The sequence below is a fragment of the Sus scrofa genome, chromosome 3 (assembly GCF_000003025.6).
Source record: "Sus scrofa isolate TJ Tabasco breed Duroc chromosome 3, Sscrofa11.1, whole genome shotgun sequence".
Taxonomy (NCBI): Eukaryota; Metazoa; Chordata; class Mammalia; order Artiodactyla; family Suidae; genus Sus; species Sus scrofa.
In genome coordinates, this window is record NC_010445.4 from 39,848,213 (window position 1) to 39,980,542 (window position 132,330).

The 132,330-nt window shown below is 63.6% G+C and overlaps 7 protein-coding genes across 36 annotated transcripts in view; 3 read left to right on the plus strand and 4 right to left on the minus strand.

Moving 5' to 3' along the window:
- Window positions 1,367–51,243, plus strand: PKD1 (polycystin 1, transient receptor potential channel interacting). 5 transcript variants are annotated; one of them, XM_013987810.2, is made up of 46 exons: window positions 1,367–1,827; window positions 16,940–17,011; window positions 17,128–17,199; window positions 17,292–17,461; window positions 17,679–18,350; window positions 18,458–18,641; window positions 19,664–19,884; window positions 20,179–20,294; window positions 20,713–20,839; window positions 21,099–21,382; window positions 22,028–22,783; window positions 23,651–23,782; window positions 23,967–24,142; window positions 24,361–24,494; window positions 25,067–28,686; window positions 28,883–29,032; window positions 30,021–30,164; window positions 30,263–30,542; window positions 30,613–30,826; window positions 30,909–31,080; window positions 31,296–31,448; window positions 32,207–32,351; window positions 32,694–33,314; window positions 33,631–33,787; window positions 33,972–34,224; window positions 34,327–34,522; window positions 35,765–35,935; window positions 36,032–36,175; window positions 36,250–36,460; window positions 36,552–36,678; window positions 37,919–38,035; window positions 38,118–38,167; window positions 38,387–38,559; window positions 38,633–38,726; window positions 45,237–45,355; window positions 45,432–45,634; window positions 45,708–45,902; window positions 46,328–46,467; window positions 46,829–46,941; window positions 47,150–47,297; window positions 47,414–47,539; window positions 47,741–47,915; window positions 48,727–49,017; window positions 49,091–49,225; window positions 49,304–49,609; window positions 49,705–51,243. In XM_013987810.2, the coding sequence occupies exons 1-46, from the start codon at window positions 1,613–1,615 to the stop codon at window positions 50,182–50,184; spliced, it is 12,954 nt and encodes a 4,317-aa protein (XP_013843264.1). In that variant the 5' UTR covers window positions 1,367–1,612; the 3' UTR covers window positions 50,185–51,243.
- TSC2 (tuberous sclerosis 2) lies at window positions 50,712–87,367 on the minus strand. 14 transcript variants are annotated; one of them, XR_002342449.1, is made up of 42 exons: window positions 87,243–87,347; window positions 86,513–86,679; window positions 84,854–84,940; window positions 83,033–83,143; window positions 82,165–82,309; window positions 81,060–81,177; window positions 80,227–80,275; window positions 79,743–79,868; window positions 79,476–79,549; window positions 78,354–78,480; window positions 76,585–76,728; window positions 75,179–75,316; window positions 74,623–74,726; window positions 74,205–74,286; window positions 72,943–73,098; window positions 71,912–72,028; window positions 69,454–69,576; window positions 68,589–68,695; window positions 68,245–68,395; window positions 66,866–66,988; window positions 66,263–66,397; window positions 64,512–64,701; window positions 63,413–63,506; window positions 63,142–63,244; window positions 62,806–62,900; window positions 61,536–61,664; window positions 59,981–60,145; window positions 59,705–59,857; window positions 59,474–59,586; window positions 58,786–59,001; window positions 57,981–58,184; window positions 57,254–57,322; window positions 56,031–56,161; window positions 55,120–55,619; window positions 54,895–54,970; window positions 54,636–54,722; window positions 53,665–53,851; window positions 53,184–53,323; window positions 52,019–52,123; window positions 51,859–51,950; window positions 51,672–51,770; window positions 50,712–51,577 (listed from the first exon to the last, which is right to left on the minus strand). XR_002342449.1 is itself a non-coding variant. In XM_003354671.4 (42 exons), exons 2-42 carry the CDS (start codon window positions 86,648–86,650, stop codon window positions 51,407–51,409), a joined length of 5,448 nt encoding a protein of 1,815 aa, XP_003354719.1. In that variant the 5' UTR covers window positions 86,651–86,679; window positions 87,243–87,367; the 3' UTR covers window positions 50,712–51,406. The 14 variants fall into 14 exon arrangements, 13 of the variants coding, with proteins under 13 accessions (XP_003354719.1, XP_005655217.1, XP_005655219.1 ...); XM_003354671.4 differs by having other exon boundaries at window positions 52,019–52,097; window positions 87,243–87,367; XM_005655160.3 differs by having other exon boundaries at window positions 52,019–52,097; window positions 59,981–60,142.
- NTHL1 (nth like DNA glycosylase 1) lies at window positions 87,407–93,506 on the plus strand. Of its 7 annotated transcripts, none has more exons than XM_021086781.1 (7): window positions 87,407–87,600; window positions 89,011–89,249; window positions 89,975–90,148; window positions 90,393–90,515; window positions 91,065–91,224; window positions 93,120–93,203; window positions 93,278–93,506. In XM_021086781.1, the coding sequence occupies exons 1-7, from the start codon at window positions 87,462–87,464 to the stop codon at window positions 93,307–93,309; spliced, it is 951 nt and encodes a 316-aa protein (XP_020942440.1). In that variant the 5' UTR covers window positions 87,407–87,461; the 3' UTR covers window positions 93,310–93,506. The 7 variants fall into 7 exon arrangements, with proteins under 7 accessions (XP_020942440.1, XP_013843274.1, XP_013843276.1 ...); XM_013987820.2 differs by having other exon boundaries at window positions 87,416–87,600; window positions 93,098–93,203; XM_013987822.2 differs by having other exon boundaries at window positions 87,418–87,600; window positions 90,420–90,515; window positions 93,098–93,203; window positions 93,278–93,502.
- On the minus strand, window positions 94,154–104,612 carry SLC9A3R2 (SLC9A3 regulator 2). 3 transcript variants are annotated; one of them, XM_021085595.1, is made up of 7 exons: window positions 102,928–103,129; window positions 101,797–101,997; window positions 96,479–96,658; window positions 96,006–96,159; window positions 95,888–95,931; window positions 95,487–95,549; window positions 94,154–95,252 (listed from the first exon to the last, which is right to left on the minus strand). In XM_021085595.1, exons 1-7 carry the CDS (start codon window positions 102,943–102,945, stop codon window positions 95,094–95,096), a joined length of 819 nt encoding a protein of 272 aa, XP_020941254.1. In that variant the 5' UTR covers window positions 102,946–103,129; the 3' UTR covers window positions 94,154–95,093.
- NPW (neuropeptide W) lies at window positions 108,830–109,580 on the minus strand. Its single transcript, NM_213786.1, has 2 exons — window positions 109,052–109,580; window positions 108,830–108,865 (listed from the first exon to the last, which is right to left on the minus strand). Exon 1 carries the CDS (start codon window positions 109,513–109,515, stop codon window positions 109,057–109,059), a length of 459 nt encoding a protein of 152 aa, NP_998951.1. The 5' UTR covers window positions 109,516–109,580; the 3' UTR covers window positions 108,830–108,865; window positions 109,052–109,056.
- Window positions 114,684–124,447, plus strand: ZNF598 (zinc finger protein 598). 2 transcript variants are annotated; one of them, XM_013987817.2, is made up of 12 exons: window positions 114,684–114,956; window positions 118,636–118,748; window positions 119,318–119,447; window positions 119,827–120,038; window positions 120,112–120,329; window positions 120,700–120,817; window positions 121,391–121,590; window positions 121,801–121,885; window positions 121,989–122,734; window positions 122,995–123,145; window positions 123,251–123,401; window positions 123,488–124,447. In XM_013987817.2, the coding sequence occupies exons 1-12, from the start codon at window positions 114,732–114,734 to the stop codon at window positions 123,839–123,841; spliced, it is 2,703 nt and encodes a 900-aa protein (XP_013843271.2). In that variant the 5' UTR covers window positions 114,684–114,731; the 3' UTR covers window positions 123,842–124,447. The 2 variants fall into 2 exon arrangements, with proteins under 2 accessions (XP_013843271.2, XP_013843272.2); XM_013987818.2 differs by having other exon boundaries at window positions 120,700–120,808.
- Window positions 126,855–132,330, minus strand: part of SYNGR3 (synaptogyrin 3) — a 6,471-nt gene continuing 995 nt past the window's right edge. Inside the window, exons 1-4 of one of the 4 annotated variants that reach the window (XM_021086784.1) lie at window positions 131,160–132,330; window positions 128,715–128,952; window positions 128,366–128,508; window positions 126,855–128,288 (exon numbers count right to left, since the gene is read on the minus strand). The exon at window positions 131,160–132,330 is cut by the window's right edge and continues 995 nt beyond it. In XM_021086784.1, the coding sequence (XP_020942443.1) occupies window positions 128,079–128,288; window positions 128,366–128,508; window positions 128,715–128,952; window positions 131,160–131,174 (606 nt within the window). In that variant the 5' untranslated portion in view covers window positions 131,175–132,330 and the 3' untranslated portion in view covers window positions 126,855–128,078. Of the gene's footprint in view, window positions 128,289–128,365; window positions 128,509–128,714; window positions 129,445–130,266; window positions 130,710–130,759; window positions 131,063–131,159 lie in introns of those variants that run through there. The other 3 variants (XM_021086783.1, XM_003124727.4, XM_021086782.1) reach the window with 3 other exon arrangements.

The following is a 132,330-nucleotide window of genomic DNA, read 5'->3' on the forward strand; positions in this document are numbered from 1 at the left end:
GTGGCTCAGTGGTGATGAATCCAACCAGTATCCATGAGGATGCAGGTTTGATCCCTAGCCTTGCTCAGTGAGTTAAGGATCAGGCATTGCCGTGAGCTGTTGTGTAGGCTGGCAGCTGCAGCTCTAATTCAACCCCCAGCCTGGGAACTTCTATATGCTGCACGTGTGGCCCTCAAAAGAAAAAACAAAAGGAAAAAACTTGCATTTTAGTTGATTAATCTGTTTTGCTCATTTGGCATCACTGTTTATTATGGGTCCATCTTCACTCATCTTGAGACCTTGGATCTCATCAGTTTATTATCTGGAATTAAAAGCTTGGGTTTGCCCCTTCCTTACCTGTTGTGTGATCTGTCAAATTTCATTTTTTCCCTTTTTTTTTTTTTTGTCTTTTTAAAGTCACATCTGGGGCCTATGGAGATTCCCACGCTAGGGGTCAAATCAGAGCTGCAGCTGTCGGCCTCCACCACAGCTCACAGCAACGCTAGATCCTTAACCCAATGAGTGAGGCCAGGGGTCGAACCCAGGTCCTCATGGATAATAGTCAGATTTGTTTCTGCTGAGCCACAGTGGGAACTCCCAAACCTTCCCCCCCCCCGCTTAATAAACGGATTTCTATAATATGTGGTTCTTTATGTCTGGCATCTAGGATGTTTTCAGAGTTCGTCCATGTTATTCAGCTTGAATTCTTAGCACCACGTGCGTTAGTTCCCTAATTACATCCTGGGCGCAAAAGCTCCCTGGGCAGAGCCGCAGCACTGAGGAACTTGCGCCATGGAAAGAGGGGGCAAACTGCCCTGGTGGTGGGAGGTCCCAAGCACCCAGGTGCGCAGAACTCAGCTTCTTGCCCAGGGGCTGGCGAATGGCCGGCCGAACGCTGCCCTTCACCTGCCCAGGTGAGGCCCACCTTGTGCTTCACCTCCGTGCCAGGGAGAACCAGCTGTCATACTTCGCCGACGTTCTGGCAATTCCCTGAGAGGGCGCGATGCGCATTTATTGAGTGCCTACTGTGTGCCAGGAGCTCGGCAATCCGAGGTGGTGGAGAGGGACATAGGCGCTGGGAGTGGATGAGCGCTCGTAGAGGGCACTGGAGGTTCCGGCTGGTGTTTTCAGTGTTGTGACTGCTTGGGCTCTGAGGTCTGGGAGGCGCGGACGCCGCGGGCGGAGGGGAAGGGCACCGAGCGAGGGCCCTCGCTGTCGAGCCTGCAGCTGGATGCGAAGGGCGGAGCTCCTGATGCCCCGCCCCGGCCGCGCGGATGGCCCCTTCGCAGAGCGAAGGGCGGACCCTCCTGATGCCCCGCCCCGGCCGCGCCCGGCTCTGCCGCACGGGGGGCGGGGCCTAAGAGCGTCCCGCCCCCCGCGCCGCGCCGGGAGAAGGAGGAGCCGGCCGCCAGCCCGCACTGCAGCGCCAGCGCGCTAGCGGGCCGCGGAGGACTCGGAGCCGGGACGGAGAACCGAGCAGGCGTCGCGCAGGCAGACAGGCCGCAGCTGCTGCCGTATCCCGCCCCGCGCCCAGCCATGCCTTGCGCGGGCTGCGCCTGAGCCGCGGTCGCCGGGGCCAGGCGGGCTCGGGGCCTCGGGACCGGTCCGGGGCCATGCTTGCGCTGTCCTGACGATGCCGCCCGCCGCGCCCGCCCGCCTGGCGCTCGCCCTGGGCCTGGGCCTGTGGCTCGGGGCGCTGGCGGGGGTCCCCGGGCGCGGCTGCGGACCGTGCGCCCCTCCCTGCCTCTGCGGCCCGGCGCCCGGCGCCGCCTGCCGCGTCAACTGCTCTGGCCTCGGACTGCGGACCCTCGGGCCCGCGCTGCGCATCCCCGCGGACGCCACCGCGCTGTGAGTAACCCGCCGCCCTGCGACGCTGGTGAGGCGGTTGCCATGGCGCCCGGCTTGCGCTAGGACTCGCGGCCGCCGGGGCCTGCCGGGGCTCGGGGCGCCTTCACCCTCCCGGGAGAGGCCGCACGGGCAGGCCGCCGGCCTGGCGGGCCTCGCAGGGCGTGGGCGCGTCCCCAGCCTGCAGAAGGGGAAACGGAGTGCGGGCCAGGCCTCTCCCAGGGCGAGGCTCCAGCGCAGTGAGGTCGGCCCGACTAAATAAGGAAAACCTGGGACCGCAGCCGGCTCTCAGCCCGCCTGGCCTCAGCCAGAGGGAAACAGAAACATCCCAGATTCTGTGCGGGCGGAGACTTCTCACTCGGTGGGACTCCGCTAATGCGAACTGACTGAGGGCCTTTGGCATCGTGTGGGCGCAGGGCGGGAAGGTCCCGGCAAGGGACCACGAGCACTTCAACGCTGCTCAGAGCCTAATAGGATGCAGCTTGGCTTGGAGGGATACCCAGCACTTGGGAGCCCTGGAGAAGGACGCTAGGAGATGGAGAAGTCTGTGTGGACGGCAGGGAAGGCTCTCCGGAAGAGGTGGACAAGGGTTCGATGGATGTTTGAGAATTGGTTTGATACTTAAGGAAACTGGGTTTAGGTGACGGGAGGAGGGAACCATGTGTGCAAAGGCCTGGAGGGGTGTAAAATGCTGACACACCATTAGCAGACTTGCATTTTGGAAGAAATAATAACAGGAAGTCTTTATGGAGAGCTTGTCTCCAGCCCTGGCCTGTGCCAAACTCTTTTGAACCATCAGCTTTTTTTTTTTTTTTTTTTTTTTTTTTGGTCTTTTTAGGGCCGCACCCGCGACATATGGAAGTTCCCAGGCTAGGGGTGGAATCAGAACTGTAGCTGCTGGCCTACACCACTGCCACAGCAATGCCAGATCTGAGCCTCATCTGGGACCTACAACCACAGCTCACGGCAACTCGGGATCCTTAACCCACTGAGCGAGACCAGGGATTGAACCCCTGTCCTCGTGGATACGAATGAGATTCGTTAACCACTGAACCACAAGGGGAACTCCTGTGAACCGTCATGCTTAACCCTCTGGAGGTACAGCAAAGATGCCCCTTTTGCAGGGGAAAAAACAGGCCAGAGGTGATGGCGATATGATTTGCACAAGCACAAGTAACAGCCAGTACATGGCAGAGGCAGCATTTGACTGTTAGGAGCTCAGGGTTGGCTTGCAAAGGGTGCAGGTGACTGAGATTTGCAGACATTTGTCCCCAGAGATGGGGACTGGCTCAGGACCTGCTGGTCCACATCCTTGTGGCCTTTTTTTTTTTTTTTTTTTTTTTTGCTTTTTCAGGGCTGCTTGTGTGGCATATGGAAGTTCCCCAGCTGGGGGTCACGTTGGAGCAGTAGCCACCAGCCTATATCACAGCCACAGCAAGGCCAGATCAGAACTGCGTCTGCGACCTACACCACAGCTCACGGCAACGCCGGATCCTTAACCCACTGAGCAAGGTCAGGGGTCGAACCTGCATCCTCCTGGTTTCTATTTGGGTTCATTACTGCTGAGCCACAGCCGGAACTCGCACATCCCTGTGGCCTTGTTTGGGTACTTCCAGACACCTAAGCCAGGACTCCATCGCTCCCTGGCTGCTGGAATTCCTTGGGGTGCGTGTAACATCCCCAGGCTTCTTAAACCTGGGATTTGGTTTTGTGCTGTCCCTTCGGTGACTCTGGTGTGTGGCTGCCTTTTATTGGTGGTGGTGGCGGGGGGGGACCCTTGTGGTCAGTGTTCAGACGAGTTTGGATGTTGAGGGGCTGGAACCGGGTGGGCGCTTCTGGATGGTGTGTCCTTGAGGCTTTGTTGGGGGGTAGAACAGCTTCTCCAGGGGTGGCGGATGGCCATCATGGGGCCACCCTGGGCCTGTGGTCTTGCTCCCCGACAACTGAAGTGTTTGCCGTCCTGGTTGACTCCTGCCTGCAGCTGGTACCGCAGAATTGCTTTGGGCGCACCCCCCACCCTTTGTTTCTCGACGCCGTTACCTCTGGCTGATGGGCTGGGAGCCGCTGTGGGGGGCAGGGAGCAGGCTCCTGCTCCTTCTGGTTGTTCCGGCTTCCCCATCACTGGCGCCATGCAGACCTCCAGGAACCGTCCGGAAAATAAACTGGTGGGTTGGCCAGGACCCTGCAGCAGCTTGCGGACTTGCGGGCTCAGCCGTGGAGCCTGAGCCTGTGTGCCTTGCGTGTGTCCCCTTAGGCTCTGGTCTTGGCTGTTGGGAGTCTGGGGGCTGGTGGCTGGCCGGAGCTGGCGGGGTTGCCCGCCCTGCAGCACGTGGTGAGGGACCCTGTGAGGCAGGTGGATCGGGAGTGGAGGAGACTCCACCGTCTTGACCCGGAGGCTGCTCTGGGAGATTTCTGCAGGGCTGGGTGCAAGGACCCCATGGGAAGCTGGGACCTCGGATGCAGATGTTAAGACTCCCAGGTCCCCCAGGCCACCCTCTGTGCTCTGCCCTGCCATTCTGCCTGTCAACCCTTCAAGCCCCACCCTCAGGGAGAGGGAGATGGGTGGGTCTTGGCTTCTTCAAGGGAGACTCCGGGTCAGGTTGTACACATCCAGGGGCCCCAGAAGCCCTGCCTTAGGGGTGTCTCCAGCAGCTTCCTCTGGGGGGCTCAGGCCTGGCTGCTCTGTCATCAGCATCCTACAGCCATCTGAGACTCCTTGGCCAGCCTGCGGGGCGGCAGGACAGCTGTGTTCAGACCCGGGTGGGAAGTCAGTGGCTGGCTGGTGCGGGGTCCCTGGCTCCCAGGGCCTCAGCGTGCAGGATGGCCCAGGGTTCTGAGGCCCCAGGCTCTCTTGAGTTAGCTGAAGCAGCTGGAGGTGGCAGCCTGGGAAAAATGACATCACTCAGTCATAGGTTGCTGCTCTCCTATTTTTAAAGCGTTATCATGGACAGTTTGAATAAATACAGAAGTTGACAGAATAGCATGGTGAACCTTCTGACCCACTGCCCTGCAGCCTGTCCTGCCCCTCCACTCCCCCTTCCCATTGTTGAAGCAGATGCCAGGCAGCCTCCCCTTTAATCTGTGAGCATTTTGGAATGTAGGGTGACACCATGGTCACACCAAAAACAATATGCAATTCCCTGATCTGATGCATATCCAGTGTGCTCAATTTTTTGGTTGTCTCAGTTTTTTTTTAATAGTTTGAATTAGGATCCAAATAAGGAGTTCCCGTCGTGGCGCAGTGGTTAACGAATCCGACTAGGAACCATGAGGTTGCGGGTTCGATCCCTGGCCTTGTTCAGTGGGTTGACGATCCGGCATTGCCGTGAGCTGTGGTGTAGGTTGCAGACGCGGCTCGGATCCCGCGTTGCTGTGGCTCTGGTGTAGGCCGGTGGCTACAGCTCCAATTGGACCCCTAGCCTGGGAACCTCCACATGCCATGGGAGCGGCCCAAGAAATAGCAAAAAGACAAAAAAAAAAAAAAAAAAAAAAAAAAAAGGATCCAAATAAAGTCCACACCGTGGCACTGCAGTTAGGTGATTTCTTTAAATCTCTGTGGCAGAGTTCCTACAGTGGGTTAAGGATCTGGTGTAGGTCGCAGCTGTGGCTTGGATTCAGTTCCTTGGCCGGGAACTTTTGTATGTTGCAAATGTGGCCATTAAAAAAAAAACACCAAAAACTCCCTGGAAGCATGGGCTTTCTTTCCATCTCTGTTCCATTTTTGTTGTTTGTTTTTGTCTTTTAGGGCTGCACCCGTGCCATGTGGAGGTTCCCAGGCTAGGGGTTGAATCAGAGCTGTAGCCACCAGCCTATGCCACAGCCACAGCAACTCCAGATCCGAGCCGGGTCTGCGACCTACACCACAGCTCACGGCCATGCCGGATCCTTAATCCACTGAGTGAGGCCAGGGATTGAACCCGCAACCTCATGGATGCCAGTCAGATTTGTGTCCGCTGTGCCACGACGGGAACTCCTCCACCTCTGTTTCCTCCTCTGCAATTTGTTAAAGGAACCTGGGCGTGGGGTTGTGTCTCTGTGTGTCTCCTCCCTGGTGTCATCCAGTGTGTCCCTCTGTCCTCACGTTACTCCTGGGCCAGCACAGAGCCCGAATGCCCATCACTGTGGAGGTCTGGGTATGGCAGCGCTGCTGCAGGTGTGCAGGCTTTGGGCCGAGCCCCTCTCAGCCGACGTGCACTGCTGACTTTGCCTGGGGCCCTCAGTGGACCCCATACTGTCTCGGGAATGTTAGGGTCCAGGACTAGGCTCAGAGCAGAGACCTGGTAGGGCCTTGGTTCGCTGATTAAAATACTGGGACTTGAGGGTCTTCTGCTGGCCAGGAGCATTCAGAGCCCTGCCCTTCCTCGCCTGTGCCGCTAGGTGATAGAGCGGGGGACTCTGGGAGACTCAGTCCCCAGTGTTGGCACAGGACATGGATGTGAGGGAAGGTGGGCATCAGGAAGGGGAGCCTTGGGCTGGCGTGGCCTGGCATGTGTGTAACCTGCTGGACTGCAGGTGCCATGTCCATTGCTGCCTTGAGGGCTGGCAGGGCAGCAGAAGCTCCTGTCTGTGGGCCGTCGCCAGAAGGAGGGCCCGGCTCCCGAGCTCCTGGTCCCCAAGGAGGCCATATCACAGCGGAGCCAGTGTTCAACCAAAGACACAGATGATGGGGCGGGGGCACTTCGGAGGGGCTCCTTGGAAGGACCCCCAAGGCATGTGACATTGAAGCCAAGACTCAGTGCTTGCACAGAAGTCATCCAGGGTCTGGGAGAGAGTGTCCCAGATAGAGGGGACAGCCTAGCAGAGCCTCCAAGGCTCCCGGGGATGGAGGGGTGAGGGCAGGGCCTCCGTCAAAAGAGCAGGTGGGGGCGGCACGGATGGATCCAGGAGGGAAGTGTCATGATTGGCATCTTCTAGAGAGAACACTAGCTGCTGTGTGGAGACAGTGGGTCTGAGGGGGCCCTGGGTGTCCTGCGTGCCCAGCTGGTCTCACCCTCGCGTGCCCTGAGCTGCTTCTGCGGGCTGGCACTCGGAGTGCCGATGGTAAATGCACGCATGATTTCAGTTTCCTGTAAGACCCAGAAGGCAGGCTTGTCGGGACGGTGGCACACGCCGCCCTCCGTGCGCAGTCCCTGGGCGGGGCAGGCAGGGGACAGGGAGGCTTCAGCTTCAGCCGGAACACTTGGGGACCTGAAGGGACCCACCCAAGTGCATTCCCAGTGCCAGTGACCCCCCCCCTTCCCCCGGGAGCAGTGAGGACGCCACCATCGGGAGGCAACCCTGCAGAATGACTGCATTCCCAGTGCCAGTGACCCCCGGGAGCAGTGAGGACGTCACTGTCCGGAGGGTGGGGAGGTCTGTGCTCAGCATCCGTCTGATGAGCGCATGTAGCTAGAAGACCTCAGACCCCTTGCGACTCCGGCCTGAAAGGTGGGCACAGGATCTGATCAGGCAGGTCTTCAAAGGAGAGGCGGAGCCCACGCGCCCGCACCGAGGGGCTGCCGGGGTGTCTAGCTCTCGGGGAACCGCAAGTGGGAAGTACCGCGAGGTTCCATTTCCCACCCACTGGGGTGGCTGCCCGCAGGAAGACAGGTCGCAAGGCGGGGACAGGGTGTGGGGACGCTGGGGTCCACGTCCGCCGCCGGTGGGCTCGAACCGGGCGGCCCCAAGACGCACTGAAGGGAGAGTCTCTGCAGGGCGCAGCCAGTCCGCTCCCAGGCGACACCCGAGGGAAAGGAGACCTTCGGCCGCGCGAAAACATGTGTACCCAGGGTTGTGGCAGCGTCGTGCGCCGCCCCCACGAGGTAGGATCGACTCAGGCGTCTTTGGAGAGATGAACGGGAAATGGAATGTGGTCTCTCCGTGGAAGGGTGCTCAGCCGGGCGTGAAAAGGAGTGAGGTACTGCCATGCGCGCCCACGCGGATGCACCCTGAAAGCGTGTTGGGTGAAAGGAGCCAGGCAGCGAGGCCGCCCGTGGCAAGGCTGCACGCACAGGGAGTGTCAGGGAGCCGGCCGGTGGCGGCTGGAGCTGTGGGACGGAGGCCAAGGACTGTGGGCTTTCTGTGTGGGGAGCTCCCTGTGGATCAGCAGGTTAAGCGCTGGCGTTGTCCCTGCTGTGGCGTGGGGTCTGATCCCTGGCCTGGGAATGTCCACGTGCTGCAGGCACGCGTTGAGAAAAGGTTCTGCGGTCAGGGGCAGGGGTTGCACAGCCTTGAGAAGATAGCAGACCCTCTGGACGGTGTGCTTGAGAGGGCGACCTTCACCATATGTCAATCAAAACACGAATCTCTGGAGACCGTGCCCGCCCACCCCGCCTTCTCCTCCCGGTCACCAGGTAGGTGCTTGTCCCTCTGCTCAGCCCTTTATCTCCTGATGCATCTCCAAGATGCATCGGGGTTGGAACCCCACGTGGTTCCATTTTATAGACCAGGAAACTGAGGCTCCCAGAGGATGAGTCACTCCCCAGGGTGACGTGCTGGTAAGTGGTGCCCGAGGGGTGCTTTCACCCGCGTACACTGTGGCACATCTCTCAGGGTGCTCAGGGCCTGGGGTGCGTGCAGCACCACCGAGCAGCTTTAGGAGCAGACCATGCGGGTGGGCACTGGACTCGGCCCTCCGCTCCCCAGCCCTTCCCACCAGCTCCCTCCTCGACATCCCCTGGGCTGTAGATGCTCGGGTCCTGGTTCCATGAGGGAGGCACGGATCACAGGCCTCGGGGACTCAGGTTCTGGGTCAGACCCGGCTCACGTCCCGGCTCCTCCACTTCCTGAGTGACCTTGGCTGAGTCCCTCAGCCTCTCTGAGCTTCTGTTGCCTCACCTGCAGTGTGAGCACCGTGAGAGGGTGCAGCTGATGTGATGGTGGGGCTGCAGGGGGGAGGGTGTACGGTGTACTCGCAGAGCTCGGCTGATGGTGGCCCCAAGAATCATCACTGTTGCCACAGTGGCCTCTTGTCATGTTCTCAGAGCCTATTGTTTCTGGCCGCCAGGAGTCGGGCCCCTAGGACCTGCCCTGCCACATAGCAGACAGGACACAAACACGTGGACAGAGGCACCCCTGAACCGGTGTGCATGTGCTGGTTGCTCAGACCAACGCTGCAGCACGGGGGAGAAGCCCCGATCAGCCTGGAGCAGGCGGGCTTCTACACAGCCCTCAGCACCCAGCCTGCACGTTTCGCTCGAGTTTGAAACCTCGTTTTGATGCTTTCCGGCGTGGACGTGTAACCCAGTGGGGTCGGGAGGTGTAAACCAAGCACTGGGAGCTCTGGGGACACCTTGTTCTGTGGCTCAAGATGCGGGGGCACTGTCGGGAACCCGCGGGCACTCAAGCCCCGCTGCCAGCCTCAGGCACACACCCTCGGTGCATGCCCGCAGGTGTGCCAGTGCGCAAACTCAGTTCCCCTCCCTGGTTCTCCATGCTCGTGCTGTGGGGCCCCCTCCAGGCCCAGGTTCCTGTCGTCGGGGGCTCCTCTCCAGCTGCTCCACGGTCCTGGCACCTGGGACCACTGGCTGGGTGGCGATGCCACCGCCCTCGCCCCCATGCGGGGTCTCTCTGCTGCTCCGGTGGGCTGTGGGGACCCAGGCTCCTGAGGGGGACCCGGCTGAGGTTTGGTTTCAAGTGAGGAAGCGTTTTGGACGAGATGCAGGTTTTCCATTCCGGAACAGTCTGCGGCGTACAGCGCCCGCAGCGGGAACCCAGCTGGGCCCAACCCGCCGCACTGGAATGAAAACAGCCCGCATCTGCTGTTGCGCCTGCCCAGGGTGGCGGCAGCTCTGGGCCCGGCCCCTCTTCGCTGGACTGCAGCCGCTGCCTGCAGCCTCGCTGCCCAACGAGTGCAGCTGGAAAATGCGCTCACGTCCTTCCTTCCCGGAACGCCTTGTTCTTTACGGCTTGGCAGTCGGCTTCGGCGAGGGGCCCGGAGGTGCCCGGCCGCCCGTGCCAGGGAGGGGGCTGCGTCTGGGGGCCCTGGTGGGCAGGGCTCTTTCTCCCTCTGCGGCACCCTGCAGCTCGGGCCTGACAGAACAGGTCCCCGTCTTGGCAGCCCCCGTGCCCTGAAGGCCTGGAGCTCACTTGGGATCCTGTGGGGCCACCCTGGCGAGGGCTCTGTCCTGAGGCCGGGTGGAAGCCAGCTTTTCCTCTGGCTGAGGCTGGGAACAAGGCCAGTGCTCCAGGCAAGGCTAGTAGCACCAGGGTCTCCAGATCCCAGGCCTCTAAACTGTGCTGTGTCTACACTGGCCGTGCCCAGCAGCCCACGGGGGACGGGCTTGCCGGCCACGCTGGACCAGTGCTTCTGTACTGAAGTGCTGGAGGCCATGCGCCAGCCAGGCCAGGATGGGAGCCCCGGCTGCCTTCCTCTTCCATCTTCAGACTGTGGGGGAGCGACCGAGGGGTTGCGGGGGGCGACTTCGTGGGCCTCAGCATTCCCTGGCTGGCGTGATGATGGGCCAGAGGGCAGAGGGACGTCCCTGGGTACAGGCCCCTTACCCTCTTGTCCTGAAGGATGGCCCCAGATCCCCTGCTGCAGGTGGAGGGGTGAGCTGGGGCTCGCCTGGTGGCGGGGGGGCTCCTTCCCAGCCCCTCGTCTCCCCGGTCGCATCAGTGCCCTGGGGGCTGCCTCTGGGTTGGCTGGTCCGGGAAGGCCCCCAGGGGGCTGAGCGTACCTCCCCGCCGTCCCTCCCTGTCACAGTCTGATTCCTGGATGTTCCCACGCCAGATGCCTGTGTCCCATCCTGGTGACAGCTCAGTTGTGGGAGCCCCATCACACGGCCTGGGAGGCACAGGCCCCCCTGTTCCGACCCCGGGACCAGGCGCGGGGGCCCTTCCCCTGCCCTCTCACCGGCTCCCTGGGCCGGGTTTGGAGCCGAGGGGTGGGGGGCTCCAGCCTGGCCCTCGCGCGCCCCTCCCAGTGCCTGCCCCCGCCCCCCCTTCGCGCACCCTCTCCGCATGTTTTTCTTCAGATCAGCTCTCTCTGAAAACTTGAATTCATTAATTTAAACATCATTTCCGGCCCTGGAAGCCAACCTCGCGCACCATAAATAGAAGGAATGAAGGCAGGGTGAGGTTGCTAGACTCAGGCTGACCCCAGAGGAACTGTTGTGGTGGTGTCCCCTGGTGACGCCTGGGGGCCGAGGGCGGGGGGATTGGGGGCGTCTGGGCCCCCGGGCCTGGCGTGTGGCCTCTGTCCCTTCTGCGTGGACCTGGCTCCTGAGGGCACGTGTCGGGGGTCCCCTTGCTGGGCTGCGGGGAACCAGTTTCCCCAGAGAGGAGAGCGGGGGAGCGGGGAGGAGCTGTGTGTCCTGTCCTGCTAGAGGGAGGAGGCGGCTGCTGGCACGGGCACAGCAGTTACGTAACATCTGCAGCAGCCCCTCTGGAGCCCCGCAAGCCCTGTTTCCAGCGTGGCGGCCAGCGCCGGGCGGGGTGCTGGGCCGGGGCCTGGCGCTCCCTCCGCTGTTGAGTACACGCGTCTGGAATGCGCACATGTTTCCTCGGGGGCTCCGCTGGCCCCCGGACGCCTGGCATCGGGACTGGGGAGCAGGCACCCGGGCCACTCCCCCCACCCCTGGCGGAGGAGGAAACTGAGGCTGCTCGGGCTGCAGGGCGGGGTCCCGGCCTGCGCGGGGCCTCGGGGAGGCCACTGCCCTAGAAGCCGCCCCTCGGCCTCCCTCCGCCCTCCCCCCCCCCCCCCCCGCACTCCTGTCCCGCTCACCTTTCCCTACCAGCCCCTTCCCATCCGCCCCCAGCCCTGAGACTCCCTCCCCTGCCCTCTGCAAGACCTGGGGTGGGAGCCGGGGGCGAGCCCTGTGTGCAGAGGCTGGGGGGAGCAGCACAGCCCATCGGATGGGGGGGCGGCAGCACCTCAGCTGGACCCTCCAGCCTGATGGCAGAAGCAGGGACCCCCTCCCTCCACCCCCAGCCCCTGCTTGGAGCAGGAAAGATCAGCCAGGAGGACACTCCCCTGGGAGGCTGGTGCCCCTCCCCATGAGGACGGCTGGTCAGGCAGGCAGGGGTGTCGGGACGGCCCCAGTGTGCGGGACAGTGGGCTCCCCAGGGACTGCTGGGGCGCCGAGCCGGGGGGGTGGGGGGAAGGAAGGCCTGGCTCACTCGCTGCCCCCCACCCCCGGCTCAGGAGACGGGACAGCCCAGGAATGCGGACGCCCCCTTCTCAGTGCAGTACTTCAGGCAGTCGGGGGCCAGCTTCCCAGCCTGGTTCCTCGTGCCCAGGGAGGTGACACGTGTCCTGTGCTGTCGTGGGTATGCCTGTTCCTGGGTGGACTGTGTAGTCCCCAGGTCACCTCTCCCCCTGAGCTGGCCTGATCCCTCCAGACTTGGGAACTTGCAAGTGGCTGGCTTGGGCCTGGGAAGAGCCTGGGAGCATCCAGATGGCCCAGGGGGTGGACCCTGCTTGGCCCAGGACCTCTGGGGTCTAGCCAGACCCCCGCCTCTCTTCCCAGTGGGCACAGGCACTGTGGTGCCGGGCCAGCCTCTGCCTCGGCTCCTGGGTACTTTAGGTGGCTCTCTGGGTCTGCTGGGACGCCGAGTGTGGGGGCAGGGCATCAGACTGAGATGGTGTCACCTGGGGCTGCAGAGCCGTCCCGAGGGGCCGCAGGGCTGGGGGCCCCGGCCGCCTTGGCATGGCCGCAGCAGAGGCCCACGTGGAAAAGCGGCTGTTCCAGGCTGAGGGGCATGGAGAGGACCCCCCCCCCGCCGACCGGCGCCCACCTCAGCGTCCTCTCTGCCCCATCCCTCCCAGTCCACACCATTTCCATGGCGCCCTGGGCAGGCCGGGGCTGGGGCCTGCTTTTCGGGCCGAGTCCCCTGGTCCTTTCCGTATTTTCTCTGCACCGTGAGCCTCGGCCAGGCCTGGCCCGGGTGAGTCCTGGGGGGAACGGGGTCGCCAAGGCCTGTAGCACAGGCTGTATGTGGCCAGCACCCAGCACAGGGTGGGCTGGGCCGGGCAGAGCCAGGAGGACTTAACCCGGCTGAGGCCGCCCTGGAGCCGCAGGGACCACAACGTCCCGTCAGGGTGGGCGCTTGCTGAGTGGCTGGGCTGGAGGCCGACCCGGCCCCCACCTCCTGCCCTGGTTTCTCAGGCACCACAGATGGCTCCTAGCAGCTGCCACTTGTGATGGATTTTCCAGAAAATGGGACGTGGAAAACAGTGTTGGAATTTTCCTCCTTTCCTCCTGTGCTGAGGCCCTGGTGGGGAAGCTGTCCCTGCCACCCCTGGAGGGTGCCCTTGCCTGTGCTCGCCCTGGTCCCACTGTCCCCCAGGCCCATCTCTGCATCATCTGAGTGCCTCCCAGGCGCCTGTTCCACAGCCGGCCTCACGCCCGCACTGAGAAGTCCCGGCTGGGGTCTAACTCAGGTTTCCCAGGGCACAGCTGTCCCCACTCAGGCCATCGTGCTCGGCGTGGGGTGGAGACTCTGGCCCAACTCTCCTCTCCCAAGGGTGGTGTGGGCGCCCTAGCAGCGGCTGTGGGCACACGGGCTTGTGTGCAGGGGTGGAGGGCCTGTGCCTGTGCCGGGAGACACCATGTGTTCCTTTTTTGAAACGGCTGTGACTGTCCCAGGTCATTTTACAAGCATTGCTCACATTAGTGGTGTCCCTGGAGCAGGAGAGGGAGGGGCGGGCCTTCTTCAGGTGCTGTGCTTGGGAGCCCCCCCCACATCCCTGTGCCTGCGGGCCGCTTTGGGGACCCGTCAGGTGTCGGCTCCTTCTGGTGGCTTTATGGGACGGATCACTGAGGATGAAATCGGGGATCTGTCTGTGGCCCCTTTGCCAGCTGGGAAGAATGCTGGACTCCGAGCGCTGTGCAGGGGCGTCCAGCAGCCTCCTGGGCAGCAGACGGAGAGCCCTGAGCCGATGTGCACTGCACAGGCACACCCCGGTAGCCACACCTGACACAGCCTGCTTGGCCCTGACCCCCGTCTGCACAGCGCCCTGGAGGAGGCGGCTGCCCCTCCGCCCGTGCTCGGGCTCACTGGGAGCGCCCTGACCTGATGGTGGAATCTGGCGGCCATGGGTGACCCTGCTGGAGGGTCCCGTCTCTATGTCCCCTGGCCCTCCAGAGGCCTCTCTGCTCCTGGAGTTCCTAGAACGCGTGCTCTGGACGCAGGCTCCTTGTCACAGAGCCCTTGCGGGGGTGGGGGGGGGGAACCTGCACGTGCGCACACGCCCATATCCCCATGGGAAACCCAGGGGCTCGGGAGATTGTTGGGGCACCTCCGGCCTGGGGGCCACTGTCAGGGAACAGTGCCACTTCGCGGACTGGAGGAGGCCTCGCTGCCCAACCGCCTCAGCCAGTGTGGCTCCTGGCCACCCGCGTCCCCACCCCGCTGCCGGCTGCTTCCCTCTGAAGCCCCTGCTCCAGGTGCCCTTGGGCAGCCTGTCCGGCCCCTCCGGCACGGGAGCCTCCATACCCCGTTTTTGCCACTTGAAGAGCAGTGAGTGTATGGAGATCGAGGCCTCCTGCTCTCGGGAGGGGCTTGCTGTGCACCCCCAGTGCTTTCCTGGGCTGAGTTTGAGGAATTGCGGAGGGAGGGACTGAATTTTGCCCCTGTGTTCCTCCCGCTCCTGTGGCTGTGGGGGTGTGAGCCACGGCCGACCAGATCGGCCCCGTGCCTGGCTGTGCCGCGGTGTGGTTGCGCGGTGCCCAGAGGGTCACATGGCGGTACCGTGGGGCACTCTGCCTGCCGTTCGGAGCTTGTTGCAGGGATGGAGCCTTTGCCAAGCTGAGTGTTCCCTGCTGTGTCATTGGACCACCTGTCGGGGCAGCGGTGGGGCTGCAGGTCCTCCGGGCTGGAGCCTCTGCTGCCACCTGGGCCCCGCAGGACTCCAGCTGCAGTCCTGGCCCCTGGGACCCCATCCCGTCTTGCAGGTCCCAGTTCTGCAAGGACCTTGCCCCGTCACCCAGCCTTGTGACTATGCCTCTGAGAAAGCCCCCGATTCCGTGGAGGACTCCGGTCCGGCCCAGCTGCTGCCTGTACTGTCCTGACTGAGCCCTGGTGATGGGGGCAGCCCCCGCCTGAACCAGCCTCGGCCCAGCCCGTCACGTCATCCACTCCCTGCCGAGTCTCCCGACCACTGCCCTCTGTGTGGAGCTGACCAGGCCCCCAGGGCTTAGCTGACTGTCCGTAGTCCCCTCCCCTCACCCCCTTGTTGGGGGCTCCAGGGGGAGGGGAGCCCCTCTCCAGAAGCCCCCCCAGGAGGCCAGCTGGCTGTGTTGGGAGCCAGGATTTCATGAGTGGCCCTGGGGAGAGCCAGTCCCCCACCCTGGGCAAACAGCTAGTGTTTGGGTATATGTGGCCGTGAGGCCCCATGTGGCCCGCAGGTCTCCAGGGAGGGGTGAGTGGCCGTCAGGGACTGGGTGGGGTCCTCTCCCGAGCCTGGTTTCAGGGCTGGTCCTGGGCACTGTGTGCAGACAGGGTATGGCACTCCGCTCCTGGGTGTGTCCTGGGGTCTGGGCTGGCACTCAGGGCCCGGCTCCTAGAAGGGCCTTACTTCATACCAGCGAGTTCTTATTAAGCTCTTGCTGTATGAGGAGCAGCTGGAGAGACCAGGACCCATTCCAGAAGGGGACTGATGGAGCTGGGCTTCAGGAAGCTCCCCAGGCTGCTGGGGGAGCTTGATAGGAGGGCTTGGGAGGGCGGGGTGGATGCCTGGGGATGGGGTCCGGACCAGGCTGTGGCCTGGGCAGGGTGGGGGAGTCTGAGTGTTTTGGGAGCTGAACTGGCAGGACTTGGAGACAGATAGGCCTGGCGGAGGCATTGGTGGCCCTTTGGCCTCTGTAAGACTTTGTGGGTTTCAGTGGGAAGGGCCTGGACGGTGGCAAGAGTTCTGGGGACGTCAGAGGACAAGTGGGGACACCTGGAAGGGCAGAGGCTCCAAGGATGGGAAGCCCAGATCTTGTTAGTTGAGAGCCAAGGGTGGGGTGTGCACAGACCTGAGGGTGTCCAGGGAGACCTAGGGGCGTGGCAGCTGAAGTGTCCTCTGAGTCAGGTGGTCCAGGTGTCCCTCTCTGGGGGCGGGGATGGTGACTAGAGTGTCCACGGAGGCAGGTGGTCCAGGGGTCTGTGTCCCAGGAGGAGGATGGGTGGGTGAGTGGCCTCCACCTCCAGGCTGGGAGGGGAGGTGGAATTGTTGGCTAGATAGTGTTGGTGATAGAGTTCCCTGGTGGCACAGTGGGCTGAGGATCCTGCCTCGTTGCTGCTGTGGCTCCGGTTTGACCCCTGGCCTGGGAAGTTCCGCATGCATCCTCAGAAAGACTCTCGAGGGGCCGGGGTTCTGTGGTCGTCGGAGCGTTGGTGTTTCTGTCACCACCATGTGGCTGGCACTAAGGCAACGCCTGTGGCATGGGCAAGCTCCCAGGCCAGGGATAAAGCCCAGCAGTGACAACGCCAGATCCACAGCCCGCTGTGGCTTGCTTTCCTTAGGTTTGTCGACAGCGTATTTGGGAAGGGTGTTAATAGGCCTTGAATCCATCATCTGCTTGCCTAGTGCTTTTCCCAGCTGATGGTTTTCTGATTTTCTGATGTTTTTTGTGGACGTGGCGTGTTTTTACACACTTGGATCTGGGGGTTTTGGTGTTTTATTTCTGCTCACGTTTTCAGCCTCGGAAAACCTGTGGCTCTGGGCCCGTGTGCCTGCACTGTGCTGGGTCGCCTGACTTTGAACACCTGGGCTTGCCCATCTCCGGCTCTAACCCCAGAGGCTTAACCCGGGCCGTCACGGTTGCTCTGCTGTGGGGTCATCCGCCAGAGCCCCGCCCCGTTTGTCTGGTCTCTGTGCCCCCACTGTGTCTCAGGACATTCTCCTGTGCCCCCTGCCGGCAGCAGCTGGGCCCCTGGCCCTAGGGCCCCCCGGGCTGCCTTGTGTGTTCTGAACCCATGGGGCGGGCTGAGGCCTGCCCAGCGGGGCGCGCTTCCACCTTGCCGGGCCAGGGGCGTGGTGGGCCAGGGGCGCTGGGACTGGCTCTCCTGGCCTCCATCAGATCTCTCACCACTGGCCCTGGATGGAATAGGGAGCTCAGAGTGGGAGGCCGCAGCTGGGGAGCTTCCGCCGCGGGCCCGCGTCCTGCCCTGGGCTCCAGCACTCACGTGCAACGGCTTTGCTCCCCAGAGACGTCTCCCACAACCTGCTCCGGGCGCTGGACGTCGGGCTCCTAGAGAACCTCTCAGCGCTGACAGAGTTGTAAGTGTCCCCTCCAGGCAGCTGTGGCATTCCACGGGGTGAACAGGTGACAGCCGCTTGTCGTCTCTGCGGTTACCAGGCCTCCGTCCAACCGGGTCGAACCCCCTTTCTTCCAGGGACATAAGCAACAACAGGATCTCTGCCTTAGAAGAAGGAATATTTGCTAACTTATTTAATTTAAGTGAAATGTAAGTTTGGCTCTTCTGCTGGTTGGTGGTGGCTGGGCCCGCAGTGCCCAGACCTGCCCACTGTCCGCTGAGCCCGCCCTGCCTCCCTGTAGAAACCTGAGCGGGAACCCTCTGGAGTGTGACTGTGGTCTGGCCTGGCTGCCGCGCTGGGCAGAGGAGCGGCGGGTCCGGCTGCTGCGGCCCGAGGCGGCCACGTGCGCCGGGCCGGGCCCCCTGGCCGGCCAGCCCCTCCTCAGCGTCCCCCTGCTGGACGGCAGCTGCGGTGAGTGCAGGCGAGGCGGGCCGGGGAGCGGGGCAGGGGGGCTCTGGGGACAGATGCACGCGAGGGATAATTACAGGGGCCAAGCAGCAGGCTGAGGGCTCAGGGAGGGCCTCTGGACCCAGGGCCTGGGGATTGCCCTGCAGCCGCTAGGCGCTGGGCGGGGGCAGAGGGGCAGCGGGGCGGGCGCCCTTGGGACCAGCCCGCCCGCGTCTTGCAGGTGAGGAGTACATTGCCTGTGTCCCCGACGACAGCTCGGGTGCCGTGGCGCTGGCGGCCTTCTCGGCTGCCCACGAGGGCCCCCCGGCACCTGAGGCCTGCAGCGCCTTCTGCTTTGCGGCTGGCCAGGACCTCGCAGCCCTCTCAGAGCAGCACGGGTGCCTGTGCGGGGCGGCCCGGCCCCCCGGTGCTTCGTCGGCCTGCCTGCGCTTCTGCTCCGGCACACGGCCGCCCCCTTCCGCCGCCTGCAGGGGGCCCACCCTCCTCCACAACGTCTTCCCTGCCTCCCCGGGGGCGGCCCTGCTGGGGCCCCGAGGACCCCTGGCCTCTGGCCAGCCAGCAGCCTTCCGAGTCATCGCCTCCCTGCCTGGGAGCTCCACACGCTGGGACTTTGGCGACGGCTCCCCCGAGGTGGCTGTGGCTGGCCCGGAGGCCACTCACCGCTTTCTGCTGCCCGGGCGCTATCTTGTGACAGCCGTGCTGGCCCTGGGGGCCGGCTCTGCTCGGCTGCACACGGAGGTGCAGGTGCAGGCGGCTCCTGCAGCTCTGGAGCTCGTGTGTCTGGCCTCGGTGCACAGCGGCGAGACCCTGCAGCTTGGCCTCCGAAACCGCGGCGGCTCTGGCCTTGAGGCCGCCTACAGCATCATGGCCCTGGGCGAGGAGCCTGCACGAGGTGGGGCCGCCCGCCTCGGCCAAGGGGTGGGGGTGGGGGTGGGGGTGCAGCCCAGTCCAGTCAGGCACACGTTGACGCCCCGTCTCCCTGCTCTCTGACTCCCCCAGTGGTCCATCCGCTCTGCCCCTCGGACACTGAGATCTTTCCCGGTAACGGGCGCTGCTATCGCCTGGTGGCAGAGAAGGCGGCCTGGCTGCAGGCGCAGGAGCAGTGCCGGGCCTGGGCAGGGGCCGCGCTGGCCATGGTAGACAGTCCCGCCGTCCAGCACTTCCTGGTCTCCCGCGTCACCAGGTACCTGCCCAAATGCCGCTGATCCCCAGGGAGGCAGGGGGTCCCCAGAATGCTGGGGTGGGGCTGGGCCTGAGCAGATCAGGGTGACTGGAGGGGCCGTGTCCAGCAGGCCAGTCTGACTCTGGGGACGAGCCATGTCACGCCCAGCGGGTGGCCGTCCTATCAGTGCTCCTGACGCACGTGGCTGGGCAGTGGGCCGAGTGTCCTGCCCCCATCTGTCCCATGCTGGGCCCCTCCTGGCCGCCCTTGGAGGCCGGGCAGCTTCCTGCTGCGCACGTGTGCCCCCTGCTGGGCAGCGGTGCTGCCAGGCCTCTGGGAGGCTCTCCTTGCTTAGGCCTGGGGGGGGCGCATGCTCCGGAGTGGTCAGTGTGGGTGGCCTCACTTGTCCTCAGCTCAGCCGCCTGCGCCTGCCATGGCCGGACCTCTCCTCTCCCCGGGTCACCTGTGGGAAGGGGCTGATTGGACTGCCCATCACCTGGTGTGTCCTCCGTGTCCCGAAGGGGCGTTGAGGCCCAGAGCCGTCACGGCCCTTGCCCGAGGTCACTTGGTTACAGGTTGTGCTCAGCTGCAGCACCCAGCTCTGACCACAGCACCGCACACCCCTCCCTCTGCCTGTCCCTCTGCCTGTCTCTGTCCTAGTATCGACAAGCCCTGCCCCCAGGAGGGCCATTCTGTCCTTGCAGAGCTGTGGGGAGTAGCCTTTGGGGGGGGGCAGTATATGGGTGTCTTGGTCCCCAAATGATGCACCTGGAGCCTTCCCTGGGGTTTAGGTGTGCGTGGCCCTTGGCCCTCTGTGAGGTGCATCCCCACAAGGAGCTGGGCCCTGGCCTGGGGACAGGTGACTGGCCCACTGGCATGGGCCTTGTTTGCCAGGTCACGCCTCTCAGCCTCAGTTTCCCCATTTGGACAGAAACCACCTGACAGGCTGCAGTGAGGAGGGTGCCCCCAGAGAGGGCAGGTGGAGGGGCACCTGACTTTTGGGGGGCACCTGAGCACCTGCCCTTCCTGCTGTGCCCCTGCAGGAGCCTGGATGTGTGGATCGGCTTCTCGGCTGTGGAGAGGGCAGAGATAGGCCCGGCCCCGCGGGACGAGGCCTTCAGCCTGGAGAGCTGCCAGAACTGGCTGCCCGGGGAGCCGCACCCCGCCACGGCTGAGCGCTGCGTGCGGCTCGGCCCTGCCGGCCAGTGCAACACAGACCTGTGCTCGGCGCCACACAGCTACGTCTGCGAGCTGAGGCCTGGAGGTGCGCTGGGACCCCTGGGGGCTAGGGAGCACCTGCCGCCCTGGCCCAGGACACCCCCTCCTCCCGAAGCACCCAGGGTCCCCTGGCCACCCCGGGCTCATTGCTTAGCTGTGCAGTGTTCACTAGGTGGTTGCTGGGTGTCCGCTGTCCTGGGCTGAGCCTGCACCGCAAGAGGCAGGAGGAGGGAGCCAGGGGCTGCGGCCAGGTGGCTCCGTCCCAAATCTGGCCCTGTCCTGGCCCCCAGCACTCCTGCCCGGCCTGGGGCCAGCACCTTACTGCACACTTGCACCTCAGGCCCCGTGTGGGATGCAGAGAATTTCTTCGTGGGAGCGCCCAGCGGGGACCTGCAGGCGCCCCTGAGCCCCCTGGCACAGCAGGAGGCCCTCTCGGCCCCCCAGGAGCCTGTTGAGGTAGGTCGGCCCTGAGGCCCTCCAGGACGCGGCCTGGACTCTGTGCCTCAGCCTGGCTGCTGCGGGTCCCTTTAAAAAAGCACGATGCCTTTTCCTTATTAATGTCCTGTGTCCACTAGAGTCAGTTTAGAAAACCCACTGCAGCACAGAGCGAAGCCCCCTGGCCTGGCATCGAAGGCGCCCCCAGTGCCCCTGAGTCTCCACCTCGGTGCTCGGGGGTTTCTTAGAAATGGAGCTGGGCTCCTGTTCAGACAGTTGTGACCCGACTGTCCCTCCTCAGGGACATGAAAGGAGGCCGGGGTGTTGCTTGAAGGCCCATCAGGCAGGTCCCTCCCCTCTGTTCTGGCGGGTGTTTGGGCGTCGGGTGGGGCCGGGCTTGGCCTGGGTCTGTGGAGCTGAGCCGCCCGCGCCCTGCCAGGTGATGGTGTTCCCCGGCCTGAGCCCAAGCCGCGAAGCTTTCCTCACCGCTGCCGAGTTTGGGACCCAGACCCTCGGCCGGCCCGCCCAGCTGCGGCTGCAGGTGTACCGGCCCCTGGGAGGAGCAGGTGGGACCCCGCCCTGGCAGTGGGAGTTGGGGGCTCCGATGGCCTCTCTGCCCTGTTGTGTCTGTGGTGCTTGAAGAGGAGTTTCCAGCTCCCGCTGGGCATCCTGAGGAAGGCATGGGGCGGGGGGCTTTGGGGGCTGGGGACATGCAGGCTCAGTCAGCCGGCCTGGTGTCAGGAGGGTTAGAGGAGTCGGCTAGGGGCTGGGGACACTGCCTGCTGAGACCTCGTGTCATAGCAGGGTGTCCCTGTGTTCTGTTAGCAGATTGGGGCCCCAGTACCCCTCCTTTCCTTGCAGGGGCTCTCCGGAACAGCAGTGAGCCCCAGAGCAGGTCCTCAGAAAACAGAACTGAGCCGGCCCCTGCGTGCACACCAGCAGGACACCCGTGCCCCAGAGCCAACGTCTGCCTGCCGCTGGGCGCCCCCTGCCACCTCCAGGCCTGTGCCAACACATCCACGGCAGGGCTGGGGCTCCCCGGGGTGGCCTCTGCGCTCTGGAAGGAGTTCCTTTTCTCTGTGCCTGCGGGCCCCCCCGCTCAGTACTCGGTGAGTGGCCCGGGCTTGGCTCCCTTCTGCCTTCCCCTCAGCTGCCTGAGGGCCGGTCTCCCCGTCAAACAAAATGTAGATTCTTCCACGCACAACCCCGAGCCTCCTGCCCCCACCCTCCCACCGTCTTCCAGCATGAGAACCCCCAACCCCAGGGCCTTTGTCCTTTGCCTCTTTGCTTGTTTTTTGGCCGCACTCATGGTAGGCGGACATTTCTGGCCAGGGATAGGACGCACGCCACAGCGGTGACCCAAGCTGCTGCAGTGACAGCACCTGATCCTTAACCTACTCTGCCAGCAGGGGACTCCTTGCACTTGTCTTTCAAGGGAGACGCCCCCTCTCTGGGCATGGCTGGCTCCTTCCTGTCCTTGAAGTGTTGGCCACAGTGTCCCTCAGAGGGCGCTCCTGTGTCTGGGGAACCCCGGCCCCTGCCTGCATCGTCTCTGCCCTGTGTGCTCTGTCTCTCCCCTTTCAAGGGTCTCGGGGCTCCCGTGAAGCCTGGTGGCATGTGGTGACTGAAGAGTTGAGACCCCTGTGGGGGTGATTCGGGGTTGCCCCAGGGGGGTCCTGGCACAGTGCTGCCCTACAGGCCCTGGTCACTGGTGGCCCCCTGTGAGGACCAATAGCCCCCTCCCTCTCCTGTAGGTCACCTTCCACGGCCAGGACAGTCCCCTGCTTCCTGGAGACCTTGTCAGCTTGCAGCATGATGCTGGGCCGGGGGCCCTCCTGCGCTGCCCCCCAGCTCCTGGCCACCCTGGCACCCAGGCCCCATACTTCTCCACCAATGCCTCAGCCTGGCTGGCCCGCCTGCCCGCCCAGCTGGAGGCAGCCCCAGCCGGCCTGACCTGTGCCCTGCGGCTGCTTGCTGCCACCGAGCAGTTCACCCCTCTGCTGGGCCTGAGCCCCAACCCAGGGCTGCAGCAGCCGGGGCGCTATGAGGTCAGGGCCATGGTGGGCAACGGTGTGTCCCGGCACAACCTGTCCTGCAGCTTCAACGTGCTGTCCCCGGTGGCCGGCCTTCGGGTCATCTACCCCCCCCCCCACGACGGCCGCCTCTACGTGCCCACCAACGGCTCGGCCCTGGTGCTCCAGGTGGACTCCGGCGCCAACGCCACGGCCATGGCGCGCTGGCCTGGGGGCAACGTCAGCGCCCCCTTCGAGGCCACCTGCCCCATCATGGTGGCTGCCCTGGTGCCTGGCTGCGACTGCGAGGTTAATGCCACCCTGTTCTCGGTGCTGGTGCTGCCCAGGCTCAACGAGGGCGAGCACGAGGTGGACGTCGTGGTGGAGAATGGTGCCGGCCGGGCCAACCTCAGCCTGCAGGTGAAGGCCGAGGAGCCCATCCGCGGCCTCCGTGCCACGCCCAGCCCTGAGGCCCGTGTGCTGCAGGGCGTCCTGGTGGTGAGTGTGGGACCAGGTGCTGTGCAGAGGCGGCCCCTCCCCAGCGAGCAAGCGCCTGGCTGCCAGGACCATGGGCTCGGGGTCCGTCTCTGGGCACGTCCTGTCAGGTGGCTCCTCGGACTGTTGGTTAATTCCTCAACTCCTGGAAAGTCATCTCTAAAGCACAGCTGCTTGGCAAACTCCCTTCTGCCCTCTCATTTCCTGGATCCAGTGTTGGGTTCTTCACCCACTTCTGATGTCACTGATCCTGGGTGTGTTCAGGGCCGCTGCATTGTTCCTACCTGGCTCAAGTGAGCAGTTTTGGAGGCATCACTGCAGGGGCCACTCTGGGAGGGGCTCTTCCCGTCCTGGGGATACCCACCCTGCACAAGGCAGCCACTGGCTCTGCAGCTTGGCACAGGGCCCATTGGGGCAGCTGTGTCCCCTGCCTGGCTTTCCCTGGTCACCCTTGTTCTACCAGGTGACATGGGTAGATGGCGCTGTGCTGACCAGCTAAGGGGCCCTGGGGTAGGGCTGCTCGGACCGAGGTGGGCTGGCTTTTGTCACTGGTACTAGGGCTCCTTCCCAGATGAGGAAACGGAGGTGCAGAGAGGCCGAGGCGTAACCAGACCCAAGCTCGGCCCCATATTGTGTGGCCGCCCCAGCCGTGCCCCAGCCCCCGAACGCACGGTGGCCTGGCCTGTCCCAGGGAGCCGCAGTGGGAGCGGGTCCAGGCGGGCGCATGCGGGTCCAGGCGGGCGCATGGCGGGTCCAGGCGGGCGCATGCGGGTCCAGGTGGGTGCATGCGGGTGGACGGCAGAGTTGGCCCTCAGAAGGCCCTGGGCGGGGACTGGGGCGCGGCCAGCTGACACCGCGCCCTTCCTGCAGAGGTACAGCCCCGCGGTGGAGGCCGGCTCGGACGTGGTCTTCCGCTGGACCATCGACGACAAGCAGTCCCTGACCTTCCACAATGTGGTCTTCAACGTCATCTACCAGAGCGCCGCCATCTTCAAGCTCTCGGTGGGCGGGGCGGGGGCAGGGCGGGGGCTGGGGGTGGTGTTGGGAGGTCACCGCTCCCCTGTGCCTTCTGTTCTGCTTTGCTCTCGAGGACCCCGTGGCGGCTCTGGGTGAGTGCGGGGTGGGGCTGTGTCCACGTTGCCTTCTGGCCCGCTGGTGGCCTGCTCACTGCCTCCTGTCTCCACAGCTGACGGCCTCCAACCACGTGAGCAATGTGACTGTCAACTACAATGTCACGGTGGAGCGGATGCATAAGATGCGGGGCCTGCGGGTGTCAGCAGTGCCACCCGTGCTGCCCCTCAATGCCACGCTGGCTCTGGCAGCCGAGGTGCTGGTGGACTCAGCCGTGGAGGTGGTCTTTCTGTAAGCGTGCTGGGCCCGGTGGGGAGCAGGAGCTGGCCGAGCCTGGGCGGGGCTGGTGCCCCCAGCTTCCTCCCCGCCTGCCAGCGTGTGCCAGGACCTGGGGAAGGGCTGCAGGATTGAAGCCGGGCCGGTGGGATCCTGAAAGGAGGGACAGGGAAAGTGGCAGCTCTTCCCACTCATCCCCCAGCCTGCTCACTGCCTGCCTGTTGCTCTGGCAGGTGGACCTTTGGCGATGGGGAGCAGGTGATTGGCCAGTTCAAGCCTCCATACAACGAGTCCTTCCAGGTCCCAGACCCCACGGTGGCCCAGGTGCTGGTGGAGCACAATGTCACACACACCTACACCGACCCAGGTGAGTGGCAGGCTTGCTGCCTGCCTGCCTCCAGCTTGGGCCAGCCCGGCCCCTTGATCCAGTCCAGGCCGGTGGCCGGGGCCCTCACTAGGGGGAAGAGGCTTCCAGGGCTGAAGGGTGGACTGGGCCTCTGAGACCCACGATTCGAGTCTGCCGGCCGGAAGCTGTGCTCTTCTCTCCCCTCCTGTCTCCTCCCTTGAGCCTTTTTTGGGGGAGAAGGGGAGGTTCCTCTTCATCATTTTTAAAATTCCAGAAGCCTTGCCCACAGAAATGCAGATTAGACAGCGCCCCTGTCACCTCAGCCTGTGTCTGTGCTGCCCTGTTACCCCAAGCTCACGCAGCCCTGGAGACCCCTACTCTCCATCTCCTTCCCACCTCAGCCCATCATCTCGCCCCCTGTGACCGGCTCAGGGCGGGGTCCAGGGGCCTGCCCCCTTCACTCTTGGGCTGGGACCCTGCTTTGCCCTCCTCCCCCAGGTGCCCACGCCCCCAGCACCAGGTCAGACAGGGTTTTGCCGAGCAGGTGGCTGCAGCGGCCCTGATTCCGTCCCCGTTCCGTGACTGTCCACTAGGTGAATACAACCTGACCCTGCTCGTGTCCAACGCCTTCGAGAATCTGACGCAGCAGGTGCCCGTGAGCGTGCGTGCCGCCCTGCCTATTGTGGCCGTGGCCATGGGTAGCCGAGTCTTGGTGGCTGGTTGGCCTGTCACCTTCTTCCCACACCCACTGCCCTTGCCCGGGGGCGTCCTGTACACATGGGACTTTGGGGACGGTTCCCCAGCTGTGACACAGCCCCAGCCGGAGGTCAACCATACATTCGCCTCGAGGGGCGTGTACCCAATCCTCCTGCAGGTCAACAACACTGTCAGCAGCGTGGTGGCAGGGGTCAGCGTCCGGGTCTTCGAGGAGCTCCGTGGCCTGACCGTGAGCCTGAGCCCGGCCGTGGAGCAGGGTGCGCCTGTGGTGGTCCGTGCCATCCTGGATGGGGGTGACAACGTCACGTGGACCTTCGACATGGGGGACGGCACAGTGCTCTCAGGCCCTGAGGCCATGGTGGAGCACGTGTACCTGCGGGCACAGAACTGCACGGTGACCGTGGGCGCGTCCAGCCCCGCTGGCCACCTGGCCCAGAGCCTGCCTGTGCAGGTCTTTGTCCTGGAGGTGCTGTGGATCGACCCCACAGCCTGCATCCCCCCCCAGCCCCACGCCCGGCTCACAGCCCACGTCACCGGCGACCCTGCCCACTACACCTTCGACTGGACCTTCGGGGACGGCTCGTCCAACACGACCGTCCGGGGGGACCCGACCGTGACGCACAACTTCACGCGCAGCGGCACATTCCCCCTGGCGCTGGTCCTGTCAAGCCGCGTGAATAAGGCGCACTACTTCCGCAGCGTCTGTGTGGAGCCCGAGGTGGGCAATGTCACCCTGTGGCCCGAGCGGCAGTTCGTGCGGCTCGGGGACGAGGCCCGGCTGGTGGCCCATGCCTGGCCCCTCTTCCCCTACCACTACGCCTGGGACTTTGGCACTGAGGACATTACCGCCTGCGTCGGGGGCCCCGAGGCCACCTTTACCTACCGGGCCCCGGGTCCCCACCTGGTGACCGTTGCCGTGTCCAACAATATCTCGTCCGCCAATGACTCGGCGCTCGTGGAGGTGCAGGAGCCCGTGGACCTCACAGGCATCGAGGTCAACGGCTCCCACGTGCTGGAGCTGGGGCAGCCCTACCTCTTCTCGGTGGTGGGCCGCGGGCACCCTGCCGCCTACCTGTGGGAGCTGGGGGATGGCGGGCGCCTCGAGGGTCCCGCCGTCACCCACGCCTATGACAGCACAGGCTCCTTTGCAGTCCGGGTGGCCGGCTGGAACGACGTGAGCCGGGGGGAGGCCCGGCTGAACGTCACGGTGCAGCGACGCGTGCGGGGCCTCAGCGTCAACGCCAGCCGCACGGTGGTGCCGCTGAACGGCAGCGTGAGCTTCGGCACCTGGCTGGAGGCGGGCAGCGACGTGCACTACTCCTGGGTCCTCTGCGACCGCTGCACACCCATCCCTGGGGGCCCCACCATCTCCTACACCTTCCGCTCCGTGGGCACCTTCAACATCATCGTGACGGCCGAGAACGAGGTGGGCGCTGCCCAGGACAGCATCTTCGTCTACGTCTTGCAGCACATAGAGGGACTGCAGGTGGTGGGCGGTGGCGGCAGCTGCTGCTTCCCCACCAACCACACGCTGCAGCTGCAGGCCATGGTCAGGGACGGTACCAACATCTCCTACAGCTGGACAGCTCAGCGGGACGGCGGGACGGCCCTGGCCGGCAGCGGCAAAACCTTCTCGCTCACTGTGCTCGAGGCGGGCACCTATCTCGTCCAGCTGCGGGCCACCAACATGCTGGGCAGCACCTCGGCCAACCGCACCGTGGAATTTTTGGAGCCTGTGGGGTGGCTGGCCGCGGCCGCCTCCCCAAACCCAGCCGCTGTCCACACAAGCGTCGCGCTCCGTGCCGAGCTGGCCGGCGGCAGTAGCATCACTTACTCCTGGTCCCCAGAAGAAGGGCTGAGCTGGGAGACCCTGGAGCCCTCCACCACCTATACCTTTTCCACCCCTGGCCTGCACCTGGTCACGGTCACGGCCAAGAACCAGCTGGGCTCGGCCAATGCCACCGTTGAAGTGGCTGTGCAGGTGCCCGTGAGCGGTCTCAGCATCCGGGTCGGTGAACTGGACCGCAGCTTCGTGGCGACTGGCTCCAGCGTCCCTCTCTGGGGGCATCTGGCCTCGGGCACCGAGGTGAGCTGGTGCTGGACCGTGCCGGGTGGCAGCAGGCACGGCCAGCACGTTGCCGTGGTCTTCCCCGATGCCGGCACCTTCTCCATTCAGCTCAACGCCTCCAACGCAGTCAGTTGGGTTGTCGCCACACACAATCTCACAGCGGAGGAGCCCGTCGTGGGCCTGGTGCTGTGGAGCAGCAGGAAGGTGGTGGAGCCTGGGCAGCTGGTCCACTTTCAGATCCTGCTGGCCACCGGCTCGGTGGTCAGCTTACACCTGCAGGTCAGCGGGGCTGGCCCGGAGGCGCTCCCCGGGCCCCACTTCTCCCGCAGCTTCCCCCAGGTTGGGGACTACACGGTGAGCGTCCAGGCCGAGAACCACGTGAGCCGGGCGCAGGCGCAGGTGCGCGTCTCGGTGCTGGAGGCCGTGGGTGGGCTCCAGGTCCCCGACTGCTGCGAGCCGGCCTTCGCCACGGGCGCCGAGAGGAACTTCACGGCCCGGGTACAGCGGGGCTCCCGTGTCGCCTACGCCTGGTACTTCTCCTTGCAGAAGGTCCAGGGGGACTCGCTGGTCATCCTGTCAGGCCGCGACGTCACCTACACGCCCGTGGCCGCGGGGCTGCTGGAGATCCACGTGCGCGCCTTCAACGAGCTGGGCGGCATGAACCGCACGCTCGTGGTTGAGGTTCAGGACGTGATCCAGCACGTGGCGTTGCGCGGTGACCGCTGCTTCACCAACCGCTCGGCCCGTTTCGAGGCGGTCACGAGCCCCAGCCCCCGGCGCGTGGCCTACCGCTGGGACTTCGGGGACGGAGCCCTGGTGGAGGACACAGACGTGCCCTGGGCTGCCCACTCCTACCTGCAGCCCGGGGACTACCGCGTGGAGGTGAATGCCTCCAACCTGGTGAGCTTCTTCGTGGCGCAGGCCACGGTCACCGTCCATGTGCTGGCCTGCAGGGAGCCGGAGGTGGATGTGGCCCTGCCCCCGCAGGTGCTCATGCGGCGCTCCCAGCGCAACTACCTGGAGGCCCACGTCGACCTGCGCAACTGCGTCTCCTACCAGACCGAGTACCGCTGGGAGGTGTACCGCACCGCCAGCTGCCAGCGCCCCAGCCGCCCGGCTCGGCTGACCCTGCCCGGCGTGGATGTGAGCCGGCCCCAGCTGGTGGTGCCCCGGCTGGCGCTGCCCGTGGGCCACTACTGCTTTGTGTTCGTGGTGTCATTTGGCGACACACCGCTGGCCCAGAGCGTCCAGGCCAACGTGACAGTGGCCCCTGAGCGCCTGGTGCCCATCGTCGAGGGCGGCTCCTACCGTGTGTGGTCCGACACGCAGGACCTGGTGCTGGACGGGAGCAAGTCCTACGACCCCAACCTGGAGGACGGCGACCAGACGCCGCTCAACTTCCATTGGGCCTGCGTGGCCTCGACCCAGGTCAGCTGCATGGCGGGGCGGGCGGCCATCCTCCTGGGTTCGCTTCATCGTGGCCGTGAGTGAGCCAGTGGGGGCTGGGGTCTGCCTGGTGGCTCTGATCTCAGCCAGGGGAGGGGGCCCCCCGTCAGCCCCTGGGCTGGGCTCTCCTTGGAGGCAGGGCGCGGGGTCTCACCCCTTACCTGATCACTGGCTGCAGGGTGAGGCTGGCGGCTGTGTGCTCAACTTTGGGCCCCGTGGGAGCAGCGTGGTCACCATCCCTCGGGAGCGCCTGCGGGCTGGCGTGGAGTACACCTTCAACCTGACCGTGTGGAAGGCCGGCCGGCGTGAGGAAGCCACCAGCCAGACGGTGGGTACCGCCCAGGCAGTGCCACAGGTCCTAGGTGGGGGTGCTGCCTGCACATAGCACCGAGCACCCCTTGTTAAGGTTCTCTGTGTTCTGGTGCTTCTGGCGGCTCTGGGTTCTTAGTTACCACCTTTGATAGAAGTCCGCTTTTAGGCGGCGTGCCTTGGGCATTGCATCCTCCCAAGAGGGCTGCAGCTGCACCCGAGCCTCAGGCACAGCCTGGACCCTCACAGGGGTGAGCAGTACACCAGTCTCACAGCACCAAAGGCCCGCGGCCAGGAGACGCGGCTCATCCTTGGAGCAGTGTCCCCTTCTGAACGGGGCAGCGGGGATGCTGTTCTCACGCCTGTGTGGGTGCACACGCACACACGCGCTCCCGAGACTGGCCAGGCGGGTCGGGACTGCATACACTTCCCTCAGTGGCACCACGCCTGCTGCTGGGAAGGGAGAGGTGGACCAGGCCCTCTGGCGCCTCGGGTGGAGTGTCCATCCCGGTACCAGGCCGCTCACAGCTGGGCTGCCCAGGGAGGGGTCCTGCCCAGAGGGGCCATCTGGGGCCAGTGCAGCCCCACCCCACCGACAGCCGAGGGCCCAGCCGGCCTCGTCCTGTGAACACACGTGCCTTGGCGCCTTCACTTGTCTGTCCGCTCACGGCCCCTCTCGGTGCCTGCTGGGTACCAGGCCCAGGTCCGGCCTGGGCTGCTGCAGAAACTAGCCCGTCATGGACTCTGCTCCCTCCTCCAAGCCTGGGAGACACAAACCGCAGGAACATACTGGGTGGAGGCTGGGAGCTCGATCCCTGGGAAGCCTGGGCTTCCGGCTGGCTGGGCCCAGGAGCAGCAGGTGCAGGGGGCCGAGGCCCTGCTCTTCTTTGGGTCCCACTCCCTACCCACCGCCCAGCACACTTGAGGGCCTGGGCCTCAGCAGCAGAGCCCCTACCTGGGCTCCTGACAGGGTGCGTGTGGCTCCTGAAGTCCCGCCCACTCCCCAGGTGCTGATCCGGCGGGGCCGGGTGCCCATCGTATCCTTGGAGTGCGTGTCCTGCAAGGCGCAGGCGGTGTACGCAGTGAGCCGCAGCTCCTACGTGTACCTGGAGGGCCGCTGTGACAGCTGCAGCGGGGGCTCTACAAGAGGGGTGAGCAGGGTGGGCCTTGGCGGGGGTGGGGGTTGGGGGGCGTGCAGTGCAGCGGTAGGGGAACCTGCCCCGAGCACCACGGTCTCTGTGCCCTTCAGCGCTGGGCCGCGCGCACCTTCAGCAACGAGACCCTGGTGCTGGACGAGACGACCACATCCACGGGGAACGCGGGCATGCGGCTGGTGGTGCGGCGCGGCGTGTTGCGGGATGGCGAGGGCTACATCTTCACGCTCACGGTGCTGGGCCGTGCGGGGGAGGAGCAGGGCTGTGCCTCCATCCGCCTGTCCCCCAACCGGCCCCCGCTGGGGGGCTCCTGCCGCCTCTTCCCTCTGGAAGCCGTGCGTGCACTCACGACCAAGGTGCACTTCGAGTGTGGGGGTGAGTATGGCCCTGGGGCCCCGTTGCGGGGGGCACGCGGGGACCCTGCTGACACTGTGGGGGCCCCCAGGCTGGCAGGATGCTGAGGATGCGGGCGCCCCTCTGCTCTACGCCCTGCTGCTGCGGCGCTGTCGCCGGGGCCACTGCGAGGAGTTCTGCGTCTACAAGGGCAGCCTCTCCACCTATGGGGCCGTGCTGCCACCCGGCTTTGCGCCTCACTTCACGGTGGGCCTGGCGGTGGTTGTGCAGGACCAGCTGGGCGCCGCCGTGGTCGCCCTCAACAGGTAAGCCTGGGCCTGTGCGAGCAGTGCCCGGTTGGGGTGGGGAGGGGATCCCCACCTGTTCACCCACCACCTCGGCCCGCAGGTCTCTGGCCATCACCCTGCCGGAGCCTCCCGGAGACCCTCCTGGCCGCCCCCCGGACCTCACGGCCTGGCTGTATGGCCTCACGGAGACCATGCTGCCCGGGCTGCTGCGGCAGGCCGACCCCCAGCACGTCATCGAGTACTCGCTGGCCCTCATCACCGTCCTCAACGAGGTCGGTGCCCTGGGAGCCCCTTGCTCGCCCGGCCCGGTGCCGGGCGGGCCCAGAAGGCGCTCTGCTGTCCTCTTGCGGCCCTCCCCCGCTCCACCACCGCCCCTGCGGGGCATCCTGGCGGTGAGATGGGCCTCGAGGTGCTGCCAGGGCTGTGCACTAGCGCTGCCCTGCGGGCGGAGCCGCCTCTCCTTCTCACGGCTCACCTGTGCCCGCAGCACGAGCAGGCCCTGGCCGTGGCCGTGGAGCCAGAACCCCGGTGGCAGCTGCGGGCCCAGATCCGCAAGAACATCACGGAGACCCTGGTCTCCCTGCGGGTCCACACGGTGGACGACATCCAGCAGGTCGCAGCCGCGCTGGCCCAGTGCACGGTAGGAGGGCCCTGGGCCTCCCCGCCTAGCACCTAAGAGCTCCCTTCCCAGCCACGGCTGCCTGGCCATGCGCCCGGCCCCAGCTGCCCTGTGAACTGCGCCCTAGGGCCGCCCTACGGGGGCCCTGAGCTCAGCCCAGGCATGGCGAAGGCTGGTGAGCGCTCTCTGCATGCCCTCCTGACACACACACACAGATGGACACACAGACACACACGCTTGCGCGTTCTGCGCTGTGCTAACCCTGTTCCCCACCCTTCCAGCCCTCGGAGGCTCCCACCACCCTCGCCTGGGGCTCAGGAACCCTGTCGGGCTCGGCTCGGTCTTCATGGGGACACCGTGCCCAGGGGTTGCTGCCAAGGTTTCCGTAGGAGAGAGGAGTGGAGAGGCTTCTGGAGGGGGTTGCCCTGTCTGCCACGTGGCTCCCGGGGCTCTGGGCGTGGCGGGGGGTGGCCAGTGGGGGCAAGTCACCTCCTTGCCCTTTCCCGTCTGGGCCTGGCGGGAGGGCCCCCAGCAGAGGCATGTGGGCGGAGCCGGGTTCGGGGTGGTCTCTCCTCCTGCAGCGTGAGGGGTGGTTCGGAAAGGCCGAGTCGAGGCCGGGAGGCCACTGTCATGGCCACTGCCCCGGCACCACGGCAAGCGTGGTGGAGCCGAGCCGGGCTGAGGGGCGGAGGCAGGGAGACCTGCCCCTGAGCGGCGCCCTGCCTGGCCCTGGTCAGCGGGCCGGAGTGGGGCTGGATGCGGTGCCGGGCTCTCTGCAGGTGTCCAGCAGGGAGCTCGTGTGCCACTCATGCCTGAAGGAGACGCTGCACAAGCTGGAGGGGATGATGCGAATCCTGCAGGCAGAGACTGCTGCGGGCACCGGGACGCCCACCGCCATTGCGGACAGCATCCTCAACATCACAGGTGTGGACCCTGGGGCTCCTGGTCCCTCTCCCTGTCCCCCTCCCCCTCTCTCCTTCCTCTCTTCCCCCTCCCCCTTCTCCCCCTTCTCTCTCTCTCCCTCTTTTCTTCCTCCCCCTTCTCCCCTCCCCTCTCCCCTCCCCACCTCTCTTCCCCTCCCCCCTGCTTTCTCTCCCTCTCTCCCTCCCCCTCCCTCTCTTTTCTCTCCTCTCCCTCCCCCTCCCGTTTTCCCTTCTCTCCTCTCCCTCGCCTGCTTCCCCCCTTCCCCTCCCCTCTCCCCCTCTCCCCGCCTCTCTCTCCACCTCCCGACCTCCGCCTCTCTTCCCAACCTCTCCCCATCCACAGGTGACCTCATCCACCTGGCCAGCTCAGATGTGCAGGGCCCGCAGCCCTCAGAGCTCGGGGCCGAGCCACCAGCGCTGATGGTGGCGTCCAGGGCCTACCACCTCTCATCGGCCCTCATGGGCATCCTCACGCGCTCCCGTGTGCTCAACGAGGAGCCCCTGACCCTGGCGGGCGAGGAGATCGTGGCACAGGGCAAGCGCTCGGACCCACTGAGCCTGCTGTGCCAGGGCAATGCCTCAGGCCCCGGCTGCCACTTCTCCATCCCTGCAGCCTTCAGTGGGGCCCTGTCCAACCTCAGCGACGTGGTGCAGCTCATCCTCCTGGTTGACTCCAACCCCTTCCCCGTCGGCTACATCAGCAATTACACCGTCTCCACCAAGGTGGCGTCCATGGCCTTCCAGACACAGGCCGGCGCCCAGATCCCCATCGGGCAGCTGGCCTCGGAGCGTGCCATCACTGTAAAGGTGCCCAACAACCCAGAGCAGGCTGCCCAGGTCCGCAGCATCCCTGCTGGCTCTGCCGTCATCCAGCCTCGGGCTTCGGTCAGCGTTGTGGTCACCCCCGAGAGCAGCAACCCCGAGGCCGGGCTGCACCTGCAGCTCATGTACAGCGTGATGAACGGTGGGTGTGGCGCTCATGGCCTTCTGTGGGCCACCGGGGGCCCCCTCCCACCCTCGGCCAGGCCTGTGGGGGCAGTGAACAGGCACTTCTTGCAGGCACCCCCCCCCTTTGTGGGTTTTGTTAAAGTCTGCCTCCTGCTTCATGGGTTCCAGGGGCCCTGCTGGGGGCAGAGGGGCAGGTAGGAGCAGATCCTGCCTCCAGCCCCAGCCCGTGCAGCAGAGTAGTGGAGGGGGGGGCGCTGGGCGGTTCCCAGGGGTGTTCCCAGGGTGTGTGAGCTGCCCGGGCAGGTGTCTGACCCTGCCCCTGCCATCCGCAGACTACTACCTGCCTGAGGAGCCTGAGCCCTACCTGGCTGTGTACCTGCACTCGGCGCCTTGGCCCAATGAGCACAACTGCTCAGCCAGCAGGAGGATCAGCCGCGAGGCCCTGGAGGGCGAGGACCACCGGGCTTACACCTTCTTCATCGCCCCTGGGTGAGTGCGTCCTGCCCTGGGCCTGGGAGCACAGGGTGAAGGGGCTGGTCTCTGAGCGCAGGCGGGCTGTGCCCGGATCTGTGTGTGCCAAGGCCCCCAAGCGCCCTGTGGGAGTGGGAGTGGCAGCGGGAGGGCTGGGGAGCAGGTTGGGCCGGGTCTGCCGTGACACCCCCGCCTTTCCCAGGACCAGAGACCTGGGCGGGAGCTACTACCTGAACCTGACCAGCCACTTCCGCTGGTCAGCCTTGGAGGTGTCCGTGGGTCTGTACACGTCCCTCTGTCAGTACTTCAGTGAGGAGGAGAGGGCGTGGCGGACAGAGGGGCTTGTGCCCCTGGAGGAGACCTCGCCCAGCCAGGCTGTCTGCCTCACCCGCCACCTCACCGCCTTTGGTGCCAGCCTCTTCGTGCCCCCCAGCCACGTTCACTTCATCTTCCCCGTGAGTCGTGCCGCGCCCTGACTGCCCAGGCCGCCCCCGCTCCGCCCGGAGCCCGTGAGGGGTGGGCTGTGCCTCCTGGGCCTGACGGCTCTGTCCCCCCAGGAGCCAGCCTCAGGCGGGAACTACATCGTCCTGCTGACATGCACCGTGTGTCTGGTGACCTACGTGGTCATGGCCGTGATCCTGCGTAAGCTGGACCAGCTGGACGTCAGCCGGGTCCGCGTCATCCCTTTCTGCGGGAAGGGAGGCCGCTTTAAGTATGAGATCCTGGTCAAGACCGGCTGGGGCCGGGGCTCAGGTGAGGGGGGCAGCTTGTCTGGGCCCCCAGGCGGCCTTCATCATGGGGTCTCCGAGTAGACAGATGGTGTCAGGCAGGGGCCGGCTGTCCCAGGCTCTGCGAAGCCCCAGCTCGTTCATCCGCCCAGGGCCCTGGCGACACGCCGTAGTCCTTCTGGATCTGCCCCTTCCTGGCTCAGGCCGGCTCACGGTAGGCGGGGGCAGCCGTGCTGCGCCCGGTGGGCAGGGCGTGCTGGTATGTGCCTCAGGCGGAGCGAGCTTGACCGTGGGTGCAGGCAGCCATTACTAAGTGGTAGCAAGTCGTGACACCTGCCCTTGTCTCCGAGACATCGAGAGCACGTTGCCCATTGGCTGCGAGCGTTGAGGGGGCGTTAGTACCTCCTCACGTAAACTGTCCGCCGTCAGAAGCTGGGAGGCTCACTGGAGGGCGAGCGTGCTTGCCGCCTCCGCGTCCTGCTGTTCCGAGCCTGTGTCTCTGCGCCTCGGCCCCGGGTCCCTTTCCTGCCAACATCTTAGCACTCAGGCCAGTCCCGCTCTCCCGGGGGGATGCCAGGGGGTGGCCTTTCGCATGAAAGGCATGTTAAATCGATGCCAGTGTCAGTTCGGCAACATCCTCCCCGCTTTTGTCACCCCCGCTGCGCCTACTCTGCTGACTTGCCGTCACCTCTCCAGGGCCCCGGGGCAGCCGACCCCACGGGGGCCATCTCTGCAGGTGTCTCTTTGCCTTTGGTTCGAGGCTCGCTTCAGCATTATCACTTTTTTCATTCTGCTGCTGTGCTCTCATCTTTGTCACCCAAGCCCATCTCTTGACGACCCCCTCTTGTGAGGCGTCGTGTAGGTTTATCACCAGAGACAAGGACGCGGTGCCGCACCAGGCTTGAGGCTGATGGTGCGCAGTGACCGTCACCCACAGGCTTTGGCAGAGGTGGCGTCATTGGTCCCCGGTCAGGATTCAGGATGAGCATCTCGTTTGCATGGTGGATCAAAAGGCCAGCAGCCATGTGTGTTTCATGCGGTTGCTTGCAGTTAACGCATCACAGCTGTCTCAACAGATGTTTGAACCGAGTCCTGGGGGGTGGGGGGGTGTCCAATTTGAGGCAACCGAGGCCTGCTTGCTTTGGAGCCACAAGGCCAGGGCTGCCCTTGCCTGCTGAAGGGGAGTCCACAGGCCAGGCTCAGCCCGGGTCACGAGCTTGGTGGGCAGCAAACCCAAGGACCTGCCTCCCCATCCCTGACCCTCCAGGGACCACGGCACACGTGGGCATCATGCTGTACGGGGCAGACAGCCGGAGTGGCCACAGACACCTGGACGGGGACGGTGCCTTCCACCGCAACAGCCTGGACATCTTCCAGATCGCCACTCCGCACAGCCTGGGCAGCGTGTGGAAGATCCGCGTGTGGCATGACAACAAAGGTCTGTGGACATCAACGCTTCCCCAAGTCCCTGGCGCCCCGCCCCCCGCAGGGCTCAGCTCCGCCCCACCAGGCTTGACGCCCCGCCCCTCCGCAGGGCTCAGCCCCGCCTGGTTCCTGCAGCACGTCATCGTCAGGGACCTGCAAAGCGCCCACAGCACCTTCTTCCTGGTCAACGACTGGTTGTCGGTGGAGACGGAGGCCAACGGGGGCCTGGTGGAGAAGGAGGTGCTGGCGGCAAGTAAGGCCCCGCCCAGGCGGGCAGCTGGGGGCCACTTTGCCCTCGGGCCTCCTGAAGCCCTCCGTGCCCCCCAGGTGACGCGGCCCTGCGGCGGTTCCGGCGCCTCCTGGTGGCCGAGCTGCAGCGCGGATTCTTTGACAAGCACGTCTGGCTCTCCATGTGGGACCGGCCGCCTCGGAGCCGCTTCACTCGCGTCCAGCGGGCCACCTGCTGTGCCCTCCTCCTCTGCCTCTTCCTGGGTGCCAATGCCGTGTGGTACGGGGTCGTGGGAGATGCTGCCTACGGGTAGGTGCCAGTGGGGGTCAGCACGCCCTCCCTCTGCCCACCCCTCCGGCCCCTGCCCCAGCCCAGCCTGATCCTTCCTGGCTCACCACAGCATGGGGCCCGTGTCCGGTCTGATCCCGCTGAGCGTCGACACCATTGCCGTGGGCCTGGTGTCCAGCGTGGCTGTCTACCCTGTCTATCTGGCCATCCTGTTCCTCTTCCGGATGTCCCGGAGCAAGGTGGGTGGGGTTCGTGGACCGTGGGCACTGCTGCTTCTCATGCAGGCTATGCTGGCAGCCAGAGGGGTCGGCCACACTGACCAGCCTCTAGGTAGACTGAACCAGGTAGACAGACGCAGAGAGACAGGAGTGAAGGGGGCGGGGGAGCATCACAGACTCAACCAGGGCTGGCCAGGGCACCCAGGAACTGCCAATGCTCTTGTGTTTGTTAGGTAGCTTAGGAGAGACAGGCAGGTTCCTGCAAGACCAACTGCAAGATCTGGCTCAGGAAGACAGAAAATCTGGAGCTCCCCTCGTGGCTCAGTGGCTAATGAACCCAGCTAGTATCCATGAGGATGTGGGTTCAACCCCTGGCCTCGCTCAGTGGGTTAAGGATCTGGTGTTGCCATGAGCTGTGGTGTAGGTCGAGACATGGCCCAGATCTGGCATTGCTATGGTGTGGTATAGGCCGGCAGTTGTAGCTCCGATTGAACTCCTAGCCTGGGAACCTCCATATGCCGTCCTAAAAAGGGTGGTGGCCCTAAAAAGACCAAAAGAAAATCTGAACAGATCTATAGCAAATAAAGAGGTTAAGACAGTAACTTAAAGACTCCCACAAAGAAAAGCCCAGTGGTCCCGCTGCTGATTGTACCACGCCATCAGGGAAGAAGCAATACGAACTTTTGCAAACTAAAAAAACTCCAGGAGGGAGCAGTCCTAACTCATCCCACGAGGCCACAGCTGGACCAAGACATTACAAGAAAAGGGAGCTGCAGGCCGCTGTCCCTTAATGCCTCATAGGCAGGAGTCCCCAACAAATAGCAGTAGATTGTATCCACCATCTCATAGGAAAGGGTCAGTGCCACGACCAAGTGGCACTTCCCCCAGGACCTCAGTACAGTCATCCTTAGCCGGAGGTGACCGTTTAAGTTGATGAAAATTAGATGCAATCAAGAGTGTTCCTGCTGTGGCACCACAGGTGAAGGATCTGGTGTTGCTTCAGCTGTGGCATCGGTCACAGCTGCAGCTCAGATTCAGTCCCTGGCCTGGGACCTTCCATGTGCCCGGGAACCAGATACGATGAAAACCTCAGCTGCTTCATTCCAGCAGCCCCGTCCCCGTGCTCCGGAGTGGCGCATGGTGGCAGTCCCCAGATGTCGGCCACGTGCAGCATTCTCAAACATTCTCTAGGACAGAACCCTGGACCCTGCCTGCCAGGAGGGGGCCCGCCCCTCCCGGTGACCGCCCGCCTCTCCCGCAGGTGGCCGGGGGCCCGGGCCCCACCCCCGCGGGGCAGCCGGTGCTCGACGTGGACAGCCGCCTGGACTCGTCCACGCTGGACAGCTCTGTGCTCGCCTTCCCGGGACTGCGCGCCGAGGTGCGGGCTCCCCCAGGCCTGCCTGGGTTGGGGCTGTGTCCTGGGCAGCCGCGAGTCAGTCTCTCCCTGTGCTTCTCCACAGGCCTTTGCTGGGCAAATCCACCATGACTTATTTCTGGAGGATTCTAAAAGGTGGGGCTCCCTAGAGGCAATGCGAGCCGTTTCCTGTGTCGGTCAGCTGCGCCTTGCGCGGGCCGCGTCACGTGGTCGGGGCCACGTTGCTGGCTGCGGGTCGTGCCCCCGTCCTGGGCGCGCCTTTGCTTAGCCGCCTCTCGTGTCCACGTGGGACGGGGCTTGGTGGGGTGTGTGCAGAGGCGTCCCCGGGCTCCCCTGCTGACCTGTCGCTTGCAGCCTGGTGTGTGAAGGCACGCTCAGTTGGCCAGACCTCCTGAGTGACACGTCCGTCGCGGGCAGCACCCTGCAGCGGCTGGCACGGGGCCAGACAGGCTGCGCGCTGGGGCCGGAGGAGGACAGCCTCTCCCTGGTCAGCCCCTCCTCACCTGCCAAGTACTTCTCGGCTTCAGGTGAGAGGCGGGGAGGGAGGCGTCCCAGCCCTTCCCGCGCAGGCCCTGACGCTGACCCGTCTGCCCCGTCTAGACGAAGACCTGATCCGGCAGATCCTGGCCGAAGGGGCCAGCAGCCTGGCCCCGACCCAGGACACTCGAGGAGAGACGGACCTGCTCTCCGACCTGTGAGTGCCCGGCCTTGCGGGAGGGGTCGGTGGGGAGCCCGGGCCGGGGAGCCCCGCTCCGGAGGCTGCCCCGGTGCTGTCGGGCCCATGGGGGGCTGGCGCGAGGTTGTCTGGTCTCTGAGCCCCTCGTCCATCAAAAGGACCTCGCGAGGCCACCCGGGGCCCAGCCAGTGTGCCCCTCGGGGCAGCAGGAGTGGACGCTTGAGTAACGAAAGGCAGCCGGGCTCTGGCTGTGCCGAGGAGGGAGCAGCAGGCTTTTCAGGATCTGCCCTTTTCCCTTGGCGGTACTTGGAGTTTAAGTTCGGGAGAATGTGCCCATTTCTTGGCTGGTTTCCAGTTTGTAGCAAAGATTCTTACAGGGTTGCCTCGTGTTCTCCTCTCCTCTGTGTCTGTGTTCATACCCACATCTCTGCCCCTTTTAAACTCTCCTCATTTTCAAGCAGCCAGAAATCAGGGACATAGACAAACTGTCCCACTACACAGCGAAAGCGAGAAAGCTTCTCAGGTCATCTTATGAACACAGATTGTGACCTGATGGCATTTTCAGGAAGGCGTTGCCAATCGATTAAAAAGTACACCAGGACATCTCCCATGGCGCCGCGGGGTGAGGCTCTGGCTTTGTCATGGCAGCAGCTTGGGTCGCTGCTGTGGTGCAGGTTTGATTCCTGGCCCGGGAACGTCCACGTGTGAGAAGGGCCAAAAAAAAAAAAAGCAAAAAAGAAAAAGTATGACAAGAGAAAGTGCTGGGATAGTACCTGGAAGGTGGCCACCCCAATACCTCCAGCCAGAGCCCTTCCTGACACCCAGGTCCAGACGGCCGACTGCGGGTGGGCCGCTTCTCCACATGGGCGTTCAGGGCAGCACAGGCCTGACAGCAGCGAGGACCTGATCTCCCAACCCAAGATGTCTCAGGAAAGAGCAAAACTCTTAGGTTCATTCTCTTGTTTTAGCTTTTTAGGGCTGCACCCCCTTGGCATACGGAAGTCCACAGGCTACCTGTTGAATCGGAGCCACAGCTGCTAGCCACAGCCACAGCAATGCGGGATCCGAGCCGTATCTGCGACCTACACCACAGGTCGCGGCAACGCCGGATCCTGAACCCACTGAGTGAGGCCAGGGATTGAACCCGAATTGTCATGGATACCAGTCGGATTTGTTTCCACTGTGACACAACGGGAACTCCTCTTTTTTTTTTTTTAAGTTTGATTGAAATTAGTTGATTTACAGTGTTGTGTTAATTTCTGCTATACAGCAAAGTGATTCTGTTACATACATACGTGTGTATATATTCTTTTTCATTGTGGCTTATCAGAGGATATGGAGTGTAATTCCCTGGGCTCGACAGTAGTACCTTGCTGTTTATCCATCCTGTACCTATACTAGTCTGTATCTATTAACCCCAAACTCCCAACCCTTCCCTTCCCACACCCCTCTCCCCCTTGGCAACCACAATTCTGTTCTGCCTGTGAGTCTCTGTTTTATAGGTTCCATTTGTGCTGTATTGTACATCCCAGATATAAGTGATGTGGTATTTGTCTTTTTCTCTCTGACTCTGGTATGATAATCTCTGGATCCATCCGTGTTGCTGCAAATGGCATTGTTACTTTGTCCTTTTTTATGGCTGAGTAGTATTCCATTGTATCTATGTACCACATCTTTTGTTTTTTTCCTTGTCTTTTGGAGGACCGTGCCCGAGGCATATGGAGGTTCCCAGGCTAGGGGTCCAATCGGAGCTGTAGCCACCAGCCTGTGCCGCAGCCGCAGCAATGCCAGATCCAAGCCACATCTGCAACCTACGCCACAGCTCACGGCACTGCAGGATCCTTAACCCACGTGAAAGGCCAGGGATCGAACCCGCAACCTTATGGTTCCTAGTCGGATTCATTTCCGCAGAGCCACGGCGGGAGCTCCATGTACCACATCTTTTTAGTCCGGTCCTCTGTTGATGGACATTTAGGTTGTTTCCATGTATTGGCTGTTGTGAATAGAGCTGTTTTAAACATAGGTTTGCATTTATCTTTTTTTTCCCTCTTTTTAGGGCCGCACCCATAGCATATGGAAGTTCCCAGGCTGGGGGTCGAATCAGAGCTGTAGCTGCTGGCCGACACCACAGCCATGCAGGATCCAGTATGTGTCTGCAACCTACACCACAGCTCATGGCAACACCAGATCCTTAACCCACTGAGCGAGGCCAGGGATTGAACCTGTGTCCTCATGGATGTTGGGTTCGTTACCCCTGAGCCACGGCTGAACCTCCTGCGTGTGTCTTTTCAAATTAGAGTTTTGTCTGGATGCACGCCCAGGTGTGGGGGTGCTGGATCATATGGTCGTTCTGTTTTTAGTTTTTGAGGAATCTCCTTATTCTCTACAATGGCTGCACCGACTTACACGCCCACCACGGGTGCGGGAGGGGTCCCTGTTCTCCGCACCCCGTCCAGCATTTGCTGTTTGTAGGCTCACATTTGATGGCCATTCTGCCGGGTGTGAGGTGGCGCCTCATTGTCATTTTGGCTGCTGTTTCTCTAACAATGCGGAGTGACGAGCATCTTTCCATGTTCCTACTGACCCTTGTATGTCGTCTTTGGAGAAAAGTCTGTTTGGGTCTCCTGCCCATTTTTTGATGGGGTGTTTTTGTTGATGTTAATGAGCTGTGTGAGCTGTTTGTATCTTTTGGAAATTAAACCCTTGTCAGTTGCATCATTTGCAACTATTTTCTCCTGTTTTGTAGGGTTTTGTTTGGTTGGGTTTTTTTTTGTTTTTTTTTGTGTTTTTTTTTTTTGCTTTTTAGGGCCACACTCATGGCAAATGGAAGTTCCCAGGCTAGGGATTGAATTGGAGCTATAGCTACCGGCCTTCACCCCAGCCAAAGCAACACTGGATCCAAGCCACATCTGCAACCACTATCACAGCTCACAGCCATTCCAGATCCTTAACCCACTGAGCAAGGCCAGGGATTGAACCCACATCCTCATGGATACTAGTTGGATTTGTTACCACTGAGCCATAATGGGAACTCCTCTTTTCATTTTTTCAATGGCTTCCCTTTTTTTGTTTGTTTTTTGTTTTTTGTTTTTTTGAGAGTCTCAACCATGGCATATGGAGCTTCCCAGGCTAAGGATGGAATCAGAGCTACAGCTTCCGGCCTACGCCACAGCTCACGGCAACGTCGGATCCTTAACCCACGGAGCAAGGCCAGGGATGGAACCCATATCCCCATGGATCCTAGGTGGGTTCGTTCACCCCTGAGCCACGATGGGAGCTCCTTAATGGTTTCCTTTGCTGTAAAAGCACGTGCGTTTGAGGAGGTCTCATTTGCTTATTTTTGCTTTTATTTCTCTTGCCCTGGGACATTGACCTAAGAAGACCTTGGTAAAATGCGTCAGAGAATGTTCTGCCTGTGTTCTCTTCTAGGAGTTTCGTGGCGTCTTGTCTTGTGTTGAAGTCTTTCAGCCACTTTGAGTTTATTTGGGGCATGGTGTGAGGGTGTGTTCCAACTTCATTGGTTCAGATGCAGCTGTCCGGTTTTCCCAGCACCACTTGCTGAAGAGACTGTCTTTTTTCCACTGTCTGTTCTCGCCTCCTTTGAGAAAGTTTAATGGATCGTAGGTGTGTGGGTTTATTTCTGGGCCCTCTGTTCTCTTCCATTTATCCATGTCTGTTTTTGTGCCAGTACCACACCGTTTTCATTCCTGTAGCTCTGTTGTGTAGTCTGAAGTCTGGGAGGGTTATACCTCCTGCTTTGTCCTTGTTCCTCGGGATTGCTTTGGCAATTCCGGGTCTTTTATGGTTCCGTATAAATTTTATATTTCTTCTAGTTCTGTGAAAAATGTCATGGGTAATTTGATCAGGACTGCATTAAATCTATAGATTGCTTTGGGTAGTGTGGCCATTTTAATAATACTTCCATCCAAGAGCCTGGGATATTTCTTCATTTCTTTGAATCCTCTTCAGTTTCCTTTTTTAAATTTGTAGTTGCTCATTTGTTTTATTTTTTTATTTATTTTAGATCTGTTTTTTTTTTGTTTGTTTTTTGGTATTTTTAGGGCCGCTCCCACGGCATATGGAGGTTCCCAGGATAGGGGTCGAATGGGAGCTGTAGCCGCCAGCCTACACCACAGCCACAGCAACACCAGATCCGAGCCCCGTCTGTGACCTGCACCTCAGCTCACAGCAACGCCGGATCCTTCACCCACTGAATGAGGCCAGGGATTGAACCCCAACCCTCATAGATCCTGGTCGGGTTTGTTAGTGCTGAGCCATGATGGGAACTCCCTGGATTCCCTTCTTTTTTTTTTTTTTTTTGGATTCATTCTCTTTGGGTGCATTTACTCACGCAAGCTGTCACCAGCTTCTGTCAGCTATTTCCGGGTCTGGAATCTGACCTCCTCTGCAGGTGCCCTTGCCTCTTCCGTCCCAATATCCCCCTCTGCCTGGGCCACTCCAGCCAACTCAGCAGAGCCCTGCTCCCTCTCTGCAGCTCACCCTCCCTCTGTGCCTGGGAGCGGCTGCTCCCTGAAGCAGGCCTGTCCCTGCCCTCCTGACGCCCCGGTTATCTACTGCTGCAGACAATTCCAGGGGCAGGCGCACGGGTGCAGGCCTTTGGCGAGGCCTCGGCTCCTTGCTCTCTGGACCCCAGCCCTAGGCTGTCTGAGCAGCCACGCGGCATGGCCGCTGGCATCCGCAGAGCGTGTGGCTCAGGGGAACTGCCCTCTAGAGCCCAGCCCTGTGGTCCTCACACTGTCACTTCCACTGCATCCTCTTGGTTACTCCGTGGGAAGGGACAGCAGCCTGGAGGGAGGGGTCACGGGCCGTCTTGGAGATGGCCAGCTGCGCCTGGGCACCGTCCTCCGATGCGCCCCCATCCATGCCCAGCTGGCCCTGCCGCCTGCCGGGCCCCTTCCCTTCGCTACGGCTCCTCCCGCTCTGTCTTCAGCTGTAGCGCTGCTGCTCCCTCTGCCTGGCGGCCTCCCTTGAGCTTTCCCTCCAGAGCTGCCCAAGCAGCCCTCTTTCCCGCCCGACCAAAGTGCGCGGGCCCAGGGCTGACGTGGGCCTCCCTGCGCGTCCTCCCCTGCGTCGTCCCTGTCACCGTCTTGTCCGCATCAGATGCACCCTCGGCGCAGGCGGCGGCTGGTGGTCTCGTCTCCCAGCGCCTAGGACAGTGCCCGGCACCTAGTTAGGGGACATCGCACTGGTTGTCCCTGAAGGAATCAATGACCAGCACAGCTGCAGCCTTTGCTCTCCTGCGGCTCTGAGGCGAATGTAAAATTCTACGTATCTTGTGCTAGATCCACCGTGTGAATCTGGTACACTGTGTCCCCACGCACGTATAAAACACAGACGCACACGCAAGAGAGACAGGAAGTGACGGCGGATACCACTGTTCCTTGCAGAATCCACTCTTTATTGTCACTCTACTTTCTACAGGGTTTTGTTTTGTTTCGCTTTTCTAGGGCCGCTCCCGCGGCATGTGGAGGTTCCCAGGCCAGGGGTCGAATCAGAGCTGTAGCCACCGTCCTACACCACAGCCACAGCAACGCCAGATCCGAGCTGCATCTGTGACCTACACCACAGCTCACAGCAACGCCGGATCCTTAACCCACTGAGCAAGGCCAGGGATCGAACCCACCACCTCATGGTTCCTCGTCGGGTTCATTTCCGCCGCGCCACGACGGGAACTCCTCTACAAATAGTTTTATGCTGCCTTTATAATCAGCAAAGTCCATTTCAAGACAGCAGTGGATCCCATGCATTCACATCTGTCCTCTCTGGCACTCCGACCTTTAGAAGCCACAGTGCCTTTTATTCTGTAGGAAATGCACAAAACAGGTTTGCCGCAGTGCAGTGGCAGGTGCATCAGGCATCTGGGGTTCTCTTCCACCTCGTCCCCAGTAAGCGCCTGCCACGGTCTTGCCTCCCTCCCTCTTGTCTTCTCCCCGTTATCTCTGCTCTCCTTCTCCGTTGGGACGTCCGGGGAGGCGTCCTGAGAGCGGCAGCTCGGCTGTGAAAGCCAGGAGCACATTTCCTTCCCCGAGTTGGTCTCTGGTTACAGCGCAGTCCCTTCATGGAAGCGTGTGTGCCGGGAGGTGAGGGGAAGGCGCGAGGCCTGGGTGCTCCGTGCGTGCAAGGCGGCAGACCTAGTCGTGGTTCGCTGGTACACAGAGCAGGCCGGGGTAGGGTCTGGAGGCCAGGGAGTGGTGGCAGGACAGCAGCAGGTTGCGGCCACAGGAAGCAAGGATGTGGCTGTGGGGCAGCGGGAAGTTGGGGGGCTGCAGCCCGAGGCCGAGGGGACCTCCTGGACTGCGAAGCAGGGCGGACAGTGCCTGGCGGTGTTCTGAAGCCCAGGACCATCTCCGCCTGGGGCCAGGGGAGTGCCCTCTGTCCCCACAGACCAGGGGCAGGGGACGCATGAGCCCAGAGAGGCTCCTGGAACTGCCGGCACCGATGTGGTGGGCCGTGTGCGGGCTGACCAGTGAGTGCTGGCCGCTGCCCTCCACGCTCCCCCCGCTGCAGGTCTGGCGCTCCCGGGGAGAGGACTCAGACACTGATGCTGCAGAGTCGGGGCACCGGGGGGCTGCCCAGCCCAGGCCTGACGTGGGAGCAGCCCCGCTCGGCGAAGCTCTCTAGGACAGGTGCGCCCGAGTCCCCCGACAACCTCCCTGCCCCTTCCCCGGCCTGGCCGCTCACGGTGTGTGTCTGCTTCGTTAGGGCTGGTGGAGGGTCTGCGGAAGCGACTGCTGCCGGCCTGGTGTGCTTCCCTGGCCCACGGGCTCAGCCTGCTCCTGGTGGCTGTGGCCGTGGGGGTATCCGGGTGGGTTGGCGCCAGCTTCCCCCCCAGCGTGTCCGTCATGTGGCTCCTCTCAAGCAGCACCAGCTTCCTGGCCTCGTTCCTCTGCTGGGAGCCACTCAAGGTAGGTGGGATGCAGGGGAGCCCAGCTGCTGGCCTCCGGCCCCTGCGGCCTCCCTGACGCCCTCCTGGCGCAGGTCCTGCTGGAAGCCCTGTACTTCGCCCTGGTGGCCAAGCGGCTGCACCCTGATGAGGATGACACACTGGTGGAGAGTCCGGCCGTGACACCCGTGAGCGAGCGCGTGCCCCGGGTACGGCCGCCCCATGGCTTCGCGCTCTTCCTGGCAAAGGAGGAGGCCCGCAAGGTCAAGAGGCTGCACGGGATGCTGAGGGTGAGCTCAGGCCGCGTGGCCGGGCCCGGCCCTCCCTCTCTGGCCTCCTGGCCAGGGCATCGTCCTCCCAGAGTCCTGCCTTTCTCAGAAACCACACACGAGCCCTTCTCCTGAGCCCTGAAGGCTCTCCCGCAGGGGGTCTCAGGCTCTGCGGCCCCTGCCCTGCCTGACGCCCTCCCATCCCCTCCAACTCCTGCCCTGATCCTTGATGGGCCCCTTCCGTCCAAGTCCAGTGCCCGCTCCTGCCTGGTCTCACGCGGCCCTGGTGTGGCTCCATGGCTTCGCAGACATGTCTGCCCCCAGGCCTGGCTCTTAGCACCAGACCCCCTGGCTGTGAGCACTTTGCTGTCCAGCGTCTGGAAGCCCTGCTGTTCCAGGAGCCCGGGCTGCATTTGGCTGACCCCAGGCCCATCCCCACCCCGCAGGGCCTTCTGGTGTACATGTTCTTCCTGCTGGTGACGCTGCTGGCCAACTATGGGGACACCGCGTGCCACAACCATGCCTACCGCTTGCAGAACGCCATCAAGCAGGAGCTGGACAGCCAGGCCTTCCTGGCCATTACCCGGTATGGATGCCCCAATGCGCAGGCAGTCTGCCTTCTGGGCCAGGGTGGTGCGGATCCCGCCCTTGGTCCAACCCAGACCCCAGGGGATGTTGGAAGTGTCTCGATGCATCTCTGGTGTTCAGAACTGGGGCGGGTGCTGCTGGCAGTGGGTGTAGACCACAGACACTGCTCCAAACCGTGTGTGCCCCGTGCAGCCCCCGCCCAGCATTAGCTCCCCACAAGTGTCAGGAAGCCGAGGCTGAGGCGCCAGGTCGTGCCTCCCCTGGGGCAACACTGGCAGCCCCCTGTTGGCTGGTTCTCTGACCCCAGTGGGTTCGGGGAGCTGAGGCATGGAGCATGTGACTCTGTCTGGCACGGGCAGGTCTGATGAGTTCTGGCCCTGGATGTCCCACGTGCTGCTCCCCTACATCCACGGGAACCAGTCCCGACCGGAGCTGGGGCCCCCACGACTGCGGCAGGTGCGGCTGCAGGAAGGTGAGTGGGAGAGGGGCACTCTGCCACTTATCCCTGCTTTTTCCCAAAGAGAAGCCTTTGGGTGACCTCCCTGCCTCCGGGACAGTGTCATCTACCTTCTGGGCTGCTGGGAGGGTCGCTGCCATCACTCAGGGCTGAGCCCTGGGGGCAGGTAAACAGCCAGTGCTCCTGGTTTGGTCCTGCTCATTCTCTGGCCTTCTGCTTTCAGCGCTCTGCTCGGACCTTCCCGGCCCAGGGGCCCTCACGTGCTCGGCAGCCTCCGGTGGCTTCAGCACCAGCGACTATGGCGTTGGCTGGGGGAGCGTTACCCACAACGGCTCCAAGACGTGGGCCTACTCTGCCCCGGACCTGCTGGGGTGAGCGGGGAGGGCGGGCCAGGGTGCCTGGGGCGTTGGGAGAGCGCTCCTCGCGGAGCCCCGCCTGTTCCCGGGTTCCTGCGGGGCAGCGCTCTGACACTGCCCCCTCCCGGCAGCGTCTGGTACTGGGGGTCCTGCGCCGTGTATGACAGCGGGGGCTACGTGCAGGAGCTGGGCCCCAGCCTGGAGGAGAGCCGCGCGCAGCTGGGCTTCCTGCAGCTGCACAACTGGATCGACAACAGGTGGGTGCTCTGCACGCCCACGCCCCAGCCTTGCTGTTCCCAACGAACCCCCCCAGTGCACCTCACCCTCCTCCTCCACCCGCTGCCCAAGCCCCTGCCTCTGCCAAGGCCCCCAGCTTCTCCGCGGCGCAGGTCCTCCCCTCTCGGCCTTGACCCCTTCCCACCCGCTTGGACTCCGGCCCCACCGTGCCCTCTGCGCAGGAGCCGTGCGGTGTTCGTGGAGCTCACGCGGTACAGCCCAGCCGTGGGGCTGCACGCTGCTGTCACGCTACGCCTCGAGTTCCCTGCAGCCGGACAAGCCGTGACGGCCGTCAGTGTCCGCCCGTTTGCGCTGCGCCGCCTCAGCGCTGGCCTCTCAATGCCACTGCTCACCTCGGTAGGTCCTGCCACCCCTCACGGTTCCACCCAACCCCGCTCCCTCGTGGCCAAGGCCTGGCTCTGATACCGCCCACTGCCCCGCCCAGCCGGACCCCGCCCTGTGCTGACACCACCCCCCACAGATCCTGACTCCACCCTTTCCCTGCCCCGCCCACCCCAGGCCAGTCCCTCCCTCTCGTGGCCCCGCCCCACCCGGCTTGGCCCCGCCCACCTCGGCTCTGACACCGCCCCCCAGGCCCTGACTCCACCTTCTCCCTGCCCCGCCCGCCCCAAACCAGTCCCTCCCTCTCGTGGCCCCGCCCACCTCGGCTCTGACACCGCCCCCACAGGCCCTGACTCCACCCCCACGCTTCCCCACACAGCCAGCCTGACCCTGCCCTCTGCGGCCACCGCCCACCCCAGCCCGACCCGCCTCCACATGACCCCGTCCAACCGGGCTCTGCGCCCTCAGGCTGCCCTGCCCACACTGCACAGGCCCTTACTTCACCCCCCACACTGCCCTCGTGGCCCAGGCCGGGCCCTGACAGTGCTCCGCTGCCCCGCCCAGCCTGACCCTGCCCTGCGTGGCTCCGCCCACCGCAGCGCGGCCCCTCCCGATCCAGCTCGGGCACCACCGCCCACAGGCCCTGACTCCACCCTTGCGCTGCTCCGCCCACCCCAGCCCCGTCTGTGCCCCCTGGTGGCCTCAGCCGGCTCTGACACCCCCTTGCTGTACCCCCGACTCCAGTCTGTTCTGCCCCGCGCGGCCCTGCCCACCCTTGTCCGGCCCTGACCCCGCCCCACTGTGGCTGCGCCCCGGTCCTCTGCAGGTGGGCCTGCTGCTGTTCGCGATGTACTTTGCTGTGGCTGAGGTGCGCTCCTGGCGTAGAGAGGGGCGTGTGCGTGCCAGGAGGCCTGGGACCTGGGCGCGGTGGCTGCTGGTGGCACTGACAGCGGCCGCTGCGCTGGTGCGCCTGGCGCAGCTGGGCGCCGCTGACAACCAATGGACCCGCTTCCTGCGCCGCCGCCCGCACCACTTCACCAGTTTTGAGCAGGTGGCCCAGCTGAGTGCGGTGGCCCACGGCCTGGCTGCCTCACTGCTTTTCCTGCTCTTGGTCAAGGTGAGAGCTGGGCCGGTGGACCCGGGAGGGTGCTTCTGGGTAAGGTTGGGCCACTGATGCCCTTTGCCCACAGGCAGCCCAGCAGCTGCGCTTTGTGCGCCAGTGGTCCATTTTCGGCAAGACGCTGTGCCGGGCCCTGCCAGAGCTCGTGGGTGCAGCCATAGGTCTGGTGGTGCTCGCTGTGGCCTACGTGCAACTGGCTTTTCTGGTAGGTCCTGGCAGGGGGAGGCCATCAGAGGGGCCTTTAGCCCCGGGCTGCCTGTCACTCGTGCCGTCTTTCCCCCAGCTGGTCTCCTCCTGTGTGGACTCGCTTCGGAGTGCCGCCCGGGCCCTTTTGGTGCTGTGCCCTGGGGCCGGGGGTCCTGCCCTGTGTCCGGACGAGTCCTGGCGTCTGTCCCCCTTGCTGTGCACAGGGCTCTGGGCCCTGCGGCTGTGGGGCGCCCTGAGGCTGGGTGCCATCCTCCTGCGGTGGCGGTACCACGCTTTGCGCGGGGAGCTCTACCGCCCAGCGTGGGAGCCCCAGGATTATGAGATGGTGGAACTGTTCTTACGCAGGCTGCGCCTCTGGATGGGCTTCAGCAAGGTCAAGGAGGTGGGTACGGCCCAGTGGGGGGGAGAGGGACGCACCCTGGGCCCAGTGGAGCCCAGGGTGCAGCCGGACTGACCGAGCCCCTGTGCCGCCCCCAGTTCCGCCACAAAGTCCGCTTTGAAGGGGTGGAGCCACTGCCCTCCCGCTCGTCCCGGGGCTCCAAGTCTTCTCCGGACGTGCCACCGCCCAGTGGAGGGTCTGATGCCTCTCGCCCCTCCACCTCCTCCAGCCAGCTGGATGGGCTGAGTGGGGGCCTGGGCCGGCCGGGGGCCCGAGGGGAGCCGGAGCCCGAGCCCGAGCCCTCCCGCCTCCAAGCCGTGTTTGAGGCCCTTCTTGCCCAGTTTGACCGACTCAACCAGGCCACGGAGGACGTCTACCAGCTGGAGCGGCGGCTGCAGAGCCTGCGTGGCCGCAGGAGCCGTGAGCCCCCAGCTTCACCAGCCCCCGGGCCTTCCCCAGGCCCACTGCCAGTCTTGCCCAGCCGCCTCGCCCGGGCCAGCAGAGGCACGGGCCTGGCTACGGGCGCCAGCAGGGCATCCCTACTGGCCAAAAACAAAATCCACCCCAGCAGCACTTAGCCCCAGGGGGGCCTGGGCTCATGCCTCTTCCCTGGGCTGGGTCTGTGGCTTCCACTCTGGCCCCTCGGAGCCAGAGCCGACACCGCTCAGTATTACTACCTTCTGCCACCCTGGAGGCCTGGGGCCAGGCAGAACGGCTGCACGCAGGTCCCACCAGAGCAGGCAGCCCCGTCTGCACCTCTGTGGGCTTCAGCACTTTAATGGCCGCGTGGCCAGTGAAGACCCAGGGTCCCCTCCCCAGTCCCCTGTGGGAGGGCACAGCAGTACTGGACTGAGTGCCCAGCCTCCGAGACGCTAATTTATTTCCCGAGTCCTCAGGTACAGCGGGCTGTGCCCGGCCCCACCTCCTGGGCAGACATCTCCCCCTTGCTAAGGACCCTGGCTGCGGGGAGGGAACCCGTACCCCCCGTCATCCTCCCCCTAAGTTATTACCTCTTCTGTCCCCCGCTGCGTGCACTCACCTCCAGCTGCCGCTGTGCGCCGCTGTGCGTCTATCGTCAGTAATTTATGTGGGGTTAAAATGTATATATTTTTGTAAGTCGCTTTATTTCTCAGTAGGGCCAAGGGGCCTGAGGGCTGAAGCAGCCTGTGCCCATGGTCGCCTGCCTGGAGGAGAAGCTGGGGCTGCAGAGCTGGCCTCCCTCCCCAGATATATGCCCCTAGGGCTGGGGAAGCAACAGTTGCTTCTTGGATCCAAGTCGGGCCTGGGGCAGGTGCTGGGCCAAGGGCTGCGGGAGGGGCACAGCCTCCCCCAGGCCTTTCTTGTCACCGCTGTGGCCTTAGCCTCCTGCCCTGCCCAGGTCTGCTGGTGTCGGGTCTGGGCTAGGGCAGCACCCGTGCCTGGCACAGGACCCCAGGGTGGGGAGAGGGAAAGGCCGCTCCCTGGGGCTGGCTCCCAGCAGGAGAGGCGAGTGGGACAGTTCCCTGGGCGGCTTTCCTGAGTGGAGGCCCCAGGAGCAGCCGGACAGGCCCCTGCCCTGCGCCAGGGGCATGGCCCAAGCTACAGCCTTGACCCCCCCGCCAACAGACGGAGTCAAATAAACGAGCTGACTGACGGCCTCCGCGTCTCTGTCGTGTGTGCCGGCTGGGGCCCCACCAGCCCTTTATTCACGCAAATGAAAACCACCCCAGCTCCTTGCGGGCAGGGAGGGCTGCTGCCGGGGCGTGTGCTCAGCGTCTCCGACAGGCTCCAAGGGGACCAGGCAGCGGCCCGCGCGCAGCCTCACACAAACTCGGTGAAGTCGTCCACGGAGGAGATGAGACGCTTGCGCTGGCCCGTCTCGTAGGTGGGCGTGGGCTCCGCTGGGGCCTGCGCCGGGGCCTTGGCGTGGCCGGGAGGGTGCGTCTGCATCTGGGGCAGGCTGGCGTTCGAGTAGTGGGCCTCCTCTCGGATCTGCCGGAGAGGGAGCCGTGGCAGCAGGCCCAGAGGGGGCGCGGCATGTGCTGCCCACCGCCCAGACCCCACCCCTCTGGCCCGGCCTCCCTACCCGTTGGCGCAGCCGCTTGATGTGGCGGAGCCTGGCGATCCACTTGGAGGGGTAGATGTCCGTGGGGTTGGATCGGCTATGGTGCACCTGCGAGGCCATCTGCGGGGGGTGAGCACAGCCCTGAGCCCTGTGTGGGTGGCACCTGTGGACCCACCCCACCACCTCCCAGGGGCCCCCCTCTGCTCACGTTCGCATGCAGGGCCATCTGGCGGGCCACGAAGGGCAGGTTTCGGTCAGACACAATCTTGGCCACACTGGTGTCCACGAGGCCCTCCATGTCTGGAGAGACAGGGCGTTAGTGTGGGGCTCAGCCACGGGTGCCCCCCACACCCTGGCCCGAGCCTCACCTTTCCTGCACTGCAGCGACACCAGGTTGCACTCGTAGTCCAGGGGCGTGATGATCACGTGGACAAAGTTGAACTGGCCCTGACCGGACAAGAGCAGGAATCACCCTGGCACCCAAGGCTTGGTGGTTAGACATGTGCCAGCTCAGCGAGCGGCCTACACCTGCACCCGCAGCCACCCACCTGCCTGCTCATCTGTCGACACTTTCTCCTCACCCAGCTTCGGGGCAGGTCCACCACCGCATCCCCCCTCTACTGCCTCACCCACAGCCCAGCCCTACAGGACCCAACACTGGTCGAGCCAAGCGGGCAGAGCGACCCCTCCACACTGCCCAGGGCTCCTGTGCGGCCTGGCGGACACACCTCATAGACCCCGAAGGCAGCAGATGGAGCTCTAGGTGGGTTCCCAGCACACCCGAGCACACACCGTTCGTGACAGCACACCCGAGCACCCGCCTTGGGGCGGCCCTGCCACCACGCCTCAGACCCCTCCCAGCTGTCCTGCCCCGATGCGCGCCCCAGCTCTGCGGCACAGGAGGCCCAGGCCAGCCTCCCGACAGGCACTCCTGCCCTCCACCAGGCTCTCTGCCCGAAGCCCCAGCCAGTCTGTGTTCAGAGACCTCCTCCAAGGTTGTGTTCAGAACAAATTCAAACGCCCCTCGCATGGCACCTCAGCACTAGGCACCCCAGCACCAGGCACCCATCCGCTGGACCGTGCAGCGCTCACGCGGCTCCCCCGTGGTGACCACCTGGCCTGAGCCTGCTCCTCCCCACGGGACCTCGAGCCTCGTCTCGGAGGCAGGTGATGTCAGCCCCCCCACACTGTGCCACAGGGCGAGGAGAAGCGGCAGGGAGAAGCACCGGGGAGCAGGACTCAGCCGCCACGCCCCGCCCGGCACCAACATACCTCTGTGCCGACTCCTCCCAAGACACACGGCAGTGACCGCACAGGCCCCAGGAGGAGCACACCTGCCGTCCCCTCATCCCAGAAGGGGACACAGGCAGGGTGAGGACCTCCGCCCCCAAGGGCTGTGTCACCAGTGTGGTCCTGGGGGAGCTCACTGCCTCACACCACACACACCAGCGGGCACCTCCCCAGAGACACGGCCTCCACCCAGGGCACCTGTTGGCGCAGACCAGGCCCGGCGCAGGAGGGTCCCTCGCTCACTTTGATGGTGCCCAGCTTGAAGTCCTCGCCCGAGTCGTTGTAGACGATGGACACGAAATCATTGCCCAGGTGGCGCTTCTTGTCACAGCGGTGCTTGTCCACGTCCTTGGTGGGCATCAGGGTGGCGATGTGGAAGACGGCTGCGGGGCAGGGCGGGGTGGAGCTGAGCAGCGGGCACGGCCCCAGGCAGGGGGCGAGCCAGGGCTGCTCGGGCTGGGGCTGCGGGCCCAGGACAGGCGGCAGGGGCCCAGCCCTCCACGCGCGCCAGGAGGGCCTAGTTTCTCCAGAAGCCGAGGGCCTGCGGGAGCCGCCTCCCCTGGCACCCAGCCAGCAGCACTCAGCTCCTCTCCCCGATGGCGGAGATTTCTGAAGCAGAGCTCTGCGGCCAGTTGCCGTCTCAGTGCCCAGGCTGTTGACCTTGGCCCTTGGCTGCTGCCCTGGGGGGGGGGGCTGGCATGTGTGGGGTGGGGGAGGGTGGCACCTTGCATGATGTCGTCGTGCCAGCAGTAGGTGAACTGGCCGTCCTCGCCACACACGTCCAAGCCACCCAGGTACACCTTGTCCGGCTGGCAGTCCTTGAGCTCGATGAGCTTGCCCAGCCCCGTCAGGAACTCCGTGTACCTGTAGGAGCCGTGCTCGTTGGACAGGATGGCAAGCTCACTGTTGCTCTGCAGGGACACAGAGGGAGCTCGGTGGCACCTGCTCCCAGGCAGGCGGCCCCCATCCACACCCCGTCCCTCGCTGGCTCTCAGGGCCCCCACAGGGGTGGGGGTGACTGGTGCAACTCAGCACACAGCCCCACTTCTACTGTCAACCCAACCTGGGGTGCGGCAGCTTTGCTCCAGCTGCTGCCTTGGGTGTGTCACCTCCTACGTCCCTGCTCTCTTGTGACTAAGTCCGCCGCTAAGCTGGGCCCAAGGGATCCCGAACGCCCTCGGAGCCCTGTGCTCCCCAGGCCCCGTTCCTCCGACCTGCCCTGCTCACTCGGCCTGCCGCCCTCCCTCCAGCAGCGCTGCCCACGGCAGCCAGAACGGTGCTCTTGAGACTCGGGTCGAGTCGACTCGAACCCTTTGCTCAGAACCACCCGAGGCCCTCCCACCTCACTGGGGACTGCCCGGGATCCACAGGCTGCCCACAGTGACCCCTCCACGCCGCCCCACCCACATCCCTGCCCAGCACCCCGTGCCGGCCCTGGAGCACATGGCACCTACCCGGCCGCTGCCGGCCTGCCTCCCCTCCTGCACATCTCCGCTCAGTGTTACCTCCTCCCCTGCGCCACGGCATGGAGAGCAAGGGGCTCACACCTGCAGGGGCTCCCGGGCCCTGCTCCCCAGGGACCCCGTGTGCACACGGTGCCTGGCCCTGCACGGAGCCCAGTGGGCCCAGAGGCTCCAGCAGCGACCGAGCTCAGAAGACAAGGGCCCGAACCCCACCTGGCGCCAGCAGCCTCACCTGGCCTTCTCCCACGTACAGGACGGCGATCTTGTGCGTGTCATATGACGGGATCTGGTCGAGGAGCTGCACCGACCGCTCAAAAGACTGCAGCCACAGAGCCGGGCCTGAGCCCCGGGCAGAGACCGTCCCCTGCCTCCAGCCCCGCCATCAGCCCCGCCAGGTGCCTGCCCAGGAGCGGTCTCTCGCCACGCAGGCAGGTCACCCCAGCACCGGGGCCCCCGTTGGGCAGCCCCAAGAGGAGCGAAGGCAGGCCTACCTCGCTGGGCAGAAGGATGGGCTTGTTGGACTCGTCACCGAAGAAAGGGGAGTGGTAGAGCTGCAGGAACACGAAGCTGCAGAGACCGTGAAGCCTGGGCTCGCGGGCACGGCCCAGGCGAGGGGTGCGGGGGCCAAAGCCTCGGGACCACAGGAACCACCCTCCCCTGCGCCTCCGACCAGAGCACCCCAGCCTGCTCTGCCCTTGGGAAGTGTCCTGGCTCACCTGGGGTTGATGCCCGGCACCTTCTCCGTGTTGGGGGTCCTGGCTCTGCCCTTGAAGGCATCCCTCTCCACCCGCTTGCCCCTGCGCGACGGGGCCGAATCAGAGATGGTGTAGCCTCGAGGCCGCAGGCCACTGGGGGAGCGGGGGCAGCTGGAAGGTAAGGGGCCCTCGGTCTGGGAAGGACCCCGGCCCCGGCCCTCTTCGCCCGGAGCTGGCCAGGCAGCGCCTTCCCCATCCAGGATCCCTGACTGCGACCGGGCCTTGGCCTCAGGGCTCAGTCGGCCGGCATCGGCCTTGTCCCCAAGGTCCCCAAGGACATCCTGCAGGGTCTGCAGTTCAGGCGATGAGCTGGACTTGCTCAGGGGCTGTGAGGGCTGGAAGGTGAGGTCCACAGAGGACCGGGAGCCCTCCGAGGAGACGGCCCGCTCGATGGGGATGCCCCCGGCTGCCAAGTCCTCTGCGTGGAACAGCTTCTCCTCCTGGCTGGAGGTTGAGGACGACTAGAAGAGAACGCGCCCAGAAAAACCTTCATCAGGAGGCACCCCCCAGCTCACCTGGGGTTTACCTGGAGGCAGTGAGGCCACACCTGGCCCCAGCCCAGGGCCGCAGAGCCACGCAGCCCGAGCTGTTGGGTCCCCCGCCTGCGGCCCAAGCTCAGTAAAGGAGCTAAGAGTCCCGGAGACCAAAGGAGGCCGCAGGGAGGAGCCTTGACCTGGGATGGCCCAGTGCGACAACAGCAGGAAGGAACCCTGCAGGGGTTTCTGGAGCTCAGAGCAAACCCATGTGCCACCAGCCTGGGGCAGGGGCCCCGAGTCGGCCCCCACCGCCCCCAGGAGCTGGGGTTGAGGTCTGGAGGTGCAGAGGGTAGGAGCACCCACAGGGAGCCTCCAGCGGCTCCGGCCCACACTCACCCTGCTGAAAGCTTCGGCGCGGCAGCAGCGCTGACCTGTGTCTAGCGGCGCCTCCAAGTCTTCCAACTCGGGGACCCCCCCTGGCCAACCAGGCTCGCCTGGACCTCCCTCCTCCAGAACCACCGCAGAGTCTGGAAGGACATAGGTGGGGCTGCTGGGCGCTGGTCCGGCCCCAGGAGCTCCTGGTGCCTCCAGGGGTACCAGCGTCCCCCCTGAGGGCACAGCAGCCGCCCCCCCAGCGGAGCCCCCCTCCCGTTGAGCCAGCTGGAGGAGGGCACTCTGAGGGGCCGCGGTGTGAGGCCCGACACGGGCTGTCTCTCTCACGCCCCCCGCCTGCCCCACGTCCACAGAGACCGCCTCTGTCTCCTCAGCAAGGCAGGTGGCCCAGGGCAGAGCGGGCCCCGAGTATAAAGATGCCCTCGTGAGACGGGGCCCCGGCTCGGGAGGAGACCGGCCCTCAGGAGCTGGGGCGAAGCCAGGCGCCTCCCTGACTGGCCAAGGGCAACACCACGGCGGACAAGTCCCTGCACGCAGACTCGGCCCAGGGCCCTTCCGAGGAGCGGGGGCTCGCCTCCTGAGACCAAGCCGACCCAGAGCCGGGCACCAAGGAGAGGGCACGAAGCCCCAAAGCTGCGTTTCCTGTACCAGCGCCAGGGTAGAGGCAGGGCGAGAAAAAGCGGCTGAGAATCAGCACAGCCCACGGCTGCCCGAACACAGCCCCACACGCGTGCAGTCCGTTAGCCGCCCGCGAGAACCCGTCCGCACGCTGCCACGCGCCGCGAGGCTCCCAGAGGCTGGAGCACCCCGCGGGCCACCAGCAAAGGCAGACACACCCAATCTGCGGGTTCACAAAGCCAATCAGACCACCAGCGGCCAGGGCAGGGTCAGCTCCGCTGAGCCCCAGGGCCAGGCTCGCCCCCAAAAGGCTGTCCTCTGCCGGCTTCTGGGGTCCAGCTGCCCCGAGACCCCCTCCTCAGGCCTGAAGAAGGGGCTGGGAGGGCCCGGCCAGCTTGGCAACACAGCTCAGCCATGAAAGGCGTGAGGCAGAGGGGGTTCCCGCCGGCAAAGCAAAGGCATTCTGCACAGACGCCGTCATGCGAGTGAGGGCCACGGGGCTCAGGCGGGGCCATGGAGGGGCGACCGGATGAGGGGCGATGGAACAGCACCTATGAGGCAGGCGCTCCGCGGCAAGCACCGCTGTCCTTAGCGAGACGTACGAATACCTGCCCAGGAAATGCTCCTGTGCAGCTTTCCTTGGCAGCGGGACTGGCACAGGGAGGAGAAAGAGGCCACTGCAAGGGAAACCGCGAGCGGCCAGTCAGCAGGAGGAGAGGCCGCGCACAGGAAGCAGGAGGACAGGCCCCGCCCGTCCCCACAGACCCCGAGCCCGGGGGCTCGCACACGGGCCAGCTCTCCAGGCTGCTCGGGGCGGACGGACGTCTGGGGAGAGGAGCGCAGCCCCTCCTCGCGGACAGAGGTTCTCGGCCTCTAAACATCGTCCGTGGCCACAGGGAAGGCCGGGGCCGAGGGTGGGAAGGACGGCGCCGGCCCAGCAGGATGGGGCACAAGGCAGCGCAGGCAGGCGCAGGCAGGCGTGGGGGTGCTCGGCGCATTCCCCCCAACCCAAGCAGAGGTGCGGCCGCCTCCGGGAGCCCTGGGCACGGGGCGCACGGAGGGTGCAGAGCAGCCCTCGGCCAGCGCCCACCCCCGGGGGGGAGGGGCCAGCTGAGGGGGGCCTCGAGCCCGTCACTCACGGCACCACGTCTCCGAAGAAGAGGGCCCCCCGCAGGAGCAGGCCCCGCTCTCCAACGTCAGGGTCCGGAGAGGGGCGTCCCCCCTCGGCCGGCCTCCTCCCCGCGCCCAAGGCTGGCGGTGCCGAGAAGCCTAGGGCCCCCTGGGCGCACGTGCCATCCGCAGGCGCGCAGCAGGCACCGCGGGGCCAGCGCTCACCTGTGTTAGAGCGCGGGGGCGGGGGAGGCTTTGCCGAGCCGGCCGCCGGCACCGACAGGGACTTGTACAGCGCCGTATCCCGGCGCTCCTTGAAGCGCTCGGCGGCCATGAGGGCATTGGACAGCTCCTGCAGGGGCATGTTGTTGATGTCCGAGGAGAAGGGGCTGAGCGGGTTCTCCAGGCTCATCAGCCAGCTGGTGTTCCCTGTGGAGGCGCAGCCGGCAGCCCTCAGCGCATCCCCACGGCCACCCCGCGGCCCCAGCCCACAGCCCCTGCCACGCGTCCTCCAGGGCCCTGCTCAACCAGGGAGCCAGGCGAGGCTGGGTTTGGAGAGAGACTCTCTAAAGTGGTGATTAAGCTAAAACAAGACCATGCAGACGGGCCCTGAGCTGTGACGGGTGCCCTTGAAACGGAAGATGAAGACACAGATGAGAGGGAGACCACGCGAGGTCACAGTGAGAAGGCGTCTAAGAGCCAAGGAGAAGGGGAAACGAGCCCCCAGCAGCCTGACCCTGACTTCAGGCTCCAGGCCCGGGAGGAATAATTTCTGCAGTTTACGGCCCCCGTCTGGGGGGCAGGGTTACAGTGGCCCCAGCAGACTAGCAAGGAGGGACCCTCTCCCCGCTGAGCCACTGGGGTCTCCCCTCACCACACTCCTCTGGGGACCTGCTCAAAAGCCACCTCTGAGCAGCTGCTGTGGCCCAGCCTGACTGCCACTCACTCTGTGTGCCCAGAGCCTGTCACTGTCCCCACTACGGGCCAACGGCGGCCCGGGCCAACTGAACGCAGGGCCACCCCCAGATACCTGTGGGTCTTCGGACCAAGATCTCCGCCCAGCCCTGGGTCAACAGGGGGACGTAGGCCGCCAGGTTTGTTTTCTCCTTCTGCGCAGGGAGCTGGGAGCCAGCCGAGGCCTTTTCGGGCTTGCCGGCTGGGGCAGTCTCTGAGCCCGGGGAAGAGGGGCTGCCTGGGAAGTGTGAGGCCGGAGCATCCAAGGTGCCAACACGAAGGCCGTGGCCCCCTGAGGAGAAGGAGGAGGGCTGGTGACCACCGCCCAACCCAGCGGGAAAGCCACCTGGGAGCCGGGCTGGCTGAGCCCTGAACTGGGGCGCAGAGGCAGCTCAGCCTCCTTGGGTGTGGCCCTCAGTACACCCTGGGCAGCGGGAAAGGGTCCCAGCACCCGCCCGAGTCAGACCACGGCTTCTCTCAGCTGCAGCGGAGAAAAGCGCCAGGGGTGAGCACCAGGCGTGAGCTGGGCTGCAGGCTAGGGCTGCTGCGGGTGCGTAGAAACACCAGCCCCGGGCGCAGACCCCAGCAGCAGGAGGCCTCACGCCACAGCCATGCAGGTGCGTGTGCCCTACCCGAGGCCCCTGACAAGGCCTCCCAGAGACAGGGCTCCAGTGATCGGGAACTGGCCGCCAGCTGTCCCTCGGCGCCCAGGGCCTTCCTGAGCACAGTGGCCCCTATGGGGGGCGGGGGGGGCGGAGGCTCACCAGACATGGAGCGGACCCGGTCCCGGGCCCCGCGGCACACCTGCTGCCCAGCCTGGGACTCCAGCTTGGCCGGCGCCTCCTTTATCTGTCTCACGTGCACACCGGGGTCGGAGCTGAGGACAGAGGGTCCCGCAGAGTGACCAAAGGACTCCACGCCACCATTGCGTGCAGGCCTGGGCCCAGGACAGCCACCGCTGAGGCGGGGCAGCAGTGGCAGAAAAGAGCAGTCACCTCAACTCTGGGCCGCCCTGCAGCTCTCCTGAGTCCAAGCCCAGGAGTGACCGCGTCCCGGTCCCCACGCTTGTCGTCACGGTGACCAGCTTGTTCCCAACCAGCCAGGTTTTGGTCCTGCCACCAGCCAGAAGGAACTCCCCGACGGGAGACCTGAAAGCACAGGAGTGTCCGCCAACCTCGCGCCTGGCGGGGCCCCCCACGCCGCTCTTGCTGCCGTGGCTCTGATGGGGGCCGTGGCCCGAGGAAGCCCCCGGCCCACAGCCCGCTTCACACCTCTTGGGCACGGCCGTGAAGTTGGAGAACACGTATCTGGCCATCATGTCTAGACAGGTTTCTGTGAGCTCCAGGTGCAGGTTCTTCAGGCTGTCGTCAGCCTGGGCCATCGAGTTCTCATCTGCAGACCCCAAGCTGGCGCTCGTGAGCGATGTCTGGATCCTGCTGGAGGGACGAGCCACTGCGGGGTCAGGGTGCCGGACAGGGGGCCGGGTCATCTGCCACCAGGGCCAAAGCTCACGGCATGCATGTGCTGAGGGGGCCGTGAGGCCAGCGGAGCCACGGCTCGGCCAACTGAGGGACACACCCCCCGGGGGAGGGCGGCCGGGCTCAGGGGGGAGACCTGGCCCCTTCGTCCGAGTGGAGGCTGAGCCGGGAGAGACAGGCCCCGCCCCCAGAAGCACAGGACAGTCGGGCGACGGCCGGGCGGCAGACCGTGGAGTCATGCAGAGACGCGGGACCACAGGACACCGACCAAGATTGCATTCTGCCCACAGGGCCGCCTCCCGTGGGGGACGGGGGGGGGTCTGGCCTTCCACTGAGCCTCTTCACCCCCACACCGGGGTCCTGCCGGCCCCGCCCCTGTGACCAGGAGGAGGGGCTTGTGCAGGTTTCGTTGGGATGTTTCACACCCCGTTGCGGAGCTGTGCTCTCAAGAAAGAATCTATTGGGAAGGAGCTGAAGGGAACTTCTCTGAGCACCCCGAGCCCAGCAGCGCCCTGCCGACTCCAACCAGACTCGGCAGAAGCCAGCCTTGGGGCTGGAGCCCAAGCCAGAGGGGCCGGGTGGGGGTGGGGGTGGTCTACGAGCTCCGGGACCCTGAGGCCTCCAGAGGCCTCCAGGTGGGAAGGCAGCGGCCTGGCCTGTCGGCTCGGGCCGCAGCCCTGAGTCCACCCCCACGCTGGGACACGGCAGGGAGCAGTGACGAGGCCGCGACCCTGGAGAGGCCAGGCCTCCCCTCCCCTGGCCCTTGCGGCTGGCCCCCTGCCCACTGCCCCCACAAAAGCCCCTGTTCCACTTCAGCTCCAACAGAACACAGACCCTTGTACAAAAAAGGCTCAGGAAGAAAGTCCCCTCAAGAGGATGTGAAAGAAAAGCCCAGGCCTGGAGGGTGTGTTTCCAGCAGACCTGCGCAGGCACCGCTCGAATCAAGGGCCAAGACCCCGGACCTCCAGGGACAGGCTTGCGGGCACCGCCACTGGACACCCGCCATCGGACGGGGGTCACCCTGCTTCGGGCTCCCCGGCCGGCCACTGCAGACGCTGCGCAGCCAGCCCGCGCTTGTGGGCGGCTTGGTGACAGAATGCAACCTTTCCGCCCTCTCCACTAGGGTCCCCTGGCCCGAGGGCCAGGCTCGGCAGGATGCACCCCTGCGGCCTGAGGGCGTCCCCCCCCCACCCCGAGCTCTCCTCCAGCTCCGGCCAAGGGGGGCATGGGCAGGCGATGAGGTCATGCAAGCAGCCCCATGCACCGCCCCCCGGGCGCTCCCGCCTGGCAGCGCCACTTCGTGGGCTGAGCTCCCGGCTCTGAGCCCCTGCCCGACAGAGCCCTCTACCTGCGGACCGCGTGCTCTGAAACACTGATGCTGCGGCACCGGAAGGCATCGGCTGCAAGGCTCTCCTTGAATTCTTTCACGGGTGGGGAGTTATTCAAGCCTTGTTTGGGGGGCCTGGCTATCCTCAAACTACCAGGTGAGGAAGGAAGGCCCAAGCCCCAGAGAGCCCAGCTCCAGGGAGGGGAGAACAAGCCATTGGAGGGAGGAGGAGGAAAGGTCACAGCCCGTGGGTGAGATGGACAAAAACCATGCCAGAGGCCAGTCAGCAGGGGGAAGAAACAGAAAACAAAAACGCATGAAAACATATCTCGTAAACACGACGGAGAAAATGGCTCCACGCGGGATACCCAAACAAAGAACACGAGAGCAAATTAAACGTGTGCATCACACCGCACGACAGATTCCAGGCTGTGCTGACCAGGCGTCCGCCCACCCCGAGCGAGGCCAGCCCTGCCCGCATGGGACCAGGTGCTGAGGTCCTGAAGGTCGCAGCCCAAAAAGAGGCCAGTTCTTACTTAGCTCAAGGCCCCTGGCCCCCAGCCACCGGGACCCTGAGAGACCTGGTCCTTCTGGAAAATGCCGTGTTCCCACCTAGGGAAGCCAAAAAAGCCTGGACGGAAAGGGGGGCGGGGGGGGGGCAGCCGTTCCGATGAGATGCAGACAACAACACACAGCCTAGCACGGCTTCCTCAGACTTGGCGAAAGCAGCTGCGATGGAGAGCGTGTCCCAATCAGCGAGGGGCTAGGCGAGCGCTCGGGAGGAGGCGGCCAGCCCGAGGCTGGGCACCCGCGGGCCCGGGGTCCTCCCTGTCCAGACCAGGGCTTTGGCTTCCGGGGAGACAGAGGCCCCGATGCAACCATGGGCTCATTTGTGGAGTCAGTGCCAGACTCAGACGCCCTAGAACTAGCACCCCGATTCCCAACCAGCAAACGTGCACTCACCCGCCGCCCAGGCAGGCCAGGACTGGCCACAACCTAGCACGGGGGCTCCATGACACCGCAGGCCACAGTGACCGGCTTGCTGAGGAGCACTGCTGGCCTTCCCAGCCAAGTGTGGGGTGTTTGCGGCCCTCAGAGGTAGGGCCCTGCCTCACCTCCTAAGGGTGTCTTGGAGCCCAGCATGGTCCACATGGGGGTACACACTCGGCCAGGGCCCAGGTCCACTCCCTGGCCTGGGGGCAGCCGGCCTGTACGCACCATGCTGGTCACAGGCCAGCTCACGGAGCTGCCCCCTACCTCCGACACGAGGCCCGCCCATGCAGCCCCGCACCTCTTGGGCCTCTCGTTGAGACTGGTACTCCGAGCTCTAAAGCTGTCCTTCTCGGGGGTGTCATCAAAAGACAGGAGAACGTTGGAGCGCAGGCCCTGGCAGAACGGAGCAGACCTGAGCCGCACGCCCTCGAGGCTTCCCGCTGCACCTGCCAGCCCCGCCCAGGCATGCCCTGAGCCAGGACGAGCTGCAGGCCCAGGACAAAGGCAGCAACGAGCTGTGTCCCAGAAGCACCCCATCTCTCTTCCCGCCACCCATCATCCTGCTCCAGCCCCGCACGGCCAGCGGCAAAGCAGGTCCCAGCTGGAACACGGGCTGCGGCCTCCGCGGGCTCACCTTCGTGATGTAAGGAACAAAATCTTTCCGGAAGGGCAGGCGGCACCTAATGAACCACATGGCTATGACGTGATGGGCCAGGCACACAATGTACTGATTGAACCTGCAGCGAGACCATGAGGGTGGGCTGGCGGTCCCTGGGCAAGGGGCCGGGCACTGGGGGCGCAGACCAGAGGGGCAAAGGCCACAGGGGCCCACGTGGCGCTCTACCCCGGGAGGCCTGGCTTCGGCAAGCAGCGCTGGCCCGAGTCACGACTGGGAGGGCACTCACTTGGAGGGGTTGGTGTACGGCAGGGAGATGGCGAACACGCTGGCATACTGCTCCGCCGCAAAGTTCCGGTAGAGGTGAGGCAGCCTGGCCAGAGCTGCAACGCAAGGAGACAGCCTGGCAGACGGGCACCGCAGGGATGAGAGTCGCCAGGGGCCTGTGCCATTTCTGATTCTTTTTCTTTAGGGCCACACCTGCGGCACGTGCAAGTTCCCAGGCTAGGGGTTGAATTGGGCTACAGCTGCGGCAGCCACAGCAACTCAGAATCCGAGCCGCATCTGCGACCTACACCACATGGCATGCCAACGCCAGATCCCCAACCCACTGAGCAAGGCCAGGGATTGAACCCGCATCCTCATGGACACTCGTTTGTTGCTGCTGCAGCACACGGGGAACTTCCCCGTGGTGTTTCCGAAAGCCAGTGCAGCCACTCTGACCAGAGCGGGCGGCAGAGGAGGCAAGGTAACCGCCTACCCGGACATGACCTTCGCCCACCCCCGAGCCTCCACTCTCTGCTCCAGGGGCTGGGAAACTACAGTCCCCAGGCTAACGCCCGCCTGTGGCCCCATCTCACGACCCAGGAGCCAACAACAGTCTCCACGTGTTCGAAAGGGTGTAAACACAAAGAACACGTGGTTGAGGCCACATGTGGCCCTTCACGGGGGTAAAGCACTGCCTGCTCCTGCTGCCCACATGCCTGCAGGCCTGCAGAGGGCCAGGTGGGCACAAGGTCTGGGAAGGAAGGGCGCGCGTGGCACCCCACGCTCCTGGGCGAGTAAGGCCCCTCTGAACTGTGCTGCAGGGAGGCTCCGAGAGCCAGGCCGAGGACAGGCACCAGCTCAGGCCACGGAGACTTCCGCGCATCCACACGGACCCTGGAGGGAGAGGTCAGGAAGGAGCGCGTTCACAGCACAGGGCGGGGGCACCAAGGCCCTGAGGCAGCAGAGGGCGGCAGGTCCCAGGTGCCCTCGGGCGGCCTCCCCGCAGCCAGAGGGAGGTCCCAGGGGTTCTTTCGGGCAAGGCGCAGCCCTGGCGCGGGGGTCGGCCCCAGCCCGCTCGCACGCACCCCCAGAGGCACCCAGGCGAAGCCAGAGATGCTTACTGGACAGGAACTCGAGGAGCGGGACGGCCATGCTGGCCGTGGCCGAGATGTGCGTGAGCTTCACCACCAGGACAGGCAGCGCCTTGATGATGACATCCGGCATCTCCACGCTGCAGACGGCCAGCGCCACCACACACTGGCTGGCGCAGCGGTAGATGAGGCCTTGCTCCAGGCAGTACACCATCTCCCGCTGTGGGCCGCACAGACGCCTCAGACCAGGGCCGCCCTCTGCGCCCCGGCCTCTGCCCCCCCGAACAGCCATGCTTGTCTCCCCTCCCCCACTCCAGAAGGTTCTGGAATAGGAGGTTGCGTGCCACCGCCCAGGCCTCTGAGGGCCGAAGCAGCAGAGCCACCAGCAGCTGAGCCCACCTGAGCCCACTGGACAGGAGGGCTGCTCGAGCCAAGGGCTTTCCATGCCTCCCCACAGGCCCACACGGGCCGGGGCCCGGCTCCCCTGCCCACCCTGGAGGCCACCCTGGAGCCAGGACGCCATGGGCCCCTCACCCCTTGGTTCTGGAATCCTCAACTAATTGGCCTTATTGCAAGGGGAGACGCTGCCTAACACAGCAAGGCCACCAGCCCTCCACCACCCGTGGGCAGAGTGCCTCAGGACGGCAGAGTGGCTGTGCCCAGCAGGAGACAAGGGCCGGCTCAGGCCACCGAAAAGCACCTGGTGGCGTAAGCCCCTGTGGATGGTTCTGATGTTCTGTAGCCAGTCCCGTCCCTCAGACTCTGGGCCTCCAGGGTTCTCAGGGAAACGTCGGCCCCGTAGGGCTGGCCACCCCTCGGGAGCTCAGCCGGTGAGAACCAGGCCAGGCCGCAGAGCAGCCGCAGCCAGGCTCACTCCAGCAGTCGGGGCTCTGGCAGGTGATGAGGCGTCGAGAGTCCCCGGCAGCACTTTGATCAGGAGCACGGGCTCAGGGCCCAATCTGAGTCCAGTCCCCCTGCCTAGCCATGACCCCAAGGGGGCCACCCGACCTCCCCAAGACTTCTGTTCCAGTATCAGTGAGGGCAAAGTGACAAAAAAAAGGGTCAGGAATTTGAAAGAGAGAGAGAGTAAAGGTGACAGCTCACTGCAGGCCTCTCACCCAGCGGTGTGGAACAGAACAGACACACTGGGCAAGGAGCTCCCGCTGGAGCACAGGGGGAATGAGTGTGACTGCTAGGCGTGAGGATACGGTTTGATCCCTGGCCTCGCTCAGCAGGTAAACGATCCGGCACTGCCATGAGCTGTGGCGTAGGTCGGCCAATTAGACCCTTAGCCTGGGAACCTCCATATGCCGTGGGTGCAGCCCTGAAATGACAAAAAAAAAAAAAGAAAAAGAAAAAGAAATGACTGGGCGAGCTCTTGTGCACCTGATGATGCCATGGAGGCAGACGAAGTGGGAGGCCCTAGGCCCAACCGCCCTGCCCCGAAAAACAGGCCCAGCTCTGCCCAGCAATGTAGCACCCATCCCAAGCTGTAGCAAGGACAAGCCAGGCAGTGCCCCTCAGAAAGAACACGGTGCTGCTGGTGGAGAGGCACCCAGGTCCTGCATTAAGCCCACCTCCCCGCCCCCTGGGAAGAGAACCGAGGAGCCCCAGTGAGTTCAAACGTCTGCGCTCTCAGGCTGAGCCGTGGCTGCACGGGGAAGCAAAGCCCCTGGCCTCACAGCCACCCAGGCTATGAGGAAGCTGTTGGGCCATCTGGCTGAAACAAACATCCCAGGGGCCGAGCTTTCAAAGCTCAACCACCCCTTCCCGTGGGGTACCTGTCTGGTTTTGTCCAAGTAGTTATGGTACGAGATTAATGCCGTCAGCACGGGAACCACAGCGAGATGCAGGTCGGTTCTGGAAAACCCTTCCGGGGTGCCTCGGAGCCGCTCAAGGGTCTTGGGGCCTGAAAGCTAACAACCAAGGCCCAGATGTGAAGTCCTCCCTGGCTGCCAGGTCACATGGGGTGGCCGGGGGACACCAGGAGAGCTCTGAGAATGCAGCCGAGCAGGAAAAGGGATGCAAAGTCCCGAGACCTTCCTACTTCCTTCTGCGGCCCGCCATCTGCCTGCCTTTCCAGAGAAGCAAAGGATCCCACCCTGAGCTACTGGGGAGACAGAAGACGGAACCCATGTCTCGGGAGCCCGGAAGGAGGAGGAGGAGCAGGAGGGAAGGAGTCACAACTCCACACAGCCCTCCAACCCGAGAGCCGAGAGCCAGGGTGGGAGCACAGAGGCCCGGAGGCGCCATCCACACTGCAGACAGGACGGGCCACACTGCAGAGAGGACCACGGCTCTGGGGTTGGCCTCGCAGGCCTCAGTGCAGGAGCTGAGGCCCCCAGACCCAGGGCGAGCGGCGCGGGGCGGGGCAGAGGGCGCACCATGGAGCAGAGGGCGGCCGACAGCTGGTCCACGCTGCAGGGCGACGTGAAGGTGAGGACCTTGTAGCGGAGCGACTCGGGCAGCTTGCTGAGCACCAGCCGGAGCACCTTCCAGTCCGTCTCCTGCCGGACGAGGGGACGCAGGGTCGGCACAGCCGGCACAGCAGCGAGGATCCCAGCCGCCCTCCCCTTCTCCCGTGGTCCCTGCTTCACCTGGAAGCCGGCCGCCCACACGCCTCTCCTCTGGGGGGCGGAGCTTGTGCACACCCGGCCCCCCCTCCCCACGGCCTTGCCCTCCCCACCTCCGCTGGGGGCCCTGGACCCAAGGGGCCCAGACGCAAGACGGCTCAGAAAAGAGGCTATGGGAATTCCCATCGTGGCGCAGTGGTTAACGAATCCGACTAGGAACCATGAGGTTGCAGGTTCGGTCCCTGCCCTTGCTCAGTGGGTTAACGATCCGGTGTTGCCGTGAGCTGTGGTGCAGGTCGCAGATGCGGCTCCGATCCCCAGTTGCTGTGGCTCTGGCGTAGGCTGGCAGCTACAGCTCCGATTGGACCCCTAGCCTGGGAACCTCCATATGCCGCAGGAGCGGCCCAAGAAATGGCAAAAAGACAAAAAAAAAAAAAAAAGAAAAGAAAAGAAAAGAGGCTGCGGAACTGGCTTAAGGGAAAAGGTGCGGGGATTCTCTCGACGGTCCACGGGTCCCGAGTCACCCTGGGTCCAGAGTCACCCCGGGGGCCACAGCAACACGCACGGGGTTGTGACCATCCCGAGAGCCCACCCAGTCTCCCGTGGGGTGACCCCTGCCTATAAACCACACCCGTGGCCAAGAGTCCCAATCCCAGATCCAGGCCGGGTGACACAGAAGCTGAAACTCTGCCTCTCTCTCCAGCGCTTCTCCCTGGGGAGCCCCTGCCGCCCCCTGTCCTCCCGCCTCGGGCACCACCTCCGGGTCTCATCCCAGCTCCGTCCCCTACAGTGGGGAACCTACTCTGCTTTCCGCCTTTGCTCCCTCCTGCCGCTGGAAGATGACCTGCCCCCCTCATGCACCCCCTTTCCATCCCACACAGCCTGTGGGTGCCTCCTTCTGAGGCACGCCCCACTTTCTGTATCTGTCTGTACACGTCACCTCTGCACCAAAACCACCTCCTGGAGGCAGGCATGTCTCCAAGGCTGCACAGCCAGCTTCAGGAGGCGCAGCACACAGCAGGTGTGCAGTGCACGGCTCCAGGGCCACTGTGGAACCTTGGGGCGACAGCCTGGAAACGAGCTGTGACCCTCCTGATATGGCCAATGCAGGGAAGGAGCTGTGCCCCCCTGGGCAGCACCTGTCGCGGCTCCGTCTGACCCAACGCAGCCAGAGGGACCGGCTGTCTCACCTGCTTCAAACACTGCAGAAGGACACGGAAGAGCAGGGAGTAGGGCAGCGAGCCCAGCCGCACGGTGGGGCCTGTGGGCACTGGGCCAGGTGGCCCGGTGGGAGGTGACAGGGGACCACTGGCCTTCTTCTCAGAGCCTCTCTCCGGCTCCCTATGGGACCGAGGAAGGAAGCACTGAGGCCAAGGCCCCCGCTCCACCAGGCTGGGGGCAGACGCAGGCTCCGAGCCGCCAGCCAGCTGCCGTCAGGCTCTGCGGGGACCTGCTCTCAGGCACGGGCAGTCAGGGCAGGCCCCTCCACCCCCGCCCGAGAGCCAGGGACAGGGGAAGGCGCGGCCCCACATACACGTAGTCACAGAGGCAGTAGGGGCTGAACCTCACAACCCCGTCCTTGTTGGGCAGCCCGAGGCGGTGCAAGGAATCGGCCCGCAGCATCAGCAGGAAGTCGAAGGCCTGCAGAGGGAGAGGGCATGACCAACAGAGCAGGACGGCGCCTGGTGGGCCGCGCAGACCAACACGGCTCAGAAAAGGCTGCCTGCTAACGGCACACACGCCCCAACTTCACCGCGCAGATGGTGGTGCCAGGCGGGGAGGCGCGGGCCCCCTCGGCCTCCTCCCTCAAAGCCCTGGGAGGCCCAGACGCTCCCACACCCGTGATGACAGGGTGGGCAGGAGTAGACGTCTCACACGCTGGCCAGGCAGCACTGTGTGGCCCTGGGTACAGAAAGCAGAGCTCTGCTCAGGACGCCTTCACATCCCCCAACTAACGACCCGTCGTTCAGCCGACTCCCTCAATGACAGAGGGCTGCCCCGTCTTGGGCAGACGCTCTGGAAGGGACCAGGGCTTCCACTGCAGTGACCTCTGCTCAACCTGGCGCCAGCTCCCACAGTGGAAGCGCAAACCACTGCTACTGGCCACCGACAGCCTGCAGCATCAGGAGCAAGGAGCCATATGCCCCTTGGAAGTTGGCACGATTCCCCCTCTCTGCCCCCCACCCGGGAGCCACCACAGGACTGAGAGGCACTGCAGGCCAAAGAAAAAGCAGCATGTCCTGGTGCAGCCACAGCGACAGCTGGGGCCACCTGCCACCTCCCCAGCCTGTGGTCACTGCATCTCCAAGCCCAATGCAGTTGCTGGGCACCCCAGGGAACCCACCACGGCCAGCCCTGAAAGGCAGCCATGGCCAAGTGCCTGGCAGGCCCCGTCCTACCTGCAGCCGGATGCTGCTGGCGATGGGCAGGGTGTAACTGTGCTTGTAGTGGAGCTGGAGGTGGCTGACGAGCGTCTCATACACGCGCATGGCGTGGCTGGCGGGCAGGGCGTAGAGCTTGGTCTGCGGAGAGAGAGTGCTGGTCACCGTGGGGCAGGGGCCGAGACACAGCCAGGGCGTCAGCACCTTGGTGCCTGGGCAGAGGCACCAGGGTGAGCTCTGTGGAGGTAACGGGCAGCACCCACCCATCTTGAAAATGTTTAAAACCTTCAGGGCACCAACTACACTCCGGGGCTTCATCCCAGGGGTTTGTTCACAGGCCTCATCCCTCAGTCTTTGCAAAAAATCAAAAGACCACATCATGCACAGGGAGTCGGTGAATAAATCACGGGGTTCCCCCACGGGCGCACTTCGTGGCAACAGGACCAGAGATCCCTGTACACTGACAGGGCACCTCCTTGACGCCACGAGGCGAAGCGGGAGGAGCCGGGGCAGAGCCAGGCACCAGGTGTGCTCCGTGAGGGGAGGTGAGCTGCCATCCCCCTGCCAGCCCCTGCCACCTGACCTCTGCAAGGTCAAGGGCACCTCTCGGACACACAAGACTGGGGAGCAGGTCTAAGAGCCCTCGGTGCTGCCAGCAACCTTGGTTTTGGGGGTTGGCCTTGGAGCCTTGGAGGAGAGCAGTGAGCGCTTAAAAAAATGCATCGCTGTTATTCTTTTTCAAGAAAGAAGGATCCACAAAGCTGCGCCTCCTTGGTTCAGTGTAAAAGCCAGCTTTCCACGCCTGGCAAGGCACAAGCGACGCCAAGAGAACAGAGAGGACTCGGCAGCCGCTGCTCTGCCCACCCGTTCCTCTCCAGAGGTGCACAAACGGCCAGTTGGTACAGGAAAAGGCGCTCGTCATTAATACCCAGGAAAAGGCAAATCAAGGCCACGCGATTTCATGAGTTCCCTTGCGGCACAGCGGGTTAAGGATCTGGCGCTGTCACTGCGATGCCGTGGCTGAGAACCTCTGCATGCCACGGTGTGGCCAAAAAAAAACCCCACAAGATTTCACACCTATTACCGTGGCAATAATGAAAACACAGAACACAAGGAGTGTGGGGGAGGACATGGAGGAACCGGAACCTCAGCCACCACTGCTGGGGGGCGAGATGGAACAGACTGTGAAACCGGTATGGCAGCCACTCCACCGATTAAACAGGATCATCCCCTGACCCAGGTGAACCTCCAAGGGAGATGAAACACACGCCCACACAGAAACGTGAGTGTTCACCGCAGCATGAACGCCCCACAGCCAAAAAGGGGAAAGGACCTGAGTGTCCGTCAACTGATGAACGGACAAGCAAAACACGGTCTATCCCGATGGGAAAACACCAGTCGTAGAAAGGCAGGAACCTTGTGCTGTGCACCAGCACGCACGCAGCACGGACAACCCCTGAAGACACGATGCTCAATGACAAACGCCAGACACAAAAGGTCACACAAGCACGGTTCCGTTTCCACGAAATGCCCAGATCAGGGAGTTCCCGTTGCGGTGCAGCAGAAACGAATCTGGTTAGTATCCATGAGGACGCGGATTCAACACCCAGCGACCTCGCTCAGTGGGTTAAGGATCCGGCGTTGCCGTGAGCTGTGGTGTAGGTCGCAGACACGGCTCGGATCTGGCGTTGCCATGGCTGTAGTGGAGGCCGGCAGCTGTAGCTCCGATTGGACCCCTAGCCTGGGAGCCTCCATATGCCGCAGGTGCGGCCCCAGAAAACAAAAAATACAAAAAAAGAAAAAGAAAAAAGAAAGAAATGCCCAGAATAAGCAAATTCATAGAGATGGAGTTCCCTTATGGAGCAGTGCATAAAGGATCCAGCATTGTCACTGCAATGGCTCAGGTCACTGCTGGACATGGCTTCAATCTCTGATCCAGGAACTTGAACACGCTACAGGTGAACCCAAAAGAAAGAAGAAAAACGTTTCCTAGTAGATGGAAAGCGTATCCGTGATCGCCAAGGGCGGGGGTACAGAGGGGTGGATGGGAGGGACCGCTCATAGGCCTGGAGTCGCTCAGGGTGACGAGTGGTTTTCATGACAGCGGTGCAACCCTGTGAGTACCAGACAAACCACGGATCCCTAGGCTTCCAACGGGGATCTGGGCGGTGTGTGAACTGCATCTCAATAAAGCTGTCCTTTAAAAAAGACGGCACAACCGTGGGGCCAGAATGGACGGCAGCCCTTCCCATCTCGGCGGCTGTGGTTGGAGCTGAGGGGCTGGTTCTGGCACAGATCAGCTCTGGCTGGGCCGCACCCACCCTGCGAAGAGCTCTGAGCCCCGCTGGGACAGCGAGGACCGCACCCGACACACTCTTCCCCTCAGGGAGTGCCGCATCTCCTTGGAGACGAGGCCCAAAGGGCAGCACTCGCACGAGACACGCTGGTCGTCACCCCCCACAGAGCAGAGGCCCACCTGCAGGATGACCAGGAGCCCCAGGACCGCTGTCTTCACGTCCTCCAAGGAGGCCGAGTACGCCGCCACGTCCCTCTCCTCCAGCTCGGGGGGTGGCGAGAGGGAGCGGGCAATCACCTACGGAGAGAAGGCCTCTACCCACTCATTAACCTTGCGGCTGCCTCGCAGCACGCGGACATCCCCAAGCCAGGGGGCGGGTCCGAGCCAGAGCTGTGACCCTCGCCACAGCCGCGGCAACACCAGATCCTTAGCCTGCTGTACCAACCTGGGATTGAACCTGCGTCCTGCCACTGCACCACAGTGGGAACTCCAAAAGACCTCTATTTAAATTAATCCCTAGCTTTGGGGAGTTCCTATCACGGCTCAGCGGTTATGAACCCGACTAGTATTCATGAGGATGCGGGTTCGATCCCTGCCCTTGCTCAGTGGGTTAAGGATCCGGTGTTGCCGTGAGCTGTGCTGTAGATCACAGATGCGGCTCAGATCCCATGCAGCTGTGGCTGTGGCGCAGGCCGGCTGCTGCAGTTCTGATTCCACCCCTACCCTGGGAGCCTCCCTATGCCGTGGGTGTGGCCCTAAGAAGCAAAAAACAATCAAATAACTAAGTAAATTCGCAGCTTTGGGCTCCGTGAGGCAGTGAATAAATAGTAGACCCAATGTTTTCTATCAGCAAACACCTTCTCCTTTTTTTCTCAAAAGGAGAGGCCCACTCGACCCAAGGCCTGGTTCAAAACCTGCGACGCATTTCAAATAGCGTGTTTCTTTTAATGAGAAGTTGCTGGCTGTGCGGAAGAACGGTGGCCCCAAACCCCTCCCGAAGCCGGCCTCCTTTGCTGACACCAGAGCCCAGGCAGCAGGACACAGTGCAGCCGCCCGCCTTTGCTGGGAGGGAAGCCGCGTCTCTAAGAGACCAGGCCGTCACTCTGCAGAGAACAGAGACAGCGGGTCCAAAGAACACCGCTGCCCCCTGAGCGTGGCCACAAAGAGCGGCCCCACTGGCAGCCCAGGCCCCAGACGCAAGCGGCCCTCACCTTCTCAATGATGTCCAGCAGGCTGTTGAAGTGGTGGGTGTGGCAGCCTTCGGCCAGGTCCACCAGCAGCTGGGTGGCAAGCTTTCGGACCTGGTGGTCTCTGTCCTCGGGGATGTGGGAGAGCTGTGAGATGACCACCGAGTTGATGAGCTCCTCCTGCAGCAGGCACGAGGGCGCGGGGGTGAGCAATTGCCAGGGAACGCCATCCTCCAGCCAGGGGACCACCCGCAGAAGGGGCGGGCGAGGGCCCTTCTAGGGCACCCTGCAGGGCCCCCTGGCTCAGGAGAACAATGGCAGCAAGACGGTGGTCCAGCTGGGGCACAGACCCACAGGCCCCACTCAGACGTGATGCAGCAGTGAGGTCCCCACTCACTCTGTCACTCAAGGTCACAGGGAAGAAGGATCTGATGTGAAGGCGCCTCTGTGCACACGCCGGGGGCAGGGAGAGCTCGTCCCTACAGCACAGGGACCCTGTGACCAGGCAACACGCCGGGCACCTTCCCAGAAAGCAGGACGAGGGCCCCCCACCACGAGGGCCCCAGGAGAGCTTCCTGAAAGACGCAGTGCTAAGCTGGACCCCGAAGGAGAGCGGACTCCCAGGACAGAGAGGCAGGGCAAAGGATGGCTGCCTGCGGAGAGGGCAGGAGGGGAGATCCTGGCGGGGCCGCCGGGAAGCATGGGGAGACACGCGGAGCCCGAAGGCAGCTCTCAGCACAGACCTCGCGGAGGATGGAGCAGAGGGAGAGAGAGGCAGCAGAGACAGGCAGGGCCTGGAGCCACCCCACGGACCAGGCCAGGCCAGCCGGCTTCCCTCCCTCCCTCCACGCCCTCCGCCAGGTTACAGGGGGAGTGTGGTCACAAAAAGGCCTGGGCAAGACGTTTCCTGAGGGCAGGGATGGCACCCTCCTGGACGCAGCCACAGGACTGGCCGAGGGCGTGGAGGGAGGGAGGGAGGGAAGGAAGGGAGGAGTGAATGAAGGAGAAAGGAAGAGAGAGGTGGAGGGAGGGAGGGAAGGGAGGAGGGGGGAAATGAGGGAGGGAGAGGAGACCGGAGGGGGGATGGAGGGGGGAAGGGGGAGGGAGGGAGGGAAGGCGGGGAGGGAAGGAGGGAAGGTGGAAACAGAGCCTGCTGAGAAAGCAGGCCCCCCAGGGGCTCCAGCAGGCTGACCCCAGGAGGCTGCAGGCCGGCAGGGGCGAGCCGCACCCACCAGCCCAGCCCTGGCAGCCACTGGCAGGGGCTCCAGGCCATGGCGGACACGCACCTCGTAGAACTGTTTGTTGATGAGCAACACGAAGGACAGGACGTCCAGTACCTTGATCCGCACAGCGCTGCGCGCCTCATTCCTGGGGGTAGGGAACCAGCTGGGGCTACGCAGGACACTGCGCCAGTCTAGCCCCCACCGGGCCCCGGCTCCCCTGGCTTCCCGGGGGAACCTGCCCGTAGACCCACCCACCTCACCCAGATTCCCCCTGCCCGGGGCCCAGCTCGGCAAAAACCAGACCCGGAACTGGGCAAAGGGGCAGAGGCCTTAGAGGACTCTGCGCTCCTGGAAAACACACTTTTCCTGCTCAGTGAGAACAGTCGCTTTCGCAAATCAGAGAGAAAGGTGCCGGCTCAGTGTCCCGGACCCGGCCTGCAAGACAGTCACAGGGACAGGCAGGCCTCCGGAGAAGTCCTACCTGAAGAATCGCTCCATCAGCAGCTGCAGGTTGTGAATCCAGCCATCCTTGGCCGGATGGATGGACTGGGCCCTGTAGGTTATTAAATTTAGGAGTGAGGACTCCTGCCAAAAGACAAAGACCTGGGGTTAGCGAGCTGCCCCTCCAGAGGGCTGCTTGTAAACGCTGCCCCACGCTGCTGGCCCAGGAGACCAGCCATGCCGAGGTCCCCGGAGGGAGCCCACACAAGAAAGGGCCTGCATCAGGCTGAGCGTCTCTGGCGCCAGGACCACCTGCCACCTGGGGCGCCAACCAGGACCTCCCTCAGCACAGGCAGAGGAAGGGGACGGGCGGGCTGTGCTGTCACCCCTCGCCGCAAACACACGTGCTTTCAGCTTGCCGATGCCCGCAGATTTCCCCGCAGGAGCACAAACTCTGTGGAGAAGCCAGCCCTGGTCTTCACTCCAGACCCACTCAGCCAGGCCTCCCGGAGCTGAGCAGCCCCCGCCAGGAACCCAACCTAGTCCAGCCTCTCGCCTGAGCCCGAGGCCCCGCAGAGCCGGAGGGGTGGGCTTACAGGCCTCTGGTCCGCATATCTCTCAACGAGCTCGAAGTATCTCTCCTGAGAGCCATGGAACTCGTTCTGATCACACAGCTCCTCCACTGTGGTCAGCAGGTCGTGGACGATGGCTGTGAGTTCCGGACTGTCCAGGCTCTGAAACGCCAAGATGCAGTTACACACGAGGCACTTGGCATGAGTCCGCAGCTCAAAGGAGCCGAGTCCAGACACCCCCGGGCCCTCCCGCCAGGCGGGGTTTCCACGGGCAACTCCAGGAGCCGTGACTATGCCCACGCCACAGACTGCCACGGGCCTTCTGGAGTTTGCTCCCAGCCCGTCACTCCAAGACAAAGCACTACCTGACCCGCTGTGAGCGACAAGGGCCTGGCCCAGCAGCCTTCCCCAGGGGACGAGGGCACAGGCACTACCAACCCCCAGCCCTCCTCAAAACATCACACGTGTTGCTTGGTCCCCTCCCCTTTCCCCACTTTTCCTTTCTTGGTGGAACATGATGGCTAGAGGGGCCTAGCACTGACTATTCTCTTCTCCCAGATGGAAGGTTGGCTATTTTCCTTCCTCCAGGTCAGTTCGGCTCTGATAAAACCCCGCGGGTTACGCTCTGGTGTAACAGTTTCTCTTGACAGTAGAACTTAAGAAGACCAGAGGGTGTTGCTATATTTCAGAGTGATTCCTCCTCTCATCCTGGCCTACAGAGGACTTTTCTCCAATGTTTGTCAGAATTCTCCACTCTTGAGCCTCCAGCAATTTGTATGTTACAATTTCGGCCAGTCAGCCGTGGCGTTGGTTCTCGTGGAGGTGTCAGCTTGTGAATTTCTGCTCTGGTGATCTGTGATTCCCTGTATTTTCTTCTCAGTCTTTCCAATTTTGAGGGGAGCTATCCTGTGGCCTCATTTCTCTTACGGATCTAAGAAGAGTTACCGATTTTTTCGTGTGCTCAGCTCTTTACTTGTTAGAGTGAGTGGCAACCTCTGAGCTCCTTCAGTGAAACTGGAAGTGTGTTCACTTCTTTGCAGTCTTCCCTGTCTGGAGGGTGGAGCACAGGCCTGGCTGCCTTCACACTGCCCACCCCGGTGTTCAGACGCGCCGCCCCGAGCCTGACGGGGCCTCGTCTCCCCTGCAGCCCCTGCACCGGCACGTCCTCCCTGCTATGGTCAATGCCATCCCCCAAACTTACAGCACGTCACCGTTGGCCCTGGGGACCCTTTGGGAACTGTCTTCAGGGTCCATCTGCAGGGCCTCACGTGTCACTGGGCTAGTCACCTACTAGGCATTTCTGCTCCAGCTGATGGAGTGGGTTTGGGGGAAACGGCCGTCTTCGGGGATGGTGAGTCAACACCACTGAGAACCATCAGAGGACAGCCCCGTGGTCCCCCCTGCGCCCCCGGCCTTCTCGCCCACCTCACCTGGAGCTGCTGGAGCAGGCGTTCAATGATGTTCAGCAGGACGTCCCAGGTCACGGCCTGGAGCTCCCGCCGGTACTTCTTGATGAGTCGGGTTATGGACAGGACGATCTCGTAGGACACCACCTCGTTCGGACAGGTCATGGCCTGGAACAGGGGCCCCGGGCCCCGCAGCGGTCAGAGAACCCAGCACACCACCCTGGGAGCCTAGCGGAAGATGCCTCGCTCCCACACGTCCCGCAGGCCACACGCGCGCTCTCTCAGAGGTCCCATCATGGCTCAGGGGTGAACGAATCTGACCCGCATCCATGAGGACACAGGTTCGATCCCTGGCCTCGCTCAGTGGTTTAAAGGACCCAGCATTGCCATGAGCTATGGTGTAGGTCGCAGACACAGCTCGGATCCTGAGTTGCTGTGGCTGTGGTGTAGGCCGGCAGCTATAGCTCCGATTCAACCCCAAGCCTGGGAACCTCCGTATGCCCCAGGTGCAGCCCTAATTAAAAAAAAAAAAAAAAAAAGAGGTGCTATCTTAGGAGCCCAGAAATGTGGTTCCTGGCTCCAAAAGGCCTGATGGAGCCAGACCATTCCCTTCAAATTTTGGGCCCCTGGCATCCTGGCCCAGGGAACCTGAAAGCTACCCTGAGGCAGGCAGTGCGCAGAGAGCACTCCCCCCACTGGCCAGGAGGTGGAGTGTGGCAGAAGGACCGGGACCGGACGCCGTGTGGAACCGGGACAGGACCAGGCTCGGCTGCTCCTCTGGTAAGCTAAGGATGGTGTGACCGCCCTAGCTCAACAGGGGCCCTGAGAGCAACACGAAAACATGCAAACAAAGTACTCCAAGGACTTCCCACCATGGCTCAGCGAAAACAAATCTGACTAGTAACCATGAGGATGCAGGTTCGATCCCTGGCCTTGTTCAGTGGGTTAGGGATCTGGCGTTGCCATAAGCTGTGGTGTAGGCTGGCAGCTGTAGCTCCAATTTGACCCCTAGCCTGGAAACTTCCATATGCCGTGAGTGCGGCCCTAAAAAGACAAAAAAAAAAAAAAAAAAGGAAGAAAGTGCTCCAGGAGTTCCCGTTGGGGCTCATCAGAAATGAATCCGAGGAGTTCCCGTCGTGGCGCAGTGGTTAACGAATCCGACTAGGAACCATGAGGTCGCGGGTTCGGTCCCTGCCCTTGCTCAGTGGGTTAACGATCCGGCGTTGTCGTGAGCTGTGGTGTAGGTTGCAGATGCGGCTCGGATCCCGAGTTGCTGTGGCTCTGGCATAGGCTGGTGGCTACAGCTCCGATTGGACCCCTAGGCTGGGAACCTCCATATGCCGCAGGAGCGGCCCAAGAAATAGCAACAACAACAACAACAAAAGACAAAAGACAAAAAAAAAAAAAAAAAAGAAATGAATCCGACTAGTGTCCATGAGGACATGGTTTAATCCCTGCCCCCCTCAGCGGGTTGGGGATCCAGCATTGCCAGGAGCTGTGGTGTAGGCTGCAAACACGGCTTGGATGTGGAGTGGCCGTGGCTGTGGCTGTGGTGTAGGCTGGGAGCTACAGCTCTGATTGGACCCCTAGCCTAGGAACCCCCATATGCCGTCGGTGTGGCCCTAAAAAGTCAAAAAATAAAATAAATAAAATAACGTTCACTTGTGAATAAAACCTTCCAAAGCCCACGTCAGATCCCTGCTCGCAAAGCAGGTGAGTGGACCCGCCACCTCAGCCCACAGCAGACGCGCCCGCCCCCGCCCCCGCCCCCAGCGGCACGGCCTCCGGGTTACCTCATAGAAGGACGGCAACACCGACGTCGGGGAGTTCCTGAGCGAATAGAGCCGGTGGGCTCCCCACAGAGCCATGCCCACAAAGAACACGGCTCCCCGCAGCAGCGGGGCGTCTTCCATGAAGGCCCTGAAAGCACGTCCCCAGGAAGACAGGGAGTGAGCGGGGCCCGGCCCAGCCTCAGCCCGGGCTCCTGCCGCCTCCCCCAAGGTCCCTGTGCTGGCGAGGCAGCAGCGAAGCTGGGGACGCGGGCTCAGCAGCAACCACCTGACTCATTCACACATTCGCTCAGCAGGCATCCCTGCCTACCAAGGAGCCACGCTAGACGCCAGGGCGCAGAGGCCAAAGAGCGAAGGCCCTTGGCCCGCGGCGCTGAAGCCCAGGAGGCACAGGTGTGAACCAGAGGATGGCGCAGTGAAGGCCAAGGTTCCAGCTGAGCCCACAGCTGAGGAGGGAAACCACGGGGTACGAGGTCAACCTGCTCAGGGCATCAGGAACCTACCACACGACAGGTCAAGAGCACCTGGGGAGCCTGGACCCAGGCGGAAGGACGCCCAACAAGACGAAAGGTGGGTGGCAGAACGGAGAGCGGCAGAAGGGAGGCTGGAGGAATGGGAGCCTCACTGCCCTCCGGTTTTTATCCCAACGGCGCAAGGAGCCAGGGCGGCTCCGAGCCAAAGGGATGGTCAGATCCGTGCTGGGAAAGGGGTGCACAGCTGCTGTGGGGGAGCGGACTTCAGGAGGCCGAGAGGGCGTGCAGGAGGGCAGGGAGGAGGTGGGAGCTGGCAGGTGAGGACAGAGGAGCCACCCCGGCACAAGCAACACAACCTGCGACAGTCTGGCTGTGGGAGGCAAGGGCCTCGGGACAGGGGTCTGGAGAGGCAGCCCCACGGGAGGAGGCCTGAGGGAGGGTCAAGAGCTCAGATGCGAACATTGCGACTCTACTGGCAGCAGCAGAAGGAGAGGCGACCAGGAGGCCCAGGGCCTGCTTCTGGAGCAGCCCCACGGAGGGAGCACCCGGGCAGCCCGAGCTGGGCAAGAGCCCACACACTGACCCTCCTCGACGCCACCTCGTGGCCACCGACCACCCCCTGGGCTCCCCGGGTGCCCGCCGCCGCACTTGCCTGTCCTCCATGAGGCGGCACATGTGGTAGATGGCGCTGTGGCCCAGGTGGGTGCCCAGGAGATTACGCATCAGCTGGGAAGCAAGACGCATCATCAGGACAGACCGGCAGGTGCGAGACCAGGGCCCCGGGCGCCAGACGGGCAGGGCGGGCCGCTCCAGAACGCAGATGCCAGGCACTAAAGACAAGCCGGCCCTCGCCCTGGCCTGGCTTAGGGCCCCCCCACCGCCACAGGAAGGACTCCGCAGGTGACAGTTCAGTGCCCACCTTCCAGCACGGCTCGCAGAGCTCCTTGACGTTGATGGTGCGGCAAAGTGTGACAATGAAGAGGGGGAGGCTCTCCGCCGGCAGGCAGTTGTAGCAGACCACAGCGTCCAGCACCTGCAGAGAGACCTGCGGGGCCAGGGAGCTGACGCCCACAGCCTCCTCTCACCCTTCTCCGGGCACTGATCACCGCCCCTCCCCTCTGCCTAAGCGGCCTTCCTGGACCCGCAAGAGTGAGCGAGCATCCGGGAGGCACTCCTATGTCCCAGTGGCAGGGGCTCGTCCCGTCGTGAACTACGACCCCACAACAGATGGCATCCAACTGCCCCTTACTTAGGGGACAGAGTCCTGAGGCTCAGAGAGGCCTGGCAGAGAAGAGCAGCAGAGGGCTTGATGCCACCAGGGCCCAAAGTCTCCGGGGCTACGCCACCCAGCCTGCCTGGACGGAGGCTGAAAGGTACCGTCCCGCAGAGGCGCAGCTACTGACCTCTATGTCCACGGAGGACACGGTCTGGACGCAGAGCAGGCAGATCATGCTGTGGGAGGAAGCACAGTCAGCAAAGACGTCTCACTTTTGGGTCACTCTTCAAAGGCAACCAAAGTGCCTCATTGGAGTTCCCGTTGTGGCGCAGCGGAAACGAATCCGACTAGAAACCATGAGGTTACGGGTTCGATCCCTGGCCTCCATCAGTGGGTTAGGGATCCAGCATTGCCGTGAGCTGTGGTGAAGGTCACAGACACGGCTCGGATCTGGCATGGCTATGGCTATGGAGTAGGCCAGCGGCTGCAGCTCTGACTCAACCCCTACCCTGGGAACCTCCATGTGCCTCGGGTGCGGCCCTAAAAGCAAAAAAACAGAGTGGCTCTGTTCCTTGACGCTCCCTGCCCCTACACGGCTCAGCGCTGGGTGTGCAGCACCAACAAGACCAGGACCCCACAGCGGTTCAGAGGGTTTCGAACAAATGACGGCAAGTGATGAAAAAATGGAAAAAAAAATCAGCTGGGGGTTCCCGCTGTGGCACAGGAGGTAAGGATGGAGTAAGGGAGCAGCCGCGGCTCTGATTCTCTCCCTGGCCCAGACACTGCCGTGTGCCGTGGGTGCAGGAGAAAAAGAAGAAAAAAACCATCAGGTGAGATGTCGCATCTGTTGCGGGTAAACACTAGGTCAATCATCAAAAGACCAACTTAAGCGAAAGGGGGCTCTGGCCACTTCCAACGCCTCCCCTCATGTGATGGTCTAACACCTTCATTCACCCCATGGAGCTCACGTGCACCCACAAAACAGCGGGACTGTGCTCAGTACTGAAGTGCGTCTCTTACTGGACCATGGATGCGATGTACTCGTCAAGGTAACAGCTGTTGAACTTCACCAAGTTCACGAGCACCAGAAGGAACTCGGAGGTCAGGCCGACGTCCATCCACTGCAGGACAAACTCGGCTAGGAGAGAAGAGGAGGGCAGCGTCCTTCCCACTCGCCTGCTCCCCAGGACAAGGCGTCCCAGGCCCACTCGCAGCTGGAGACCTCGTCATTGGGCCCCACAGAACGAGGGGAGGCCGGGGTGGGGGCCCGCGGAGGCCCGGCTGGAGCCCGAGCAGGTCAGCACGTCCTGGACACTGGGATTCACCAGCTCCCAGGATGCCTCGAGGAGTCGGGGCTGGGGCAGGAGCAGTGTCTGAGCACCTGATGCTCAGGGAGGCCTGACCCTGCTGCGGAGGTGCAAGCTCCGGGGCGAGGGTCCAGGAGGAGTCCATGCCCACAGCTGATCTCTCCAGAGACACAAGCCAGGCTTGGCTGCCAGCCAACCAATCTGCACAAAAACCTGAGCCCGGCGTCACTCAGCACCTGGCCTGGAGGCCGAGCGGCAGATGAGGCCCTTCTGAGCGCAGGACAGCAGGGCCCAAGTCCAGGTCACTTCTTCCTCTTCTCCCCACAGCAATGACACAGAATCTCATACCCGCAGAACAACAGGGGGGACGGCCAGCAAAGGGAAGGGCTGGGAGGCAGATTAGTCAGGAAAAGGGTACGGAAGGCAGCGCAGGGAAGCCGGGCCCCCCGAAACCTCAGGGCACTCTGGACAAGACCCAGCCTGACGGACGCCTGGCTCCATAGCACGCTCTGCCAACCACACGACTCGGACCACCTCCTGCCCGCCCGAGAGGCACATCTAGGCCCCGCTCCTCAGAGGCTCAGCGCCAGCAGATCTGGGATAAAGCCCAGGACTCTGCATTTTTAACAAGCACCCTAGGAGATCCCAGGGGCTGATCCGGGCTGCACACAGAGAAGCATACCTGTGTTGTGGCGCCCTCCACAGGCCAACTCTGAGAGCTGCCGTACTCCCTCTGGGCCCCAGAGGGGTGCCTCCCCACCCCAAGCTAAACCTGATCGCCAAGGCCGGAGAAACCTCACACCCAAGGTGGCACTCACCCAGGTCTTCTTCCAAGTAGTTGATGTGCCTCCCGTTGTCCGTGAGCGCCTTGAAAACCTCCAGCCTCTCGTGGAGGTCTTCGTGAGAGGGGTAATCCTTGATGGCCTTAAAGAAGAGGGCCCTGAGGATGCCCAAGCGGTCCCCCTGAGACAAAACCACAGGGTCAGGGTCAGCAGTCCCGCCAGGACCAGCCCCAGCCCACCCGAGGATCCCGAGCAGCTGTATGAAGTCCACGAAGTGCCCTGGGCTCCAGGACTCCCAGGCCTGGGGCCCTCTCTCCTGCCCGCAGCAAGTGGCCATGAGGGACCTACGGGGTACGGATGAGACGCACTGGGCAGCGGCTGAGCAGTGCACAGAACACCTACTATGCCCCCTTCTGTGGAAAGAGGGGCGGGCACACGCCAGGGGAAAAGGCGGCCCCACCCTCGCCAGGTACTCAAAAAACAAGTGCTCCGCCTCTGAGCAGCTGGGGGGAGGGAGAGGAAATGGGTGCGTTGCAGGAACAGCAGAGACCAGCAGGGCTGGGCACAGAGAGCCAGGGGCAGAAGCCCACGGCGAGGGCAAGGAGGCCCATGAGAGCAAGACCGCAACGGCCCGCTCATGCCAGGTGCCAGGTCACATTTCGCGTGAACTGCCTCGTCTACCCCAACATGCCCCGGAGAAAAAGGCGCGAGCAGCACTGGCACTTGAGAAGAGAGCGGGTTCGGGCTCAGGAAGCTCCAGGGCCTTGCCCAGGGTCACGGAGAGACGAGGGGGGACACCAGGGTGCCCACACAGGCAGTCCGGCTGCAGAGCCCCCAGGATCCGGCAGACCTGCGCCTGGGCCCTCACCAGAGACAAGAGTGCAAATGTGGCACGTGCCCCTACCTGTCCCTGCACGATGGCCTTCAGCAGAGCCAGCACTGCGTGCCGGGCCTCTGGCGGCCGCTCTGGCTGCAGCAAGTCTGAGACGGCCTTCCAGAGCGCTTCCACTGCATGCTGCCCGGAGAAGAAGGGACGGTGGTCAGCGTGCCGGCCCCTCCACCTGAGGGCAGTTCCCCAGGCAAAGGACAGAGCAGAACCCGCCCCTCTCAAGCCCACATCCCATGTCCCCATCACAGCCCACAGTGACCAAGCTCCAAGCTTCCTCACGGGTCCCTTTGACCAGGCCACAGGCCTAGGCAGGGTGAGAGCAGGCAGGCCAGGGGCTGTCCTGACCGCCCCCAGAGATCAGCAGGGCGCCCCCTAGAGCTTGCTCAGTCTCGGGGGGGGGGGGGGGTGGTCAGGGAAGTCACCGGAAGTCTCAGAACCAGAGACACCGCTGCGCTCCCCAGGCCTGTGGCCAACCCAGAAATCCAGAGCTTGGCTCTCTCTGTGTGAAGAAACCAGCCTCGGCCGCTGGGCACCACACCCCGATGCCACCTCTGCTGGCCGGCTTGACCTGCAAGCAACTCTGCCGGCTTCCGAATCTGTCTCCAGGTCCGCCCTGCCCAGAGGGAGCCGGGTCCTCTCCTGGCACGGTCCCTTCTCCATGGGAACCAGCCCTGACCCCTGCAGTCATGTTCTGCAGACCACTCGCACTTTCTCAAGAAGGGAACTAAAATGTCTCAGACGCTGTCCGACCAACCCCAGACACGCTGGGACTTTCACCTCCTCTGCCCCGTTCACAACACCGCTACGGATGCAGCCAAAGCCACACGCACACAGAAGCCGTGGACCATCCCGGCCCCTCAGGCCTGTCGGCCTCGTCACACGGTGGCGGCTTGGCCACGGCTCCCCTCTCCGGGTTCCTGGACAACTGCGGGAACGCAGACGCCTAGTCTCGCATCTCTCCCCGGTGATGGCAGAAGACCGGCGGAGGCTCTGAATCGGCCAGGTAGGACATCCACGCCTCCTCCTGTGTCACTCGCACACGAGCGTGGCAAAGCGAGAGCGGAGCCCTCCAGGAACCCCGAGGGCGACATCCCACTCTGACCACAGGATGTCAGGGAGAGCCTGGAAGCACCCGCCCGAAACAAACATACCCAGGTCTGCGAGGCTGCTTTCCGCACTCACCTGTCACCTCCCCCAGAAGGACAGAGACAGGTGCGCTTGGACCGGCTCCTGTGAGCCCACACCTGCTCCCGACATACCCCCCTCGCCTTCCTGCGTGGGAGGACAAGCGGGCGTGCGTTTCCACAAGGCACTGCCAAACCCTCTGGGGATCTGCTGAGGGCCTAGGCCCCTTGCTGCCCACCTCCACCTGTCACTGGCCTCTCAGGGCTGAGCTCAGACCTTTCTAGAAGCTTCCCCATCACTAACTCCCTATAAAGTGGTGTGCATCAGTTCATGAGCAAAGTTAGCTGTCAACCCTGCTCCTATAAAAAGCCAAATCAGCCTTGAAATCAGCTCCTGTGGGAGTTCCCGGCATGGTTCAGTGGTTAACGAACTCGACTAGCATCCATGAGGACACGGGTTCGATCCCTGGCCTCACTCAGTGGGTTAAGGATCCAGCGCTGCCATGAGCTGTGAAGCAGATCCCAAACATGGCTCAGATCTGGCACTGCTGTGGCTGTGGCGGAGGCTGGCGGCTACCACTCCAGTGGGACCTCTAGCCTGGGAATCTCCGTGTGCCGCGGGTGCAGCCTAAAAGACAAAAGACGACAAAAAAAATAAAAATAAAAACAGCTCAGGGGACTCCTTTCAGTCACTCGTCTGAGAAACACCTACCTCTTCAAACTTTTTGGTTCTGGCAACCTCGCAGATCTGTCCTATCATCCGGATGCGATTGTTGAGGCCACATTCAACACTCAGTTCCTGGAGAGATGGAAGGAGGAACGGGGACTGGTGCTCAGGCAACAGGTCCCCTCACCTGCCGGGCACGGAGCACTCTAAGAACGGCCCTGCATTCCCCGCCGGGAGAGCCCCAGCAAGTCCTCCGGGAATCGCCAGCGTTCAGAACTCCACCTTAGCGGAGCGAGAAGAGACCGCTTTGTTTCCTTAGCTGCACTTTTTACTGAGATGAAACTCACGTGGCGGGAGTTCCCGGTGTGGCTCAGTGAAAATGAACCCAGCTAGTATCTGGGAGAATGCGGATTCGATCCCTGGCCTCGCTCAGTGAGTGGAGAATCCAGTATTGCCTCGAGCTGCTGTGTAGGTCACAGATGCAGCTCAGATCTGCGCGGCTGTGGCTGTGGTGTAGGCCAGCAGCTGTAGCTATGATTCGACCCCTAGGCTGGGAACCTCCATGTGCCACACCTGTGCCCTCGCAAAGAAAATTCACGTGTCGTACAATTTACCACGTTAATGACTGTATGACCCACTTTATAGTATATTCACAGTGCCTGCAACCAGGTCCACTGATTTCAGAACACCTGCATCACCTGAGAAGGAAGCTTTATGCTCGTTGGCATTCCCTTCCCATCTCGTCTCCCTGCCCCACAGCTGATGGCAACACCGGATCCTTAACCCACTGAGCGAGGCCAGGGATGGAACTCCCATCCTCCTGGGTACTAGCCGGGTTCATTAACCACTGAGCCACGACGGGAACTCCAACGTGGGCCTTTTAAATCAGCTTCTTTCACTTAGTATAATGTTTTCAAAGCTCATCTGTGCTGTTACATGTATTATTTCTTTATCCCCTTTTTGCAAAACAATACTCCACCATACGGATGTATCAAGTTTTGTTTAGACTTTCACCAGCTGAAGAGCATTACTTTACAAGTGCAAAAATCCAATGCTGTTAATGGGCAAAGCGCCACATAGGCATGCCGTAGGGCGATTACAACCCCGGCAAAAGAGTGAAGACTTAACCACTCCCAGGAACTCACTGATTACCAGTTAACACGGGGCCAGGAATTCCCATTGTAGCACAGCAGAAACAAATCCAATTAGTATCTATGAGGACTTGGGTTCAATCCCTGGCCTCGCTCAGTGGGTTAAGGATCTAGGGTTGCCACGAGCTGTGGTATAGGTCGCAGATGCTGCTCAAATCTGGCACGGCTTCGGCTGCGGTGCAGGCCGGCAGCTGTAGCTACAATTCCACCCCTAGCTTGGAAACTTCCATATGCCACAGCTGCAGCCCTAAAAAACAAAAAAACAAAACAAAACACATCTGGCCATAACCCTCATCACCGGTGGCCACTCTAGTGCTTGGGTCAGATGCAGCAAAACAGATTCGCTCACATCAACCTTTTAATAAAACTCGACCAAGCTGCACCAAGTCACCAAGAATGACCTCCTTAGTCTCCAGAGCGAGATGCACGTCACCGTGTTCCTGGGGACAGCCAACCCCACAGATGGTCATCACAGGCCCTGGTGACAGACCCACCCCACCTTCGCCTGCACCGCCCACGAAGCTAGCAGAGAAGATACAGGCAGCTCACTCACTCTCAGGATTTCCGCCGTGATGATAAACTCCGTCTGTTTGCCCTCTGCGGACCGGGGGTTTGGCCTTGAAGTGCCCAGTCCCAGGAGAATCTTGAACTTCTCCTTCAGGCCTGAATCTTTGCCAGTCGGCTTGGCCATGCTGGGCAGGGACGCACCAGAGGCCTCCTCTGTGGGGAGAATGGCGCACGGAGGCCTCAGCGACATCTCCACCTACCTGTCCCGCTGCGGACCTCCAGCCGCCCGGGAGGCCCAGGTCCCAGGTGGGCACGGCCTTTCCACCCACAGGCCCTGGGAGGCCTCAACTACAGCCCGGTCGCCGCACAGAAAGGGACCTGGGAAATGCCAGGCGGCCGGCCCGCGCCGCCCAACTCGGTGCACCGAGTGAGCGAGGGGAACTGGGGGCGGGGGCGGCCGCCGTGGGGTCCAGGGAGCCCTGACGTTTGCCATTTTTCTTCTCCCCACGTGAGGGAGGACTGCTAGGGGACGCCGACAACAGAGACCCCCGTCGCACCCGCCATGACTGAAAACCAAGGAACACTTGGAGCTCCAGGCGCAAGCTGCGGTGGGCGCTGCCGAGGGCCGGGCCGGACCCTGCGGGGTCCGCCCCCGCCGCCTCAGCACCGAGCAGGCCCGGAGAGGCGGCCCTCCCAGCTGCCTCCTCGGGGCCAGCCACCCCCCCGCCGCCCGGTCAGAGCTGGCACCAGCGGACGGGAGGCCGCGAGCCACTCACCACTCGGCGCTCCCTCCGCGCGCCGGGCAGCCCCGGCACGGAGAACCCAACACACCCCCACGCCCCAAGCTGTCGCCGGAAGCGAGACCCGCACTTCCGGCAGCGGGAGGGTGCCGCGGGCCTCCGCGGGGCTTGCTGGGAGTCGTAGTTCTGGGCCGGGCTCGGGTGAAAAGCCTGGCGAGAGTCCAGGACGGAAGGGGGGCCGCAGGGGCTGCTGGGATGTGTAGTCCGCAGGAGTCCGGCATGAAGGCGGTGGGCGTGAGGATGGTGACCCGCAGCCGCAGCCGGGGACCCGTGGCCGGGCCGCGGGGGGTTGGGGAGGACGCCGTGCGGCTCCGGATGGGAGAGGCGGCTGCAGGTAGCGCTGCTCCCGGGCTGGGGCACAGGAGGAGAGGCAGATGAGGGGGCCAGACGGACTGGGAGCCGGGGTCCACGGCCGCACCTAGGGTTCAGCGCCGCGCGGACTGGCGCATGGCAGCCGCCGGCGAGCTCCCGGGCCCCACGTGGGGCCCCGTTTCTGCCCTGCTCCCGCTTCCCAAGAGACAGGCGCTGGGTTCCTGGCGTTCCTACCTTCCCCCCGCCCTCGTCCTCTTCAAGAAAGTTCTCCCCTTCCCAGCTAGCATGCCCTAAGGTATTCCACTTGTGCCAGGCCAATGGCGAGGCGAACCGGCCCTGTCTCATAGCCGCTTCCAGCTCAAGCCGAGTGCCCAGGATGCTCCCAGCCAGTTTTCTCCCCCTGCTAGAGGTTGCCGGAAATAGCATGGCCCTCGTTGTTTACACGGTTGTTACAGAATCACACAAGTTCTTATTAAGGACGTCCTTTGGGCCAAGCGTGGGACTCAGCGGTGGGTGAGAGTGACAGGGCCTCTGCCACTTGTCCTGCCTGGATATCTGCAGGATTGGCCAGAGGGGGACTCCCACAGACACCCGGAGACCCCAGGAGTAATCCAGACAAGATGACATATATAAGCATTGCAGGGGGCACGGGCATGCGGTGATGCCAGGCAGAGGGGCAGAAGCTTGGTGCCAGGACAGAGTTTGGAGTTCATCATGAGTACAGGAAAAAAAACCAATGAGAATTTTTAAACAGGAAGTGACACCATTCAATGTGGACTTTTTTTTTTTTTTTTGACTGTTTGACTTTTTGCCTTTTGTAGGGCCGCTCCCGCGGCACGTGGAGGTTCCCAGGCTAGGGGTCTAATCGGAGGTGTAGCTACTGGCCTACACCACAGTCACAGCAACGCCAGATCCAAGCCACTTCTGCGACCTACACCACGGTTCACGGCAACACCAGATCCTTAACCCACTGAGCAAGGCCAGGGATCGAACCCGCAACCTCATGGTTCCTAGTCAGATTTGTTAACCACTGCGCCACGACGGGAACTCCTCGATGTGGATTTTAGAACGTTCTCTCTGACAGTGTAGGCCAGCTTGGGGGCACCGTGGGGAAGGCCTCGTGCACTAAAGTGGCCTTGGGTCACAGGAGCCAAGTGGAATACCCTAGCGTACTGCTGATGGGAAGGGGAGAACTTTCTTGAACAAGACGAGGGTGAGGGGGATGGAAAAGACCAGAACCCAGCGCCTGTCACAGCCCGCAGGGTGGCGGACCCGGCCTGGAGTCCCTGCCGCAGAGGCCAGGGCACCCTGGCTGTTGTAGAGGATGCTCGTGGTTAAATGAGCTGCGAGGGAAGAGATGGCAGGTGGGGCAGCCCCAGACCTTCGCCTCACCTGGAGCCTCTCTGAAGAGACCCACTGGCACTTTTTGCAGAAGGAAGGAAAAGCTGCAGCCCCGTGAAGCATCCACAGAAGACCCAAAGGCTCAAAGTGGCCTATGAGGCCCCAGGAGGTGAGAAAGGAGAGGGGACCGAGCCGCTCGTGGCGCCAGGCTGGGAGCCTCCGGACTGGCGGAAGCAGCTGGAGAACATCCGGGCCATGCGGAGTGGGAGGGACGCACCCGTGGACCAGCTGGGGGCTGAGCACTGCTACGACCCCAGTGCACCCCCAAAGGTAGGCAGACACCCATCTGTCGGGTGACCCCCTTCGGAACAAGGCACCTGCCACCTCTCAGGGCGCCAGCAGGGCACAGCCTGACACCTGGCTGGCCGCCTCCCCTGTTGGCAGCACCCTGCGGTGACTCACACCCGGGGTATGGCGCGTTGGGCAGCCTCGCCTGCTTCGCTGTGGCCACTCAGGGGTACTTGTGTTGGGGTACTTGTGCCTTGAGGCCCCGGGCTCTGCCTTCTGCCAGCTGTGCTGGCGCCTCAGACATCAAGGGTGTTCAGTAACCTTTGCTGAGAGAGATCCTTACATCTCACTGGCCCAGAGCCTGGTCCCAAGACCAACCTGATTCTAATCCCAGCTCTGCTGCCCGGTGACTTGGACCTCCGTTGCCTGTCTGTAAGGCAGACCGTAGCGTCCTTTGTGAAGCGACAGTAACTGTGGCAGCCCAGGCCGCTGAGCAGTGACGTCCTGCCACGTGTGATTCTTAGCTCGGTAGTCATTCCTTAAACCTCATGGGGATTTTGCGAAGCAGGTGCTGTCATTTCCCTTGTGTTACACGTGGAGAAACAGACCCAGGCCGATGCCACACACCCCTTGGCCAGGGTGGGTCAGGGACTGCCATCCCTACACTGCCCAGGGTAGCAAGTGGAGATGGGGAAAGGGCCTAGCTGGGGCTGGCCCATGGTGAGCACCCAGGACCTGCTGCCACCCAGCACCCGTCACTGTGGCAGCAGGTGCGGAGGTACCAGGTGCTGCTGTCACTGATGCTCTCCAGCCAGACCAAAGACCAGGTGACAGCGGGTGCCATGCAGCGGCTGCGGGCCCATGGCCTGACGGTGGACAGCATTCTGCAGATGGACGACAGCACGCTGGGCACACTCATCTACCCCGTGGGCTTTTGGAGGGTGAGCTCGGCCTGTCGCGAGTGGGGCTGCAATGGTCTGAGAGACCCTGGGAGGCTTAGTGGGCTGTGAGTGCGGGAGGCCGGGTCAGGCACCTCTGGCCATAGGCGCCTGGATGTGAGTTCCCTCTGGGGTGCCGCCCTGCCCCCTGCAGCCCCCAGCAGCCCACAGGGGGCCTCCCATCCAGGCCCCGGAGCTCCTTGGCCTTTCCTGCAGCCCACCCTTCCTTCCTCCCCCCTCCACCCAGCCGCCTGCCCTTCCCTTCCTCGCCCAGGCTGCCCACCCGCCTGCCTACTCCTTTGTGTACTCCCAGCGTCCCCGGCGTGCACAGGCCCTCCCCTCTGGAGCCCCAGCAGGCCACAGAGTACAGGTTGGCGCGTGGGCGGGGCCCGTGGAGGAGGCGGCCAGGGGTGGGGCTGCTTCCCCCTTGGTACTGACTCTGGCTGCAGATTGTCAGATGGGTTTTAAATAGCCCTGTCCACTCAGGCACAGGATGGGAACCGCCCGGCTGGCCTGGCAGCTGGCGGGGGAGCCCCAGGCTCCAATCTTCCTTCCTGAAAGCCCCAGTGCCCTTGAGCCCAGTTTATGGCATGGCCAGCCCTGCTTAGCCTGCGCAGTCTCAGGGGATGGGGTGGATAACGGCGAGGGAGAGGGGGACTCAAGGGGGACCCCACACACTTGGCATTGGTCCAGGCAGGTGGGAGGCAGGGGTCCAGGGCTGCATGGGGCCTCCCTTGGGCGCCCTGCTGCCCTTGGCTCGTTCCCACCTACTGGGTGGACCGCAAGCAGGTGCCTCTGACTGTGACCTGGACAGGTGACAGGCAGCTCTCAGCACCTGTGGGTCCCGTCTGGGCCTCATCCTCTCAGGTTGGGCTACACTGCTGACCTCCAGGGCTGTCCCCACGCCCCAATCTTTCAGAGCAAGGTGAAGTACATAAAGCAGACCAGTGCTATCCTGCAGCAGCGCTACGGTGGAGACATCCCAGCCTCTGTGCCAGAGCTGGTGGCGCTGCCAGGCGTCGGGCCCAAGATGGCACACTTGGCCATGGCCGTGGCCTGGGGCACCGTGTCAGGCATTGGTGAGTGGCATGGACCTCACGAGGCGGGAGGGACTGGCTCTGGGCTTGCTGGCTGCCCCCAAGGTTCCCCACAGCCTTTGGGACGGGTCTCCTCATGCATGACTGGGCCCGAAGGGGCAGAAAGGTGTTCCCAGCCGGGAGCTAGGCCTGCACCCCCCAGAGTCAGGTACTAGCAGGGGGAGTTTCCTGTTCGCTGGGCACCTGCCGCGTGCTGGGCTCCGCGAGAGGCCCTGCATGGACACGGCTCTGTGCTGTGCAGGGAGAGCCTGCAGCCAGGAGCTGAAGGGTGAGGTGGGCTGGCCAGGCCAGGGGAGGAAGTGCATTTGAGACAGAAGGAAAAGCATTTGCAAAGCCCTGCGGTGGGAGAGGCCCCAAGGCTCTGGGACAAGCAGGGCAGATGGGGGGCAGTGCAGACCCAGCAGGCAAGGGGCTGGGAGGCCCTTGCTAGAGCCCCCTCCCCGGGTGCAAGGGTCGCATCCTGGCATTGGAGGACCTCCCAGTGGAGACAGACCCCTGGGGTGGGGTGGGACTGTTTCCTCCGTTCTTCGCCCAGAGAGTTGGGGCTTCCAAGGCCGCGCAGCATGGCCTGACCCACGACCTTTTCGTGCGGCCCGGCCTGCGGCTCACAGGGGCGCGCCGGAAGGGCCGTGGCAACCCCCCTGTGCTTCCGTGGCTTGTGAAGCTCACCCCTGGGGTGGGGGCCCCCTGCCTGCACTGCCCCCGACAGGGGGCTCTGGCCACCCAGTGAGGCTGAAGCCCAGCAGCCCCAAAAAGCAGGAGCCGGGCCAGGCGGCGCCGGGCCAGAGCCTCCCCACCGTCTCCCGGGACCGGCTCTCCCGCAGCTGCTGGCCTCTCGGCAGATACTCGAGCTTATCTGGGTGCTGTCCTCAGCTGTCCTCAGCTGCCCGTGGCTGGGAGCGCGGCAGGGCTGTGGGGGAGGGGCCCGGCCCACAGCTGGACACAGCAGGAGGGAGCCTCCCAATGTCCTGTCTCATCGCCTAGGGGCCAGGCCACCTGCGGAGACCGCAGGGAGGGCGGGGGCCCCCTCCCCAGGAGTTTTCCCAAGAAGCCCCCTCAGTTAGAAAGCCAGAACTGTGGGATGCGGCAGCCATCCCAGCTCTGCCATCCCAGCGAGGGGACCCCAGGCAGGGCACTTGCCCTCTCGGAGCTGGGCCCCAGAGCCCCCAGACCAGCCACGGGAGCTCACGCACCTGGCTGTGGCTCTAAGCTGGGCTTCTGGGTAACTTAAGGGGCTTGGTCACCCCTCCCCACCCCGGGTTTCAGAGAAAGAAGCAGGCTGGGTGACCAAAGGTGTGACTTCTCAGTCTGCACGCGCTCCCCATGCCGTGTGGGGAGTCTCTCTCTCAAGGCAGCGAGCAGCTGGGGTGGTGAGCTGGTGCAGGGATGTGCGGCCCAAGCTGGCCAACACTTAGGAGGGGAGGCAGGGACTGCATCTGTTTGGGAGGGGGGCCTGGGTGCGCAGGGGGTGCAGCCCAGGTGGACGGTGCCTGCAGCTGGCCTGGCCTCGTCCCCGCTCTGTCCCTGACTGTGCAAGGACAGGTGCTGGCTCTGTGGCAGTGACTTCCTGCCAGCCCACTGGGCCCAGCTAGTGCCATCCAGCCTGGCACCCACAGCCAGCACCTGGGCCAGAAGGCACCGCTGCCTGTACCCCAAGGAGAAGTCCTAGTCCTCTGGGTCTGGCTTCAGCCCCTGCCCAGCAGCAGGGGTGGCCCATGCACCCATCCTGGCTCCTCCTCAGAAGCGGGGGAGGGAGGAGGGCCAGGGAGACTCCTGGCCCGGAGCTGCGGGCAGGGAGGGGGCAGTCTGCGCGGGGGAGCCTGCCCCGTGTTCAGCTTGCCTGGTCCCCGAGCAGCAGTGGACACACACGTACACAGAATCGCCGGCCGACTCAAGTGGACCAAGAAGGCAACCAAGTCCCCTGAGAAGACCCGCACTGCCTTGGAGGAGTGGCTGCCCAGGTGTCACAGGGTAGGGGCGGGGCGGCCCACCTCCCTCAGCCTCACCCCCACACTGATGGATCCCACCCCCACAGGGAGCTATGGAGTGAGATCAATGGACTGCTAGTGGGCTTCGGCCAGCAGACCTGCCTGCCCGTCCGCCCCCGCTGCCAGGCCTGCCTCAACCGGGCCCTGTGCCCGGCTGCACAGGGACTCTGAAGGCTTGCAACCTCTGCCCTGGGCCACTCTGGCCACCGTCTGTTATGTGCCTCTGCTAGGGATTCGCAGCCTGTTTGTAATAAAGCTTGGGGGTGTTTGCAGTCAGGGTCTGGCTGATTTCTACCCCTAGGGGCTGGGGGCTGGCTGGAAAGCACACGCGTGAGCTGTGTGTGCGCCGGTGCTCACGTGTGTCTGGGACCGGGCTGCCTGGGAGGCCGGGATGGGGACGTGACAATCTGGGCTGAGTGCGGGTGGGGGTGGGGGAGGGGGGAATCATGGGATCCAGCTGCAGCCAGCTGTGGGGAAGACCGCTGGGACGCTGGGAACACACACACCCGCCTGAACTTGGGCACCCGGAGAACCCAGCCTGTGCCAAGAGGCCCCACCCCCGGTGTTTACAGAGCCACCTGGCCTCCAAGGGACACCAGCAGGCCCAAGCAGGGCAGCATGGGCAGGGGGCTGGACCTGTGTGAACCTGCTGGGGGTGCCAGGGGCCCAGAAGCCTTCACCAGGAGGTGCTGGTGAAAGGGGGTAGGCCCTGAGGCACCGGGGTCCCCATGAGCTGAGGAGGGCGCAGGAGCTGAGGGGTGGGGCTGCCCCCCCCTCCCCCGCACAGGGAATGGGGGAGGGGCCGCTCAGGACCCGGTCTCCGTGTGCACCAGCTGAGATTTGGGGAGCTGCCGGGCTGCTGCCTCCCTGCCAGGAAAATGACCCCCAACCCCTGCAATGAAAGTTCAGGGTGAACAGAGAGCCAGGATACAAGGAAGGCCTATTTATTCTGAGGGCGCGCATGCGCTATGGCTTTTAGGGCAGACAGCGATGCCGGGTCGGTCTGGTTCTGGGCAGGAAGGAAGGCGGAGTCGGTGGGGCATCTTCAGGGGCGGCTCAGGGCAGGCGAGCCAAGAGCTTGGGGACCTTCCTGGGGGCTGCCGTGCAGGGACAAGGGGCCTGTCTACAGGCTGCCCTCCTCGGGCAGGGCCGAAGTTCTCCATCTCGGGCCCCACCAAGAACCCAGGCCCTGCCCCCGACCCAACCCCCACGCCAGGGAGGGCAGGGCCTGAGCAGCGAGGCAGCTCTTAGCTCTTATAGCCACGTGGGGCTCCTAGCCTCCCCGAAGCCTGCGTGAACACGGCCTGGGGGCCCCAGAACTCTGCCCCTGGAAGGCCCTGGGACTCCCTCGGGGAAGGCTGCTGCTGAGGGAGGTGGGAGGAAATGGTTTGCAGAGAAAGGTTTGTTTTATTGCAATTATTTAGAGAGCACGTCCTGAGGGGATGGGGGTGGGGGCTCTGGTATTAAGTGGAAACATGTGTGGAGCCAGAGCTCGTGTTGGAAAAAAAGCCAAAACACAAATTCCTTTAAGTCAGCAGGCCCAGGCAGAGCAGCAAGGGCCCGGCCTGGCGGGTCACCCCAGCCTCCCCTCCCCAGCCCACCTCTCTGGGTGTCTCTGTCCCTCCCGTCTCAGGGGCTTCCTCTGCCCGCTCCCCAGCACCCCGTGGGAAGGGGGCAGGACGGGGGCTCACTGGGGCACGGGCTGGTTCATGGGGGGTGGTGGGACCACCACGGCTTAGCGAGCGAAGGTGCCCCCGCTGCAGTCCACTGAGGCTCGGGGCGCTCTGGGCAAGGCCCAAGGTCCATGCCCAGAGGAGGCCCGGCTGGGGACCAGGCGGCGGCTGCGGCGGAGGGTGGGGGGTCTCAGAAGTTGCTGAAGATCTCACGCTTCCGGTTCCAGTCCATCTGTGGCGCCCGCTTGTTGACCCTGGTGGCCCTCGCCTTCTCCTTGGCCTCAGCCGCCGTGGGGCTCAGGTGGAGGCCACTCTCCTGGAAAGGGTCACGCTTCCAGGTGCTGCTGTCCTAGGGGTGGACACGGTGGCCAGGTGGCCAGAGTGAGCCCTGGACCCAAGCCCCCAGCCGGGTGACCCTTCCCACTGAACGCACACCAGAGGCCACCGGGCAGCAGGCTCAGGAGGGCTTCCCAGCGGTGGTGGCCTCACCGCCCAGGCGGACAGCTCCGGGGACACCCGCCCCCAAGGCTCCAGGCCCCCCAGGGAGGGACCACAGCAGTGGAGGTGGAGGGGCACCAGCTACCTCAGTGTCCTTGTCTAAGCCGGGCAGGTCACTTCGGGACGAGCACACGGAGCCACCATTGAGCTGGGAAACCAAGGTAAGGTGTGGCTTTAGGGCCCGGGGCCGGGAGGGCCCCCACACACAGCAGCAGAGCTGCATTTATTCCTCCACTTGGCAGCGGCCACGGAGCATCTACTCGGCACAGTAGGTGCCCCCTGTCCCCACCCCCACCCTGGGCGAGGGTGTGGCTGAGCTGGAAGGGACCCATAGGAGTATTAGAGCTGGAGTGACTGGGCCGGACAGGGTCTCCCAACCGCGCCTACACAAGGACAGATCCGGGAGGGGCTCTGTCAAGCCTGGGGACTCCCAGAGGTGCCCCGTATGGTCTCCTGGGCCAGCCCTGTCCCCTCCCACCCTCTCACCTGGGCTGAGCTGGTCCCATTGGTGACAGGTGATGGCAGTGGACCTGTGGGGACAGTGTGTCAATGGCTCTGCCCCCGAGGCTTCTCCCCAGCCCTGGCCCCCAGGGCGGCCACCCACCTTCCATGTGCTCCTGGGTGGGTGTGACCCGCAGCCGCTTGAAGTACGCATCCGTCTCGGGGTCCACCACCAGCAGCCGGGCCTCGTCCTCCCGCGCCTTGATGCAGGCAACCACCTCCGCGTGCCGCAGCCCCTCCACATTCTGCCCGTTCACCTGCCACCGCCAGCACGGTGTCAGTGCTGCCTGAGGGCAGGGCAGGGCCCCACCAGCCCCCCGGGCTACCTGGCCAGGTGTGGCATCAAATATTCATCAACGCTGTCACCAGCCAGGGTAGCCAGAGAAGCAGCAGCTCAGGTTCCCAGCATCTCCCCTCCTCCCGGGAGGACCTGGGGCTCGGAACACGTTTGCGCAGACAGGGAAGGACCCGGCGGGGACACACATGGGGGGGCCGTGGGCCCAGACACAAACAGAAGGGGCCAGGCACAGAGGCGCACACAGGGCAGCCAGCACCCCGAAGCCTCCATGGCGGTACCTCTATGAGTCGGTCCTGGGCTCGGAGGCCGGAGTGGGCAGCAGGTGAGCCTGGGTCCACGGAGCGGATGTACTGTCCAGGCCGGGACTTGTCGCTGTGCAGGTTAAACCCGTAACCCTGGGGGCCTTTTCGCAGGTGGCAGAGCCTTGGGCGCAGCTCCCTCAGGGGCCCGTTGACATCCTGCAGGCACAGGGGATGTGGGATGAGGCTCCAGGCCTTACCTCCCACCCCTGGAGGAGCTGACACCAATTGTGAACGCAGCAGTGGAGGCGGCTGGAGAGAAGCCACCCCACATTCAGCATCGTGCCCCTACCTGACTGGCAGCCCTGGTCTCAGGGGCCTACAGCACCACACCCATGCCTGGGGCGGCAGGGGGACCTCTTAGGCTGCCTGTGACGATGCAGCTTCGGGGTCCTGGACGAAGCCTTAGCTTCCAAACCCCAAAGGACCCACAAGGGGGTCAGGGACCTTCCAGGGGTGTTGGGAGAATCGGCTGGCTCAAGGACAGGGCTGAGGACAGACCCGGGTCCTCGGAGAGACCAGGTGAGACGAGCCACCGCTCATCAGTGTTCCGGGAGGGCTGTCCCCATGGGCCCTGCCTGCTGTCACACTCCCCCCCCCCCTCCCGCCGCAACCCCATCCGGAAGTGTGGGGCTGGCTCCAGCAGGCAGGCAGTTTTGTTTACTCTCCCAAAGGTCTCCACAGGGCTGGTAGCAGGCGGGCTGTGTTTGCTTTCACATTCCAGCGCCAGCAGGAGCCACCCCCGCCTAGCCTCGACGACAGACAGGCACAGGCACCGGGGATGAGAGGGGAGCGAGGGCGGGGCCTGCCTCCCACCTTCCTGCTCCCCTGGGAAGGCCCTCGACCCCCCAGGGCCCTGCCTCGCTTTACCTCTGGCATCGTGCAGGAGGGTTCCGGGCCGGGGGTGCGGGGTGGGGGCGCGCAGGCAGGGGCCCAGGCCCAGGAGGCCCACCCGGCCACGGCCCAAGGCAGCGACCCCTGCACGGAGCAGGTGTCAGCCCAATATGGCGGCGGCCGGGCGGCCGGGAGCTCAGGTTTCCGAGCAGGGAGCCGGCAGGTGAACAGCACCGGGCGGAGTGGGGTGGGCTGGGGGTGCTCACCAGGGCCCTTTCCCCACGCCTCCCTGTGTGGGGGGACCCTGGGCCGGCTGGCGGTGGCGCTGAGGGAGGACCCCCTCCAGGCCTCGGAGCCCAAAGCCCCCATCTGACAGCATCTTTCTCACAAGGGACTGCCTCGCCCTGGTCCCCGGGCCTTCCCACCTGTGGGGGACACCCTCTGCCAGTCCAGCCTGTGACCCTCCTCCGGGACCCCTTCCCTGACCCCAAAGCCTGTCCCCTCAGAAACCCCACTGCGGGCCACCATGTGCCCTTCAACCCCAGCAACTCCAGGAACCAGGCATGGTGCCTCGGTCCCCCAAGGCTTCAGCCAGGGGACATGGGCTGAACTGTGAGAGCCTGGCTTCTCTGGCACCTCAGCGACCCACTCATGCCCAGACACGCCTGGAAGCACAGGGGTGCGGCTCTGCGGCCCCTCTTGGGTCCGGGCTGTCAGAGCACAGGTCCCAGGGCTGCTGGTCTGACGGAGCAGAGCCAGGCCGTGAGAGACGGTGGATGTGTGGCAACGCCACGCCTGGCGTGTGGACAAGGGCCTGGGGGCCAAGGCACATCGCAGGGTCCCAGGGACCATTCTGCAAACACACGCTCACAAACAGGCTGCACACAGACCCGCAGTGACCAGCCGTGTGAAAGGCCAGCCCTCAGCACCAGCCCTGTGGCCTCTTCCCACGCCCTCCACAGTGGTTCCAGGGCGTGGCCTCTCAAGGCCCCCAAACGGGAAGCAGGATGGGGGGGCATCCGGGGCCACGAGGCCAGGCCACATGAAGTCACATCCAGTTTGAAACCGTCTCCCTGCCTCAACCCGGCATTCCGCCTCTCCCCACACAGCCCGGTGGGGGGTTCTTCCAACATCGGCCCAGACCTCTCTCATTAGGGTCAGGGTCCAAGGAGTGCTCGGACTAGACCCTCAGGCTGAGGGGCTGCAATGCCGTCGGGGTGGGGGCCGACCCTGGCAGGGAGGCCCAGCGAGGAGGCCAGAGCCTTGGGCCTGGAGGGGGCCAGCCTGGCCCAGCATTGCTCACATTCCTGGCTCCCGCCCTGGCTCAGAGCACTTCCTACCACCTCCCAGCAAGGCCCTTGGGCTCCCAGACCCCGTTCCCAGCCACGCAGGCCCAGAGCTGGACAAACCCTGGTCTCCCAGCCATGCCTGGGACCAGACAAAGAGGCTGGCACCCCCAGATGGTGGGGGTACCCCCGGAGACAGGCTGTGCCCCCACACACACACATGGTGACTCACCAGCCCGAGCAGAGAAAGGCTCCCATTGTTGCTCCGGGTCCAGCCTGCAACTGGGCCCGAGGTCCACCAGTGTCCCCAGAGTCCCCTCTCCCAAGCCTGAGGGACACAGGCTGGCTGCTGGTGTCCTCACTGCCCACCCGGCCCCCACCCCACCTGACCTGCACAAGCCCCTGAGCTGGGCCCTGTGGAGGGGCTCCCGGGGCTGGGGCGGGCGGCGTGGCAGTCCCAGAGCGGGCCATGGGAGGCGGGACAGAAGTGGCAGGCGACCTGCGTCCAGCTGCAGTGGCCTGAGCTCTCTGGCCAGCCCAGGCGGCCACCCCATTTATCCACCTCCCACCGTGGCCCAGGCTCCCCAGGGACGGGTGGGGACCTAAGGCTGAGTCACCTTGGAGAACAGGGTGGTGGCTGAGGCCCCCTCCCCTGCTCAAGCTCCAGCCCGGCGCCCTGCACTGGCCTGGTTTCCGTCCCAAGAAAGGAAGGAAGGAAACTGCTAGGAGGCCCTGCCCTGCTCCCAGGACCCAGGGCTGGGGGGACAAGGCGGCAGATAGGAGACCCTGGCCCCCAAACATAAGACAGCCCCGCTGCAGCTCATGGGGAGACGGGGCACAGAAACCGGGGAGCCCAGAAAGCCCTCTCGTAGGCATCAGGTCCTATACCAGGCAGTCACTGTCCGCAGGACGCTGTCACCTCAACCACTCTCAGCCCCGGAGCCGCAGCACTGGAGGGCCTGGGTCCCTCACACCCCCGCAGCCCCGGCTGTGTTTGGGGGCGGGTCGCAGTTGTCACTGTCAGGATCAGCTGCATTGCAGCTGCAGCCACCCCAGCCCAGTGTGAACCCCAGGCTGAGTCACCACTGATGAGTCCCTGACAGGCCCCAAAGGGAGGGGCCAGCCACATCCATGTCCCCTGCCTGCCCCACCTCCCCCTGCCCAGGACAGGAGGAGACTGAGGCTGAGAGGGCCAGAGGGACCCACAGGGCCCTGGCACCCACCTCAGCCCATCCCTCCAGGGCACAGAGGGTGGCCCTTCACCCTGCACTAAAGCAACCCCCCCAGCTCTCCTGTCCCAGGGCTGTCACCCTTCGGGGCACAGCTCTACAAGGAAGCCCCATCCTCCCAGAATCCCTGACAGCCCACAGTGGTGGGGGGGCAGCCAAGCCTGGTTTGTGGAGGAAGGATGGGAGATGGAGGGGTGGGGGGTGGGGGGCTAACCCTGGTTTGTGCAGGGGGGATGGGGGATGGAGGGGTGGGGGGTGGGGGGCTAAGCCTGGTTTGTGCAGGGGGGATGGGGGATGGAGGGGTGGGGGGCTAAGCCTGGTTTGTGCAGGGGGGATGGAGGGGTGGGGATGGCAGTGGATTGGGGGCTAAGCCTGGTGGGGGATAGAGGGGTTGGGGGGTGGGGGCTAAGCCTGGTTTGTGGAGCTCAGCGCAGGCCCAGCTCCTGCTGCTAAAGCTCTGAGCTCAGCCAATGAATGTCCAGGTTTCTGTCTGGGAGGGAGAAGAGAAGCCCCGTGCCCAGGGACTCCCCTGACCTTCTGGGGTCCCTGTGCCCGGGCAAGCCCCAACCCCCAGGAGACCTGCCAGGCGGGTCCCACTTTGTTACTCTAAAAATATGCCCAGAGGAAGACCCCTCCCCCAGCTTCCTGCAGCCCCCAGAGCCTGAAATAGTGGAGGGGAAGGTCCCACCCAAGGACAAGGTGCCCCCACCCTCCAGATAAGGCCCCGCGGGCAGATTTTTCCACAGGAAGGTGAACTCAGCTTTGTGTCTAAATCAATGGACAAGCGCCGGGGTGGGGGTGGGGGGCTTCCTCCCGGGCTGAGGTGCCCGGGGAAGGAGGGCCGCTCCAGCCCCAGCTTGCGAGGTGGGCTCAGCCAGTGCACCGGCCCAGGGCCCCCCTGAAATCACAGATCTGACCCTGACAGCCCTCCTCTGGCCTTCAGGGGCCCCAGGGCCAAGTCCAGACTCCAGGACCTGGCCCCGTGGCCTTGACTACTACCAGGAGCCTGCCCTCCAGCCACAGAAAACAACAGGGGTCACAGGGGTTGTGCCCAGGCCTATGCCCAGGCTGCCTTTCTGCTGCGAATCCCATCCCCCAGGAAAAGCCTGAGGCCCCACAAGACCCAGTTCACGGGAGGCATGGGGGAAAGGGACAAGACAGATGTCCAGGTCCCCCGCACACCCAGAAAGTTCAGAATTCATACCTCCAGGAGCCCTAGGCCGGGGTTCTCCAAGGGGGATCTGGGTAACCCCTGGATTTGAGTCCCCTTTTAAGGGATTTTCTTCTTTAAGAAAATAAAAGTCGTGGGGGCAGGGCAGGCAGCTCTTTCCCCTGACCTCCAGATGCTGTCCCGGTAGGGGTCGGGCCACCCCCGGGCCCAGCTACTGAGAAAGAGACAGAACAGGCCCCCTGGACCCCACCCCAGTGCTTTCCCAGCAAGGCTTCCTGTCTGGAGGGGACATAGGGAGAAGGGGAAGCGCCCCAATGCCTGTAGAGCCCCCGGCTGCGGACCTAGCCCAGAGGGTCTCCTCAGCTGCCCCCACAGAGGAGGGCCAGCGCCCCCACTCCAGTCTTTATGGCACAAGCAGGCTCCTTGGACAGACAGACACCCACCACAGGCACAGAGCTGAGCACACGCCAGCAGCCCCTCCCCAGGTTCCTCAGCCCCAAGGCCGGGGAGGGGGCGGCTGGTCAAAGGGACCCTTCCAAGGACAAGGGGCTCCGATGACGAGCCTCCTGGGGGCCAGGGACCAGGTCCAGGCTGCCCAGAGCCCATGCGGTTTAGAACACAGGCCGAGGACAGAAAGAGTGGCTCCAAGTGGCCGAGAGAGTGGCCACCAGGGGTCCAGGAGGGGTCCAGAGACGCACACTGGTGGAGACGACCAGAGGCGCCGAGAAGGCGGTCCTGGGAGAGGCCAGGTGATCCCTGTGGGCAGAGGCGCCGTACCTTCTGGCCGGCCTCACCGCTGAGGCTGCCTGCGGGCGCCCAGTCCGCCTTCGGCTCCCAGGGGTCAAGGGCAGGCGGCAGCCCTCGCTGGGCCATCTCCTCGGTGCAAGTCAGCTGGCGCCTGCGGAGCTCCTCGTCCGTCTCCTTGTCCACAACGAGCAGCCGCGTCTGGCCCTCCACAGCCTTGATCCGCTGCACCACCTGCGACGGGCAGGAGGCGGGAGCCGGTCACGGCCAGCACCCCAGGCAGCACATGGATAGCAGCACCCCGGGGGCAGGCCTTGAGCCTCCCGGGCCAGGTGGGCGGCTGGACCGCAAGGCCCGCAGCTCCTCCCCCCACCCCCAGCTCCGGCGGCTCCCGCCCTCCTCTCCCGGGGCTGCCGAAGCGGGCCGGGCTCCAAGGGCTGCAGGGGCTGCGGGGGCCTCGCCTGGGCGCAGGCTCTTCTCTGGGGAGGGGCCGGGAAGGGACAATCGCGGGGCTCGGCTAAGCCTCGGCTTCCCCGTCTGCACGTCTGGGTTTGCGGGGGGGGGGCGGGGGGAAGGGTCTCCCTGGGTCCCAGGCTCGGTGTGTCTGTGCCTGGCTGCCTCCCCCGGTGGAAGAACCTGCGTCTAAGCCTTCCATTCTCTTTCAGACCGTGATCATGGGCCTCTTCCTGCTGGACCTGCAGAGGGAACACCTAGGTGCTTGTGGCAAAACACCTCCTCAGGCGCCCGCACGCAACCCAGGAAGCGGGACTCAGACGCGGCAGGCAGAGCTAGGGAGGAGCAGGTCCACCTGTGGGCCAGGCGTGCTCACGCAGGTGTCTGGGAAGCATCTAGAACATGTGCACGGCCATGGAGCCTTCATGCCTGTGTGTGCCCGCAGGAGAAGCAGTGCCCACTGGGCACTGGGTAGGAAGAGCAACACCCCCACGCCCACCCCAAGGCCCGGACGACAGACAGGGCCCGCACCAGCCTCTCAGTAGATGGCAACAGAGCAAAGGGTCCGAGCCAGGCCCACCTTTGCCCCGGCCCCCTCTGTATCTCTCTCCCCCTGTGACCCTCAGCGTCACAGGACCCCAGCAGCCCGATGCTGCCTGACAGTGGGACCCAGGTGAGTCACCCAGTATCTGCAACTGTCGGTTTGCTCGCCTGCAGAACGGGAGCCATGATGGTACCTCCTCTCCCCCAGGGCAGTGGGAAGGTCTCCCCGTGGTCCCGCGTGTGAAGTCCTTGGAGACCACACCCAGGGAGGCCTGGGGTGAGCCTCGCTCTTGGAGAAGACGGCAGCTGATGTCAAACAGAGGCCAGGCGCCAGCTGCGCGGGGCCCGCCCCCTGGCCTGTCAATCCCAGACCTCGGCCCCGACCCCCACACCCCCGGCAGCAAAGAGCCTCATCCTGCCAACACTCGGGGTAAAGAACAGGCCGGCAGACAGATGGGCAGACAAAAGCTCCAGAAGAGAAGCGGTTCGGCTCCCAGCCCAGCCAAGAGCCAATTTACACATCTCCAGGCCCCAGGGCCGGCCACATAGACAGGTGCTGGGGGACGCGGGGATCCTGAGCAGAAGGGGTGGAGGAGGACAGGACCCAAGCCAGGTGATCCCAGGTCAGTGGGCGGCAGACACCCCCCAGGGATCAGAACCTGAGGAGAACCTCCCCCTCTGGCCTTTCCCCTCAGCTGCAGGAGGCCGGGGGGTACAGCCAGTGACGCCCCCCACACACACCCCCACCCCCCACCAGGCTGCCCAGCAGCTTCTTAGGACAGGAATGTGCTGCCACCAGCAGCGACGCCCACCAGGACCCAGACACCAACCGTCAGGACACACACTAGTACACCAGCAGGCAGACACCCGGGCCAAGACAGATACACACAACCCAGGTCAGGCACCCCACCACACACACACACATCTAAGCAGTGCAGACCTGTATACTCACGTGCACACAGTCCAGCACACACACACACACACACTTAACTGATGCAGACACACACAAGTGTGCCCTCACCGCGACACCCCGCACGGTACACACAAGGGTGATCCCCAGAGGGACCTGCACATTCACACGCATACCCATAGTGCACGCGCGCGTGTGTCCCCACTGACAGAGAAGCGCCGGGGACCCCAGGCACACGGAGACCCCCGAGGCACCAACTCCTGCACAGACTGTACGGAGGCCGGACAAGACTCAAGAGCCAGGGCCAGAACCGGAGGAGCCGCCGCATTGCGGGCCCCTCCCTGCCAGGATCCCCCCCACCTCCGCGGTGCGGAACCGACGGGGGCGGGGGGAGGCCAGGAAGGAGGCGCTGCCTCGGTGGCCACGTCCCCCGCCTGTCCCCGGGAGCCCACGTAGGCCCTTGTGCGACCCCTCCTGGCCCCGGCGGGGGAGCCGAGGCGCGGGCGCAGGCGGCCCGGTGGTCCCTGGCGCCGTCCGCGCGCGCGCGGGGCAGGGACGCGCTCCGGGGATGGGGGGCGGCGGGGCGCAGGCACCCACCTGGTGGTGCGTCTCGCCCTCCACGTTGACGCCGTTGACCTCGACCAGGCGGTCCCCGGCGCGCAGCGCGGCCGCCTCGGCCGGGGAACCCGGCTCCACGCGCCGAATGAACTGCCCGCGGCGGCCCTTCTCGCCGTGCAGGTGGAAGCCGTAGCCGTGCTCGCCGCGCACCAGGAGGCACAGGCGCGGCCGCAGCGGCTCCGGGGCAGCCATGGCGCCTGCTGCCCACCGGCCGGCCGCGGGCTGGCCACGGCGCTCACGCCCGCCGCGGGCAGGCGGGGGCGCTGGGGCGGGCGCGGGAGCGGCGCGGGAGACCCTGCGGCGGCCTCGGCGGCTCCCGCTCGGTTCCCGTCGGCTCCGGCTCCGGCTCCGGATCTGGCTGCGGCGCCGCCCCCGCGCCCGCCCTTTCCCCGCCCCCTCTGCCCTGCCGCCCCCGCCCCGGGTCCAAGCCACCCCGGCCATCCCCCTGCCTCGGCGCTCCGCCCGCGCCGCGAGGCCCCAGGAGGGGCCGCAGGGCCAGGGACCCCCCCCAGTCCTTCTCTGTCTCGCCCCCCTTCGGTCAGCCTCCTTGGGGCCAGCCGCCTCCCTCTGTCTGTCCAGAGGCTGCCTTCGTGGCCTGTGACTGGCCCCCCTGCACCCCACCTAGTACTGCCACCCCTGCAGGTTGTGGGGGTGGGTGTGGAGTGGAAGCCGCCACATACCACCCCAGATGGGGCTCAGGGATCACCCCATAGCAGCCAGAACCACCCAGGACCTGCCAGGCTACAGCTTTGAGGCCACACCAGAGTTGAGAGGGTGGTGGCCGGAGGTGGTCCGGAGACCCCCAGACCAAGGGGTAGGGAAGGCAGGTACCCCTGGCCGCTTGGCTCAGGAAGCTTAGTGACCTCGTCCCCTTCTGTAGACCTGCCTCCTGCAGCCCAGCACTCAGCCCGTGAGTGCCGGTGGCCAGGAACAGAACACCGCTGTAAGGCGGGTAACTAAGTGACATGGTCACAGCCAGGGGCCAGGAACACCACACCCCAGAATAACAAAGGAGGCCCGAAAGCACCAAAGGAGCCGAAGGAGTACCGAGAGAGGCTCTCCGTCTAGAGTAACAGAACATCCAAGGAACGAGGGGGGCGGGGAGCAAGGAAGTGGGTAACAGCAGGGGCCAGCTGAGACCTGCGGGTGGCAGTTCCAGAGTGGGAAGAGAAGGAGTGAGGGGGACGGAAAACAGAGGGCCTGAGTAACAGAGCTGAAGAAAGGTGGCCCAGCAGCTCTCGGGGCAAAGCCTCCCAGGCCTCCTCCCTCAGCTCCACGGGCAGGGGTGTGGGAGGAGAAGGCAAGGTGGCAAAGCCGGGAGCACGCATGCAAGGTGTCAGGGCTGGAAGCTTTTGGGTGGCTGGGAATGAGCGAGGGGAGGTGAGTGGTGAGGCCGGCAGCAGCCAGGAAGGCGGTCAGGTGGCAGGAGATCAGAGGTCTGGCCGCTGGCCCTGGCCCAGAGAGAGCGGAGGTATGTCAGACCTTCCAGGCCCTCTCTCCCCTGGGTCCACCTGGGGTGGCGTTGTCCTGAGCTCCAGTTTCACCTGAGGGGGTTTCCTCTGACCTTTGAACCGACCTCCTTGTGGCAATGCCCTCAGCCATGGGGCAGAGGCAGAGCCTGGGCCTGGGTGTGTGACCGTGGGGAGAGGCCTCGTCATTGCCAAAGGGAGAGCCGGGGAACGACTTGGGGATGGTGCCGCTAGTCTGATGCCCTGATAACAGCCCTGAGCTTCCCTGCCCACGCCACCTCCCTAATGGGCATTAAGGGCCTCGCGGGATGACCAGGCCTCGCTTATGACCTCTTCCTTTAGACTTCGCCAGGCCTCTCTTCCGAGCCCCAGATTGGAGCAGGGAGGACCAGCGCTGAAGCACTGAGAGATGAGAACCAGAAACCCAGAGCGGGAAGTAATGGGAGAGACGACAAGGACCACAGAGGGCGGGGGCGCGGTTCGGGACGCTCCAGCGGCCGGCCCCGCCCACCCGAGCTGGCCCCGCCCATTGCCCCGAGCCCCTCCCATCGCCCGAGGCGCGGAGCGCAACCGTGACCCAGACTTCAGCCGTGTATCGCCACCTGCTGGTTCTACGTGGGATTGCATCGTCCCCGGGGCTGCCCGAGGTCCCGCCCCTCTGGCTCCGACTGGTCCAGCCGAGTGCGGATTGCGGTGAGGCTGCTTGCACTTCGGCAGCGGGAACGAAGAGATGCCATGGGGGCGGGGGGGGGGCGTAGGCAGGGAAGCTAGGCCTCCACCGAGCTCCCAATCAGCTCTGCTCTCTCATCTTGGATCTGGCACCAACCTCTTAGGACCCGGGTATCTCCGGACAACATGAAACCTAGCCCCTCGCCAAATGTTCCAGCACTTGTGACCAAACATTTGTGGGCAGCTTGGCGCCAGGCGCTGATGCGCACTGGGGAAACATCGCTGAGACCCACGGAAAAAGGGATTTGTGTACCTTGGCAGAGGAAGCCCCGGGCGGGGGGCAGCCCCCAGGAGGGGCATTTAACTCAGCCCAAGGCCCTGGAGTCCCTAGGCAGTGTGGACCACGGGTCTATTCTGGAATCTGCCCAGAGTTCCTGCAGGCTGTGTGGGGAAGGGGAGGGAGCAATGAGACTGAAGAAACAGGGCCAGCCCTGTGGCCCAGCCTCAGAGCATGGATTTCCTTGCATGGGTGGTGGGAGCCCTTGAGGTGCACTGGGAGTGACAAGGTCAGGACACCCATGTTTTGTTGTTTTGTGTGCAGCAGCTTGTTGTGGGATATCAATTCCCAAACCAGGGATTGAACCTGGGCTACAGAGGTGAAAGTGCCAAATCCTAACCACTAGACCACCAGGGAACGCTCAGGACACCCATGATTTTTGTTTGTTTTTTGCTTGGTAGGGCCACACCCGCGGCATATGGAGGTTCCCAGGCTGGGGGTCAGATGGGAGGGGCAGCTGCCGGCCTACACTACAGCCACAGCAATGCGAATCCAAGCCACTTCTGCGACCTACACCATAGCTCATGGCAACGCTGGATCCCCAGCCCACTGAGCGAAGCCAGGGATTGAACCCGCGTCCTCACGGATCCTAGTTGGATTCGATTCCGCTGTGCCACGACAGGAACGCCCAGGACACCCAAGTTTTTGAAAGGCCAAGTTCCGTGACAGCAGGGGCAGTCGTGTCAAGGAGCATGGGGAGAGTGAGCTGACCTGCGTGGTTGGTGACCACATTTTGCCCCAGTGCAGATCCTGGAGGGAAACACTGAGAGAGTCTGAGTCGATCGATTCGGCAGTCTGTGAGGACCGGAAAGGTGGAATACAAGAGAGAACCTGCATTAGAGGACCGGGGGGGAGAAAGGTGCACCCAGCAGGAGAGAGGAGGCTATGATGGGGAGAGGCCTCCAGCGGGCGCTTCCGAAGGCTGAGGGGGGTCATGTGGGAGCTGCTTCCACATGGGCATCCCAAAGCCAGGAGCTAGATAGATGTGGGGCCACCCCTCGTCCTGTCCTTGCTGGGGGCCCCAAGGCCAAGGGAGGACTCCAAGAGCCGTCAGCCTAGGGACACAGGGACCAGACGCTTCCAGGTCCAGGATGGTTGTGGGAGTCCAAGCCCACACTGAAGAAGGTTGAAGGGAGAGCCGAAGGGGGGAGCAGAAGGGGGGAGCAAGGGGGGCGCTGGAAGGGGGCTCAGGTGGAGGGAGGTCCTGGCCATTCAGAATGGCAGCGCTCATTTACTCGGGGGTGGGGAGAGATTAGCTGGAAAGGCAGAAGGAGATAAGAGCTGCAGGGGTCCCTGAGCAGGCACGAGTCTTGGAGTCTCGCTGGAGGGGCCATGACGGTGCATAAGGGGGGAGTTCCCACGTTCCCCCTGGATGCTCTGGGAGGGAAACGTTCCAAGGACAACCAGGTTTGAAGAGAATGATGGGAAGTGGAAAAAAGGCTGAACTGGCTGCCAGGTTCTAAGGCCCTGTGCCCTGTTGGGGAGGAATTCTCCCCAGGCTGGCCAGGGGCACAGTGAGGGGACCTCCCGTGGGGCTCCTGGGAGGCCAGGGCGGGGGCTCCAGCTCAGGGCCTAGGGGGCGAGTTACAGCTCTCCTCCTCTGCACAGCTTGGTACATGGCAGCAGGACCCAGGTCTGACTTGTCCTCCCCTCCTGGGGGACCCTGGGACCGGCCACCCCCAACAGGAAGGGAAGCACTGGCAGAGAAGGGGACCCAGGCCCCAGCAGTGTCTCTGCCGCTGTGCCCGCTTCTCCCCTGGCAAGAACACGCAGATCTCGGCTGGGGTCGGGGGCGCTTCCCCGCCGGCCCGTGGACGGGCTCCTGACATTTGCCAGGGCGTGGGCACGGCTGTTTGCGCCACGAAGCTAATGATAAAGTACATATCGAGGCGGAAGAGGGTCACACGCGGGCGCGCAGGAACTAGGCGGGTTTTATTGACCAGACGGCCGGCCTGGGGGCGCGAAGAGACTCCGCGGGGGCCAGGCGCGGGGCCGCGCCGCCGGGGCCGCGATCAGGTCGGCTCTGACGCTGGGGCGAGGCGGGGGCTGGCGAAGGCGGTTCCCTGCGCAGACCACCGCTGAGCTGAAGACTCTCCGAAGGCTCTAGAATAAAGAGAGCAGGACCGTGGGGAGAGGCATGTGCGCCCTCGACTGCCGACCCCCGCCCCAGGCTGGAAGAGGACAGACTGAGCCGGAGTCGGGGAGGGAAAGGTCCTAGCGTGCCCCGCGGACGGGCAGACCTGCGCTCGGGGTTCACATCGCCCGAGACCCCCTTCCTCTCCCGCGTACCTGGTCTACTCCGCCGAGGTCCAGGAAGAGGCGCCCAATTCCGGTTGCGGCTCGGACCCCCGGGCGCGCGGGCTGCGGGGCGCACTGACCGGGATCCCGGAGCGGAAGCTTCCGCGTCGCACCTGCCACAGTGTCTGAACCCCGGGGGGAAGCAGCGGAGCGTCGCGAGGGGCGGGCCCCGGAGAGAGGGCGTTCCTGGCGGAGGGTCCCCGAGGGGGCACGTCCTGGCCGAAAGTGTCCCAGGCCAGGGGCCCGGCCGCCGGGCGCAGCGCGCGGCGCCACATGTAGGGCGAGCGGCGCAGCCCCATGAGCAGGCCCGCGGCGCGGCCCACCGTGTGGTAGCGGGGACTCGCCGTGTGCTTGTACCAGGCACGGGCGGGCAGCGGCAGCAGCAGCAGCAGTAACAGCAATGCCAGCAGCCGGCGCCTCGCAGTGGCCCCCGGTCCCGGGCCCCGCGCTCCCATGCCGCGTGCCCGGGGGTTCATGCTGACGGCTCCCGGCGGGGCGGACCAGGAACTGGCTCCGGAGGGTCTGGGCGCAGGGGTGTCGGGAAGCCGCAGCGCGGGAGGCTACAGGCTCGGAAGTTGGTCCACCTATAACTGCTCGGTGGCTCCGCCCTTGCTCGCCCCCGCAGTACCTTCGGGGCTCCCCAAGGACGGGAGGGATGCAGAGAGAAGAGCAGCCCAGCCTGCGCGCGGGGACGTGGGCTCCTGGAGCACCCTCGCTGAGCGGACTTTTTGGAAGAACTGGTCTTGACGCCCCGCTGGGGGCTCCCCTGACCCCCTTTCTCAGCCCCTTCTGCCTCCCCTTGCCAGGCACAGCGATGGGGGACGGGATGCCCCCTTAGCCACAGCTCTCTCAGGTGGCGCACTACTGAGCAAAGACTGGGAGGCTGGCAGAGCCCTGGTGAGATCAGGCAGGAGAGCTGATTGGTGGGGCCTCGGCACCACTCGACCTGTGCACGGGTCTCCTTCTGAGGGCTGTTCCTTGTCCTCACCTGGAGCAACTATCACATCTGTCCCCACCCCCCTTCCTCTCCTCCCCAACCCCTATCTTCCCCCGAAACACATTCCCCAGCTGCGGCTGGATGGGTGTTTGAAACTGCAAGTTTGGCCGAATCAAGCCCTCCCTGAGACAGTTAGTGGTTCCCCAAGTCTCAGAATAGAGGCAGCCCCTCATACACGCAGCACTGGCCTGGGCAGGATAAAAGACCCTACAGACCTCCAGCCTCCTATCTGGCCAAGATCCCCCTCAAACCGCTTTATCTTGTCAGGCTGGTCTCAAGTCCCACCTCTGCGCTTCTGTGCCTGGGACGCTCTGTCTTTCTCAACCTGGCAACCTCCTACGCATCCTGCAGGATCCCGCTTAAACAGCCTTTGTCTGAATAGTCTCCCAGAATATCCCTCTGTGCCTGCCTGGGCTTTCCTAGCCCCCTTCCCGTCTTGCCTGGACCCCCAACTAGGAAGGACGCAGCTCTCAGAATCATCAGACGTCCCCACCCCAGCAAACACAGCACTCACAAGGCACCTTCGAGATCTCAGACGCCAGGATCCTGATATACCTTGTTCTGATCTCCAAACAATGCCACGAGGTGGGACAAATATTGAGTCCATCTACCCATGAGGAAACTAGAGGAAAACTAACTTGTTCCAGATCACCTGTTGGGTAAGTGCTGGGGGGAGTGGGGTCCAACCTAGACCCCCAGCCTGCGAGGTCCAGTTTGGGGACTCCAGGGCTCTCAGTAGAAGCCCCCCCGCTCCCCTCTGCCTGTCTCTTTGGCAAAAAGGAGGGGTGATTCTGGGGCATGGGGTTGGTTGGTCCTTCCTCTCACACCTGCGTGTGGGAAGAATCACAGAGGGGCTGAAGGGCGCAGAGGAAGGCACCTGCAGGAGGTCTAGAAGCAGCAGCAGCTCTCCCCGTGAAGGCTTTGCAGACCCAGCGGGAACCGTGCCCTGGAGCCCAGGGCCCCACGCTGGATGCTGGTGGGCTGGGGAGGGCATGTGCCTTAAGCTCTCCTGACTCAGTTTGCTTATCTGTAAACTGGCGTCAGTAAGAGTAGCCACCTGATCAGCTTGCTGTGAACATTAAAAATCCAGGCTGGGTAGTTCTCACCATGGCACAGCAGAAACGAATCTGACTAGGATCCATGAGGTTGTGGGTTCAATCCCCGGCCTTGCTCCGTGGGTTAAGGATCTAGTGTTGCCGTGAGCTGTGGTGTAGGTCGAAGATGTGACCCAGATCTGGCATTGCTATAGCTGTGGTGGAGGCCTGCAGCTGTAGCTCCAATTAGACCCCTAGCCTGGGAACCTCCATATGCCACAGATGCGGCCCTAAAATCCAGGCTGGGTGTTGACACTGGGCCTGGTACACAGTAGGTGCTCAATAAATGGCACGGCTGTCCCAGCATCTGCCTTGTCATTGAAGGGTCAGTGAAAACCCTTGGATGGAGGGGTGATGGCTCAGGGACCAGGCGGGATGGGGGTGCAGAGGAAGCCGCCTGCACACATGGAGGTGCCTGGAGGACCAAGGGGACCCACAGGCCGTGTGGAAAGCTGCCAGCCCCCATCCCTTGCTGTGCTCTCCTGGGGCCCCTCGGCCTGGAGAGCTGCCTGGAGTGTGTGGTGGGCGGGCAGCCCAGCACGACGCCGGCTGCCAGGGTCCCCTAGTGCTGCCACCCCCTCCCTGTTAAGGGGCCCAGGGGACTGCAGCCCAGGCAGGGAGCTTCTGCACAGAGAATGTCATTGAGGTGAAAGCTGATCCATCACGGTCTGTGTGGTAACGCAGATTTCTGAGGCAGTTAGACAATAAGAGAACTACAATTAGCAGAATGGATAAATCTGAAAATGCAACATTGACCCAAGGGAAAAAAAAAAAGCTAGCTCTGCACAGGAGTGTCTGTTGTGGCACAGCTGAAAGGAATCTGACCAGGAAGCATGAGGTTGCGGGTTTTATCCCTGGCCTCGCTCAGTGGGTTAAGGATCCAGTGTTGCCGTGAGCTGTGGTGTAGGTCGCAAACATGGTTCAGATCCGGCATTGCTGTGGCTGTGGTGTAGGCCGGCAGCTGTAGCTCCAATGTGACCCCTAGCCTGATAACCTCCATATGTTGTGGATGCAGCCCTAAAAAGAAAGAAAAAAAAAAAAAAAAAAAAAGCTCTGCACAATGATACGTTCAATATCGGAAGTTTAAATACCAGTCAGCCCTCCGGGTTGTTGATGGCTGTGAGCCAGAGGCCATGAAAATGTCAGGCGCAGGTGAGGCATGAAGGCTGCACTGGGACAGAGGAGGGCAGCTGCCTGTCAAGTGGAGGGCTGCAGAAGCATGCGGGCGGCGTGCCCAGGGCTGGGTCGGAGGGCAAGCTTGGGAGAGCCTTGGGGTCCTTGGGGGCACCAGTTAGGGACATACAGGAGGAGGTGCTCTGTGCCCTGCTCAGCCCTGAGCCCAGGGCCCAGGGACAAAGGTCTCTGCCAGGCCTCCCCAACCAGGAATCTGGACCCTAAGGGTCCCCAAGAGTCACCTTTCTGGGGCTCGCCCTTCTTTTCATCCATGCACAGCCCCTCGGAGAAGCTGACTGATCCTAATCAAGGCTTCTGACTCTTTGCACATGTCCCCCCACACTGGACCAAGCCCTTGGTGGGGGGGGGTGGAACCCCGTCTGCTTCGTATGCATGGCCTCCATTCTAGGCACAGACCCTGGTTCCCGACAGGAACCCCATCCTAAGGACACTGTGAATGAGAAAATCTCTCCGTTTTGTCATTCTCAATATAACATAATCCAAGATCATAACAAGATCATAAATCCAATGCTGGCATAAGAGAAAAATTAAAGCCGACCCAGGTCTACCTTTCATACCCCTTCCTGCCCTTCATGGGCAGCTGCTTCTAACTCTTTCAGCTATTTCTCCTTATGTTTGCCTCCATATTTTGTTTTTGTTTGTTCTTTTTTGGCTGCCCTGAGGCATATGGAACTCCCCGGCTGGGGATCAGATCCGAGCCAGCTGCGAATGCAGCCTATGTGGCAGCTGTGGCAACACCAGATCCCTGACCCACTGTGCCGGACAGGGGATTGAACCTGCATCCCAGCACTGATGAGAGGCCACAGTGGGAACTCCTCCACATTTTTCAACTCACTCCACAATTTTAAGTCTTTCTCTAGCTGCTTCTCCCCTCCCCTCCTCTTTGAGCTCAGGGAAAAAGAGTCTTTGCTTCCCTTACTGTCCTTTTGCAGGGTTTTCTGAGGGTGAGATGGCACCTGCATACGGCCAATCCACCAGGCTAACTGGTTCAATGATCCCTGTTCTGCAAATGAGGAAGCTAAAGGGTCAATGAGCTGATCGATGTTGCCAGCAAATAAGTAGTAGACCTTGGGTTTGCAGCTCACGTCTGATTCTAAAGTCCAAGCTCACATCACTGTCACAACACACTGTCTCTTTTCTAGAAGCGTTCAGATCTGGACTGGCCTCTCTGAGCAGAAGGGACGTCTGAGCGTGCCTGGACCCCGAGGGTATCGAGGAGGCACCCCAAAAGCTGCATAGACCTGAAGCTCTGGAACTGACTACCATCCCCTCAGCAAACGTGCCCTGTACGTTGCTCCACATCAAGCCTCCCACCCTACTCAGCTGGGTGGGCCCAGCCATGAAGAGGACAAGTTCTCCACCTGCCTTTTGTAGCGGGACGGCATATGGAAGTTCCCAGGCTAGGGGTCTAATCAGCTGGGATGTTGCCAGAGCCACAGCAACGCCAGATCCTAGCCGCGTCTACGATCTACACCACAGCTCATGGCGATGTCAGATCCTTAACCCACTGAGCGAGGCCAGGGATCGAACCCGCAACCTCATGGGTCCTAGCTGGATTCGTTTCCACCGCGCCACGATGGGAACTCCTGAATTGCCTTTTCTGACGGGGACTGTCTTTGTGTCTGGGCGCATGCGTGTCCCAAATACGAGAGAAAGATCTGGGTTGGAGAGACATTTGGGTTCTTAATAAGGTTGCAATATTTAGCAAGTAAAAATACAACACTCCCAATGAAATTTGTTTCAGCTGAACAACGAACAACATTTTTTTTTTTTTTGTCTTTTTGTCTTTTGTTGTTGTTGTTGCTATTTCTTGGGCCGCTCCCGCGGCATATGGAGGTTCCCAGGCTAGGGGTTGAATCGGAGCTGCAGCCACCGGCCTACGCCAGAGCCACAGCAACTCAGGATCCGAGCCGCGTCTGCAACCTACACCACAGCTCACGGCAACGCCGGATCGTTAACCCACTGAGCAAAGGCAGGGACCGAACCCGCAACCTCATGGTTCCTAGTCGGATTCATTAACCACTGCGCCACGACGGGAACTCCCGAACAACATTTTAATATAAGTATGACCCATTGATATTTGGGACACACTTACACTAAAACATTCACTGCTCCGGGAGGGGAGGGTCCGAGCAAAGGGGAGCCCGATGCTTGTGGCCGGACGCCAGGGCTGCGGGCGACCTCCGAGCTGTCAGCTCCGGCTAGAGCGCCGGTGCGGGTAGCGCCGCTCTAGCCTGCACCTCGCTGATGCGGAAGTCGCGAGCGCACTTCCGCCGGGCGGGGCCGTTGCTGGGCGGGGCGGTGACGTCGCCCCGGAAGGGGTGGGCCCGCCGGGAGTCTGGCCGTGCCGCGCCGCGCCGGCCGGGAGGGGGCCGGATCCCGGACCATGGCGGCGGCGGCGGCGGGCCCCGAGGGGCGGCGCGCGGCGCTGGAGGCGGCGGCGGCGGCGGGCCCCGAGCGGGGTGGCGGGAGCTGCGTGCTGTGCTGCGGCGACCTGGAGGCCACTGCGCTGGGCCGCTGCGACCACCCGGTGTGCTACCGCTGCTCCACCAAGATGCGGGTGCTGTGCGAGCAACGCTACTGCGCCGTGTGCCGCGAGGAGCTGCGCCAGGTGGGCCGCGCCGGCAGGGCCGCGCGTCGGGGCACCGAGGCGGGCGCGGGGGCGCGACCGGGCGGGGCGGCGTGGCACCCGGCGGCCGGAAGGGGACTTTGCCTTTCTGATGTCCGGCTGCGGCCCTGGTGGCGCCGGCTTCCAAAAGAGAGGCCTGGCAGGGCCACCTGGGGCGGGGTACCGATCCTGGGGCCGACTGTGGGGGGTCTGGGGCTGGGGGGCAGGAGGTGGCCGAACTGGTTTGAAGAGGCAGATGTCCCTGGAGAGACAGAGCCTGGGGACTTCTCTTCCTGCGCTTCGGTAATTCCTGCCGGGCCACAGGAAGGGATGATCCAAGCAGACACGCCTCGACCTGCTCATCTTTGGGAGGTTATTCCTCAGGGGTCTCCGTTCCCATGGAGGCTACGGGGAAAGTGAGCACCTTCGGAGACAGTCTGTCTTGGAAGCAGAGGCTCCAACTGAGCATTTCCAGCCTAGCTGTGTCTCTGGGCCTCCTTGGGTGATGCTCAGGAGACTCCTCTGAGACTGGCGTTTTTCTTCTATTAAGTGACAGTTGCACTTAGACCGGCCCACCAGAAAGGAAAGCAGAACCACCGAGGTCTCCTCAGGGTACCTGGGGGGTGGGAGTAAAAGTGTGAGCAAGTGTTTCTCCTCTTTGCCAGTTCCAGCTGGTGGGGCTCTGCTCCAGAGTAGAGGGGAGGGAGTTTCTGACTGTCAAGACTTGGAAGCCCTGGGGAAGTGGGGGGCACCACGGAGCTCTGCTCCACAATGCCAGCTGCTAGCTGCTGGCTGCGAGTACCTAGCTGGAGCTCCTTGCTTCGCTGTGCTTTGAGATCTGTTTGCTTCCAGAGTTGTGAAATTCCCCTGGTTTCTTCATGGAAAGCTTGGGCTGGTGACATGTGCCAGGGAGTCTGACTTTCCTTTTCCTAGAAGTGATGCAGAAACGTGGTTTTTTCACTTTTGTTAACGAGACATTTATGGTCATGGAGCCAAGGAGATGCTGAAGGCCCACTGGGGGCCTATTCTTTGTGTTAGCCAAAAAAAGAAAGACCCTTGGAGATGCCGTCAGTCTACAGTCGGGTGGACAGAGACGGCCCCGGATCTGGGAGAGCTCTTGGTGCTGGAGCAGTCAGGGAAACCTTCGATCTGTGACTTAGTCAGAAGGCACGTCCCAGCTTCGCCAGAGCCTGCCTTGCTGGCCAGTCTTGGTGATGTGATGTAATCCTTGACCGGCCAGGTTTCCCAGCACCTGGAGGTTCCTTCCAGGCAGGCAGGCAGGCAGGCAGGCAGGCAGAGCAGAGTGCCAGGCCCTGGGCACTGCAGGTCTCACTCAGGAAGTGAGCACACATCTATACATGGCTACCATGGCTAGCATCTGGCCTCTCTCATTCCATGTGGGTCCCACGCCCTTCCAGTGCTCTCTGTGGCAAGGGGGCGTGGGCATGAGCTGGTGTTTGGCACCAGCTGTGGGGTGGTTTGGCATCAGGTGCCCTGGCTGAGCCTGGCCTTCCTCTTGGGCCTGCCCCGAACTGCTCGGCAGCCAGAGGGTGACCTGGGAAGTTTGGGGAGATGATGCTCTTCTCCATTCATCTTGCTTCCCTCCCACTCTTGAACTTGGAACTCCCCCATCCCCATCCCCCATCCCCCTTGTCCCTTGCAAAGTCCTACGCTGTCCTCTGAATACTTCCCGTGTCCTGTGTCCACTTGGGAATCCCACAGCAACCCCTGACCCCTGACTCGTCTTTGCCTCTGTTACGGGACTGAGTCTTTGTAAAAAAATGGGAGGAGAGCGAACCAAGATGCTTTTGGGACTGGCCAGCTCCCTTCTTGGTGTTTTTTTGTTTTTGTTTTAGTGCCACACCCACAGCATATGGAAGTTCCCAGGCTGGGGATTGAATCGGAGCTGCAGCTGCTGGCCTACACAACCACAGCAACTTGGGGTCTGAGCCTCGTCTGTGACCTACACCACAGCCCATGGCAACACCGGATCCTTAATCCACTGAGGGAGGCCAGGGATCAAACCTGCAACCTCATGGATACTAGTCAGGTTCTTTACTGCTGAGCCACAATGAGAACCACCAGCTCCCTTGTTAATTCCTCCAGCCTGACCTAGCGCCTCCCTGTGCCTGCCCAGGAGGCAGCGTTGCGCGTCCATCATCTAGGATCTAGGCCTGACCTGTGCCTCTGTCCTTGGATCCTTGATCCCCTCCTATAAGGGTGATCACCAGGGAGGCTGGGGCTTGGGCCATGCCGCTTGGATCCCTGCCCATCCCTGGCCAGGCTACCACGCCCTCATCCTTGTCTATTCACTCGGTCTCGCTGCTCGCCTCGCTCTCTGCTGGGGCGGGGACTCCGGCCACACCAGGCTGCACTGCTGTCCTGTTGTCTGTGCTGACCTGGGGGGCCAGTCCTGGTTCCACCCTGTCCAGGAGGGGCAGTGGGCACTGCCACATCCCACTCCCTGGTTCCAAACCTGCTCGCCCTCCTCAAACGACCACGCCTTGAGCCTGTGTGCCCACGGCCACTTTCCTTCCTTAAGCCTCTTCTGTGCTTCTGGTCCTTTCCTGAGCCCACCCTGGGTCCACTTTCTGGCCCGGCTCAGGTGTGCCAGCCTGGGCTGCCCCACCAGATCGCTCAGGAGGGACAGACACCCACCTAAGCTGTTGCCTAGTCCACAGTGAGGGTGCTCCTAGCCTGAGGAGACACCGCTCAGGTGGATCAGAGCAGATCTCTGCAAGGAGCCTGCCGGGCCTGGTGGTGCTGGGGACAAGGGCCGCCCCCAGCACAGGTTTCTCTGGGGAGGGAAGTTGCTCCCCTGCGGAGTCTGTCGGGCCTGGATGCTTTTTGACAGCTTTGGGGTTCCCTTGTGGGCTGCTGATCTGGGCGCAGAGTCCTGGTGGTTCGTTCCTTGTACCCCGTGCTCCTCCAGCAGCATCGGAGTGGTTCGTGGCTAGTGTGCTCTTGATCCAAGGCGGGGCGTGGGGGCCAGAGAGAAAGAGGGGCTGGAGGGAGCAGTGCCCTTGTTGGCCCTGAGGAGCGGGATCCGACAGGGGTCTGGTCATCGCCCAGTGCCAGGGTCTGTGGGGGGCAGAGTAGGCTTTCACGAGAGTGCTGGAGACCCCTGAGGAGTGGCCACCACGTCCAGCACACCAGCTCGTCTGTTTGGTGCCCCCAGACAGCCCAGTTAAGAGGCAGCAAGCTGGGCAAGAGCAGCCAGGGGCCCTGACTGAGTCCCATGGGGGAGCCCCTCTCCTGTGTTTTCTTGAAGCGCCAGGGCTGCACGGAGGCGGCGTGCTCACCTGGTGCGTCCTGTCCTGGTAGCATCCCTTGTTGCTTGAGCTCCTCCTTGGACTGTGTCTCTTCTTTCTTCTGGTAAAAGTCATTCTGTGCTTAGCACCCTTGTGATTAAGCCCGGGTTTGCCTGGCTGTTTGATCCTGTCACTGCCCCCCGGGCAGCCTCTGAGTAGGGAGCCAGCCGGCGGCCCCCTGGCGGCGAGGCCGGGCATTGCGTCTCTGCCCCGGCCACCTTAGCCGGGGGCTTAAGGAGAGGGGGGCCTGGGCTGGCCCCAGGCCGGCAAGGGTGCTGCCTGCTGGGGTCTGCCTTTCTTCTCAGCCTCCTGGGGTCCCCCGTTGGGCGTCCCTGGCCCTGCTCACCAGTCCCCTTTGCTCCTGGCTCCAGGTGGTCTTTGGGAAGAAACTTCCCGCCTTTGCCACCATCCCCATCCACCAGCTACAGCACGAGAAGAAGTACGACATCTACTTTGCAGACGGGAAGGTGTTTGCCTTGTACAGGTGAGGAGGAGGCCTCAGCTCGGGTGTCCGGGGTCTGTGGGCGCTTGTGGAGAGAGGGACAGACACCCTCGTCCCCTCCCGTGCTCCTCACAACCCTCAGGTGGCTGTGCGCCTGCTATTGGCTGTCCCTCCTGGGGCTGGGGGTGCTCCCAGCCCCCTCCTGCGGGGGTGCTAGGGATGGGGGGCAAGGGCGAGTCAGGGAAGGCACGCAGCACCTGTCTGCTGGGGCTTCTGCAGCCAAGTTCTTGGCCTAAGGTGGACAAACGTCTTAATGGGGTACAGTTGTCTTGGGGGTGTCATCTTCCAGGTGAGGGGCAGTCCCCCGACTCAGGCCCCTGCGTGGGCTCAGTCACCGTGTCCATCTGATGTAGGTCTGCTGGATCATGGACCCAGCGCCCGGCCCTGGGCCCAGTACTGCCTGACTCCGTGGAGAGGTGGCCTCCTGGCTCCCACCCTCAGGGTGTCTACGGGGGTGTAAAGGGGGCTCCTGGGGACCTTCTGGTGCCTGCTGGAGTGATGCTGAGGCACTGAGTGCCCTCGTGGGCTGGTGGCTCTTGGTGTCTCCCTAGGCAGCTGCTGCAGCATGAGTGCCCACGGTGTCCTGAGCTGCCACCTTTTGGCCTCTTTGGGGACCTGGAGCAGCATATGCGGAAGCAGCATGAGCTGTTCTGCTGCAAGCTGTGCCTCAAACACCTCAAGGTAACCCCCACAGCATCCACCTGGACATCCAGGGAGTCCCTGGCGGAGGTGACGGTGGCCAGGCCCCGTGGAGGGGGGTACCGAGGGGGGTGGTGCGTCCAAACAGCCATGAGGGGCTTGTTGCTGCCTCTGGCCCTGGACAGGCCAGATCCCCGGACTCCCCAGCATCCCCTGCTCTCCTGCTTCTCAGAACCCAGGGGCTGGGATCAGCCTGCAACCCTAGGCAGGGAGGGCCTCCCGGTAACTACACGGCCCCGCCAGGCCACCCTCTTGGGCTCTGGGGCAGACCTGATGCCAGCAATCCCTCTGCGCGGTCGGGCTGGGCAGAGGGGGGAGGCCCGGGAGCTCCCCCCTCTGCCCAGCCCCCTCCTCCCTGCAGATCTTCACATATGAGCGCAAGTGGTACTCGCGCAAGGACCTGGCCCGGCACCGCATGCAGGGGGACCCTGACGACACCTCGCACCGTGGGCACCCGCTTTGTAAGTTCTGTGATGAGCGCTACCTGGACAACGACGAGCTGCTCAAGCACCTGCGCCGCGACCACTACTTCTGCCACTTCTGCGACTCAGACGGGGCCCAGGACTACTACAGGTGGGCGTGGGCAGTGACCCGGGATGCCCAGCAGGCTGGGCACAGGCCCCTGCTGACACCCCATCCCCGGCAGCGACTACAAGTACCTGCGTGAGCACTTCCGAGAGAAGCACTTCCTGTGCGAGGAGGGCCGCTGCAGCACCGAGCAGTTCACGCACGCGTTCCGCACCGAGATCGACCTCAAGGCCCACAGGACGGCCTGCCACAGCCGGAGCCGCGCCGAGGCCCGCCAGAACCGCCAGATCGACCTGCAGTTCAGCTACGCGCCGCGGCTCTCGCGCCGGAACGAGGGTGAGCCAGGCCTCCCTTCTCCCTCGCGGCCCCCGCGGCGATGCTCACGCTGCAGGGCCCTGCTCCGGAGCCCTCGGACCCAGGTCCCGGTTCGGTGCCTCACACGTCAGCGGGGATGAGGCACACCCCTGCTGAGCCTGCGTTCCTGGGCCCATCGAGGGGCCCGAGTGCGTGGGGCCTCGCTGGCTCCCCAGGTGTCCCAGGTCAGGAGGATGATTGAGTGCCAGTGGGTGTGGGGCCCTCATGGAGGCCTGGGCCGCTGTGGACCCCGGGGTGTCTGGCCCCGGCTCACGGGCTGTGGTGGGCGGGGAGGCCCTGCCCTCTGAGCCCCAGCACTGGCCCGGGCCGTGACGGGCTGTGCTGGCCGCAGGGGTCGTCAGTGGCGAGGACTACGAGGAGCTGGACAGGTACAGCCGCCAGGGCCGCTCGGGCCGGGCCAGCGGTCGCGGAGCCCAGCAGAGCCGCCGAGGAAGCTGGAGGTACAAGAGGTGGGAGGATTCATGTGCCGCCAGCACTTAGGTTCTCCTGGTGCCACCCCTGGGGCAGTGGCAGCAGCCGATAGCTGGGCTGCAGCAGGCACCGGGGCCTGAGACTGTGGCCCCCTGGCTCCGGCAACAGGGTCTGCTTGGCGTCCTCAGTGAGGTCCCTCCTCTTTCCCCTGGCTTCAGCCAGAGATACCAGGACCTGGCAGGTTGGGGGCGTGGAGGGGGCCTGTGTCCCTGGAGGGTTTGGTGCAGTTGTGCCGTGAAGCCCCGGCATGGTGGGCACACGCTCAGGCTGGGGCTGCCCCTGATGGCCGGGCTGGATGGAAGTGTCTGTGGACCCCAGTCACCACCCCAGAGAACTGGGCCCAGGTGCTGCCCAGGGAGCTGAGGCCTGAGGCTGGCAGGCAGCTGTGTCCTGCTGGCTCACAGCGCCCTCTTCTGGCCATTGAGGCTGGGCTGACACTGGCTCCAGTGGCGCCTGGCAGCCTCCCTGTGTCCAGGCCCCTCCCCTGCCCCTTGTCCTGCATGGCACTGAAGTCCTGGGCTGTGCCCAGCCTGAAGGCCTCCCCATCCCAGGGAAGAAGAGGACCGAGAAGTGGCAGCTGCCATCCGGGCCTCTGTGGCTGCACAGCAGCAGCAGCAGCAGCAGCAAGAGACACGCAGGAGCGAGGACCGGGAGGAGGGCGGCAGGCCCAAGAAGGAGGAGGCAGGGGTGTGGGGTCCCGAGGAGCCCCATGGCCCCCGGCGCCCTCCCCGGACCCAGGGCGAAGGCCCAGGTGAGCTGGCCTTCCCTGCAGGCAGCTCTGCTCTGGCCCCAGAGGCAGGAGGCAGGCTCCCGACCAGCTTGGTGCCCACGCTGGCAGGGCCCCCACCCACAAGGCCAGCGGGAACCTGCATGCCTCCCTGCGTGCCTGGCCGCCCGCAGGGCCTGATCCTGCCCCTCAGCATGGGTCGGCCCTGGCCTAGGCTGTGTCTGTGTCTTGTAGGCGCCAAGGAAGCCTCAACCAACGGTCCTGTGAGCCAGGAGGCCTTCTCAGCAAGCGGCCCGGCTGCAGGAGCCACGCTTCCAAGGTAACCCGGGTGCAGAACTGGGGGAGGGCGTGGGGCTGCACGGAGGTGGGGAGGCTGCAGCCAGGGCCCTCAGGCCGCTGACCACGCTCCTCCCCTGGCCCAGCGCGCTCCCACACCTCACTCCGAAGCTCAAGGACGAAGACTTCCCCAGCCTCTCCGCCTCCACTGCTTCCTCCTGCCCCGTGGCAGCTGCCCCGGGCCCCGTGGGGCTGGCGCTGGCCTACCCTGTTCCCACCAGGGGCAGGGGCACTTTCCAGGAGGAAGACTTCCCCGCCCTGGTGTCCTCTGCCTCCAAGCCCAGCACTGCCCCCACCAGCCTCATCTCTGCCTGGAACAGCAGTGGCAGCAAGAAAGTGGCCCATCCCACCCCTGGGGCCCCGTCTGCCAGTGGGGGAGGCCAGCCCCCCAGGAAAGGTGCCAGGGGAGGCAAGGGGGGCAGAAAGAGCAGACCGTCCCCCGCGGAGGAGGACGGCCACGCCGGCCTCACCCCCCAGGAGCTGCGGAGCGGACCCACGACGGTGGCCGTCTCCTCCCTGCTGGCCTCCGCCCAGCCCTTCAGCAAGGTGGGCAAGAAGAAGAAACCCGGCGCCGCCTCGCCCCCGCCCCCGCCCGCTGACAGAGACGGGCCCCCTGGGGCTGAGCAGGTCCCTGAGGCGCCCCCCGGCAGAGCCGAAGGGCCCGTCGCCGTCATCGTCAATGGACACACAGAGGGTCTGGCCCCAGCTCGGAGCACCCCCAAGGAGCCCCCTGGGCTCCCCAGGCCCCCGGGCCCCCTCTCCTGCCCCACCCCCCAGGAAGACTTCCCCGCGCTCGGCGGCCCCTGCCCACCCAGGACGCCCCCGCCCCCAGGTACGTGCGCCTCGCAGGCCGGCTCTGGGGCTGCTGAGGGGTGGGGGGTGGCGCTCGGCCCAAGGTCCTGCCGCGCAGGTGCGGGCAGAAGCCTGGGCGCACCCTCTTGGCGGGGCGGGCGAGCTGACGGAGGCCGGGACTTGGCGTGAGGGAGCCCGGGTGCGTGCTGGCACCTGGGGCTGGGCCTGCCCTCGGGGGAGGGGTGGCAGCGCACGAGCGGGCCTCGTCTGGACTTTCCCGTCCCTGCCCTGGCCCCTCAGGCTTCAACACCGTGGTGCTCATGAAGGGCGCGCCGCCTCCGCCCCCGCCGGGCCTGGCGCCCCCCGTCAGCAAGCCGCCCCCCGGCTTTTGCCGCCTTCTGCCTGGTCCCAGCCCAGTCTGTGTCCCCAGCACAACGGCCGCGGCGAAGGCGTGAGTGGTGGGGGGCGGGCCCGCTGGCCTCGCGTTCTGGGGGGGGGGGGCGGGCGCACCTCGGGCCAGGCCTGAGGCCCTGCCTCCTCCCGTGCCGGGTTCCAGACCTAGGCTGACACCCGTGCCGCGGGCCTACCTGGTCCCCGAGAACTTCCGGGAGAGGAACCTGCAGCTCATCCAGTCCATCAAGGACTTCCTACAGAGTGACGAGGCCCGCTTCAGCAAGTTCAAGAGCCACTCGGGGGAGTTTAGACAGGTCAGGCAGGCAGGGTGTGGGGGCAGCCCGGCCGGCAGGGGCCCAGGCCTGGGCCAGGTGTGACCGTGTCTGGCTCTGGGTGGCAGGGCGTGATCTCCGCGGCCCAGTATTACAAGAGCTGCCGGGACCTGCTGGGGGAGAACTTCCAGAAGATCTTCAACGAGCTGCTGGTGCTCCTGCCAGACACGGCCAAGCAGCAGGAACTACTGTCTGCACACACGGACTTTCGGGGCCGGGAGAGGCCGCCAGGCGCCAAGGCCAAGAAGAGCAAGAAGGGTGCGTGGCAAGCCAGCACCCAGCCGGCGGGCCTGGACTGCTGCGTGTGCCCCACCTGCCAGCAGGTGCTTGCTCACGGTGACGTCAGCAGCCACCAGGCGCTGCACGCCGCCCGGGACGATGACTTCCCCTCCTTGCAAGCCATCGCCAGGATCCTCACGTAGCTCCGCCAGTGTGGGCAGGAGCTGCCTTGCCCACGAGCCTCCTTGCTCCCTCCTCCTCCCCCGGGCTGCCAGGCAGCCAGGTAAGGCCCCGGTGAGGCCACCTGCTCAGGTTCCTCAGCCAGCAGGCCCTCCAGGGGTCCCCAGGGACGCCCACCTGCCCTGTCAGCACGCCATCATGTGGGAGTCCATCTGGTTTTCTCCCGGGCATGGGCACGAGGCCCCTGCCTTGGCAGCAGGCTGGTCAGCATTTCTAGCTCACGCTTTGGGAAGGCGCTGGGCGGAAAAGACCAGGATGCCGAAGCCTGTCTGCACTATCAGAGCCGGTGGCCACGATGGCCGCATCTGGGACCTCCGGAGCCTGAGGGCTGCCGCGCCACGGCCCCTGAACCGTGGGTCCACTGGCACTAGAGTCAGGTGTTGAGTGTGTTGTGTAAACAGTTGGCTGTTTCGTGATCCAAGAATGTTCAGGATTAAAAGCAGACACGAAATCGTGCTACTTGAAGTTGAATCTTTTTATGAGACAAGCTGAATCTGGGATCTCAAATTGCCTCTCATCTTTTATAAGACAGTTTATCTTCAAATAAATTTATTTTGCAATAATGCCCATAGCTGGTGTTCTGAGCTTCTCTGCCTGCCAGGGTCACCCCACAGCCAGGGGGACTCAGAGGGGTCAGATGCTACAGCTAGGGTGCAGCAGTGAACGCTGGGGTTGGGGGGGGGCCATGGGGAGGGCTGGGCGCCCACTCTGCTCACAAGGAGAAGCGGCTGGCATCGCCCAGGCCTTCCAGGGATAAAGACGCCTGCGCTCGACCTGGAACATGTACCCAGTGAAACTGTCCTTTCCGAACACATGGGCCTAACTCAAGGTTTATACCCACAGAGCCGTCAAAGAGCTTCTAAAGATAAACTCCAACAAGAGCAGCTCAGAAGCAACGCAGGGTCATCTGAAATACTTAGAAATCATTTGTACTTAATTATTTGGATCCAGTAGTTTGTAAGAGGACCAGACACACACAGAGATCTATCTTTTCTGCCACAAACATAAGTAGGAGGAGGAAAGATCTAAACGCATGGCCACATCCGAATAAGGCAGCATCCGTAGATGAAAAGAAACAGGATGTCTTTCTAAGGGAAGCAGAGGGGGAACCTGTGGTGATGAAGGGGCCTGCAGGGTGCCAGGCCAGAGCGCCACGAGGGATGGGCTCGGGGCCCACCAGGAGGCAGCCTTTACCCTCCTCCTCTCCATGGGGCTTTGCAGAGGCCCCTGCCTTGCCCACCACACATGAGAAGCCCCTCAGGGGACGCCCAGCTGATACTCTCTCTGCAGGCCTGCGCACAACCAATCCCTCAGAAGAGTAACCTGTAATGTGAGCTGTCTCCTTAGCCATCCTGAAAATATCTTTTCTATTTTCTTCCCTTTCTCTTCTTCGGCCGGCCCACAGCATATGGGAGTTCCCGGGCCAGGGATCAGATCCAAGCCACACCTGCAGCAATGCTGGATCCCTAACCCACTGTGCTGGGCTGGGGATCGAACCTGCATCCCAACACTCCCAAGATGCCACTGATCCCTTTGCGCCACAGCGGGAACTCCGAAGATACTTACTCTTCTTTTTTTTTTTTTTTTTTTTTTGCTTTTTAGGGCCACACCCACGGCATATGGGGGTTCCCAGGCTAGGGATCTAATCGGAACTACAGCCGCCGGCCTGCACCACAGCCGCAGCAATGTGGGATCCGAGCCGAGTCTGCAATCTACACCACAGATCACGGCAATGACGGATCTATTAACCCGCTGAGCGGGGCCAGGGATCAAACCCACAACCTCATGGTTCCTGGTCAGATTCGTTTCCGCTGCGCCATGACGGGAACTCCGAAAATACTTATTCTTAAGGAAGCAAGAACCGTAACACCACCGGGTCGCATTTAAGCAGCCCTCGATGTGCGACAGGCAACGCTCTCCGCGTTCATGGTGACCCCTGGCTCCTTCTGGAGGGGGAGCTGCTGTCATCCTCCTTCTAGGGAAGGGGAATCCGAAGCTAAGACAAGTTGAGGGACTTCGTGTCCCAGGAGATGAAGCTTGAATGTGGCCAAGCCAGCGTTCCGTCTCCAGACAGGGTTCTTCTCTGCCTCGTTCAACCAGCAGTTCATTCATTAATAAGAAATCTCAGGAGTTCCCGTCATGGCGCAGTGGTTAACGAATCCGACTAGGAACCATGAGGTTGCGGGTTCGGTCCCTGCCCTTGCTCAGTGGGTTAACGATCCGGCGTTGCCGTGAGCTGTGGTGTAGGTTGCAGACTCGGCTCGGATCCCGCGTTGCTGTGGCTCTGGCGTAGGCCGGTGGCTACAGCTCCGATTCAACCCCTAGCCTGGGAACCTCCATATGCCTCGGAGCGGCCCAAGAAATAACAACAACAACAAAAAAAAAAAAAAAAAAAAAAAAAAAAAAAAAAAAAAAAAAAGAAATCTCAGAAACGAAAAAATAACAAAATCCCAGCAGATGCGTTCAAAAGTAAACACGGAAAAGGGGAGCTGGCGTGGAGGGTGGCTCTGGGGGCCCCAGGAACGGAAGGTGGTAAGAAGGGGACCTTGGAGGAAGGGGGGCTGCTTGCCTAGCTCTCTCCAGACCCTGGGCGTCAGCCTGGCCGCCGCCCTGCCCCCGTCTGGATTTTGGGGCCCCCAGGTCCCAACCTCTGGCCCTGGAGGGGCAGACGCAGAAACGATTCCAGGAGTGTCTGGACCACAGTAAACTAATTCATGCACAGATTTACAGTCTTTTTTTTTTTGCTTTTTCGGGCTGTACTGGTGGCATGTGGACATTCCCAGGCTAGGGGTCCAATCGGAGCTACAGCTGCCGGCCACCACAGCCACAGCCACACGGGATCTGAGCCGCGTCTGTGACCTACACCACAGCTCACGGCAACGCCAGATCCTTGACTCACTGAGCGAGGCCAGGGATCGAACCTGTGTCCTCATGGATGCTAGTTGGGTTTGTAACCTGCTGAGCCACAGCGGGAACTCCCTCTCATTTACAGTCTTTATTGTAAATAAGTTGCAGTTGGAACATGGGACACTGAAAATACACAATCACGGATTGTTCTTTCAGAAGGAGGGCGAGACCCATATATACAAAAATTGTAAACATGTTCACTTCAATAGCCACACATGATGGGTCTAGGCTACAGTGTACAGGGCTGTCACTCAACTGCAATTCCAGAGGGAGGCGTCTGTCTGTAAGAATGAGATGTGGCAACCACATTTGGTATTGACTTAATGAGAAAAGCCAGCTTCGAGCAATGCATGAGTACTCAGCTATGCAGAGGGACCCCCGCCTCAGGCTGGGCCTCAAAATGAGGTGCAGGGTGGGGAGTTCAGGGACTAGTCCAGGAAGCCAAAGTAATGCAGTTGGCAGGGAATGGCCGACTCCAGGGCAGGGTGGGCAGGAGGAGCCTCTAGGCCTCTCTGCTCATGAGGAGAATGTGGTACCAGCCACCCCGGTGTCTGGAACCTCCTTTGGGCAAGGTCTTACTAATGGGCTGCTGCCCAGGCCTATAGCCACGCTGTGTTTCCCTGGCCAGAGCCACCCACACCCCAGCAGGGGCCCGGGCCGAGGCAGGTAAGGGCTGGAGCAGGGGCCATAGAAAGAGGGGCTGCATGTGGGGAACTATGAGGTGAAACCCGAAGGCGTGACCACAATCACAATGGCGACAGGGCCTGGCTACTCTATTCGCCCCATGAGGAATGGAGGGCAGCTCCAGACAGAGCACATGGCCCTACAGGATGGCCACCAGGACCATCGCCACCCACAGGGACTTGGGATAAGTGTGGCCATGCTTGCCAGGCCACGGGGTGAGGGCGCTGTCCCTTCCCAGTCACTCCCAGTCCAGGGCAGCCCCTGCACCTGGCTATGGAGGGGCAGCTGGATCCCTGACCCCAGAATGGACAGGTGGCTGGCTCTCTCTCCAGGGGAAAGGCCCCTAGGCTGGTCCACTGGAGGACATGTACCCAGGCCCGTGCTGTCTCCTCTCAGGACCTCTGACCGTGGGCGGGGGGGACTAAAGGGACCGAAGGAACTTGGGGGGGACAGCCCAGGCACTCTGGAGGCTATTTTCTCTCGGCCCCAGACGGCCCACAGCGGCCACACCCTGCTGCTGGGCCAGGAGGACCTGAGGGAGGTCCCAGGAGGCCTTGGATCCTGCGTTGGTGGGGCAGGCTTGGAACCTTGGTCTGGGCCCACCAGCCGCTAGTAGGCAGGCACCTGGTACCCTTTGGGGCTGGTGTCCAGGGTCTCGGTGAAGGGCGGGCTCTGGTAGGTCTCCGTGCCCTCCACACCGCTGCCCACCGGGTAGCCTGGGTAGGCCTGGCCCGCCCCAGCACCCAGCTGTTCGGTGGCAAAGAGCGACATGTCCGTGCCCAGGCGGAACCGCTGCAGGGCCTTCACGGTAAGCGCCACCTGACGGGGAGTCGAGGTCAGCTGGTGACGACCCTGCCCTGGCCCCGCCCCGGCCCAGGCCCGGCCCCCGCACTCACCCAGCTGAGAATGGAAAAGAAGCTGAAGGCAATGGCGGCCCGCGCCGCGTCTCCCGCCTGCACGGTGCCCGGATCCGGCGCCGTGCGCTGCCACTGGTTGGTGAGGAAGCAGAAGCCCACAAACCACAGGAAGGACCAGAGCCCTGCGAGCAGGCGGGCCGGGTGCGTCAGGGCCCCGCCCAGCCACGCGGGAAAGGAGAGGCCGCGGCACGTAGGCCCCGCCCCGCCCCGCCCCGCCCTCACGCCCCGAGAAGCCACGCGCCCTCTGGCCCCGCCCCTGCCCCGCCCACCCGAGGGGCCCGGGGCGCGCCCTCCCAGGCCCCGCCCCTCCCGGCCCGGGCCCGCCCACCTGAGAAGCCCAAGTCCAGGAGCACCGCTCGGCGACGGTCGCGGACGCTGCTGATCTGCTGGAAGCGCATGTCGAGCAGCAGGAAGGCGGCGCAGGCGAGGAAGGCCCCGACGCCGAGCACGATGCCGAAGCGGCAGGCGCCCGCGTTCCCGTTGAAGACGCAGCGCAGCTCCGGGCCGTTGTCGGTGTTCACGTAGCCCTCGTTGACTATGGGCCCGAAGACCGCAATGGAGAACACCTGAGGGCCGGGCGGCAGGGGGTGCTCAGAGTTCGCCGAGGCCCGAGGTCTCCGAGCCCACCGTGAGCGCCGCGCTCTCGGGCGTGTCCCTGCGTTCCACTGCAGCCCAGGATCCATCTCTTCGGGGACCCCTGCGTTTAATACCTACCTCGGGTATTTAGTAACTATGGAGAACACGTTCCATTTAGTGAGCATCTACCATGCCCAGGCACTGTGCTTAAAATGACTCCATGCGTTTTAGCCCATAGACTCCTCCCAAAAATCCACTGAGGGTGGCATTGTTCTTGTCCTCTTTATAGGTGGGGAAACCAGGGCTCCAACAAGTGAAGTGACTTGTCCAAGGTCGCATGGTTGCTGAGAGCCAGGGCTGACATTCCAGCTGGGTCCTCTGCACCTTGTGGAGCCTGTAGTATCTCCCATGGGGCCCGCTCCAGAGTGTGGGGACAGGAGCTTTCACCTGGACCGGTGACTCCCAGGCTTGAGTCAGCGGGGCTGGGGGAAGTAAATGCGCAGTCGGCCGAGAAGGCGGAGCAGAAAGGGGGCAGCAGAGGAACAGCTGCACAGAGCTGTCATCCAGGACCTGGGTAGAACCTGCCCTCAGCACTCAGAAGCTGTGTGACATGCCAAATGCAATGGCAGACACAACTCATGGGGTGCTGGGAACAGAGGAATAATGCTCACCCAGCACCCTGCATTCTGTGGGCACTCCAGGACTGTGATTAATTATTCATGGCATCCATAAGTGTTTGGGCTTCAAAGATGACACCCTACATCTCGGATTTGGTCAGACCTCAGTGCTCCGCCCGTGAGGACTGGAAGGCAAGGAGGAAGGGGATCGGTCCTTTGACACCAGGTGCCGGGTTCCATGTTTCTAAAAAAAAGACTTCCCGTCTCCACTTCATTTCTTTCCTTTCCGCCCCAGCTCCTAGAGACTGAGAGGAAACCAGGATGCAAGCTAGGGACATGTACCCCCAGATGGCTCCACAAATTGGATCAGAGTTAGGACCAGAATGTAGGGCCGCTACGTCCTGGTCTGGCCAGAGTCATTCCACCTCCACCAGGAAGGCCAAGGGCCCCCGCCCCACCCCGGGCATCGCCTTCCTGTAAGACAGGTGAGTAGCTGCCACCAAGTGGATAAAACCCAGCCTGGAGGGGTGGGAAGGGGGAGCAGGCCACCTGGTGTAGGGGTGCCCCAGTAGGCGAGGTTGCCTGCAATCTGCCCCTCTGACACCACCTCCAGAAAGCCCTCCCGGTGCAGAGCTGCCCCTTCCACCTGCCCCACTCATAGGACTCCCAGAGCACCCCCCAACTCACAGTTGCAACGGGCGGCGAGGTGGGGGGGGGCTGGGAAGGGCCGGCTCCCTTCGAAGGAGCCTGAAGGATGTGCGTGCGGGAGAAGCAGAGGGAAGATGTGCCTGATCCTCTCGGCTCCGATAGCCCCTCCTCGCGCTGAGGCTGAGCGCCCAAGCCCCTCCACGAAACCATTCCCCACCCCTGCGCCCGCTTCCAGGGCGTGAGCGAGGTCTGAGGAAGGGGACTGAATTAGATCTAAGAAGGAATTGGGAGTTGGGTGCACTGGGTGGTGACCTCTCAAGGTCCCCGGCTGTCGCTGCCGGCCCCTCCCCCGCCCGCAGGTGGGCGCGCCCAGCCCAGGTGACGTCACCCAACCTGCGGCCGGCTGGGGAGGGGCCGGCCAGGATGAGGATGGGGTCCGGGGGCAGGGGCGAGGAGCGGGTGACAGGGATGAAGGATGCCAGGCGGGGTGGGTGGGATATGGGGGTGGGGGGCTGGGGCCAGGGCCACTCACCCAGGACGCAACCCGCAGCAGGGTCTGGGGCCGCCGCGCAAAGCTCACAGGGTCCAGGGCGGCCCCCGCACGGCCTGCGCCGAACGAGGCTCCCTCCATGGCCGGACCGGGCGGGCTGCGCGCCCCCAGCGCCCTCTGTCCGTCCGTCCGTCCGTCTGAGCGGCCCCGCCCGAGGCCGCCCGGGGCTGCTGCTGATGTTGCCGGCGCTGCCAGTGCTGCTGCTGCCTTCGCCGCCTCTCGGGAGCGCGCAGCGGCCGCGGCGGGGGCGCGCGGGGCGGGACAGAGCCCGCGCCCCCCCACCCCCGTCCAGGCGTTCAGGGCTGGAGCCCTCCCCTACCTCTGCCCGCCCTCCTTCCACCCCTAGTCTCACTGCAGCACCAGGGTCCGAGATGGACACTACCTGCCATGTCTCCATCAGGGCGCAGGGTCACGCGACTGAGTCCCCCAGGTCCCCTAACTGGTAGGCAGGAGTCAGCAGGGCAGGCGAACACTGGTCTCAGCCTTTGCTGTCGCCACGTCAATGGACAAACCGACATGACCTCACTCAGCTTCCTGCCCCTGGTCCTGGCAGACCAGAGATGGGTTACTGGGGCACTCCCTGACTTCACCACTGTACCTGGCAGCCTCCCGAACCGGGAGGGAGAGTGCCTTCTGCCCTCAGGGCCACTCGTCCAGGCAGGCTGGTGTGGGTGGGAGCTGGGGCCTCTCTGCTCTTTCCCTGGGCTTGGATATCGTCATTCCAAGGTTCTCACTTAGCCCTCCCCACCCCCAGTTTTTGGCGACATATTTAGTTTTGGGCCAAGGAGAGGGGAGAAGCACCAGAGATGAGGAGATTGGCAGAGCAGTGCCTTGCTTCCCCTGAACACCTGCTGAGGGGTCTTTGCCACAGATGGCCCAGCCCCAGGTTAGACAGGGTCCCTTCCCTCGTGTTCCTTACAGGCCAGCCCAACAGGGGCCCAGGGGCCTCCCGTTTCTGCCTAGGGCACTGAGAAAAAACCTGCCTTTGGGGCGCATTTACAGCGCCAGAGCTTTCACTGTGCCCCGTGGAGGTAGGGAGTGTTTTACGCCCAATCTTCAGATTCTAGAGGCAGGCTGGTTGAATTCCTTGAGCTCAGAAAGTGCAAGAGCTGGAGATTCAAACCCAGGTCCCTACTGTGCCATTCGTGTGGTGTGGACAGTGGTATCCGGCCCATCCCCCGGGGAGCTCAGTCCAGAGCGGGAAGTGTCGCCCACTTTGCATCCAGCCCCATCCCCTCTCACCTGTGGGCAACAGCGCCCTCTGTCCCACGCCTCGTCCCTGTCCCTCTTTGCTTGATTGCTTACATCCGTGCCTCAAGATGCCACTTTGCTGTCTTAAAAACAAATTTACAGGAAGTTCCTGTGTGGTGCAGCAGGTTCAGGATCCAGCACTGCCACAGCTGCAGTGCAGTTTGGATCCCTGGCCCCGGGAACTTTCACATGCCATCCTGTCCCCATCCTCCTGGGGACACTTGCAATGCCACCCCATCCTTATATTCCTCCCATCCCATGGGTCCTTTCTTATCTCTTTCTGGTTCCCTTCTCCTGTTCGG

What these genes read in the sequence shown, in the direction of transcription:
- SLC9A3R2 (XM_021085594.1), bottom strand. Translation starts at nt 99,495, where the DNA reads ATGCCTACGAGAGGGCTTTCTGGGCTCCCCGGTTTCTGTGCCCCGTCT. An exon ending in CCCAGGACCGACTCATAGAG is followed by an intron (nt 96,160 to 96,478) that starts GTACCGCCATGG and finishes TGGCGGTGGCAG; the next exon opens with GTGAACGGGCAGAATGTGGA. An exon ending in ATGGGACCAGCTCAGCCCAG is followed by an intron (nt 95,550 to 95,887) that starts GTGAGAGGGTGG and finishes TTGGTTTCCCAG; the next exon opens with CTCAATGGTGGCTCCGTGTG.
- ZNF598 (XM_013987817.2), top strand. Translation starts at nt 114,732, where the DNA reads ATGGCGGCGGCGGCGGCGGGCCCCGAGGGGCGGCGCGCGGCGCTGGAG. An exon ending in CAGGACGCCCCCGCCCCCAG is followed by an intron (nt 122,735 to 122,994) that starts GTACGTGCGCCT and finishes CTGGCCCCTCAG; the next exon opens with GCTTCAACACCGTGGTGCTC. An exon ending in ACTCGGGGGAGTTTAGACAG is followed by an intron (nt 123,402 to 123,487) that starts GTCAGGCAGGCA and finishes TCTGGGTGGCAG; the next exon opens with GGCGTGATCTCCGCGGCCCA.
- NTHL1 (XM_013987820.2), top strand. Translation starts at nt 87,462, where the DNA reads ATGTGTAGTCCGCAGGAGTCCGGCATGAAGGCGGTGGGCGTGAGGATG. An exon ending in ACCCCGTGGGCTTTTGGAGG is followed by an intron (nt 90,149 to 90,392) that starts GTGAGCTCGGCC and finishes CCCTCCACCCAG; the next exon opens with CCGCCTGCCCTTCCCTTCCT. An exon ending in GGGCACCGTGTCAGGCATTG is followed by an intron (nt 91,225 to 93,097) that starts GTGAGTGGCATG and finishes GTCCCCGAGCAG; the next exon opens with CAGTGGACACACACGTACAC.
- NPW (NM_213786.1), bottom strand. Translation starts at nt 109,515, where the DNA reads ATGGGAGCGCGGGGCCCGGGACCGGGGGCCACTGCGAGGCGCCGGCTG.
- PKD1 (XM_013987810.2), top strand. Translation starts at nt 1,613, where the DNA reads ATGCCGCCCGCCGCGCCCGCCCGCCTGGCGCTCGCCCTGGGCCTGGGC. An exon ending in GGGCGAGGAGCCTGCACGAG is followed by an intron (nt 18,351 to 18,457) that starts GTGGGGCCGCCC and finishes TGACTCCCCCAG; the next exon opens with TGGTCCATCCGCTCTGCCCC. An exon ending in ACCTTCTTCATCGCCCCTGG is followed by an intron (nt 33,788 to 33,971) that starts GTGAGTGCGTCC and finishes CGCCTTTCCCAG; the next exon opens with GACCAGAGACCTGGGCGGGA.
- TSC2 (XM_003354671.4), bottom strand. Translation starts at nt 86,650, where the DNA reads ATGGCCAAGCCGACTGGCAAAGATTCAGGCCTGAAGGAGAAGTTCAAG. An exon ending in TACTGCCTCTGTGACTACGT is followed by an intron (nt 68,396 to 68,588) that starts GTATGTGGGGCC and finishes TCGGTCCCATAG; the next exon opens with GGAGCCGGAGAGAGGCTCTG. An exon ending in TTCACGGCCGTGCCCAAGAG is followed by an intron (nt 59,858 to 59,980) that starts GTGTGAAGCGGG and finishes CTGTGCTTTCAG; the next exon opens with GTCTCCCGTCGGGGAGTTCC.